The 144,179-nt window shown below is 42.4% G+C and overlaps 2 protein-coding genes across 2 annotated transcripts; one reads left to right on the top strand and one right to left on the bottom strand.

The window, feature by feature from the left end:
* Positions 1 to 43,943: 43,943 nt before the first annotated feature.
* On the top strand, positions 43,944 to 107,347 carry ttc23 (tetratricopeptide repeat domain 23). Its single transcript, XM_073025570.1, has 11 exons — positions 43,944 to 44,185; positions 50,245 to 50,422; positions 52,451 to 52,574; positions 56,059 to 56,215; positions 59,297 to 59,422; positions 77,259 to 77,436; positions 82,062 to 82,167; positions 85,856 to 85,983; positions 92,633 to 92,782; positions 100,478 to 100,560; positions 105,219 to 107,347. Exons 1-11 carry the CDS (start codon positions 44,115 to 44,117, stop codon positions 105,343 to 105,345), a joined length of 1,428 nt encoding a protein of 475 aa, XP_072881671.1. The 5' UTR covers positions 43,944 to 44,114; the 3' UTR covers positions 105,346 to 107,347.
* Positions 107,348 to 107,484: 137 nt separating this feature from the next.
* Positions 107,485 to 126,257, bottom strand: synm (synemin, intermediate filament protein). Its single transcript, XM_073025569.1, has 4 exons — positions 125,301 to 126,257; positions 118,345 to 118,469; positions 114,023 to 114,090; positions 107,485 to 112,317 (listed from the first exon to the last, which is right to left on the bottom strand). Exons 1-4 carry the CDS (start codon positions 126,084 to 126,086, stop codon positions 109,679 to 109,681), a joined length of 3,618 nt encoding a protein of 1,205 aa, XP_072881670.1. The 5' UTR covers positions 126,087 to 126,257; the 3' UTR covers positions 107,485 to 109,678.
* Between the last annotated feature and the right edge of the window lie 17,922 nt (positions 126,258 to 144,179).

The following is a 144,179-nucleotide window of genomic DNA, read 5'->3' as shown; positions in this document are numbered from 1 at the left end:
TCCTTAACTTTTTTGAAGGCTGCTTTCTGGTGTTCCTGCACTAACTTTTGATCCCTCCAAAGAGACAACACATCTTCTCCACCCTCGGCGCTGAAATCCCCAAAGGTAGTGAGTTTGTCAGGGAGGGATTCCTGAAGCAACGTTGAAGTGCCAACATTCATCGTTTATTTGAGTTGCTGTGAGAAGTCTTTGAACTATGCAGCAGCCTCTCAGGTGAGTCATGCAATTTGTTGAGCTTCAAAAGCAAGGGAAAATCTGCAGATGCTGGAAATCAAAGTAATACACACAAAATGCTGGAGGAACTCAGCAGGCCAGGCAGCACCTGTGGAAAAGAGTACAGACCAAGTTTCAGGCTGAGACCCTTCACCAGGACTGGGAAAAAAGGATGAGAAGTCAGAATAAGAAGGTGAGGAAGGGGCAAGGAAGAAGTACCAGGTTGTGGGTGATAGGTGAAACTGGGAGAGAGGGAGTGGTAAAGTCAAGAGCTGGAAAGTCGATTGCTGAAAGAGATAAAGGCCTGGAGAAGGGGGAATCTGATAGGAGAAAACAGAAGGCCATGGAAGAAAAGGAACTGGGGAATTTAGAAGCATAGAAACAAAGAAAACCTGCAGCACAATACAGGCCCTTCAGCTCACAATGCTGTGCCGAACATGTACTTACTTTAGAAATTACCTAGGTTTACCCATACCCATCTATTTGTCTAAGCTCCATGTACCTATCCAAGAGTCTCTTAAAAGACCCTATTGTATTCACCTGTCGCTGGCAGCCCATTCCACGCACTCAGCACTCTCTGCATAAAAAACTTACCCTTGACATCTCCTCTGTATAGCTCCAAATGGAGTCTGACCAGGGTCCTATATAGCTGTAACATTACCTCTTGGCTCTTGAACTCAATCCCACGATTGATGAAGGCCAATACACCGTATGGTTTCTTAACCACAGAGTCAACCTGTGCAGCAGCTTTGAGTGTCCTTTGGACTTGGACCCCAAGATCCCTCTGATCCTCTACACTGCCAAGAATCTTAGCATTCATACTATATTCTGCCATCATGTTTGACCTACCAAAATGAACCACTTCACACTTATCTGGGTTGAACTCCATCTTCCACTCTCAGCCCAGTTTTGCATCCTATCAATGTCCCGCTGTAACCTCTGACAGCCCTCCACACTATCCACAAACCCCCAAATTTGTGTCATCAACAAATTTACTAACCCATCCCTCCTCATCCAGGTCATTTATAAAAATCATGAAGAGAAGGGGTCCCAGAACAGATCCCTGGGGCACACCAATGGTCACCGACCTCCATGAAGAATATGAACTATCTACAACCACTCTTTGTTTTCTGTGGACAAGCCAATTCTGGATCCACAAAGCAAGATCCCCTTGGATCCTATGCCTCCTTAATTTCTCAATAAGCCTTGCATGGGGTACCTTATCAAATGCCTTGCTGAAATCCATATACACTACATTTACTGCCCTACCTTCATTAATGTGTTTAGTCACATCCTCAAAAATTTGATCAGGCTCGTAAGGCACGATCTGCCTTTGACAAAGCCATGCTGACTATAGCTAATCATATTATGCCTCTCCAAATGTTCATAAATCCTGCCTCTCAGGATCTTCTCCATCAACTTACCAACCACTGAAGTAAGATTCACTGGACTATAATTTCCTGGGCTATCTCTACTCCCTTTCTTGAATAAGGGAACAACATCTGCAACCCTCCAGTCCTCCAAAACCTCTTCTGTCCCCATTGATGATGCAAAGATCATTGCCAGAGGCTCAGCAATCTCCTCCCTCACCTCCCACAGTAGCCTGGGGTATATATCATCTGGTCCCAGTGACTTATCCAACTTGATGCTTTCCAAAAGCTCTAGCACATCCTCTTTCTTAATTTCTATCTGCTCAAGCTTTTCAGCCCGCTGTTAATCATCCCTACAATTGCCAATGTCCTTTTCCGTAGTGAATACTGAAGCAAAGTATTCATTAATTACCTCTGATACTTCCTCCAGTTCCATATACACTTTTCCACTGTCACACTTGATTGGTCCCATTCTCTCACGTCTTGTCCTCTTGCTCTTCATATACTTGTAGAATGCCTTGGGGTTTTCCTTAACCCTGCTCACCAAGACCTTCTTATGGCCACTTCTAGCTCTCCTAATTTCATTCTTAAGTTCCTTCCTGCTAGCCTTATGATTTTCTAGATCTCTATGGTCACCTAGTTTTTTGAACTTTTCGTAAGCTTTCCTTAAGACTGCTGAACAGATCCTGACCCGGATCTGGGCCGTACTTTCCAAATACCTGGACCTGACTTGCACTACCTTACTTTCCCTTTTCTATTTTCTAATTATGATTTATAATTTAAATTTTTATTATATTTACTTTGATTTGTACTTCAGGGAGCGCGAAGCGCAGAAACAAATATCACTGTGGTGATTGTATGTTCTAGTATCAATTGTTTGGTGACAATAAAGTAATAATTATAATTGTAATTTTCTTCTTGACTAGATTTTCAACAGCCTTTGTGCACCATGGTTCCTGTACCCTACCATCCTTTCCCTGTCTCATTGGAACATACCTATGCAGAATGCCACGCAAATATCCCTTGAACATTTGCCACATTTCCCTGAGAACATCTGCTCCCAATTTATGCTTCCAAGTTCCTGCCTGATAGCTTCATATTTCCCCTTACTCCAATTAAACATTTTCCTGACTTGTCTGCTCCTATCGCTCTCCAATGTTATGGTAAAGGAGATAGAATTGTGATCACCATTTCCAAAATGCTCTCCCACTGAGAGACCTGACCCTGACCAGGTTTATTTCCCAATACCAGATCAAGTACAAACTCTGCTCTTGTAGGCTTATCTACATATTGTGTCAGAAAACCTTCCTGAACACACCTAACAAACTCCACCCCATCTAAACCCCTCGTTCTAGGGAGATGCCAATCAGTATTGGGGAAATTAAAATCTCCCATCATGACAACCCTGTTATTATTGCACCGTTCCAGAATCTGTCTCCCTATCTGCTCTTCGATGTCCCTGTTACTTTTGGGTGGTCTATAAAAAACAGCCAGTAGAGTTATTGACCTCCTCCTGTTTCTAACTTCCACCCACAGAGACTCAATAGACTTCCTCCTTTTCTGCAGCCGTGACACTATCTCTGATCAGCAGTGCCATGCCCCCACCTCTTTTACATCCCTCCCTCTCCTTTCTGAATCATCTAAAACCTGCCACTCTAAGTAGCCATTCCTGCCTCTGAGCCATCCAAGTCTATGTATGGCCATAACATCATAGCTCCAAGTACTGATCCACGCTCTAAGCTCATCTGCTTTGTGCATGATACTCCTTTCATTAAAATAGACACACCTCAAACCATCAGTCTGAGCTCATCCTTCCTCCATCACCTGCCTATCCTCCTACTCACACCGTCTACAAGCTTTCTCTATTTGTGAGCCAACCACCCCTTCTTCGGTCTCTTCAGTTCGGTTCTCATCCCCCAGCAACTCTAGTTTAAATTCTCCCCAGTAGCCTTAGCAAACCTCCCTGCCAGGATATTGGTCCCCCTCAGATTCAAGTGCAACCCATTGTACAGGTCACGCGATGCCCCAAAAGAGATCCCAATGATCCAGAAGTCTGAATCCCTGCCCCCTGCTCCAAACGCTCAGCTACGCATTTATCCTCCACCTCACTCTATTCCTCTACTCACTGTTGCATAGCACAGGCTGTAATTCCAAGATTATAACCCTTTTGGTCCTGCTTCTCAGGACCTCTTCCCTTTTCCTGCCTATGTCATTGGTACCAATACATACCACGACCTCTGGCTGTTCACCTTTCCACCAGGATATCTTGGACGTGATCAGAAACATCCCGGACTCTATCACCTGGGAGGCAAACTACCATCCATGTTTCTTCCCTGCATCCACAGCATCGCCTGTCTGATCCCCTAACTATAGAATCCCTTATCACTGCTGCCATCCTTTTCATTTCCCTGCCCTTCTGAGCCACAAGGCCAGACTCTGTGCCAGAGGCAAGGCCACTGTTGCTTCCTCCAGGTAGGTCATCCCCCCCCAAATGTACTCAAACAGGAGTACTTATTGTTAAGGGGGGACAGCCACAAGGGTACTCTCTAGTATCTGACTCTTGCCCTTCCCTCTCCTGACTGTTACCTACTTAATTGTTGAGCTTCTTCAAAGAGCAATGAAAAGAAGTGTAGTTAAACCTCCGGGAGGCAGAAAGTTGGTCTTTGACATTTGAGGAGATGGCAAAGCTAACCCTGATCTGTTACTGGTTTCGGTTACACATTACAGTGATGTTTGGTTGGCACTTGTTAGCTGCAAGTTATTTCAGATTTGAGCCTGGAAATGGCATTTTACTGTCATGCCTGAAAGCAGCTTAAAAGGTCATGTTTTTCCCCACATTGCACAAATCAAATACGATTACTTGGAAGAAAACTTGAATATTTTCAGCTACAACAAAGACTCATCGAAATGCAGAAAGCTAAAATCAGTTCTATGCAGGTCAGTTTGGTTTAGTTTTTAGATCTGTACATAATTGGTTTCAAATTCAGAAACTCATGCAGTGATAGCACATTTGTAATATCACAGATTAGGAATTTCACACCAATTTATTACTGGCTCATTATTAACGTCACATGAAAATTTCAATCCAACTTTTAAATCAAAGTTGGATTCTGCCTTGAGAAAGCAAAGAATAATAAGATTTCAATTGTTTTATGATCTCAAAGTGCTTTACAGACACTGATGTTCAATGCTTCAATTTAATATCAGAAAATATATACAGTTTACAATCTAAAATTCTTATTCTTCACAGACATCCAGAAAACAGAAAGAAAAAAACCCGAAGAATAAATGACAGAAAATGTTAGAACCCCAAAGCCCCCTCTCCACCTCCCCCTTCCCACACACAAGCAGCAACAAATGCATCAGTCCACCCCCTCCCCCCATTTGCTCCTGCAAAAGCACCTACCACCCCCTCCCCCATCACTTATCATGCAATCAACAGCAAAACCTCCAAAGAGTCCTTCAATATACTACTGTCCATCCCAACACTTTGAGATCTCATACAGGCTCTCTCACGCTAGAGAGGGAGACAGAGGTATCACTCCTGCTACAACAAGAAGGGAGACCAGCAGCTCGCTGTTTCAATGTCACAATCTGCCATGTCACTTTTCAGAGTCCCCCTGACTCGAGGACCAGTGGACTCTCACTCACCATCGTGAGAGCGAGATCACTCAAGCGCAGGGGCCTTCCGACAGCGGAGCACATTACCTGCTGTCTCAGTGTTTCAGACTCCCATGTTGTTTCAGTGAACGACATCGGCGAGGAATGGGTTGTCCATCGGTTGCACCCCAAAGGTACACATCTTCCAGGCTACACTTGGAGATATCAAATTGCTAGGCCACATGGTGGATCCAAGAATGAGAACCTACTGCCTGTGGAGAACCAGACACCTAAAATGGAAGTTGTGTATTTAACATTTCAGTAATATTCTAAATATATTGTTGAATTAAACATTCTTTGTTATTTTATATAATCCATTACAGGTTATATGTAAAAGTACATGAATGGCATACGTCATTACGCCAACACATCATAAGTGCGCACCTCACTGAAGTAGAAATGAAACTAAGAATACACACGTTTATCCCTGGGCTCCCTGGCTTTTTCTTTCAATTAGTTTTGGAGTTAAAGAACATAACAGAATCATGACTAGAATGTCAGCCATGAGCATTCAAATTGTGCGCAGCAAGCTCCCAAAGGCATCAGCTCAATAATGACCAGATAATGTTTGCAGTAATCTTAGCTGAGGAGTAAACATCGGGCAGGACAAATGAGGCAGCCCTTGTGTTATTTCTTGAGAGAGGGTATGGGGTGCTTCATGTGCATCTGAAGGGTGAAAGAGGGAAGAGGGAACTGCATCCAACAATGCAGCAATCTCCTCTGTACCACATCAGTAATATCATCACCGAGCGGAAAGCAAACTGCTGGACAGGCAGCATCTATGGAGGTTAGTGAGGAGCAGATGTTTCAGTTTGACACTCTGCATGTAGGACCTGGATCCAAAATATCGACTGTTCCTTTGCCTCCGCAGATGCTGCTCGACCCACTGAGATCCTCCAATAGTTTGCTCTTTTGCTCCAGATTCCAACCTCTGTGTCTCAATGTTGACCCCAATTATGGACTTCAGCAATTGTTAGTAATCATTCGAGAAAGATGGGCGACTTTAACAAAACACTAAGCTGGTCCAATTTTAAGCAGGTTCCATTATACTCAACCGAATGTAATCCCAGTCTGGCCAATGACAGAATCTTGAGCTCCAGATTCAAACTCTAGTTGTACCAACTGAACAGCCTCATGTTTCCCACTCGTATGGACTCCTGGTCGCTGGACTTCAAACACAGAAAGTGGAGCAAAAGCCTGACCTTTAACTCCTCCGCATCTCACTCCCTATATCCTAGCCTGATCTCTCACTCCCTTCTCTGTCCCCAAAGCAATGCTTTTGAACTTTAAAAACGACAGTCAGAGCCGCAATCTTGATGGAGACTGCAGCTTGCTGCCATCTTGAATTGCTGATTGAGATTATTGCATTGCTTGAGCTTCCGCCTTGCACTGTCTGCAGTGCCAGCCGGATGTGGAAGACTATTGCATCATCCAAGGATGAGCAAGGGAGTTATTCCTGATAGTCAATCTTCTATACCTCAAACAACATCACCAACAGTAGGCTTGGACTGTCAGGCTGAGTTGATTTCAATAATTTTCCTAAATAAGTAGGCCTAAACAATTGGCCTGTTCTGCCTCGCTAAGGAAGATTCCTCCAATCCTGAGAGTACCCACTGGGAGCATCACTCCAAAGTAAGTTTCAGCTAATTCCAAGGATTATCCTTTCACTATTTGTAGGACCGTGCTGGGCACAAAAGCCTGTTTTGTTTCCTTCAAAAAGTATCCCATTTACTTTAAAGCACTTTGGAGCACCCTGAAAGGGATATTCAGGGTGCTTTAGAGATGCAACCTTGCCTGCACCCAGTAACAGTGCCTTCTAAATGGGAGAAGAGGGAGACTGGAAAATCTTCCATCTTGCGTAGCTTGTACATCTCCCCTCTGAATATGATAATGTACAAATCAATTAGACACAAATCCCAAGCAAGCAGAAAAATTTTGAGTTTAATTTTGTCTGTGCAAGTTCTGCCACATTTTATTTCTGTTTTGGCACCAATCCTCTGAAAGGTGAACTTAATTATATAGAATTTTTCAAAGATGCCTGTCCATTCTATGAATATAATTCGATGCCACACTCCCAAGTGGCGTGAAGTAAAACGCAAGTCATCTTATCACTCTGGTAAATAGGTCACGAGTTGCCCCTGGAGAATGAATAAAACTGTACGACATAGAAGCAGAATTAGTCTATTTGGCCCATCAAGTCTACTCTGTTGTTCCATCATGGCTGATTTATTATCCCTCTCAACCTCATCCTGCTGCCTTCTCCCTGTAACTTTTGACACCCTTAATGGTTCTGGAGCAGATCTCTCACTATTCTGAAGCAGACTGCCAGAACTATAACAGGAACACTTAAGATTAGAGTTGACTCAAAACTAACCAACTTTTTTGCTGAAATTCAGATTTTTCAAGGTGATAATTTTACCTTCTTGTGTGGAAAAGTGTGAGTATTTAATACTGAAACAATACTTCATTGAAATGATTTTCAAGGAGGAGAGGAAAGATTTTCAACTAGTTGGAGGTGTGATCTGGAACGGAATGCCTGAAGACATTTTCTGAGACTTTTCCGAAGGAAATCACTCTTCTTCCTAGCAGGGAAGTACTTTGGGGTTATGGAGTACAGCAGGAGAGGGAGAGGGAGGATGAAGGAATAAATTAGTAAACTATTTGGTTTGTTATTGTCACATCTCCCAAGATACAGTGGAAAACTTTGTTCTGGCACAAAATTCATCATTCACCAGGCCTTCTCCAAACCTCTGGACATAGGGGCCCCTCAGCCCATCGAGTCTCTGCCAGCAGCTTGTGAAACTTTGCAGCTCAAGTTTATTGTCATATGCACAGGTGTGGTGAATTACAGGTGTAATGAAAGACCTGCATGCAGCATTACAGCCATGGAGGTACGGACAATACACAGAACTTACATTATACATAAACTATGGGAGACAGTGAAGTAAGGACAGCAAGACGTTAGTGTAAAAAAAAGACATAATCAGGGACAAGTCCCTGAGAGTGCAAGAGGTGGTCTGTAGTGATCCATTGTGGAGGTAGGGTTAGTGTTGTGCAGGTCAGTTCAAGAACCTGGTGGTTGTTCCTGAACCTGGTGGTGTGGAAGTTCCGGTTTCTGAACCTCATTTGATGGTGACGGTAAGAAGATGTCCCAGATGGTGGTAACCCTTAATGATAGATTTCTCCTTCGTTAGGCAGTGCTTTCTATTGATGCTTTCAATGGATTTCCCATCACTGAGTCCCACTCTTCCCCTGTCTCCCTATGTCCCAGTTATATATTCTATCTCCAGAACACATCTAATTTGCAAAGAACTGTCTACCTGATCATAAAAATTCCAGATCATGTCTTCTATCTGTGTAAAAACATCTTTTTACTTATATCCCCTCATGCAATGTGGCCAGCACTTTAAACCTATACTCCCTGGTCTTTGAGGCATTCAGTGATGGAGAGGATTTCCCTCTGTTGATGTAGATGACACAGTCCCCTGTGATGGAATGACGCAAGATCTTCTCAATGCCCTGGATAATATTTATTCCCCAGCCATTGTCAGTGATGAGTTTCTCATTTCAGTTTGGGGGAGGGAGCTTGCTGCGCCCAAATTGGCTGTTGTGTTTACTATATTGCGAGAGCAGTCACACTTCGATGCACATTTAGTGCAAGCACAACATTTCCCCGCTGCCTACTGTGTCGAGCTAAACTAATATTCAGGTCCCCAGATTTATATTTGTAAAAACAATCTTTATTAACTGAGTCATGGCTGAGTTCCAGTCACAAGCAATGGTTACCCTGCTTCCCCTGCTGCTGGCTGTTTTCTAAAGGACAGGCAGAGGGTGTCCCCTGAAATCTTCCCCGGCTAAAGTTCAGTGATCACAGTAAACTTATTGTCAAACGAGTACATATATGTTACCATATACTACCTTGAGATTCTTTTTTTTTTGCAGGCCCTTACAGGAAAAATAAATAAATACAACAGAATTGATGAAAAACTATACAGCCAATGTGCAAAGGAAGAAAAATTGTCCAAATAGATAACACTGAAAACATATTATTATTTTTAGTGAGATACAGCATGGATAAGGACCTTCTGGCCCTCTGAGCCGTGCTGCCCAGCAATCCCCCAGTTTGATCCTTGCCTAATCACAGGACAATTTACAATGACCAATTGACCTATGAACTGTAATGTCTTTAGACTGTGGGAGGAAACAGGGAGAACATACAAACTCCTTACAAGCAACAGCTGGAATTGAACCCTGGTCGCTGGTACTGCAAAGCATTGTGCTAACCACTATGCTACCGTGCTGCCCAGCCAATGTTGCAGAGTTCTTGAAAGTGAGTCCAGAGTTTGTGGAATCAGTCCAGATTTGAAGTGAGTGAAGTTATCCACACTGATTCAGGAGCCTGATGGTTGTAGGATAATAGTTACAATCTTTCTGGGGGTAGAAAAAAATATTAATCCATAGTGTTTAAACCTCTGCAATATTTTATTTGTTGACAGGAAGATTATAACTGCTTCTATGGTCACATTATTGATTAAGGTTTGGAATAAATGATGGGATTAACTTAACTTGTCTTTACATAACTGTAGTGGGGATGAGTGTGCATTGTTCCAGTCTGGCCATTCTCCTCTGACCTCTCTGATTAACAAATCATTTTTGCCCACAAAACTGTCACTCACTGGCTGCTTTTTGATTTTTTTTGCACCATTTTCTAATCTTAGAGATGGTTGATGGTTGTGCGTCAAAATACCGGGAGATCGACAGTTTCTAAGATATTCAGGCCACCCCATCTGGCACCAACAAAGTTGCAATTTTCATTCTGACCTTGCATAATTTTATTTCTAAATGAGAAATGGCTTGATAAGAGTGGACAACCAGTACTTTTAACCAGGGCAGAAATAGCTAATACATGATGTCATAATTTTAAGGTGATAGGAGGAAAGAATAGGAAGGGATGTCAGAGGCACAATTCTTACACAGAGTGTTGGGTCTGTGGTACACCCTGGTGGTGGACGTGTGTGAACCAGGGAGATTTAAGACATTCTTAGATAGTTCTTAGATAGGCACATGGACTGAAAGAAAAATGGAGGGCTGTGTTGGAAGGAAGGATTATATTGATCTTGCTGTAGGTTAAAAGGTCAGTCCAACATCGTGGGCCGAAGGGCCTGTTATGCTGCACTGTTCTATATTGTACAGTCAGTGGCCACTTTATTAGCTACGCCTGTATACCTGCTCATTAATTCTAATCAGCAAATCATGTGACAACAACTCAATGCATAAAAGCATGCAGACATGATCAAGAGGTTCAGTTGTTGTTCGGACCAAACATAAGAATGGGGTCGAAATATGATCCGAGTGACTTTGACGGTGGAATGATTGTTGGTTCCTGATGGGGTGGTTCGAGTATCACAGAAACTGATGATCTCCTGGGTTTTTCACGCGTAACAGTCTCTAGAGTTTACAGAGAATGGTGCAAAAGACCAAAGAGCATCCAGGGAGTGACAGTTCTGTGGGTAAAAATGGCATGTAATGAGGTGCCTTAAATACATCCAATGACCAGGCCTCCGCAGATTCACCACCTTCTGGCTAAAGTAATTCCCACTCACATCCATTCTAAATAGATGTCCCTCTATTCTGAGGTTGTGCCCTCTAGTCCTAGAGTCCCGCATTATAGGAAACATCTTCTCTGCATCCACTCTATCTAGGTTTTTTGACGTTCAATAGATTTCAATCAGATTCCCTCTCATTCTTCTAAATTCAGTCAGTACAGACCCAGAGCCATCAAACGCTCCTCATATGATAATCTTTTCATTCCCAGAATCATTTTTGATAACCTCCTTTGAACCCTCTCCAAAGTCAGCACATCCTTTCTTAGATAAGGGGCCCCAAAATGCTCATGATGCACAGGCCTTATAAAGCCTCAGCTTTTTATATTCTGATCTTCTCAAAATGAATGCAAGCATTGTATTTGCCTTCCTCAACAAAGATTCAATCTGCATGAGGCCTCCCAAGTCCCTTTGCACCTTGAATTTAGAATTTTATCCGTTTCATAAATAGTCTACACTTTTATTCCTTCTGCCAAAGTATGTGATCATACACTTTCCAACTCTGTATTCCATCTGCCTCTTCTTTGCCTATTCTCCTCATCTGTCCAAGTCCTTCTGCAGCCTTCCTGCTTCCTCATCACTATCTGTCCCTCCACCCATCTTCATATCATCCACAAAATTGGCTACAAAGTCATCAATTCCATCATCCAAATCATTGGCATAAAATATAAAAAGAAGCGGTCCCAGCACCAACCTCTGCAGAACCTCTTGCAGTTTCTTAACTCTACCCAGAAATACTGGACATCTTCCAATCCTTTGTCACCTCTTTCTAAGGATTTGATTTCACTTTTTACCAACAGAGACACGTCAACCATCTGACTACCTGCCTCTCCTTTCAATACAATGTGCATCCTTGGATGTTAAGCTCCTAACTATAATCTTCTTTCAGCCACGACTTGGCGATGCCCCAAACAATCTAGTGGCAAAGAAATCATAAGAAAACAATCCTACCATCAATTAACCTAAATTTTTGTCACTATGTGTTCTAAACATTATTCATTAGAAAACAGTGATAGGACATTGTCTTCACTCACTGTACCAAGCATATAATTACACTGGTAAATAATGTATTATTGTCACATGTACCAAGATACAGTGAAAAGCTTTTGCTTGCGTACCATCCTAGCAGTTTATTCCATACGTAAGTACATCAAGTTACTTCAAAAGGAAAAAGCAATAACAGAATGTGGAATATAGTGTCACAGTTGTATGTGGGTAGACAAATGAAGTTCAAGGGCTACAAGAAGGTAGACTGGGAGATCAAGAGATCATCTTTGGCAAATGAGAATTCTGTTCAAGTATCTGCCGACAGTGGGATAGAAGCTATCCTCGAGTCTGGCAGGATGCAGTCTCAAACTTTGGTATCTTCTGTGCCACAGGAGAGGGAAAAGAGTGAATGACTGGGTTGGGGTTTGTCCTTAATTATGTTAGCTGTCTTCCCAATACAGTCATCGAAGGAGGGTTAGTTTCCATGAATAATTGGACTGTATTCACAGATTTGCAATTTCTTGTGGTCTTGGGCAGAGCAATATTTACATGAAGTCAAAACAGGACCTAGCCCCTCACTATGCATTGACTGAAGGACCCTATGCTATGGCCTTTCCCCACAGCATAGGGCAGGGGTTCCTTGCTTAATGTATTGGTCCATGGCATAAAAAAAGGTTGAGAATCGCAGCTCTAGAATTTAGGGAGTGCTGCAAAACAAAACAAAAGGAAACATCCAGTGAGGAGAATGGTTCAAGCTGACAGGAAGGCGACAGTGACTCAAATAACTGTGTGTATTTCAACGGTGGTGTGTGGAAGAGCATCTCTGAATGCACAACACATCAAATCTTGAAGAGAGTGGGCAGCACCAGCAGAAGACCATGAACGTACACTCAGTGGCCACTTTATTAGGTATAGGGGGTACATACTCAGTGGAACTCCAGGTTTAGAGATTGCACTAAGCTTTAACGTGTCCCTCTGCACATGGTCCTGCGCCCTGGAAAGTTCCAGTCCTTGCAGTGGAAGATTAACATGTTTCAAAAACATACCAAAAATACATTACAAGTGATTATTTTTAATTTTAAAATATAGTTTATTCATAAAATACACCGCAAGTCCAATCCAGGACAGGTTTTTCCCAAGGAACACAAGAGACTTGAGCTGCTGGATTGTGGATCAACAAACAAACTGCTGGAAGGCTCAGCAGGGCAGGCAGCACTTCTGGTAGTTCTCGACCCAAAACATTGACTGTCCATTTTCAAACAACAAAGGCGGAGGAGAGGATGGCGACGTGACGCAGAGTGCGCGGCCTCTCTGGAGAATGGATATCTGTTACGTGTTAAGTAGGGATCCGTGCACAATCCTGATTTGATGGAGGCAGACGTGAGAGCGTGGAGGAACATCTGGAGAAACTTCTGAAATGCCCGCTTCGCTGCCACTGCTACTGTGCGGTCCGGAATCTCCGGAGGAGAAGTCCTCCAAGACCTCAGCTTTGCTCGTTTCGGCGGCCGGGATGAGGTTGAAGGCGCTCGGCAGAGGATGGCGCTCGGGAGGCTGTATCGGAGGGGCTGGTTGGAGGCTCGAAGTTTTCAGACGGACTCAGAGTCTGCTGTCGTCGGGTGCTTCCAAAGCATTGTCAGTGCCTGGAAGTTTATGGCAGGGAGAGTTCTCCTGTTTGCTGCCTGATATTGGGACGATTGGAGTCAATCGGGACTTGAGACTTTTTAAATCGCATCCATAGTCTGCGTGTATCGAATTACAGTATTGTTTTGCACTGCTGTAACTATATGCTATAATTATGTGGTTTTGTCAGTGTGAGTCTTGGTTTGTCCTTTTTTTATTTCGTGATATCACTCCGGAGGAACATTGTATCATTTCTTAATGCATGCATGCATTTCTAAATGACAATAAACAAGGACTGAGTGTCCTCATAATCTAAAATCTAAAAAGTCAAAATCAAGGTAAATTTATTATCAAAGTATGTTTATGCTACCATATATCATTGTGAATCATTTTCTTGCAGACATTTAAAGAAAAATAAAGAAAACAATAGAATTTGTGATAAACTATACATAATCAAAGACTAATAACATCAGGGCAATGGAGCAGGGATCCAATCACAGACCCAGTACTGCGCACATGTTGATATTAATTGAGTAACAAATCCCAAGGTGCAAACAAAGTCAGCGTCAAAGTTCAGGCAGAGATCAAAACATCCAGAGAAATCCAAAACCCAGAATTAGGAACCAGGCAGAGTCGATATTCAGACAGAGTACAGATACGAATGCTGGACAGGCTCAGGAAAATTCACCAGCACAATCTGGCAACAAACAGGTGAAAACACAGGACTGAAATACACTGAGCAATAAACAGAGAGGCAGGTGATAGGTGGAGCACAACGAGACACAGGTAGCAGCAATACAGGTGATAATGAGAAACAGGTGAAAGATGGAGTACTCCGTGATACAGGGGCCGGAGTAGAGCAGGAGCACGTGGTAATACAAAACCACAGACTGACAGCTAGAGGGAAACAAAAAGACAGAGTTCAACTGGAGTTACTGACAAACAAATAACCAGGATCAGCAACTTTAAATTCCTCGGTGTTATCAGTATAGAGGATCTGTCCTGGGCCCAGCACATAAGTACCATTACAAAGAAAGCACGGCACTCCTTTACTTCCTTAAAAGTTTCAGAATATTTGGCATGACATCTAAAACTTTGACAAATTTCTATAGATGTGTGGTGGAGAGTATATTTACTGGTTGCATCACAGCTTGGTATGGAAACACCAATGCTCCTGAATGGATAGCCTACGAAAGGGAGCGCAAAGTGCAGAAACAAATATCACTGTGATGATTGTACACTCTAGTATCAATTGTTTGATGACAGTTAAGTAAAGATAGTGGATCCAGCCCAGTCCATCGTAGGTAAAGCCCTCCCCACCACTGAGCACATTTGCACAGATCGCAGTCACAGGAAAGCAGAATCCATCATCGAGGTCTGCCACCATTCAGGCCATGCTGTCTTGTCACTGCTGTCATCAGGAAGAAGGTACAGGAGCCTCAATACCCACATCACTAGGTTCAGGAATAATTACTACCCGTCAACCATCAGGCTCTTGAACCAGAGGAGATAATTTCACTCAACTTCACTCGCCCCATCACTGAACTGTTCCCACAACCTATGGACTCACTTTCAAGGACTCTTCAGCTTATGTTCTCGATATTTACTGTTTGCTTATTTATTACATTTATTTATTTTCTCTTTCATTTGTATTTACACAGTTTGTTGTCTTCTGCACTGTGGAGTGTGGTCTTTCATTGATTGTATCGTGTTTGTTATATTTACTGTGAATGCCCACAAGAAAATGAATCTTGGTGTTGTATATGGCGAATATATGTACTTTGATAATAAATTTACTCTGAACTTTGATAGTGCGCAAATTTAAAAAAATACATAATACTGAGAAATGAGTTGTAGAGTCATTGAAAGTGAGTCTAAAGGTTGTGGAATCAATTCAGAGTTTGGTGAGTGAAGTTGTCCACACGGGTTCAGGAGCCTGATGGTTTAAGGGTAATATTTGCTCCTGAACTGGTTGGTGTGGGACCTAAGTCTCATGTACCTTGTACCTGATGGTAGAAGTGAGAAGAGAGTATGGACTGGATACTGAATCCATGATGGATTCTGATTTCTTGTGGCAGCCTTCTCATAATGAGCTCAATGGTGGGGAGGACTTTGTGGTGGACTGGGCTGCATCTACTACTTTTTGTGTACTTTCTGTTCTTGGGCATTGGTGCCTCCATCCATCCTGGTGCATATGGATTTTCCTCCACAGATCTGCCTGACCTACTGAGTTCCTCCAGCAGTTTGGATTCGCTCCTATCTTTCTCTACATCACAGTGGCATTGATGCAAAACAATCTGCTGGCATCCCTTGAGTCTCCTCAAATAACACATGCATTATTTGAGATGCTGTTGCAGAGGCAAATGGCAGAGGGCTTCATCCACTTGTCACCTTGATCTTGTTCCCAAGCAGGTGTGCTGAGCAGGGAGGCAAGTACCAACCAGAACTTAAGACTGTCCCAATTGTATGCTTTATGGCCACAATAACGTAACAGTTAGCACAAGGCTATTACAACTCAGGGTGTCGGAGTTCAGAGTTCAATCCTGGCAACCTCTAGAAGGAGTTTGTATGCCTTCCCTATGGAATGTGGGATCCCAGTTCCCAATTCAGCGCATTGTGGCCACAGTAGCAGAGTGGTTAGCGCAATCCTATTACAGCTCAAGGCTTCAGAGTTTCAAGTTCAATCCCAGTGTCTTCTGTAAGGAGTTTGTATGTCTTCCCCATGGAATGTATGTGGGTTTCCTCTGGGTGCTCTAGTTTCCTCTCACAGCCCAAAGATGTATTGGTAAGGAGGGTAATTGGTCATTATAAATTGTCCCATGATTAGGTTAGGGTTAAGTCAGGGACAGTCTCCAACTATGATACTGTGTTTTGATTAGAAGGTTACAGTGCACTGTATTTGTATTTTACTTACTTTTAGATTTTATGTAAGGTATAAAAGCAATCAGCATTGTAGAATTGCTCTGGTATTAGATTTTCATCAGCGATGCTTTAAAAATTTAATGCAATTATGTAAGGTATAAAAAAATCAGCATCATAAACTTGTTTGAGTGCTAGATTTTCATAATCAGCAGACGCTTTCAAAATTTAATGCCGTGCCTTTTCTTAAATTTCTGCAACCAGCCTGCTGAATATCCACAATTCCCTTCAATTTTCAGTTCATCATGATAGATCTTTGCTTGTTTCATGATCAGCATACCATTTAGTGGCATATGTCCACTCTGATGCTGACAATACACGATCAAGATCTTCATTTTTCGCTTTATGCATTGTTCTTCTACTTTTCATTAATTTCTGTTCATTTCAAATGTGAGGTCACTTCTCAGAACTGTGTGCCGTGTGCAAAGACCTGTGCATCACCTGGAAACCTTCCCAACATCTTGTGGAATATTCCATTTGTTATGTCATGTCAGTGCTCAAAAAAATTCGGATTTTGGAATTTACGATAAGGGGTTTTGGGTTTTGGTTTTGAGATTTCGGATAACCTGCACCGAGCCAGATCACCCTGGCCTGAAACAGCCAGTGAACCAGGCATAGTCAAATCCTTTGTCTTCCCAAAACTAGTTGGTCTGCAGAACATCAAGATGTCCATGGAGGAATGCTGAACACTAGTACATTCCAGGCTGCAGAAGTAGGTGCCGTGGGATGCATTGAAGCTCGGTGCAGCCACTGCAAGGGTTTGAAAGGAAAAGACTACAGTGTCGGATTTTTCTGCTACTGGACAGGGAGGGGCTGGGTTGGAAGAGGATGCCCTTCAATCATTGTAGTAGCATACCACGCCAGGGGGCCACGTGAGCGCCAACAGCCCTATTGGTTTTAAAGGACTGTAATAGAACACTACTGAAAGCTCTTGGCAATCTACTTGTAAATGTTTTGTCATCCTACGAGGAGACATCGTAGTTCCTCCACCATTTTGTTTCTTGCTCTAGATTTCAGCAGCTTCAGAATCTCTTGTGCCTCTGCCTAAACCAGTTTACTAGACAGCAGAAGGGAGACAACCAGCTAAGGTCTTTAAATGTGAAATATTCTAACTGTGTGGGTGTGAAGGAACAGTTTAATCTTCCCTCAGGCTAGCGTCTGATTAGAAATTTGGACATCTCTCTTTCTGCAGCGTAATGATAATCCATTTCACTCAAGGCCCAATTAGTACTTAGACAACAGAGATTAGTACATCCATCTCCCTTGGACAACACTGTCCAGCCAAGATTCTTCAAGTCAGCTGTTCTCACTTCCAGTCTTGTTTACTTGATTTTATTTAGAGATATAGTATGGAACAGACCCTTCTGGCCCAACGGACCGCAACACCCAGTAACCCGCCTATTTAACGCCAGCCTAATCACAGGACAATTTACAATGACCATCTAACCTAGTATCCAGTGGGAGGAAACCAGAACACCCAGAGGAAACCCATGTGTGCATGGGGAGGACGTACAAACTCCTTACAGATGACACTGGAATTAGACTCTGAATTCCGATACCCTGAGCTGTAATAGCATTGCACTACATTCCTGCGGCATCCTAAATTGAAACACATTAAAAAGATGTCCTGATGACGAGACTTGGCCCAAAATGCTGACTGTTCATTCATTTCCATAGATCGTGTCTGACCTGTTGAATTTTTCCAGCATTTTGCGTGTTTCTCTGGATTTTCAGCAGCCGCATAATGTCTTGTGTTTACACACTTATTAGAACCAGAATTATAGAAAGCATAGACTTTCAAGTTGTCCTCTTTTTACAAAAAAATCAGTCTTGTTCAATGCAATGCACACAAAATGCTGGAGGAACTCAACAGGTCAGGCAGCATCTATGGAAAGGAACAAGGAGTCAACATTTTGAACTGAGACCCTTTATCGGGACTGGAAAGAGAGGGGAATAAATCCAGAATAGGAAGGTAGGAGAAGGGGAAGGAGTACAAATTAGAAGGTGATAGGTGAATTGAGAAGCTGAGGGGTGATCGCTGGAAAAGGTAAAGGTAAAAGCAAAGGAGAAAAAGGAATCTGAATGGAGAAGAGAGTGGACCATGGGGGAAAGGGAAGGAGGAGGGTCACTAGAGGGAGGTGATAGGCAGATGAGGTAAAAGGGGAGTCATAATGGGAAATGGAAAAAGAGAAGAGAGAGAGGGGGATAAACTAAATGAAGCTAGAGATAATGATGTTCATACCGTTAGGTTGGAGACTTCCCAGACAGAATATGAGGTGTTGCTCCTCCATCGTGGAAGTGGCCTCATCATGGCAGTGTAGAGGAGGCTAAGGAATGATGTGTCAGAATGGGAAAAGGAATGGGGAGTGGAATTGAAATAGCTGACCACTGGAAAATCCTGCTTGCTGAGGTCAGAGCGAAGATGCTCCATAAAGTCGTCACCCAATCTACATCAGGTCTTACTGGTGTAGAGGAGCCTGCATCTGGAGCACCAGATATAGTAGATTATCCCGACAGACTCACAAGTGACGTGTTACCTCATCGGGAAGGACTGTTTGTGGCCCTGAGTGGAGCGGAGGGAGGAGGTGAATGGGCAGGTGTAGCACCTCTGTTTGCAGGGATTAGAGCCAGGAGGGAGATCAGCGGGGAGGGACAAATGGACAGAGGAGGCTTGGAGGGAGTGATCACAGCAGAACGTGGAGAGTCAGGGTGAAGTCTTGTTCAATTCTGGCCTAATTATCATTCTCAAGGTCAACGGCTTCTCCATTGCTGGTTGGGTCTTCAGCTGCTTGGATACACAAGACTGAAACCCTCCTTTGGTGCTCACAATCAAACAATAGTGTAGTGGTTAGCATTATGCTTTACAGTGCCAGCGATCAGGGTTGAATTCCTGACACTGTCCGAGGAGTTTGTACATTCTCCCTGTAACCATGTGGGTTTCCTCTGGGTGCTCCAGTTTCCTCCCACAGGACACCGAGAGCAATGAAAAGGCAGGAAGTGAATCTACATTCTGAACCCCCAGTGGGAAACCCACCAGTGAGGCTGATTGAAAGAGGAAAAAAATACAGGAAGAATTTGGCAGCTATGGAAACCAAGTCAGCCCCTCTACAGAGGTTAACAACCCCTCTAACAACTCCCCTTCAGAACAGAAGGAAGGGCATCAGAAAGTATTCCTAGTTAGAAGTCTCACAGATGCTCCGTGAGTTGTGATTTTTATTAATGACTTGGATGTGGAAGTGGAAGGGTGGGTTGGTAAGTTTGCAGTTGACACAAAGGAGTTGGTGGAGTTGGGGATAGTGTAGAAGATTGTCGTGGGTTACAACAGGTCACTGATAGGATGCAGGGCTGGGTTGAGAAGTGGCCGACAGAGTTCAATCTGGAAAAGTGTGAAGGGATTCACTTTGTAAGGTCGAATTTGAAGGCAGAGTACTGGATCAATGGCAGGATTCTTAGCAGTGTGGAGGAACAGGGAGATCTTGGGGGTCCATGTCCATTGATCCCTCAGAGTTGAAAGGGCGTAAGGTGTGCTGGGCTTCATTAGTCAGGGGTTTCAGTTCAAGAGCTGTGAGACAATGTTGCAGCTCTATAAAACTCTGGTTAGACCATACTTAGAGTATTGTGTTCTGTTCTGGTCACCTCAAATGTGGAAACTTCAGAGAGAGTGCCAAGGAGGTATACCAGGACCCTTCCTGGATTAGAGAGCATGTCTTATGAGGACAAGCTAAGCAAGCTAGGGCTTTTCTCTTTGGAGTGAAGGAAGATGAAGGTGACTTGACAGAGGTGTATATGATGATAAGGGGGCATAGATGGAGTGGACCACCAGAGACATTTTCCCAAGGCAGAAATGACTAATACAGAAGGCCATAACCTTAAGTGTAGAGGAATGCCAGAGGTTGGTTTTTACACAGAAAGTGACGGGTGCATGGAACACACAGCTAGGGGTGGTGGTAGAGGTAGGTGCCTTAGGGACATTTAAGAGACTCTTAGATAGGGCACACAGAAAAATAGAGGGCTATGTGGGAAGGAAGGGTTAGATTGATCTTATAGGTTAAAGGGTCAGCACAACATCACGGGCTGAAGGGTCTGCACTGTGCTGTACCATTCTACTTTCTAAGAGTTCTAACCATGTTTCAGTTTCTGTTTCAGATTCCTGCATCTGTTGCTTTGGTGAATGAGTTTGATTAAAGTATCACCCCCCCCCCCCACCACCCCCGATCACCACATCCCCAGGGAACAGAACCACAGTAAAAACCCATGAGGGTTCTGGAGTTAGCGTTGCCTGCTCAGTCAGATGTTGAATAGTCTATTTTAGGGAAATCAAACTCTGTCCTTTGTGATTTAATTTGATGTTGTTAGACATGCACGAAAACCAAAGTTTGCCTTGAAGAAAATGCCTTTGAAGAGGATTTTCTATCTGCAGTTCAACTGCTTGGGGATTGGTTTGCTCATAAATAATTTAATCATCTCTTGAAGGTAGAAAGAGAGAGGCAGTGACTTAGCAATGATCAGATGTGACTGGGGTCCTGTCAACGAACAGAGAGAGATTTTCTGATGTTCAGCCCCTAAAGCAGGACTTCTCTCGAAAGCAGAAAGAATTGAAAGTGTGACACTTGAAACAGGATCATTCATGCCAAGGTGCTGTACAGCCAGAGAGGCATCATTGGAGTGCAATCGATGAGGTCACCTGACAGATGCACAGGAAGATCCCACGAAGAAAAGTGTAATGAGACATGAGAGGGGAGGAGCTGGGGCAAGAGAAGTAGACTTAGGGTGAGAGGGAAGAGATTTAATAGGAACTTGAGAGTCAATTTTTTTATACAAAGTTTGGTATCTACATGTGTAAAGTTGTTGTGACAGACACAATGAACTGTGGAGAGCATTCTAACTGGCTGCATCACCGTCTGGTATGGGGTGGGGGGCTACTACACAGGATCAATGTAAGCTGCAGAGTGTTGTAATCAACTCCATCATGGGCACTAGCCTCCATAGAATCCAGGACATCTTCAAGGGTTGATGCCTCTAAAAGGCAGCGTCCATCATTAAGGACGTCCATCGCTCAGAATGTGCCCTCTTCTCATTGTTACCACCAGGAAGGAGAAACAGAAGCCTACAGTCACACTCAACGATTCAGGAACAGCTTCTTCCCCTCTGCCATCCGATTTCTGAAAGGACATTGAACCCGTGAACACTACCTCACTACTTTTTTTTTCATTTTTTGCACTACTTATTTAACTATTTAATAGTGATATATATTCATATTGTAATTCACAGTTTTTTCTCTATTATTATGTATTGCATTGTACTGCTGCCACAAAGTTAACAAATTTCACAACATGCCAGTCATACTAAACCAGATTCTGAATAACAGCTTATAAAAGACAGTTGGGAAAGTGAGTGGATTGGAAAGGTTTGGAAGGTTATGGGCCAAACACTGAGAAAAGAAACTAGTTTGGATAGGGTATCTTGGTCGTCGTAGACCAGTTGGACCGAAAGGTTTGTTTCCATGATGTATAACTGTATGATGCTCTGAATCTAAGAGCTGGCAGGTGATAGGTGGATCCAAGTGTAGAACGACAATAGGCAAATGGGGGTTGAAGGGTGGAAGTAGCAACAGAGGCTGACAGGTGATAGGTGGAGGCAAGAAAAGTCTGAAGATGCCAGAATCTGATAGGAAACAAGGTGGAGCATGGAACTAAATAAGGGAGATTGGTAGGGTAAAGTGGAACAGTGGTGAGGAGGTCCCAGTGAGAGGTGTGTGTGGGTGATGGTCAGAAAGAAAGGGTGAAGGAAAGAAAAGAAACATTGTGGTGGGAGCGCTCGGGGAGGGGAAGCTGGATTGGGTGTAGGAGGAATTGGGTAGATCAGGAGGAGTGTAAAAAAGTTACATTAAATTGGAGAATTCAGTGTTCGTGTTCTCAGGATAGAGACTGCCCAGGCAGAATATGAGGTAGTAATCCTCTGGTTTGTGTTTAGCCTCAGTCTGGCAGTGGAGAGGGCCAAGAACAGGTGGGTTGGTGTGGAATGTGGTGGGCAATAAAACAGCTTGCAACCAGGCCAGACTTTCTCAGTCCCAATATCACCCTCTAAGTATGTCAGAATGACTTTTTATGACCTCAAGCTGTTTTTGTTCATAGACACGAGAGGTTCTGCAGCTGCTGGAAATCTCAAGCAACACACACAAAATGCTGGGGTAACTCGGCAGGTCAGGATTTATGAAGAGGAATAAACAGTTGATGTTTTGGGCTGAGACCCTTCATGGAATGGAAGGAGGTAGAAGAAAGAGGTAGGAATCTTTGTGTGTAGAATCCGGCCGGAGAATCAGTCAGTGGTATTAGTAGGTACCTGGCCCAAACTGAGATGTCTGGAAACGGACCTGAAAGCCACATATCACAAGATGGCATATTTCTGCCACCCTTCCCCACTTACTTTCCAGTCTTGATGAGAGATCTTGCCCCAAATCATCACATGCTTACTTCTCTCCAAAGATGCAGCCTGATCTGCTGAATTCCTCCAGCATTTTGCTGTTCTTGAGTTCCTCTGAAGGAGATGGCATTGGTCTTGTCCATACAGAGCCTCTTGACAATGGGAGTTTGCTTGGAACTGAGCAATCTGACTTCACATGGAAACCTTAAAACCAGCGGAAGGGAGAGAGGCAATAGTCATCCTAACAATCTGGTCCGGGTCCAAAATGAATATCCAGAAATACTTCCCACAAATGGTACATGAACAGTAGGGGTACGGAGGGCTGTGGCCCAGGTGCTGGTCAATGGGAGTAGGCAGTTTAAATGGTTTGACATGGACTCTATGCAATGCCAGCAAGCGTATTTTGATAAAATCTGTTCTTGGGATAATACACTCAGTGACCACTTTATTAGGTACACCTGTGCACCTGCTCATTCATGCAAATATTTAATCAGCCAATCATGTGGCTGCAACTTTATGCATAAAAACATGCAGACATGGTCAAAAGGTTCAGTTGTTGTTCAGAACAAACATCAGAATGGGGAAAAATACAATCAAAGTGACTTTGACCATGAAATGATTGTTCGTGCCAGGTGGGGTGTTTGGGTATCTCAGACACTGTTGACTTCTTCTTTACAACGTCTCTAGGGTTTACAGAGAATTGTGTGATAAACGAAAACACCCAGTGAGTGGCAGTTCTATGGGCAAAAATGCCTTGTTAATACGAGAGGTCAGAGAAGAATACCAGACTGGTCAAGGAAGGTGATAGCAACTCAATAACCATGCGTTACAACGGCGATGAGCACCTCTGAACGCACAACACATTGAACCTTGAAGTGGATGGGCTACAGCAGCAAAACACCACCAAGATACATTCAGAGGCCACTTTAATACAGAAGTTACCTAATAAAGTTGCCACTGACTGTATAGCAGTCCATGACTGGCAGAATAAAAAACTAGGCAACAGTCAGGTGTGGGGAGAGCTCTTCCTGCCTCCTTTCCAGTCCCGATGAAGGGTCTCATCCCGAAACATCGGCTCTTTATTCCACTCCATAGATACTGTCTGACCTGCTGAATTCCTCCAGCAGTTTGTGTGTGCTACTATGAATTTCCCCTCCAAGAGGACCACAATCTTGCCGTTGGGTTTGGAGGCTTTTGTGCCTCAGTGACCCGGAGAGCTATGTTGGCTGGAGTCAGGGCTTTATGCTTTGTATCTTGGTAGGGTCACCCATGCCAGACAGATCAAAGGGTAGAGGCCAGACTAAGAGTGATCCAGCAGTCCTCCAGGTTTGGAGGTTCAGCTCAGGGCTAACAACAATGACTGATGAATCAAAATTGTTACAGAAACGGCAATGAAGAAACCTTCACATCTGAGTGCGACAGTATTCCGGAGCCTCCACCTGGGGCCTGCATGGCTGACAGTAGTGAAAACCGAGAGGAAGCTACTGACACGATGAAGGAAGCCCTGAACACCCCCAGAGATGGAGGACCTTCATTGTTCAAAGTTCAATTGTGTTCAATTCTGGTCACCTCACTATAGGAAGGATGTGGAAGCTATGGAGAGGGTGCAGAGGAGATTTACCAGGATGTTGCCTGGTTTGGAGAACAAGTCACATGAAGCAAGGTTAGCAGAGCTGGGACTTTTCTCTTTGGAGCGTAGAAGAATAAAAGAGGACTTGATAGAGGTCTACAAGATTATGAGAGGCATAGATAGGTGGATAGTCAGTACCTGTTTCCCAGGGCACCAATAGCAAACACCAGAGGGCATATGTACAAAGTTAAGGGAGGGAAGTTTAGGGGAGACATTGGGGTAAGTTTTTTTTTACACAAAAGGTTGTGAGTGCCTGGAATGACTTGCCTGGGATGGTGGTGGAGGCTAAAACATTAGGGGTATTTAAGAGCCTCTTGGACAGGCACATGGATGAAAGAAAAATGGAGGGTTATGGGGTAGTGTGGGTTTATCACTTTTTTTAAGGATTATATGGGTCGGCACAACATGGAGGGCTGAAGGGTCTGTACTGTGCTGTAGTGTTCTATGGTCTATGGTTCAATGTTCAAAGTAAGGTTTATTATCAGAGTACATGTATGTCACCACATACAACCCTGAGATTCATCTTCCTGTCGGCAAACTCAGCAAATCTATAGAATAGTATCTATAATAAGATCAAAGAAAAATCATTCAGAGCACAGAAGACAACAAACTGCAAATGCAGAAAGAAATAAATACCAATATGTAAAGAGAACATGAAATAACAAGGTAAAAAGTCCTTAAAGTGAGATCATTGGCTTTGGAAAATCTCAATGGATGGGCAAGTGAGTGTAGGAATTCTCTTTTGTTCAAGAGCCTGATGGTTAAGGGGTAGTAACTGTTCTTGAATCTGGTGGTGTGAGTCCTGAGGCTCCTGTGTCTTCTATCTGATGGCAGCAGCGAGAAAAGAGCATGGCCTTAGAGGTGAGAATCTCTGATGATGAATGACAGTGTTTCATGCAGATGGTTGGGAACACTATACCCGTGATGCACTGAGCTGAACCCAGTATCTATTGTAGGATTTTCCATTCAAAGACATTGGTGTTTCCATGCCAGTACGCTCCCCACTGCACATCTATAGACACTTGTCAATGATTTTGATCTTATGCTGAATCTCCGTAGACTCCTAAGAAAGTGGAGGCACTGCTGTGTTTTCTTCGCAATTGCAGTTACATGCTGGTCCCAGGACAGGTCCTCTGAAATACCCAGCAGCATAACAGGAAGTAGAGACGAGAAGGTCTATGGATTTGCAGCATCTATTGAATCTCTTGTGTTTATTCAGTGACAAGTAACATTTGCAGTTAGTTTTTAATATCTTAAGGATTCACTCCTGGTGCCAGTTACCCCCAAGAAAACACAAGCAGATTATACTTCCAACATTTGTAGAGTTGCTTTTACCAGTGTTCAGTAGCCCTACGGACCCACTGGGTTATCACATGGCATGCCAAAGTAAACATTAATATTACCAAAGGAACAGGATGAAGATGTCAGCAGTAACCTTATCTCTGTAACATCAAGTCAAATGCACATTTAAACACACATTAAAAATTGACCTTAACATGAAGAAAAACGTATTGAAGAAGACGAGAAGACAAAGTTGTGGGTGGCTTGAGTGGATCTGACATTTCGCTCCGTCCTATTTAGTTGAACTGGTGACACGCCGATTAATTATGGCTGTTTCCCAGACACAACCGCTATTGCGTCATAGAGAAGTTGAGAAGGTAGCTGTGAAGAACCTGTTATTCAGGAGCAAGAACACACAGGAACGAACCCAGTCTTCATTCCCTCCACAGCTCTGGATGCATTAAGTTGATAAGTTAAATGTCAAAGAAATGTATACAATATGCATCCTGAAATGAAAAACATCCTGGATGTTTTTTCCACAAACATCCACGAAAACAGAGAAGTGCCCCAAAGAATGAATGACAGTTAAACGTTAGAACCCCAGTTCCTCGCCCTCCCGCGTGTGAGCCCAGCGAGCAAAATCCCCTCGTCCCACCGGTAAAAAACAGCATCGGCACCACTACTGAACACTCAAGCGTGAGCAAAGACACAGACTTGCAGTTACCTCGCGTTTCATCCGGCATTCAACATTCCACAGGTTTTCTCTCTCTCTCCCTAATAAGGGAGAAGGAGGTGCCTCCATTTTCCCAGCGAGCAGGGAGACATAACGAACGACTGGCTGGTTTACGATGTTAGAAGTCCGTTATGTCGGGTTTTTTCGAGCTCTGTGCCTGATCCCGGGTCTTCGTGCACACAGCAGTAGATTTTCTAACTCTCCTGACAGCACACGGGTCTCCTGCTGTGACACCGACCCTCAATCCACCCGTCTCCAGAGCCCCGAGATCTTAGGTTTCCAAATCCAAGCCGGACTCTCAGGCCAAACCCTCGGCGTGCCGCACAACGGCCAGTCCCGAAACCCTGAGAACAGGTCCCATTCCCACAAAGAACCGAGGTCAGCGTGTAACTCCAGGTTGGGATCTTCAAAAGAACCCTAAAAAGGAAAAATAAAGATATAAAAGATGGAAATAGAGCAGTTCTTGAAGATGCAAGCAAAGGAGTCGCCATTTAGTGCCATCTTAACTTTGTTCAATAAATATTCATTGTTTATTTATTATTATTGTTGTTGTTCTTTCAGCTCAAGCTGGTAAATCCTGAAATGCAGATATTGATTATTAAGGGCATGAATTAAGGGAGAAGGCAGAGAATGAGGTTGAGAGGGAAAATAAATCAGCCTTGATGGAATGGTGGAACGAACTCAATGGGCCAAACGGCCTAATTCTGCTCCTATGTCTTATGATCTCATATTAAAATCATCATCATTCAGGGAATCTCTTCTCTCTACCTTCTTCACTCTGGCAACCCCTTGCAATTGGTGACAACCTCTCTCAACCCCTTCCATCCCAACAGTCGTCCAGTTCCCTCCCATGTCCCAAAGACATGCAGGTTTACAAGCTAATTGGCGGCTGTAACGTGGCCCCGGTGTGCAGGTGAGCTGTGTATCTCTGGGGACCAGTCAATGGCAATGCTGAGAGAATAAAAATTGGGATTAAGTAGGATTAGGTGGGTGGTGTAGTGGCATCAAGGCGGATGGCCCTGAGTTCGAATCCCGCCGGATCCCAACCTGGGGAGCACTAGTATCTGTGCGGAAGATCTGTTTGTACTTATCTGTATCCTGCCATGAAAACTATGGACAGCTACTCTATCCATTCTGCTGTCCATATCCTATCCATAGGGTTGCCATGAGTCAATGATGACTTGACGGCACTCAACAACAACAGGATTAATCATAAATGAGTGTATGATGGTCTTCAAGCCCCTCAGTGTCTTTGGAGTCATCCACTCATTGAGTGGACCTCTTTCACATCCGGGAGGAATGGAAATTGAGTACATTTAAAGTGGAAGTTGATAGGTTCTTGACTAGTAAGGGCATCAAATGTTACAGGGAGAAAGCAGGGGAATGGGGTTGTGAGGGATAATAAATCAACCATGATAGATAGATAGATACTTCATTGATCCCAAAGGAAAATACAGTGTCACAGTAGCATTTCGAGTGCACAGATATAGTATTAGAAGAGCAGTAGAAAGAATAAAAGTATGTTACCACAAACAGTCTAACAGGAGGGGGTCATCACTGCCCCGACTATAGATTGATTCATTATAGAGCCTAATGGCCGAGGATAAGAATGACCTCATATAGCGGTCTTTGGAGCAGTGTAGCTGTCTTAATAGAAGATATCTGATGGAAAGGTGGAGCAGATGCAATGGGCTGAATGGCCTAATTCTCCTCTTATGTTTTATGGTCTTATAATAATAATAAAAGTATAATTTAATATTATATAGTAATTAAATGTACTATTATTGCATAATAATAACAATAAACCAATAATTACCCCCTCAGATCTTTTCCACCATGTTGTATCCACCCTCCACACTGTACATTGCTGTGTGAGATCACAAGACAGAAGCACTAAATATTTCCTGCGTCCTCAACACTAAAAAAAGAAGCCGATCTTAGCATACAGTTCATGCTCCATCTTTGATCTTTTGCCTTTGATTTTGGAATAATTTTTAATCGGATATTTATGTCACCTTTTTCAAACAGATTTTTAATTTCTCTGAAACCAGAACGAAATAAAATTAGTCTGACAGGAATATTAAAACCAGATTGCTACCTCAGGAGAAACAGTTGAATTTTTTATCTGCATACAAACTTATAACCTTCTTTGCCTCTGGATACTTGACATTTCCCACAGTTTCCAGTCATTTCTTGCATTACTTTAACACTTATCTTTTTCATTCATTGCTTCTACCATCAGCCCCGAGAGCTTGTGGTGTGTACCATTGACAAAACATCACGCTTTATGTACCAGCGACCGGGGTTCAATTCGCACCGCTGCCTGTAAGGAGTTTGTACGTTCTCCCATGACTCTGCAGGTTTCCTCCAGGTGCTCTGGATTCCTTCCACAGTCCAAAGACCTATTGGCTGGCAGGTTTATTGGTCATTGTAAATTGTCCTGTGATTAAGCTAGGATCACATCAGGGGATTGATTGCTGGGTGCGCAGCTGAAGGGTATATCCCATGCCATGTCTCAATAAATAATCAATAAGCTGTGATTCTCGAATATCATCAACATCCCTGATCAAAGGGCAATGGGGACACCACCACTTGCACTTTCTCTCTAAGCTACACACCATACATCAGGATCAGATTTATTATCACTGACTTACATGATATGAAAGTTGTTGATTCTGGCAACAATAGTAGCAGTACGATCACTTGAGTTGTGTGCGATGTTCACTGAAGGGGTCATTCCCTTAACAGAGAATACCTGTGTGCGACTTTGTTTAACGTGGGGAGGCTGATGCACTGTCAGCCATCGCACAGTCCTTGACAGGCCGGGCTCAGGGTCCAGTGGCATGGAAAGTAAGATGACTGCTGCAGCTTTCCTCCCCCTTCAGCGCCATTGTGATCTTCCGCCAGCTCCTGCAATGAGGTCTTGGTTAGATCACTCTTTATCTGGAACTTCCCCCTTGACATTACTGCCATGAGTGACCCTACCAGGAGCCACACATCAAATGGTTAAACTCCAGGCAGCATCCTTCTCAGGAACTCATGAGCCTCTCCACCATGAGAAGGTTATGATCCGTGACAGCAACATAGAGCAAAGGCTTAAAAATTACTATATACATATCACAAAAAAGTGCAAAATTAAAAGAGTAACAAGGAAGCGTTCATGGGTTCATTAGTCCGATGGTGGAGGCGAACTAATTATCTGAACCAAATGGACTACATTTGACTACATGGGACTACACCCCAGAGTTCTGACAGAGGTGGTTGAAGAGATTATGGAGGCATTAGTAATGATATTTCAAAATAACTCTGGAGGACAGAAAAATTGCAAATGTCACCCCACTCTTCGAGAAGGGAGGGAAGCTGAAGAAAAGAAATTATAAGCCATTTAGCCTGACTTCAGTGGTTGGGAAGATGTTAGAGTCGACTGTTAGGGATGTGGTTTTGTGGTTAACTGCTGCACATGGTAAAATAGGCCAAAATTAGCATGGTTTCATTAAAGGAAATCTCGTCTGACAAATCTGTTGGAATTTTTTTGACAGACAAAGCAAAATCTGTGAATGCTGCATACTTGGATTTTCTGAAGGCTTTGACAAGGTGCCTCACATGAGGCTGCTTAACAAGACGAGAGTTTATGATATCACAGAAAGGTTATTAGCATGGATAGAAGATTGGCTGATTGGCAGGAGGCAAAGAGTGAGAACAAAGGGGATTTTTTTCTGGTCAGAATCAGAATCAGGTTTATTATCACCGGCATGTGACGTGAAATTTGTTAACTTAGCAGCAGCAGTTCAATGCAATAAATAATATAGAAGAGAAAAAATAATAATAATAAATAAGCAGATCTTATTCAGTATACGTATATTGAATAGATTAAAAATCATCCAAAAAACAGAAATATATTTTTAAAAGGTGAGATATTGTCCAAGGGTTCAACGTCCATTTAGGAATCAGATGGCAGAGGGGAAGAAGTTGTTCCTGAATCGCTGACTGTGTGCCTTCAGGCTTCTATATCTCCTACCTGATGATAACAGTGAGAAAAGGGCATGCCTTGGGTGCTGGAGGTCCTTAATAATGGACACTGCCTTTCTGAGACACCACTCCTTGAAGATGTTCTGGGTACTTTGTAGGCTAGTACCCAAGATGGAGCTGAATAAATTTACAGCCCTTTGCAGCTTCTTTTGGTCCTGTGCAGTAGCCCTGTCTCCCCCAACCCCATATTAGATGGTGATGCAGTCTGCCAGAATGCACTCCACGGTACATTTATAGAAGTCTTTGTGTATATTTGATGACATACCAAATCTCTTCAAACTCCTAATAAAGTATAGCCTCTCTCTTGTCTTCTTTATGACTACATCGATATGTTGGGACCAGGTTAGATCCTCAGAGACTTTGACACCCAGGGACTTGAAGCTGCTCACTCTCTCCACTTCTGTTCCCTCTATGAGGATTGGTATGTGTTCCTTCATCTTACCCTTCCTGGAGTCCACAACCAGCTCTTTCATTTTACTGACATTGAGTGCCAGGTTGTTACTATGACACCACTCCACTAGTTGGCATATCTCACTCCTGTACGCCCTCTCATCACCACCTGAGATTCTACCAACAATAGTTGTATCGCCAGCAAATTTATAGATAGTATTTCAGCTATGCCTAGCCACACAGTCATGGGTTGGCTACCAGTTAATAGCTGTGTTCCGCAGGGGTCAGTATTGGGACTGCTTCTTTTCATGTGCTATGTCTATCGCTTGCATGACAAAATGGATGGCCTTGTGGCCAAATTTGCAGATGGTACAAAGATAGGTAGAGGAGCAGGTAGCATTGAGGAAGCAGATAATCTGCAGAAGAATTTAGACAGATTGGGAGAATGGGCAATGAAGTAGCAGATGGAATATGGAGTAGGGATGTGTTTGGTCATGCACTTTGGTAGAAGGCATAGACTATTTTCTGAACAGGAAGAAAATTCAAAAATCAAAAGAGGCGCAAAGGGAGTTGGGAGTCTTTGTGCAGGATTCTCTAAAGGTTAACTTGCAGGTTGATTCAGTGGTGAGGAAGGCAAGTGCAATGTTAGCATTCATTTCAGGAGGACTAGAATGTAGAGCAAGAATTCAATGCTGAGGTTTTATAAGGCATTGGTCAGACTGGACTTGGAATATTGCAAGCAGTTTTGGGCCTCTTGTCTAAGAAAAAATGTTCTTGCATTGGAGAGAGGCCACGAGAATGATTCCAGGAATGAATTGAATTGAGTTGAGTTTATTTCTTAAATCCTTCACATACATGAGGAGTAAAAATCCTTATGTTACGTCTCCAAAAGAGTTAACGTATGATGAATGCTTGACGGCTCTGAGTCTATATGACGGAGTAAACTTGATGGGCTCAATGGCCTAAATCTGTTCCTATGCCTTATGATCTTATGGTCTTATGGGAAGAAGCTGTTCCTAGCTTATTGAGCATGAGTCTTCAGGTTTATGAGAATGATCCCAAGAATGAAAAGTATGAGGAGTGTTTGATGGCGCTGGGCTGGAGTTTAGAAAAATAAAGGGGGGATCTCATTGAAACCTATCGAATATTGAAAGGCCTAGTAGAGTGGATGTTGTTACAAGATGCTCCTAACTGCTCCAGCTTCCAGGACTTAGATGCTCAAACTCCCTGGAGTATGGATAGCTGACCCAGCCTCTTTAAGCTCACCTTCCTCCCTGAAGGACATCAGTGACCTTCCCTTTTCCCTCCTATCCTACGTAATGGCACAGTTCCAATGAGTCAGGTTCAATCCTTACCTCAGGCACTGTCTGTGAGGAGTCTGCACGTTCTCCCTGTGAAAATGCTTGTTTCCCTAGGTGCTCCGGCTTCCTCCAGCAGCCCAAAGACATACAGTTTGGTAAGTAAATCGGCTGCTGCAAATTGCTCTTGGTCTGTAGGTGAGTGGCAAGTGGTAGGGGGAAGTTGCTGGGATCATGGGGAGAATAAAATGGATGGGTGTAAACCGGTGTTCCATGTAAGTCTCGCCATAGAACATGGATAGAATCCGATGAGTCCTTACTCCCTCTGCTGGATCTGGATGGAACTACAGTCAGGAACTGTAGCAATGGACAACATTAAATGTGCTGAGTGACTCTAGTCAAAGAATAAATCAAAGGACTCGATAGGATTCAGGGAATATGGGGTTGGCCAAAACCCCATCCACCTGGGTCAGTCTCTCTTCTCCCCTCTCCAGAAGATACAAAAGCATGAAAGCATGTACCATCAAGGTCAAGGACAGATTAAAGATAAAAACAAGCTTTATTTGTCACATGTATGTTGAAACATACAGTGAAATTCTGTACATTGTAAGTTTTGCAACCAGCATAGTCTGAGGATGTGTTGGAGTCAGCCTGCAAGTATTGCCTCACTTCTGGCAATAACACAGCATGCCCCCAACTCACTAATCCTAACCCATACGTCTCTGGACAAAGAAACCAGAGTACACGAAGTCATGGGGAGAATGTTCAAACTCATTAGGGAATTGGACTCTGGTGATTGATTGTGCTGTAAAGTCATTGTACTAACTGCTACGCTACCTTCTACTTTGTTATGGCCTTGCACCTTATTGTCAGCCTGTACTGCACGTTCTCTGCCATGTAACCTTTATTCTGCATTCTGTTATTGCTTGACCTTGTACTAAAACAATGCACTATGTAATGAGTTGATCTGTAAGAAAAGAATCCAAGACAAGCTTTTCACTGTTTCTCGTACTGGCAATAATACATCCCAACTTGAACCCAGTGCAGGGGATGTTGTGAATGCTGGGTGCCACAGTCAACCCCTCAGACAGAGGATGGTGAATCTGTAGAATTCATTGCCACAGACAGCTGTAGAGACCAAGTTATTACAGATATTTTTGGCAGGAATTGATAGGCTTTTTATTTGGTAAGGGGGTTAAGGGTTACAGTGAGACGGCAGGAAAACCAATATGAAAAAGTCACTACAGTTGACATGCAGATCAGACTTGGAGGGCTGAATGGCCTAATTCTTCTCCTGTTTCTTATGGGGTCATCCAATGTGATCTTTCATCTCTAACGACAAGGTTCGGCCCTCAGACTAACACCAACCACGGCAGCATAGCAGGCAGCTTGAAGCTATCACAGCACCAGCAACCTGAGTTTAATTCTGCCTCTGACTGTAAGGAGTTTGTATGTTCTCCCCATGACCGCATAGGTTTCTTCTGGGCACTCCGGTTTCCACCTATGTTTCAAAGACATGGGCTATAGGTTAATCAGTTATATGGAGGTAACTGGGCGGCACAGACTCATTGTTACCATGCTAAATAAAAATAAATAAATAAATAAACAATCAAACCGCAGGTGCTGGTAATCTGAAACAAAATCAGGAAGTGAGGGAAACACTCTGATGGTCAGGCGGCATCATTGGAGAAAGAAACAGTTAACATTTCAGGTCCAAGAATTTGGAAAAGGGGGAGACAAGTTGCTGTGAGGGTGGAGGGTGGATAGAGAGGGGAGAGGGATATTCATTTAACTCTCTTTCTCCACAGGAACAGATTCTTTCCCTCTGCCATCTGATTTCAAAATGGTCCATGAATCCATGAACACTGGGGTAAAGGGTCTCGAAGGGTATATAAAGGGGCAATTTCTTAATTTCTTTGTGCAAGTGGGAATCTCCTCGTAAGTCACAACGAGTACTAAAAGTTGGAGATAGAGACATGGACATTGAGAAGGGGAGAGGGACTGAAATTGTTAGAGTGATTTTTGGGTTTAGGTCATTTACATTTAGCAAATGGCTTTGGCTACCAGTCTTCTGTTCCTTGAAAATGTATTGTGGATTTAACTTGGAACAATGGATTTCTAGAAGCTGTGAATCCCAGTGCAGACGCTGCTGGCGCCTGTGGGATGGATGCGAATCAGAAGGAGTGAAGTTTGTATGTAGCTTAAAAGAAAGCATTGACTATACTTTGTAAATATGGAATTGTCCTTTGTGTTTAGCAAATAAATGTGGAGCCCCACGTTGGGCCAGCAGACCTTTTCACCGAAAGCATCTCCGTATGTTGCCTGCCGTACCTTGTTTTGTTGAATAAACAAGCTGCTTTGGATCTACCAGTAACTCTCTCTGATGATTTCATTCTCACAACAACAGAAACCTCACTATTTTTGCTCTCTTTCTGCGTGCGCATGCGCACACACACACACACACACACACGCACACACGCACGCACGCACGCACGCACGCACGCACGCACACACGCACGCACACGCACACACACACACACACACACACTAATTTATAGTATTTTTATGTATTTCCCTATACTCTGCCACAAGACAACAAAGTTCATGATGTATGCCAGTGATAATAAATCTGATTCTGTTTCTTATTCCTAACCTGAGGAGTGCTTCCAGTGTTTTTACGTAAAACACCTCCATCCAAAGTCTTCACCAGACTTAAGAGATTTTTCTCAATGTTTCTTTTCTCAGGCAACGGGGAATAATTTTCCACAGCGAGAAAACAAAATTGAAGCATCCCTCTGCTCACCTGATTTATAACCTGAGTCATTAACAACAAAATTACTTATTAAACTGTCACAGTGCTGAGGATGGGAATATAATACATCACCAGTTAGGATGGGCTCAGAATGCATCCAGTTTCAGATGTTTGTTGGGTTGCAACCACCAGATGTCAGTGCCTGCCAGCATTTGCTTTCCTGTCCAGGTAAACCATTGACCATAAGAGATAGGAGCAAAATTAGGCCATTTTTCGGCCCATCAATTTAGCTCTGCTACTTCATCATGGCTGATATATTTTCCCACTCAAACACATTCTCCTGCCTTCTCCTCATAACATTTCATGCCCTTCCTAATCAAGAACCTACCAGTCTCCAGCTTAAATACATCCAATGATCTAGCCGCCATGCTGCTCTTGGCAATGAATTCCACAAATTCACCACCATCTGGCAAAAGAAATTCCTCCTAATCTCCAATCTAAATGCACTGCCCTCTATTTTGAGGCTGTGCCCTCTGGTCCTAGACTCCCCCACTAACGGAAATACCTTCTCCACATGCAGTCTATCTAGGCCTTTCAACATGTGATATGTTTCAAAAGGATTCCCCCTCATTCTTCTAAATTCCAGGCAAGTACAGGTGCAGGGCCATCAGACACTCCTCATGTGATAATCTTTTCATTCCAGAATCATTCTTCCCTTCTTCCCTTTTCCTACCTATGTCAATGGTGCCAATATATACCAAGACATCCACAGAATCTACTCCTCTGTCTGTGGTATTTCCTATCACTACTGCCGTCCTTGTCTCCCGCCTTCCCACAGTGCCAGACTCAGTGCCAGAGACTCAGTTGCTGTGCACCCCCCCCCCCCCCCAGTAGGTCATCGCCCTCAACAGTATCCAAAACAATTCTGCGTCCTGAGGCACTTGTACCTTCTACCTGATGGCAGCAGCAAGAAAAGAGTACGGCCTGTGTGGTGGGTGTTTCTGATGATGGATGCTGGTTTCCTACAACAGCATTTAATGGTGATGTGCTCAATGGTTGGGAGGGCTTTACCCATGATGTACTGGGCCAAATCCGCTGCCTTATGTAGGATTTTCCATTCAAAGACATTGGTGTTTGTGGTGAACTACATATACCTGTCTGGACACGCCCCCCCCCCCCCCCCCCGCTGACTGCTCCTGTGGCTCCTCCCACTGACTGTGGCTCCTCCCACAGACCCCAGTATAAAGGCGATTGAGGCCTGAGCCCTGCCCTCAGTCTCCAGGATGTAGCATGGTGGTCAATTGCAGCTTGTTCTTTCTTCTGGTCAATAAAAGCCGATATCTCGCCTCACATCTCGGAGAGTTATTGATGGTGCATCAATGTTTCCATTGTGATTCAGCCAGTCAGTACACTTTCCACTACACATCTATAGAAGTCTGTTAAAGTTTTCGATGTCATGCCAAACCTCAGCACACATCTAAGGAAGTAGAGGCACTCCTGTGCTTTCTTCACAATGCTGGGTCCAGGATAGATCCTTTGAAAAAGTAACACCCAAGAATTTAACGTTGCTAGATCATGATGCTAATCCAGAACTAATCCTACCTGTCTACACATGGGCTCTCCTTTCTATTCACTTGTCTGTCTAAATCCTTCCTATCATTGTATCTGCTGTTACCACCCTGGCAACGCAGTCCAGGCACCTGTCAATCTCTGTGTAAAAAAAAATCTTGCCTTGCAAATCCCCTTTAAACTTTCCCCCTCTCACCTTAAACCTATGCCTTCTGCTATTTGACATTTCTACCCTGGGATAAAGGTTCTATCTACATTAACAAGGCTTCTCATAACTTGGTACACTTCCTGCAGCTTCATCTCTCTGCACTCACTAATAAGGGTACAATTGCAAATAAAAACCATATTTTTACATCTCATGATCTGTGGAAAAAGCCATTTCGCTGTATGTTTTGATGTACAAGTAAAAATAAACTTGAGCCTGTCCCCCTGATCTAATCAAAGTTCTGAATGCAGGTTTTCAATGTGATATATAAAACAACAAAGCCTCATAATTCTGAGAAGCTGGCAAGATGTTTGCTCTCTGGAGAACTGATGGAAATCAATTCCCCCACATTACAGATCAAAACCTGTTGCATTAACAATGTGTTTCAGGTGGTAAACAGTGAAATTGAATATACTGTAAATGGAAACCATCATTGTAACAGTGCTAGTCCATTTCCCATTGAACACCAGTTACACAGATCAAAACTCCCCTCAAATCACCAGCAATTATCAGCAGTTGGAATTGACATCAGTAAATCGAAGTCAAGTGGCAAACGTTGCACGGCCATGTTTGTGTCACAACCTGGGATCGGTTGCAAAAATCAGACAGAAAAATAAATCAGAAAGTGGACTATTTTTTCCTCTGTTTCACCTCGTGGGTATGTGTTGTCCTTGGATTGTTTACCGTTTATGCCTATTTGTTTACCTTTGCACCAGGTCTGGCCTTTCACTTTGTTTTGCATGTATTTTGTTTAGAATCATGGGGATTGTCAAACTCTTTGTTCTTATCACTTGTATTCAATTCGGGTTAATTTAATTAGCTCCATAATATCAATGTCTGGAATTCCTACATGCTCCAGGGTGAACTTCACGGGGACATGCCAACCCGTCTTTGTTGTGTCACTGTGGTTCCTTGTCGGATGAAACTCAGACCGAGTTCTTCTGTGTATTGTCGGTGATTTCTGTTCATCGAGATTCTGTACCACTTGCCTGAGCTCTTTCTTGTTAGTTTCTCTAGTTAATTTATGTAATAAATCTTCGATTTTGTTAGAATTGCCGAAGTCTCTGTGATTCCTGCACTTGAGTTGAGTAATCACTGCTTGATTCTTTGATCTTGTTTACTTCTCACTGCCCAGACCTATTGATTTGTCATGGGGCGCTCAGTAAAGCTACCCGCCACAACCTTAGCTTCCAGGGGCCGGTGGAATGCCTTCAGGGTTTGGAATGGAGACAACAGGTTAGGGTTTGATGGTGACCTGGTTTTGGCAGCAATAAATTCTTAGGGGATCTCCATTCTTTGGAACAATACCCTCGTGCATTTGAGGAGGAGTGCCAAATGGTTGTGGGGGGAAGGGGTTGCACAGGGACATGTGAAGAATGTAGCATGCCCCTAGAAATCCTGCAGCAAGCTTCGAACATCCATATTATTTATATTCCACTAATCCGCCAACACACACTCGACATTTTAGGAACAGTTTCTTCCCTTCTGCCTGGACAAAGAGCCAACATGTGAACACTGCCTCTCTATTTTTGCTCCCTTTTTGCACCATTATTCAATATACTTTACGTGCCTAAGACTTTTGCACAGTACAGTGTGTATTACTTACTGTAATTTATAGATTTTTGTGTATTGCACTTTAGCAAAACAACAAATTTCATGGCATACGTCAATGGTTTGAAACCTGATTCTGATTCTGAACCTGCTGTTGCTAAACATCATCTGACTCACCCAGTATTCTGGAGTAGCAGATATGTGCAGCCAAGATCTGACTTGGGAACAGCAGCAGTCAGAAACGTGAGTAGACGCCCCGGTAGAACAGAGAGGATGAAGAATATCCATAGGGTGGTGAAATGGTGGAATGCATTATCACAGACACATGTGGAGACTAAGTCATTGGGTATTTTTAAAGCAGAGGTTGATACGGTCTTCATTATAAGGGAGTCAAAGGTTATGGGGAGAAGGCAGAAGAATGGGGTTGAGAGGAAAAATAAATCTGCCACGACTGAGTAGTGGAGCACACTCAATGAGCCTCATAGCCCAATTCTATCCTTATGTCTAATAGTCTTAGATTTGCAGCCAGGATTGTATTTTTTAGTATTTCTAAAATATGTTTTATTTATACAAAAGAAGGAACTATGCAAATCTCTTACATTCCCGGCCTTTACGTTCAGTAGAGTTGACTTCTTTTAAACCATAGTACCATTACCACTCACGAACACCATTTTCAACATTTGAAGGGCTTCCCCACTGACTCATCCTCTTTCCGTGCCGTAGTGGAAAACCCAGACTGTGGTCCTTCCCTGAACGTTTCTTTCCATTGGCTGCACTGGCCCTCAGTGCATCCCTCAGCATGTGCTCCTGCAGCTTGGAGAGTGCCAGACAGCAGCAGTCCCGTACAGACATGTCGCTCTGGTGGAAGACCAGGCTTTGGGCAGAGCAAAGGGCATCTTTCACCGAGGTGATAACCTTCTTGCAGTGCTTGTTATCCGTCTCTATGTGCATCCCTGGCAACAGCCCCGTAGGTCAGAAGGTTCTCTGTTACACCAGCTGCTGGGGATGAACCAAGAGAAGGACCCGTGAATTTATCTCCAGACAGCTGTGTTCGATTGAAGGAGAGGGCAGAGAACACCTTTACTTTTAATAATTGGCTAAGACTTCTGGGCTGCTCCAAAGAGCGCTATATGAGGTCATTCTTACCCTTGGCCATTAGGCTCTATAATGAGTCAACCTATAGCTGGGGAAGTGATGACTCCCTTCTGTTTGAGGCAACTTTTTTTTTTATTCTTTCTCACTTCTCTTCTAATATTTGTATACCTGTGCACTTGTAATGCTACTGTGACACTGTAATTTCCTTTTGGATCAATAAAGTATCGATCTTCATCATCATTTGTACATCCTAGCAGCATTTAGCTGCATAGTTTTGAGATAAATAATGGACCAATATCATTCAGAATCTTCCCCTCTGCCAGCACATTTCTGAACAGTTCACAAACGCATGAACACTACCTTGCTTTCCCTCTTTTGCACAATTTCTTTCTTTCTTCTATTGTACTTTATAGTGACTTGTTACGCCTGCACTGTAGTGTTGCCACAATCATGACTGGATTAAGCCATGTTCTGCTCTGATTTAAAAATTCTCATTCTTATTTTCAAATCTCTCACCATGTTATCTCGTTATCTATACAATCCTGCAAAATATCTTTGCCTTGCCCACTCTGATCTTTTGATTCTAATCCTTCCTCACGAGGTTCAGTAGCATACTGGTTAGCACAGCGCTGTACGGTACCAGCAACACGGGTTCAATTCCTGCTGCGGTCTGTAAGGAGTTTGTACGTTCTCTCCATGACCGCGTGGGTTTCCTCCGGGTGCTCCGGTTTTTTGCCACATTCCAAAGACGTACCAGTTGGTAGGGTAATTGGCCATTGTAAATTGTCCCATGATTAGGCTAGGATTAAATCAGGAGATTGTTGGGTGGTGTGGCTCAAAGGGACTGAAGGACCTATTCCATGCTATACCTCAATAAATAAATAAATAAATAAATAAAAAATATATAAATATAAACTCGTTTGAACTGAAGCATAAGAGATTCTGTAGATGCTGGAAGTGTTAAGCAGCTCAGTATGTGGAGGAACTCAGCAGGTCAGGCAGCATCAGTGGAGGGGTATAAAGAGTTGATGTTTCAGACCGAGAGCCTTCATCGGGACTGGAAAGGAAAGGGGGAAGAGGCCAGATTAATAAAGTGAGCGGAGAGAAAGGAGAACAAACTGGCATTGATAGGTAAGACCACTTGAGAGGGAAGGTGTGTGGGTGGGGATGGGGAAATGATGTGAGAAGCTGGGATCAGAGAGGTGGAAGAGAAAAAGGTGAAGAAGAAGAAGAAGAAGAAGAAGAAGAAGAAGAAGAAGAAGAAGAAGAAGAAGAAGAAGAAGAAGAAGGAATCTGCTAGGAGAGGGCAGTGGACCATGGAATAAAGGGAATAAAGGGAAGGAGGTGAGGAACTAGAGGGAGCTGGTGAGCAGGCTATGAGGGTGGGGGAGGAGAATAGAAGGTGTGAGAATGGAGGATAAGGGGTGTGAGGGGAAACAGAGTGGACTGGTCACCGTAAGTTAGAAATATCAATGTTCATACCATCAGGTTGGAGGCCGCCCAGACAAATATGAGGGACGCCATGGACCAACGTGTCGATGTGGAATCGGGAAATAGAATAGAAAACCTACAGCACAATACAGGCCCTTCAGCCCACAATGCTGTGCTGAACATGTACTTACTTCAGGAATTACCTAGAGTACATAGCCATGTATTACATAGATTACATAGCCCTCTATTTTACTAAGCTCCATGTACCTAACCAGGAATCTCTTAAAAGACTCTATTGTATCTGCCTCCACCACCGTCGCAGGCAGCCCATTCCAAGCACTCACCACTCTCTGCGTAAAAATCTTACCCCTGACTTCTCCTCTGTACCTCCTTCTAAGCACATTATACTATAGAGACATACAGCACAGAAACAGGCCACTCGGGCTCCGTGCTCTCACTGACCGGTGGGAATCCATCCCTATGCTACAGAGATGTACAACATAGAAACAGGCCACTCGGGCCACCGTGCCTCACCCATCCCTATTGATCCCATCAATGGAAATAGGTGGCTACTTGTAGATTCCTTGCACCCTATTCTGATGAGGGAAAGGAGAGGTGGTGAAGGAGTGGAGGGGAGTGATCATTGGAATAGTTAAACGGAACACTCCCTCCACCCACTGTGCAGTGACTCCAGTTCCACTGACCTCCCAGCCTGTCCCGCAGGGCCTGTAATTTGCCTCAGAACTTAAAGAAAGTTTGCTGCCCTTGTGCATTCAGCATGAAAGTGTATGTTTGTGAGAGAGGGGGAGAAAGAGATTTTGTGTGTGTGTGTGTGTGTGTGTGTGTGTGTGTGTGTGTGTGTGTGTGTGTGTGTGTGTGTGTGTGTGTGTGTGTGTGTGTGTGTGTGTGAGAGAGAGAGAGAGAAACTTTGTGTCTGTATCAGTGGTTGTGTGTCTTACATTTGACTGAGTGAGAGAGACGGAGAAGGATTGTGTCTGTGAGACAGGGAGAGATTGTATGTGTATGAGAGAGACTGTGTGAGGTGTGTGTTAGTGTGTGTGTGAACATGTCATAGAGGAAGAGGAGGGTGAAAGAGAGAGGCCCTCTATGTGTTTAAGTTAAATTCATGATGGAGTTTATTCCAAATCATTTGCAGTTAGGATCCTCGCTTTCATCTGTGTGGCAATGTCGCCCTCAGTGGAGAACATAAAAAGCAGTATCTACCCATTTGTAGACAACATATGTGCACCTAGGAATTTCCAGGATCTGACTTAGTGCCTCTGGTAACCCATGAATCAACTCCAGGCCAGTGCCGATTCACATTTACACTTCCAATGCCTCTGTCCGAATCCTTCACACATACTCTTGAACTCTGGGCTGCGGGTGTCCCTGGCCTGTGTCTGCAGTTCTCAAGGTAACTTAATGATTTCTGTTCCCAGCTCTTTTCATAGAGTGAACAGACAGGATAGGAATAGGCCCTTCAGCCCAATCCAGACTAGTCATATTTGCTAATCCTTGGCGCCGTAATCTTCTAAATCTTTCCAAAAATTGGGAATTGTGAATGGAACTGGTGGACATTTCAACCAGGAGCCAGCACAGTCTCAATGGGCCAAGTGGCTTATTTCTGTTCATGAGGACGTTAAGAATTCATTGAGTCTGAATGAATAGCTATATGCCAAATGACAATTTACCCTGTATCAAGTATTGGGTATCTTATTACTAGCTCTTTAAGCTTTTGGTTTGATTCCCAAATGCATTATATGTTAGCTATGTATACTCAGGTATTCCTTGCAAACTATGATTTAACTGACAGGTTCTGCTGAAAGACTTGCAATGATAAAGCACCAATCATGACCTTGGGGAGTCCCAGAGCAACCAATTAAATCTTATGATGATTTAGGGTAAATATCAGCCAGGCTACTGGGCAGAACTCTCCAGCTCTTCTGTGAATAATGCCACAGGATATTTCGTGGCCTTCAAAGAGGGCAGATTGGATCTCAGTTTACAGTTTATATGAAAGATACTAACTTGGGCAATGTGGTAGTTCCTAACACAGCACCTCTGATAGTGCAATTGTCCCACCAGCAGCGCTCCTTCCCCTTCACCATCACATTTCTAACAGGCCGTAAACCCATGAACCTTACCTCACTATTCAATTTTTGCTCTATTTATATGTTATCTATTTATTGTAATTTATAGTAACTTGTAGTAATTTTTATGTCTTGCACTGTACTCCAGCAAAACAACAATTTTGTGACAAATATTCATGATAATAAACACAAGAGATTCATCAGATGCTGGAAATACAGAGCAACGCAGACAAAATGCTGGAGGAACTCAGCAGGTCAGGCAACATGTATGGAGAGGAATGAACAATCAATGTTTCAGGCCAAGGCACTTCATCAGGACTGGGCAGGAAGGTGGAAGAAGCCAGAATAAGAAGGTGGAGGGAGGAGGGGGACTGCAAGCTGGCAGGTCAGAGATAATAAACCTGATTCTGAGGTTTGGAGATTTTCCTTAGCAAAGGCTCTTTAAGGGCCATTCCTCTGCCAACATTGTACTCCCTCAGCCCAGTCCCTTTGAAGTCATGGTGTACTCTTAATACTTTCCCTCTGAGTACAGCATTCCCTCAGATTTGTCTCACCAACTGTGAGGTGCTGCCTCACCATTGATTCTCTGACAATGCACTACCTCAACCAGGCTTCAAAGCTAATTTTCATAGTGTTTATACCTTGTGTACATAAGCCTATGACAACAATAAACTCGAACATTAAGTGTCTTTTTTCTCTTTTATATAATCCTTACATGTAGATCTGCACTATGAACAATAGCATCCTCTTTTTTTAAACTGAATCCTATACAGGTGAGGAAATTACTTAATGTGATACTTTCTGTAGTTGAATTGCCTATCAACTTTCATGGTTGTGATAAATTAAATGAGATTTGGATTCATTTCAATAAAATATTTCGAGAGCTCATTCAAAAGGAAGCAGTTGATAGTTCTGTACGATTTATATCGATGTTATTTAAGTTACGAAACGTAATTATTCCCTTATTACTGTTTTGAATTCTTGCAATGATTGGTTGGTTCTGCATTGCTGTCCCGCCCTCCCTGTGTTGTTATTTGTTAGCTCAGGTCTTGATTGACAGTGGATGTACGTTGCTTGGCAATCAAGGCCTAGAGCGTTGCTATGCGCAAGTGAAGCGTATGTGGAGTAGTTGCTGCAGTGTTTAATTTCTTGTAAAGTGGTAATCCCTCCGTTCAACAAGATTATGGCCCCAAAAATGTGCATTAAATAGCACACGCACTTTTAATTAAGTTAAAGAGAGGGTGATTTAAAAAAAAAATTCCATTATGAGCAGCCCAGAGGAGGATTTGAACAGTGAAGTTACATCTAGAATAAGTTCGCCAGGAGCAGAAACACAGTGAGTCTGGATCATTGAGTTATTTTTAAAAATCATTGTGACTGCATATTTTAAGCTGGAGTTAATTTACACCGTATTGATCATACTTTCGATGCTTTGGTATATTGCAGAATACCTATTTAGCAAAACTGTTTCGGATACAAAAACTGCATTCCCCTAACACTATAGGATGTCATTTTTCATTTTGGAGTTATGATTTGAAATGTTTTGCATGGTTAGTTCAACATGATCATATTGTCTCTTTTCAGTATCTTGGACAAAGGATTGGGATTAATATAGATAGTGGGCACGGGCATGATGGGCTGAAGGGCCAGTTTTGTGCTGTATGGTCTGACCTGGATAGCCCTGTAATAGTGGCTGTGGGATACTTTACATCACTGAGAGAGCAGACAGTACTCAATTTTAACATGTCAGCTGAAGAACAACACTGGAGACAATGCATTTGACATGGTGAATTCCATGGATTAATTGCCTACTACCACTCTGCTGTACTTATGACCAACTTCTTGAGTCCTGAGCTAACTAGATAAAAGATTTCAAAGGAGAAACAAACTCTTAAGAACATCAGAATCAAGTTTAATATTACCAATATATGTCGTGAAACTTCTTGTCTTTGCAGCAATACAGTACAGAATAACAATATAACAATTACAGCATGGTAACAGGCCATCTCGGCCCTTCTAGTCCGTGCCAAACGCTTACTCTCACCTAGTCCCACTGACGTGTACTCAGCCCATAACCCTCCATTCCTTTCCTGTCCATATACCTATCCAATTTTTTTTTAAATGATATTAAATGAATAACAGAGAAAAGCTGAATTACAGTAAATATATATATAATAGCTAAATTAATTATGTCGTGCAAAAATAGAAATAAAATATAAAGTAGTGAGATAGTGTTCATGGGTTCAATATCCATTCATAAATCGTATGGCAGAGGGGAAGAAGCTGATCCTGAAAGGTGTGTACCTTCAGGCTCCTGTACCTCCTTCCTGACAGTAGCAATGAGAACAGCTATGTCCTGGGTGATGGGGGTCCTTTATGATGGAAGCTGCCTTTTTGAGGCATTGCTCCTTGAAGATGACCTGGATACTACGGAAGCTAGTGAATGGACACTTTTTTTTTAAACTATGTTGTGAAAATATATGACCATAAGACATAGGAGCAGAATTAGGCCATTTGGCACATGGAGTCTGCTCTGCCATTTCATCATAGCTGATCAAATTTTCCTCTCAGCCCCAATCTCTTGCCTTCATCCCATATCCCTTCATGCCTTGACCAATCAAGAATCTATCAATCTCTGCCTTAAATATACATAAAGACTTGGCCTCCACAGCAGCCTGTGGCAAAGAACTCCACAGATTCACCACTCTCTGGCTAAAGAAATTCCTCCTCATCTCTGCCCTAAAAGGACGCTCCTCTATTCTGTGTCCTCTGGTCTTAGACTCTCCCATCATAGGAAACATCCTCTCCACATCCACTCTGTCAAGGGCTTTCACCATTCAATAGGTTTCAATGAGGTCACCACTCCTTCTTCTGAATTCCGGGGAATACAGGCCCAGAGCCCTCAAATGTTCTTCATATGACAATTCAATCCTGGAATCATTTTTGTGAACCTCCTTTGAACCCTCTCCAGTTTCAGCACATCTTTTCTAAGATAAAAGACCCAAACCTGCACACAGTACTTCAAGTGATGCCTCACCAGTGCTTTATAAAATCTCAGCATTACATCCTTGCTTTTATATTCCAGTCCTTTTGAAATGAATGCTAACATCACATTTGCCTTCCTCACCACAGACTCAACCCGCAAATTAACCTGTGGGGAATCCTGAACCAGGACTTCCAATCCCCTTTATGCCTCAGTTTTTTTGTATTTTCTCTCCATTTAGAAAATAGTCAACCCTTTCATTTCCTCTACCAAAGTGCATGACCGTACATTTCCTGACACTGTATTCCACTTTCCCATTTTCCTAATCTGTCTTAAATTCTTCTGTAGCCTCTCTACTTCCTCAAAACTACCTGCCCTTCCACCTTTCTTTATATTGTCTGCAAACTTTACAACAAAGCCATCAATTCCATCATCCAAATCATTGACATATAACGTAAAAAGAATCGGTCCCAACACAGACCCCTTTGGAACACCACTAGTCACCGGCAGACAACCAGAAAAGGCTCCTTTAATTCTACTCTTTGCCTCCTGCCAATCAGCCACTGCTTTATCCTTGCTAGAATCTTCCCTGTAATACCATGTGTCCTGCATATATTTCATTTTTATCAAATGTAAATATAGCAAACCAACAACCTACTGTCATACACTCTGATGTAACCACAGGCTCTTATCTTTGATTATCTCCACTTAGTGTGATTTTTTAAAATATATGTATTTATATAATTTTATAGATATTGCCTTAAAGTTCAAAGTACATTTATTATCAAAGTATGCATACATTATACAACCTTGAAATTTGTCTCCTTACAGGCAACCATAAGTCACTTGAAGAGTTTGGTAAATGTATGAATTAGTGGATAATGGCCATTGATAGTGCTTTTTGAGTGGAATTGCTGAAGGATCTGATGGTTTTCTCATTGTCTGGACAATGCAGTGCAGTGTATCATAAAGACCAGGGACTCCCATTTCCCTGGACAACATTCATCTTTTGAATATGTAGTCAGAAATAAATGATCTGAGCTCAGATTCAGATTTATTATCGCTGACATATGACATGAGGTTTGTTGTTTCGTGGCAGCATTATGGTACAAGATATAAAGTTGCAATGAATTACAAAAATAACTTCAATAAATAAGGAGCTCGCATCTCTTTGCAATGTGTTTGCCCAACAGCTTGGCTGATGCTCCTGGTACACTGAGGAGTGCTACACTGGCTCACCTTTAGGATGAGACAGTGGTGGCCTTGTCTGTACTCTCAGTTGAAAGTAAAAGACCCCATGTTGTTATTGAAGGGGGAGTGTTCACTGTGTTTTTCCCATCACTATTGATGCTAGCTTGCTGTGTGGAACTAGCTGCCGCATTTCCCACAATACAACTGTTGACCGTTTCAAAACAAAGTGTTTTTAAAAACAAAGGAAATGCTAGAAATCTGAAGTAAAGAAGATAGAAATTGAAAGAATTGCTCATATGCCAGTTGACATCTGTGGAAAGAGAAAGAGTTAATGGTTCAGATTGAGACCTTTGTGCCCTGTTGTGGAGTTTCCAATGAAAGTTCATTGACACCATTCCACTTTCCGTGGTGGCTGCTTGACCTGCTAAGTATTTCCAGTGTTCCCACTATTTCATTTATAGCTTCTCTGTGGATTCCCTGTGGTTGAGAAAAAAAGATATTTTTGTGTGAAACCAAAGTACAAGCAAATGCAATGTTAGCACTCTTTTAATATAGAAACAAGGATGTAATGCGGAGGCTTCATAAGGCACTGGACAGACCACGCTTGGAGTATTGTGAGCAGTTTGGGGCCTAGTACCAAAGGAAAGATGTGTTGGCAGTGGACGGTGGCCTGTGGAGGTTCATGAGAATGTTTCCAGGATTGAAATGGTTAATGTACGAGGAGTGTTTGATGGCTCTGGGCCTCTACTTACTGGAGTTTAGAAGAATGAAGAGGGATCTCACTAAAACCTGTCGATTATTGAAAGGCCTAGATGGAGTGGATGTGGAGAGGATGTTTCCTATGGTGGGGGAGTCTAAGACTGGAGGGCACAACCTCATTTTAGAGCAGCCTTTCTCAACCTTTTTGCCCTGGAAGAACCCTTGAAATAATTTTCAGATCTCTGAGAGCCCCTGAATAAAAATTATTATATCTACAGCTCATGGTACATTATCATGATCTGTAATTTGTAGATATAATGATCCAAAAAATTGTCAATGCTCTTTTGAGTAGAGAATTAATTTTTAGCCAACCTTTCTTGAAAAAATATCAGATAGTTAAGCTTAGCTTGCCTTTCTTGGATTAATCTCTTTACATTTCATAAATTTTAAACATTTATAAGGCAAACATAATATGTTTCTCGATTCTGGGTTGAACTTGAGATAAGTACAGACTGATTTCACCTTCAACTGAAATGAGACGATTTCTATCTTTGCTCTTGATGTTTGTTATACATGAAAAAGCTTGCTCACACATGAAGAAGTTGAAAACTACAGCAATATGTTCATTGTTTTCCTATGAATTAGAGAAATCCAGAACTTGTCCAGGGGCAGGTCAGTAAATCTCATCTTGAATGCATGATCAGAGTGCAGCTCACAAGGTTCTTCCTCTTCTCTCAAAGTCAAGTTTTCAGGCTGAGCAGAAGATTCAGTGAAAGGGTCCCTCACCCAGTCATACACTTGTGTTGAAAGGGGCGAAAAATACTCTAAATTTTTTTTCTGCAGTTCCTCAAGGTGGTTTTCAATAAGACTCGAGACGTTATGATATCCTTCCTCACTCTCAAGCCAAACAGCAGTGGAAACATTTCAAGATTTCCTTTTGCAACATAATTTTTTTTCAAAGATTCAGTTTCCTTTTAAATCCAAGAATCTTGTCACGTGAAGTCAAAACATTTTCTCCATTGCCTTGCAGAGACTTGTTCAACTGGTTCATATGATGAAAAGTGTCTGCTAAGTAGGCTAGTTTCTGCAACCATTATTCATCTTCAAAGCACTCAGCAAAATCTTGAAAGTACTCCTGCAATTCACCTTTCAGCTCAAACAACCTGTTGATAACTCTTCCTCTGCTAAGCCACCAGATTTCTGAATGGAACTGGAAATTGGTGTGCTCTTTCTCCAGTTTTTTAAACATTCTCAAATGAACTGGTCTTAAAGCTACTAAATAACTCGCTTCCGGGGTCCTTTTACTGACTGTGACTTTATTTTCAAAATATTTATTCTGTTTGGTTTGCGATTCCAATAGTCATTTAAAATAATCAGCACTATTACGTGTCATATGGCTGTGATTTGTAGTTCAGAATCTTTTCAATTTTACAGGAGCCACTGCTGCATTTGTAGGTTCTTTGCCACAGACTAGGCACGGTGGAATAGGACAACTGTTGTCCACCATGTAAAACACATTGATAAGTAGCTTTGATTATAAAGACGGATTCTTTGTGTTTGTTGTTGCACTAGTGCAGTGAAATGACTCAGAAGATTGTAATGCTTCATGATTAACCTTATCAGAATTGTCCTTAGGCCTAGAATCCTCCTCTTCCATCTCACACCTCCTCTTCAGAAATTACCACACTGGACCGTCTTTAGAATGAAAATTTCCCTCCAATTTTCTACTACACTGGTAGTTTGTTCGCTCTCATAAGGGGAAGTTGAGGGAGGTAATTCAGGAAGGGAGAGGCTGACTTCACAGCCAAAGTTGTGTGAGTCCCTTCAATGTTTGGAAAACGCACTTCAAGTTTAACAGCCTACTGTCCTCCCCTCCAGCAATACAGCGCTCAGCTATTATCAATGGCCTCCCTATCTTGCGTCAAAAACTGAGAATGGACTCAACCAAATAAACGCAGTCCAACTGTGCACTGCCATACTGGGCTGAGATTGCTAATGCAGCTGCTCAGTCATAGCCCATCACTACAAGCGCTAGCATCATGTGTTGAGTGAAGTTCGTAAACAATGTTTTTTTTTATCATGATCTCTCACAGAATCCCTAGTGACCAGTCTCGGAACCTTAGTTGAGAAACCCTGAAATAGAGGAATATCTCTTTAGAAAAGAGACGAGGAGGAATTTGTTTAGCCAGGGAGCGGTGAATCTGTGGAATTCATTGCCATAGACGGCTGTGCAGGTCAGGTCATTGGGTATATTTAAAGCAGAAGTTCATGGGTTCTTGATTAGTAAGGGCATAAAAGGTTTAGAGACAAGCTTGAAGAATGGGGTTGAGAGGGATAATATATCAGCCATGATGTATTGGCAGAATAGATTTGATGGGCTGAATGGCCTAAATCTGCTCTGTCTTATGGTCTAGATAACTGAGGCAAAAAGTAAGTATAGAGGGACGTTGCAATTTTAAAACAATGTGTTGTGCTGTATCAATGAAGGACAGTCACAGTCAGAGTCTCTTCCTGTCATCCAGATACAGTGACACCGGAACAAGCTCGGGAGGCCCTGAGACACCCAGCACCCTGAGTGGAAGTGCCCAGGTCAGGCGGAAGCAGAGAAATGCCTTGAAGGAAGTGGCCATCATGATCTTGCCAGAGGAAAAGCTGGCACAGGCTGAACAGAGGGCACGGATGCACACTGCCAATGGGGAGGTAGGATGTATCTTTCAATGTATACCACTTCCACGTTATAAATAGGGTAAGGAGGCACTTGAGAAGGTGTGAAAGTGATTTACAAGGCAAGTTCACCAGAACTGATAGCAGTTGGAGTAGGCTGCAGTTGTTTTCTATAGAGCTCAAGGTTAAGGGGAATTCTAACTAAGCTCTGTAAAATTTTGAAGGGGCTAGACATAGGAAAAAATAGGAAAGACCTATTTCTCTTAGGAAGAGTCCAGTGGGCTAGATTTAAAGCAATTGGTAAGAGGAATGCTGCCAACTAGCGCGTTCCAGGCTGCAGGAGGACATGTTAACGGATGCACTGAAGCTTGGTGCAGCCATCACGAGGGCTCAGTGGGGAACAACCCCAGTGTAGGGTTCTTTCACTACTGGACAGGGAGGGGCTTGGTTTAAGGAAGCCCCTGAATCACCTCAATGAGCCACAATAGTCTTGTTGATTTAAAAGGAATGTAATGAAACACTACTTAAAACATTGACTATGAATGTAGAATGAAAAGGCATTGCATGGTTTATTCTTTAAATATTTTTTAATTATGATTAAAGTTTATTTTGATATGCTAAAAAAAATTGGTAAGAGAATTTGGAGAATCAGAAACTCACATTACATTTAATCAGTTCTGGAAAGTGTTTGAAGCCTACAGGCAAACAGACATAGTGCTCAAAAGGAGGGATTTAGGCTGGATAATTTTTACTTCAACTAACACAGACATAATGAGCTATAATGGCTTTATCCTGTGCCATACATTTTGTTATGATTCTGCAAGCTGAGAGGACACATGGTGCATCAACAATGAATAAAGACGTTGGAGACTTCAGTGAGCTACCTGATGAAATCTATAGGATGTTGATCAGGTAGAACTGCAAGTGGATTCTCCAGTGAGGGAGACCAAGATATAAACCAAGGAAAAAAAATGTGCTGCAGATATGAGGTGAAAAATATTCAGCAGGCCAGACAGCATCTGTGGAGAGAAACAATTAACTTATCAGATCAATGGGCTTCCATCAGAATTGAGAAAATTGGAGATAAAATGAGTGAAAAGGAGTAAAGGGCAGGAAAACAAAAGGGTGGAGTAGTGTAGGAGAAGAGGTTAAATGATACAAAGGGTGAGACCTAGGGCTATGGAGGACAGGAAGGAGCAGAAATGGTGTATATGTATATATGTATATGTGTGTGTGTGTGTGTGTGTGTGTATATATATATGTATATATACATATTGACTATACCTGTTGTGTATATATGTATATACACAAACTGGATAAATGAGATGGGGGGGAGAGAGAGAGAGGTTATTCTACTGAGGCAGAGGGGACCTGGATATATTGTCACAGATTGTGTGGACTGTGATTAATTTTGTATGATATTTGATTTTATGTTCTAGTGTGCTTTTTCTTCTTTGTTAGGCCTCAGTCCAGGAGACATTCCTTGCTGCACTGCAGCCAGAGTTTCTGCCCACCACCAGGTGACTACAATGGGAACATCGGTTCAGCCAGGCAGATTTGCTCTGTTTCACTGGGTTGCACCATCCTGATGTTGAATGGGAATGTGTCATTCTGCAAGAGCAGATCTGCCCATTAATCCCTGTGCATTCTAGAGTTGCTTCGGTTGGATGCCCCAGAGAGTTTGCTTATTTATTAAAATACAGGAGGCTACTGAGTCCATGGGAGCTCTTAACAAAGCAATCCCATTGGTCCAGTTTACCCCTCCTTATTTCCCTGTTGCTCCTCAGCTAAATTCTTTGCATATGTTCACCACCTTCCCTTTAATTCTTCTTCTCACTGACCTACAATTAAGGGTAGGTTGAGTAACCTTCCAACCTGCGTGCCTTTGGAACGTGGGCGGAAACCAGAGCACACTGAGGAAGCTCACACAGTCATGGGGAGAGCAAGCAAAATCCTCACAGGTTCAGCATTGAACTCCTGTCCCTGGGGCCACGAGGGAGCACCACTAACTACTCTTCTTGTGTAATTTTGATGTCCTGAGCACATAGCTTTCTTTTGCTATAGGAGGTGCTTGCAGTGCAAGAATTGATGCGATGTGTGGCTCTGGCAAGGATCAGTTTTGGGGACTTCCATTGGCGGATGGCACAGGCCCATATCAGCCTAGCAGAAGGCTACCTGGAGCTTAAAGGCAAGTGGAAACTTCTATTAGTAAACACAAAGTATACTGCAGATGCTGTGGTCAAATCTACTGCCATGATGAGGCCAAACTCAGGTTGGAGGAGCAACACCTCATATACCGTCTGGGTAGTCTCCAGCCCCTTGGTATGAACATCGAATTCTCCAACTTCCGGTAATTCCCTCCCTCTCCCTTCCCCCATCCTACTTTCACTCTGTCTCCTCTTCTAGCTGCCTATCACCTCTCTCATGATTCTGCCTTCTTCTACTACCCACAGTGCTTTCCCCTTAGATTCCTTCTTCACCTCTCCTGCCTATCCCCTCCCTGCTTCCCCTCCCCCACCCCTTGATCTTTCCTCTGATTGGTTTTCCACCCTCCCCCCACCTTCTTTATAGGGCCCCTGCCCCCTTCTTCTTCAGTCCTGACGAAGGGTTTCGGCCCAAAACATTGACTGCTCATTTCAATGGATGCTGCCCGACCTGCTGAGTTCATCCAGCTTGTTTGTATGTGTTGGAAACTTCTATCCTCTTCTTCCTCAATAACTTTTTCTTTAATGTATCATCCACCTCCATCTCTGCATCATCTCCCTCTAAAATACCATTCAAAGCTTTTTGTCTCTGGAACTGCTTGTTCCAGCATCTCCTGACTAGTCTCATCCTAATCTCTGGAACCTAATCCAAATCTCTCCTACCCCTTGTCCTAATTAACAATAATTCCTGTCCACCCATCACCACCATGCTTCCTGAATATACTGGTGAAGTTCCAGCAATAACATAACTTCAGAGTTTTCTCCATTGTGTTTGAATCCTTCATATTCTTATTCCCCTTCCTCTCCTTCAACTTCTCCATCTCTGCATCCTGTCCACTGTAATTTCTCTATCATTGCTGCCTTGAACTAATTTATGGAATGTCACCTGTGCCCACCTTCCATATCCATCTCTCTTTCTCTCCTCCTTTAAGATGTTGCTTAAAAGTTACCTCAGATTGAGCTCTTAGCACTTTCTGAATGTGTACCCTTGTTTCAGATTTTGTGGTAACACTGCAGTAAGATATATGGGGATGTTCTACCAATATTGTCATTACATATGCTGTTTATGGTACACTCCAGAATGCCCCAAATGCCTTGCAGCCAATTAAATAACTCTGAGGAGTCCAGGAGGTTGTGGAAGGTGCTATATAAATGCAAACCTCTTTTGATTTCCATTCCTCATGTTATCAAGTTTAGGTTCAAACTTATTGCCATTCAGCCATAGTGGATCAGACTTGATGGGCCAAATGGCCTAATTTGCTCATCTGTCTTGTGGTGTATGGTCACATGTTTCATTTAGCTGTATACCTTTCTCTGGGGCCAAGGGGTAAAACACAGTACATATAGTCACACACAGCAAATGTAGTTATGATCCAGCACATACAGTGACAAATTAACTTTTAATCAGCTTATTGCTAATTTACCAGAAATGTACTTGGATAATGTTGGAAACAGTGATGTGGTGACTTTGCACATTCCCTTGAACAGCCTCCTTCCACCCACATGTCCTGTAATGTGTCACATTTTGTCTCTAAGTAAGCAAAGGGAATGAATTTTGCTGAGTTTTCTTCTTGTGTTTGCTTCTGAATTGGGTGCATTCGGAAAAAAAACTCATCGTATTACTGTCCTGAGGTAGAATCGTCAAGAATACAAAAGATTCTGCAAATGCTGGAAATCTAGAGTAACACACACAAAATGCTAGAGGAACTCAGCATGTCAGGGAGCATTTATGGAGAGGAATAAACAACCAACGTTCTCAGGCTGAGATCCTTCATCATTTTGTGTGTGTTACTCTAAAACAGTCAAAGTTTGAATATTGGCTGCGGGTAAAATCTCAGATAACTGAATGCTGCTGTGCAATGATACATAATATAGCAGTTAAAATGTTACCGTTACAAAAAAGTATACTCCATTAATGAATCTGATACCTTTATATCTTGCTTCATCCACCTACTCCTGTCCTGCAGTAAATTATTGCATCCAATTCCCGACACTAACTGATCTGCTCTCTAAATATAAAGTGTGACAGCGAGAATATCTGGAGGAGAGTGTTAAGAGCTTTTACCCGCCTCCTGGTGAATGGGCAGTCCAGCTGCTGCTGACACATCACCCTTCATCCAGCCTAGCCTGACGGCTTCCATGTAGAATGATGCATTGCGAGGTGAAGACATTCAGCCCAAAAGCACTTTGCTTGCTCTTTAAGTAAAATCATCCAATTAATCCCACTCACCTTGAAGACCCTACAGTTTATTACCCTTTAAGATAATGTTACAATCAAGTGTTTATAGATAAAATCATCGTAGCAGCTCACTGCATTTATATAAAGGAAATAGTTCCTTGTGATATTTTGTTTATCTCCTCAACTGGTGAGACCAGCATTAGACTTGCACATGCAAAATGCTGGAGGAACTCAGTAGGTTAGGCAGCATCTGTGGAGAGGAATAAACAGTCAAAGTTTCGGGTCGCGATCACAGAGAATGGATAAGTTAACCCTTTGCATCCACACCTTCAAGTATTCCAGTGTGGCAAATAGAGGGATGAATGGGTGTAAATGGTTTACCCTTTTCCATTTTATGCCCATTTCTCCCTCTGAGGTGGATCACCCAGTGCAGGATAGTGTATTGTACTCATATTAAATCAGCTATGGTTACAATGTGTTGGTCAGGTGCTTTAAGAATTAGTGAACTGCTGGTGGAACTCACCAATGATGTTGAGTTAACCAACTCAGTCTGTTGGCTTCATGAAATAAGAACATAAGACATGGGAGCAGAATTAGGCCATTCGGCCCATTGAGTTTGTCTTGCCATTCCATCATGGCTGATTTATTATCCCTCTCAACCCCATTCTCCTGCCTTCTTCCTGTAATCTTTGATGCTCTTATTAATCAAGAACTTATCAATCTCCGCTTCAAATGTAGCCAGTGACTTAGCCTCCACAGCTGTCTGTGGTAATGAATTCCATCCAGGTCATGTTCTCTTCACCACTCTCTGGTCAAAGAAATTCCTACTCATCCCCATTCTAAAGGGACGTCCTTCTATGCTGAGGCTGTGCCCTTTGGTTCTAGACTCCCGACCACTATAGGAAACATCCTCTCCATGTCCACTCTATCTAGGCCTATCAATATTCGATAGTTAATATATACGTAATAATAAATAGGCATCATGCTGTTTGTTGTTTCTCCGCAACCTGACCTACTGTTTTTCCCTCATGCCTCAGAATAGGCTCTTGGTGTTTAAAATTGGATGATGTTTCAATGGCCTCACTGCCTGAGAAATACTAAAATCTCTACTGCAGCCAAACTTGAAACTGAGTGGGAGATAGTTAAATGGGTGCAGAGAAGAGATGGTGGAGGGGGGGAAATGAAGGTTTGATCACTTTAAAATGTTTGAGGTCAATCAGGCTGTATGGTGAATAGGGCTAATTGAAAGTTGCAAATAATTTATTTGACGTATGGTACTGCTCTCACAGGTCAGGCTCTGCAAGCTAAGCAGCACTGCGTAAAGGCCAAAGACATCATGTATGCCAACTCTCAGCTTCCGGCATCTGAGGAGGAGAGAAGGGAGATCCTCCACTGTTTGATCACCATGTTCCTCATGCTGGGTAAAGCCCAGCTGCGGCTTGAGTAATATCCTTTCACTCAGGTGATTGAACATCACAGGTTAATGCACCCAGGGTGCTCTGGCAAGATCTTAAATCTAATGCTACTCTCGGGATCTGTGTTAGAAGTTGCTTAGAATCATAGCTATGCCATGAGGAATCCATATTGCCCATCGTTTTTATGCCAGTTATGAAAGAGCTACCCAGCCTAACCCCACCTTCCAGCACTGGAGTTGGATCCCCACAGGTCACCGCTCTTCATTAATGTGTGATGACGGTTTTTACCACACCAATGTCCAAGAATGGAAAAGCCTACAAAAAGTAGTGGATACAGCCCAGTCCATCACAGGAAAAGGCCTCACCACCATTGAGCATATCTACAAGGAGTGCTGCCACAGGAAAGCAGTATTCATCATCAAGGACCCCCACCACCCAGGTCGTGCTCTGTCCTTGCTACTGCAATCGGGAAGGAGCTGCAGAAGCCTTAAGTCCTACACCACCAGGTTCAGAAACAGTTATTACCCTTCAACTGTCATGCTCCTGAACTCACTAAAACTTATGTACAGAATGAAGTGTCAGGATGGGACACAAATAAAACCTTTTCACTACATCTTGGTCCATGTGGACAATAGTAAGCTAATTCCAATTACCTTAAGTCTCTTCTCCTTGGCTTTAGACACAACTGCTATGGTCCTTTCCTTTTTATGTTTTCATGCTTCATTTTTTACACCTCAATTAAACTTCTCCAGTGCCTCCTCAGTTGCAAAAAAAGCAACCCCAGACCATACAATCTCTCCATGTGGCTAAATTTTTCCCAGTGCTAGCAATGTTACTTGTAAATGCCCACTACACATTCTCCAGTGCAGTCACGTTTTACTTAGAACGTGATTGAAACAATACACAGTATTTGAGCTGTGCCTTCACTGGCATTTTTATTCTATTTCCCTGCATTATGTTTAGCTGGTACTGTTGGGCAGTTCCATGGAAATGTTCTACCGCTCCTTTTGCCATCTCTCCCAGTTCACTGGACAAAAAAAAAGACATAATTAGGCTTGAAGGTTTGCTTCTTATTGGTAAATGTCCATTTCATTTTTCCTAAGTGAGTGAAATAAAAATTCACATCTTTAATTGGAGTTCATTAAAATATGCAGGATGTATGCTAGCATTTAAAGATAAAAATGATAAAGACTGACTTTATTTGTCACATGCACATTGAAACATAGAGTGAAAACTGTTGTTTGCATTGACAACTAACAGAGTCTGACTGTGCTGGGGACAGCCTGCAAGTGTTGCCATGCTTTCAGAGCCAACATAGCACGCCTATGACTTACTAACCCTAATCCTAACTCATACATCTTTGGAATGTGGGAGGACCCAGCAGAAACCCACATGGTCATGAAGAGAATGTACAAGGTCCTCACAGACAGAGGCAGGAGTTGAACCCAATTTGCTGGTGCTGTAAAGTGTTACAGTAACTGCCACTACTATCCCACTGATATTACATCCCTGACCAGTACTGTAAGTCCAAAGTGTGAATAATTGATTTTGTGTAAAGAATGTTGGAAATACTCAGTAAGTCAGGCAGCAGTTGTGGAGAAAAAAACTCAAAATTATTGTTTCAAGTCACCAGTAGGAACTTTGTCTTTCTTCAGATACACAGTCTTGTTTGCTGAGCAGTTTCTACATTGATATAGCTTCAGTTATTAACACTGAAGTATCCAGACCCTTGTTCGGCCTTCATCATTCTATCCCCTGTAATTATACAGTCATCTAAACTTATGCTTCCTGATATCCTCATTGCATCATATCTGTTCAACAAGGATGACTCTGCCATTCCCTTACATTAATTTCCAGTTAATTACTCCTTGTGTGATAAACTCTCACCTTTGCAATCTCTTCCAGCCCACAATATTCCAGATAGTATGTAATCCTTCAATTAAGTATTTCCAGAATTAATTCCTTAACACTGACAGTCGTGCTTTTGACTGCTGAGTCCATGCTTGAGATTTCTTTCCATTAATCATTCCCCTCTCTCTGTCTCACTTCCTTAAGATCCTCTACAAAGCCTTGCTCTCTGTCTGAGTGTCTATTCTCAGCATATGTTTAAAAAAGAAAGTAAACTAATAGAGGAACTCAGTGGATCAGGTAGCATCTATGAAAGGAAATGGACAATTAACATTCTGAATCAAGGATCTTCATCTAGACTTGAAACATCAGCTATCCATTTCCTTCCACAGAGGTTGTTTGATGCATTGAGTCCCCCAGCTGTTCCTTTTTTTCCTCTCTAGATTCTAGCCTTTCCAGACTCTTATGTCTGTTCTCAGTATTTACTTGTCTGAAGCCACTGCAGTGATATATCTTGGAACATCTTGCCATGTTGAATGTACAATAGAAATGGTAAGTCCTGTTGAGTCCTTTTGGAAGTTACATAGAAGCTTTGAAGTTCAAGCCCAGTGTTTTCCAGAGATGGATTTGCTAAAGGTATGGTTTTGACTTTGAGAGTAATCAGTAGGGCAGGCGCTGCAGTGGATTTAAGGCAACAAAGTCAAGGAGCTAGCAAACTGGAGATGCAGGAGAAACTGCAGATGCCAGAAATCTTGAGCAATGCCACAAGACACTGGAGGAACTCAGCCAGTCAGGCAGCATCTGTGGAGGGAAATGAACAGTCAATGTATCGGGCTGAGACCCTTCATAAGGATTGAAATAAAGGGGGCGGGGGTAGAATCCCAGAATAAAAGGGGAGGGGAAGGAGCACAAGCAGGCAGGTAACAAGTGAGATCAACCCTTTGCCTCTTCATCTTTTAGCTTCACACATAATTCCTTTTTGTCTATCCTCCTACTTTTTCCCCTTCCACCTGGACTCACCTATCACCTGCCCACTTGTGTCCTCCCCCAAACTTTTTTCTTCTTCCTTTCCTTTCCAGGGCTGATAAAGGGTCTTGGCCTAAAATGTTGATTGTTCATTTTCCTCCATCAATGCTGCCTGACTGGCTGAGCTTCAGCATTTGTGTGTTACACAAGGAGCCCCATAGCCTACTCCTACCAATGTTCATGTCCTGTAACAGCATTATGCCTCTGTCCAGAGACTGCCTTTCCTTAATCCCTGTACTTTAAAAGAGGCCGAGCAGAGTTTGCTGAAGTCGGAGAAGGTGGCGGACGAGCTTCGCCAAGCGGAGGAGGTGACACAGGAAGAGATGAGACAAGTGGACATCAAAATTAATTTGGCCTTGGGAAGGTAAGTGCCACCTTTTGGAAATACCTTTGCTAATCTGCTTTATTGTAGACAATTCTGACTCAAAGGCTACGTTTTGTGCCTTTCAGGCTGTTATTTATGCACTGAGGTATTTTCCAATTAACTTTTCATCACTACTAGTACTAGACACTTCACAGTTCGTAGAACGGGTCCATGTTTAGCAGAGGTCATGATAGTAGTATTGCATTTGGCCTCAATGCACCTATTTCAAGGATTTTACATTGCTAATGCTGTTCAGTGACTTACGATGTTAATATTAAACAAAGCTATTGGAATCAAGTCATGTATGTGCCCAGAGCAAGGAAGGAAATCTCCATCTCTTACAAGGACACAACCGAACCAGCTTACGTTTTTTTTATTATGTTCCAACTGCTTTTTTATTCCTAGCCTTCATTGGATGCCCAAACCCAAGCTGTTCTAGGACAGATGAAGGGGTTGCTTTCTCTGGGTGCTCTGTAAGTAGTGCACCAGTGTGGTTGGAAGCACCAATCTAGGCCTGTTGACGTTGGATTTACCTCACTGACTCATTTGCTTCATTTGTCATATTTACATCAAAATATACGGTGAAATATGTCATCTGCGTCATCTCTTTTTGCATTGTGCTGGACAGCCTGTAGATGCTGCCATGGTTCCAGTGCCAACATAACATTCCCATAACTCACTAACCCTAAACATACATCTTTTTGGGGAGAAGGTACAAACTCCTTATAGACAGCAGTCAGAATTGGTGATCACTGGTGCTCTAGAGCGATTGTGCTAAAGCTCAGCCGTCAGTGATGATGCGTCTGGAGATGCTATCCCTACACTCTTCAGAATCAACAACGGTCGTGGGGAGGAATCTGGGCTTAAAAATGCATGAACTGTAGTTTATTTTTTAAAAAACTTTCTCTGTGGCCTCTCCATTCCCAACAAAGTGAACTTCATGATTGAGCAACTTTGTTTTGTTGGACTCAAAACCAAGCAACAAGTGAGTGACCTTTAAATTGGTCTAAAGACATTAGATACAGTAACCGATATCACCATAAACACAGCAAGTAATGATAGACTGGTGTTAGCCCAAGTCCAAATTGCTTAGTTCAAAGATAACAACTCAACTTTAATTTTAGTCCTGCCTTCTGCACTGGGAAAAGTTCATTAAGTGTTGGGAAAATAGAATGTTATTTTTAAAACAGCAGGTGGGGGTGGGGGGAATCTCACAGTTTAATACTGCTGATGCATGAAATGGCACCTTCACAAAATACCGATTTGCAATTAAGTTAAAAGGTTGAGGAAAGAATTTTCAGATATGTTCAAAACAAGAAAATATTGGAAAGATTAGGCTGGCAAGTGCTTGCTGTCCGAAGGGAAAATGCACTCAGTGGCCACTTTATTAGTTATACCTGCTCATTAATGCAAATATCTGATCAGCCAATCACGTGGCAGCAACTCAATGCATAAAAGCATGCAGACATGGTCAAGAGGTTCAGTTGTTTCTTTCAGAATGGGGAAGAAATGTGATTTTAAGTGACTTTAACTATAGAACGATGTTGGTGTCAGACAGAGTGGTTTGAGTATCTCAAAAACTGCTGATCTCTTGGAATTTTCATGCACAACAGTCTGTGGAGTTTATAGAGAATGGTGCGAAAAACAAAAAAACTTCATATGTGCAGAAGTTCTGTGGGCAAAAATGCCTTGTTAATGAGAGAGGTCAGAGGAGAATGGGCTGACAGGAAGGCCACAGTAACTCAAATAACCATGTGTTACAACAATGATGTGAAGAAGAGTAACTCTGAACACAACATGTCAAGCCTTGAAGTGGATGGGCTACAGCAGCAAAAGACCACAAATACAAAGTACACTTAGTGGCCACTTCTTTAGCTATAGGAAGTACCTAATAAAGTGGACATTGATTGTAATTGGTTAAACAAATATTCTTTTCTCCTCCCAGTAGATTTTGTGATCTAGAAAACACTGAAAAGTTGCTTCAGCCAGGTTCAGTTGCAGACTTTGAAAGGGAACTAAATACCGTAGATTCCGGATTTTAAGCCGCTACTTTTTTCCCACATTTTGAACAGCTTTGAACTTTGCGGCCTATAATCCGAAGCGGCTAATGCATGATTTTTTTTCATGCCGCCTCGTAAACATTTTGCCTCGTAACAGTAGACCAATAAAATTGATGAGTAGTTCACAGAGGTCCAATGAAATTGTACGATAAATCAAGCGCACTTTCACAATTAAATTATTGTAAATCAGTCATTTGTACTCACCCTCATCAACATGGAAAACACTCGAAGCATTGTGCTGCCTACTTAGTTTATAATATTTTCGCTTAGTAATTCATTTTCTAGTTAAAGTTAGAAGAGTTTTAACTACGGTATATTTGTTTTCTGTACTACATCGCGGGATGCTATGACGTCACACCCGGTTTCGCGGTGTCTTGTGGGAAAATGCCGGTTTGCGATAAACGGGAAGGAGGGGGGGAGCGCATTACGCGAGCGGCTTTGGATCTGAGCGAACGCTGCTTTTAAATGCCGTTTGCGATAAACGGAAAGGAGGGGGGGAGTGCATTACGCGAGCGGCTTTGGATCCGAGCGAACGCTGCTTTTAAGTTAAAGGTGATCAATAACTTTTCCTGGTAGGCTGCAATATATATATTTTTTTACCAGTCGTTAGGAGATATTGGAATGTTGTTCAGTAAAGAAGTATACGCAACGTATATTTAAAAGTAGCCGCGTACGGGCACGGTTCGAAAAAAAGCATTTGCAATATGTATTTGTTTTTGTTACCATATGGATTTAATTAAAAGTTAAAAAAATCCTCACGTGTAATATCTTTCTGTGTAAATATCTCATATTACAACGTGGGACACCTGCGGCCGAAAATCCGGTGCGGCCTAAAATCCGATGCGGCCTTTACAATTAAAAAATTGATTTTATTTCTAAAATTAGAGCCAGCGGCTTTTAATCAGGTGCGCTCTATAGTCCGGAATCTACGGGTAAATCTTCAGAAAAGGTAAACTTACAGGATAGTGGGGAAAGAGTGGGATCTAATGGGAGAGCACTTTCAAAGAGCTGACTCAGGCATAGTAGGCTGAATGGACTGTGTGGAGTGCATTCTACTCGAGGTGCTAATACTAAGAGCTAAATTTAGCATGCAAGTATCAAACAGTTTTAGAAAAGTTCCTTGGTGACTATGTGAAATTTGGCCAAGGGATCGAAAAGGTTCTGTGTTTGATTCCATGTCAGTGTTGAACAACATGATTGCATTACAGGAGAGGGTTGTGTAGACCTTCTGATGTGGGAAAGTGAAGGACCGGCCCTTGTCACCAAGCTTTCATTCCATGTCTTTATTCACTGTATGATGGGTCTTGCCCGAAATGTGGACTCTTTATTCCTCCATAGATGTTGCCTGACCTGCTGAATTCCTCCAGTATTTTGTGTCTGTTGTTCTGGATTTCCAGCATCTGCAGAATCTCTAAATGTGTGATGTGCTTCAATATTCTCATAATATACACAGCACATCCTCTGATACACTGTTAAAATTCTGCACAAGTTCACCTTGTCAGTACCTATATAAACTACTTCTTTGTCAGTGTCAGCACTGTCCTACTCTTTGAAGATTAACCTTAAAATAGTAACCTTTTTTCTATGTTGATCAAATTAGAGTACTTCCCTGCACATTGTATGTGATGTAGTAAGGTATAATCTTCATGCGAGCCTTTAGAAGGAGCAGTGTTCAACTCCTTGTAAGATAAGTAAATGCGTATCATGTTTGGTTTCCTAGCAACTGCAAATGCCAATGTTCATCACATGGAAATTACATTTATCATAAAATTAGAATTAGGTTGACAAAAGTGAGCATCTGAATCTTCAGTTTACTTTCACCAACAATAGCTGAATATATAGGGCCATGCAGCTTAAATGATCAATTTACCTAGAGTATAATTGTGGGCATGCTGTGGTGGCACCTGAATATGTGGCGATACCTGCAAGCTGCTCTCAAGTGTGTCGTTAACACATATTACGTATTTTACTGTACAGTAGGGTCAAATGGTTTAATTTAATATCAGAGAATGTATACAACCTGAAAGAATTCTTACTCTTCACAGACATCTGTGAAACAAGAGCATGTACATTTGATAAATAAATCTGAATCTTGAAATCTAATGAGAAGCTGCCTTTCTACATTTCCACTCAGCAGTTACAAAATGAAAATCAGTACGTAAGAGAATTCTTCTCAAATAGTTTACTTGGTACCATTTCACAGAAATTTTCTAGTGGGTAGTACACTTAGCTGTGGGGCAGAAGGTTTTGGGGTTCAAGCCCAACAATCTAGGTCAACCTTTCTCAACCATTTTGCCCTGGTGGAACCCTTGAAATAATTTTCAGGTCTCAGGGAACACCTGCATAAAAATTATTATGTCTACAGCTGACAGTACAATTGCGTGATCAGTAAGTCGTAGATATAATAATCCAAAAGTAATTGTCAATGCTCTTTTGAGTAGAGAATGAATTTGTAGCCAACCTTTCTTGAAAAAAAAAGGTAGATTCAGAGAAAGGGTCCCTCACCCAATCATACACTTGTGTTAAAAAATACTTTAAATTTTTTTTCCTGAAGTTCTTCCAGTTGGTTTTCAATAAGACTCAAGACTTTCTGATATCCTTCCTCGCTCTTAAGCCCAAGCAGTCATGGAAACATTTCAAGATTTCCTTTTGCAACATGATTTTTCCAAAGATTCAGTTTCCTTTTAAATCCAAGAATCTTGTCACTTGAGGTCAAAACATTTTTTCCATTGCCTTGCAGAGAGACTTGTTCAACTGGTTCATATGATGAAAAGTGTCTGCTAAGTAGGCTAGTTTCTGCAGTCATTCTTCATCTTCAAAGCACTCAGCAAAATCTGGCCGACTATTTTCTTGAAATTACTCCTGCTAATCACCTTTCAGCTCAAATACCCTTTTGAGAACTCTTCCTCTGCTAAGCCACCAGATTTCTGTATGTAGCAGGAGATTGATGTGCTCTTTCTCCAGATTTTCTCACTGTTTTTTAAACATTCTCGAGTGTACTGGTTTTTGTTTAATAACGTTAACCATATTTGAAGCGTCATCCAGAGCTTTTTTCACTTCATCTCTAAGAATTTTTCACATCAGCACCTCTCTGTGAAGAAAGCAGTGTGTTGTGACAACATCAGGATATTCTTTTTTCACAAGAGAAACAAAACCTTTCATGGAGTCATCCGTGGAGCACCATCGGTACAGATACTAACACATTTCCACCAGCCAGACCTTTTGTTCAGATATGAAGACAAAACTTTAAATATATCTTGGCCTTTGCTTGTTTTGGGCAGCTCTTTGCAACAGAAAATGTTTTCTTGAATTTCACTGTCAATTACAAATTTTATAGTAGCTACAACATGACATTTATTGGTGAAATCTGTTGACACAACAACCTCAATAGAGAAGCAAACACGAGGAGATCTGCAGGTGCTGGAAATTCAAACAACACACACAAAATGCTGGTGGAACACAGCAGGCCAGGCAGCATCTATAAGGAGAAGCAATACGAAGGGTCTCGGCCCGAAACGTTGACAGTGCTTCTTCTGGCCTGCTGTGTTCCACCACCATTTTGTGTGTGCTGAATAGAGAAGCTGTTGTTTTTCAGTTTATTACACAAAACCTCTTCAGCATCATGTGACATTTCAACACTACATTGACTTATTGTACTGCTTGAGAATGAAACCTTTTCAATTTCTTGTACTGCATCCTGTCCTAGAATTTTACCCACTATAATCTTACACGCTAGCATTATTAGGTTCTCACCAACTGTGAGTTTTCCTTTTCTGGGTAATGCGTTCTGCTGCTAAATAACTTTCTTCCCGGGTCCTTTTACTAACTGTAACTTTATTAACAAAAGCTTTACTCTGTGTTGAGATTCCAATAACTGTTTTAAATAATTAACACTTTTACATGATCAATTATGCTGGAGCCACTGCTGCATTTGTAGGTTGTTTGCCACAGACTAGGCACAGTGGAATAGGACAACTTCAGTCACCAGTCCATGTAAAACCCATTGCAAAGTAGCTTTCATTATAAAGACGGATATTTTTGTCTCAGTTGTTCCACTAATGCAGTGAAATGACTCAATTGTAATTCTTCATCATTGCCATTATCAGAATTGTCCAGAGTCCAAAGCCTAGAATCCTCCTCTTCCATCTCACACTTCCTCTTCAAAAATCACCATACTAGACTGTCTTTAGAATGAAAATTTCCCTCCAATTTTCTACTGCACTGGTAGAGTTTGCTTGCTCCCATAAGTTAGTTGGTGGCATGTACAGGGAAGTTGGGGGAGGTAATTCAGGAGGGAGAGGCTGACTTCACAGCCCAAGTTGGGCGAGTCCATTCAGTGCTCGGAAAACACACTTCATGCTCCTAATCGGCCTCCCATCCTCCCTTCTGTGCAGTTATTAGCAGCTTTCCTAATCTCAGTGTCAAAAACTGGGAATGGACTCAACCAAATAAACACAGTCCTACTGTGCACCGCAATACTGGGCTGAGAGACCTCCAACAAGATTGCTAACAGGGCTGCTTGGTCATTGCCCGCCACTGTGAGCAGTAACCCCTAGCGACCTCCGGAATCCCGGATGTGAAACCCAGGTCTAGGTTGATGCTATCAGTGTGGCACTGAGGGGGTGCTGCATGTTATTTTGGTGAGACACTAAATTCTGCTGTTTCAGGTGCTGTAACAGATGCATGGCACTAATTTTGAAGACAAGGCATCTTGGGCAGTGTTTATCCTTCAACTGTAATAGGTTATTTGTCCATTAACACATTGGTGTTTGTGGGATCTTACTGAGAGCAAACACATTGCTGTGTTTCTGACATTACAGCAATGACCATAGAACAGTACAGGATAGGAACTGGCCCTCGAGCCCACACTGTTGTGCTGAACTGATTAAGCTAATGATACATAATTAAACTAATCCTTTTAATGGAAGGATATGCACAAGGTCTATATACCTCAATCCTCTACATGTGCCTATCTAAGAGCCTCTTAAGCACCTCTTTCATATCTGAACGCAAGAGGTTCTGTAGATGCTGGAAAACCAGAGCAACACACTGGAGGAACTGAGCAGGTCAGGCAGCATCTATGGAGGGAAATAATCAGTTGACGTTTTGGGCTAAGACCCTTCATCATGGTCCTTCAATATCTTCCTTAGTGGTGTGTTCAAAGCACCCACCACTCTCTGCATAAAAAGAATCTTGTCCTGCACATCTCCTTTGTAGTCTTCCCACCCCCACTCCACCCCCTTACAAATGCTTGTTCTTTACTATTAGACATTTCACCCCTGGGTGGGTTGGAGGGGAATCCCTTCCGCCTCTGCCCCTCTGCTGCTCCAGAGAAAATAACATTTATATTACATGCCCTCTAATCCAGGCAGTGTCCTGGCAAGCCTCTTTCAAAAGTGGTGTACTTTCTGGTTGACCACTTTAAGGTGTATTTAATTATGGTTATGTTCTGAGGTTCCTTTTGCTTTAGAGGTGGGATGTCGCTCTATTGGCTGTTAACCTTGGTACATTCCAAAATATGAAAGACTATATCTGTAAATGGAAGCCTGTACTGCTTTGTACTTTGGGGAATTGTTTTGACATTGTAGTGCATCAGCAACCTGCTGTCACTCTCAGTTCTCAGACAGTCTTCAGCTTTCTCTCACTGAGGCCTGGTGGGATTCACGAGCTCCCAACAGGCTATGTGAATCGGGACATCCGTGAGGAATCAAGTCAAACAGAACTATACTTTGTATGAGTGATGACTGTGAGAACATGAATATTTGTTCAGCAATTTACAGCATGAACCCCCCCCCCCCCCACCCTCCCCTGGGAGCTGGTGGACTGCAAATTCCTTCATTATGTGATAGTGGAAAAGGAGGCTGCCAAAGCAAATGTCGATAAGGGCGTCAGTAAGTGATAGTGAACTTGTTTAGTGGCCTGTTTAATAAGAATGTTCACTTCCCGATAACTAAAGATTTCTGCCTTAACCCATTCTGTGCTGTTGGGCTGTAACGGATGTGTGTACTTTAGAGCTTAGAAGAATGAGAAGTGGTCTTATTGAAACATACACCATCTTGAGGATTTTGAGAGGATAGATATTGAGATGGTTCCACAAGTCATATCACAAATGAGGGGTATATGGTTTCAAGATTAGCAAGTGATCATTTGACACCAAAGTGTGCAGCAGCTTTTCACAGAAAGGGGTGAATTTTTAAAATTTTCTATCTCAAATGTTATAAAAGTGAGATCGCTGGGAGTGCTTAAGGAGGAAGTAGATAATTTTCTGTAAGATTGGTGATTTGAGAGTCGGAAAGCTGACGCAGGCTGGATCAGTCATGATCCTGGTCAGCATTGTCAAGCTGGGCTGAAGGGCCTGTTTCCATGCTGTGTAACTCATTGAATGGCAGGCTGTGCTGGAGGGTGCCAAGTAGCTTAGCCCTGCTGCTGTTTCCTTTTGTTCTTCTGTGATGCTGTCTGAATTGAGAACAGAATGTTGATTATCTCAGTGTACCAGAGACTCAGAGACTAGGATAACTGATTTAGAGATATCAAATCCCAACACTGCAGCTGTTAATTAATCCTGTAACAAAAGACTGATTTACCCTAAAAATCAGTTTGGTCCACTGCCGTCCTTGACCAGTCTGACGTGTGCATGTGCGAGCTTGTGTGTGTGTGAATGAGAGACTCAAAACCACGGTAATATGATTAACCCGTAACTGAAATGGCACAGTTGGATGCACAGTTGTGAAGGTACTGTTGCAATGTAGGGACTGCAGCAGCCAAATGTGCAGCAAGATCCCACAAGCAGGAGATTGAAATAACTGATTGTTCTCCTTTCACACCACCCCCCCCCCCCATGCCAATTTAACTGTGATGCGGAAGTTCAGCAGTCAACTTAACACTTTACAGCAAAAGATGCAAAATCAGGGTTCAATTCCCAACACTGTCTGTAAGGAGATTGTACGTTCTCCTCATGACCACATGGATTTCCTCTGGGTACTCCAGTTTCTCCCACATTCGAAAGGTGTCAGTACGTTGTGGGCATGCTGTATTGGTGCTGGAAGCATGGCAACACGTGTCTGCCTCCAGTAGAATCCTCGGACTGTGTTCATCATTGAAGCAAACGATGCATTTCATTGTATGTTTCAATGTACATGTAACAAATAAAGCTTATCTTTTAACCCGTGTATAATTGTTATCAAGCCACTTGGCCTACACAGAGTTAATTTGACTTGGTTCTGTGTTTAGTTTCGCCCATCTCCAAGGGAATGTACATACATGATATAGTTTTTCATTTATTACTCATACAGGGAAAAGATGAGGTCATTCGGCATCAGGCAGCTCATTTGCCGCTGACTTTCACTGGTGCTATAAACAAAAGAATCATTCATTGGGTTTCTTTGCTGTGCAGACCACACTTCCCCACAGGAGAAAACTGTCACCACCAAACCTGCAGTTTGTTTTCAGAGCTTCTCTCGTTGGCACTTAATTATTTTTGAAAGGGAAAGCTGGCGTGGGATTTTGGAGGAATAGACAACTTGCTGCTTTTAAACAAATGCTTTCTAATACTCCCACTACAGTGAGATTTTTAAATTTTACTTTGCTTTTTCATTAACTGTTAAAATCGTTGGATAGTCTTCCTATGGAAATAGACCTGAAGTCTTTACCCGATGAAGGACCAGGGATGTGTTGGATGGAAGGGTCACTGGTGGAAAGGAGTGAGGCAGGGGTGAGGGAGAGAAGGAGGAGGAGGAGATACTGGGGACAGGGGAGTGGGAGCGTGCAGTGGGAATAGAGACAGAAAGGGAAAGAAGGAGTGGGTGAAAGACCTTAAGACATTGGAACAGAATTAGGCAATTCAGCCAATTGAAATTGCTCTGCCATTCAGTCATAGCCGATTTATTTTCCCCCTCAACCCCATTCTCCTGCCTGCTAGCCATAATCTTTAATGCCCATTCTAATCAAGAAAACCTTCCAACCTGTGCTTTAAATACCCCTATGACTTGCCTGCACAGCTGACATGGGGAGGGGTAACACAATATTGGGTGAGATTTTTGAGTTGGATTGGATTTGTCAGGGTGGCTGTGCATATAGTTCCAAAGATTACAGCAACTTCTGGTTTCCTCTTGGCTTCCTGAGCTGGGAAATCTAGTTAATAGCTAGTAACAGAAACAAAATAATTGGAAGTAATCAGAACCTCTGACTCTTCCCCATTGAGTGGGCTTGGTAATTTATAATGGAGGAGAGTTCTGTTTCTGTAGCTTCTCTCACATCCTAAGCATTCTACAGCCAACGATGAGCTTAAATAAAACAGAGTCCAGGCCTTATCTCCTCTTATGTGAAGTGCTTTGGAAATGTTGTCACTTTATAATCACAGACTAATACAAAGCAGAGGCAGGCTCTTTAGCCCATTGAGACACCAATAATTCCACATTCCCCATCGGGTCCCCTCACAGTGGCCAGTTCACCTCCATCCTTAGCAAACTGGAGCAGTCCAGGTGAAATCCATGCAGTCACAGGAAGAGCATGCAAGCTTCACACAAGCAGCACTGGAGGTCAGAATTGAGTGTGGGGGGGGGGGGTAGATGGAAGAGGTAAGGGGCTGAAAAAGAAGAAATCTGATCGGAGAGGTCAGTGGACTATGGAAGAAAGGGGAGGAAGGAGCCAGAGGGAGGTGATGGGTGGATGATGAGAAGAGAAGGGTTAAGAGGGTAACTACAATGTGTTGGCCCTTTACCTCTTCTACCTGTCACCTCTCAGCTTCGTACTTTATCCACTCACCCATCACCCATCTTCCCCCTATCTGGTCATACTAATCTCCTGCCAGGTTGTAGTCCTTCCCCTCCCCCCCACATACACACACTTTCTTATTCTGCCTTCCACCTCTTTCCAGTACTGATGAAGGGTCTTGGCACAAGAAGTTGACTGTTTATTCCACACCATAGACACAGCCTGACTTACTGAGTTCACCCTGCATTTCATGTGTGTTGCTGTAACCCCAAGCACTTGAATGGAGACAAAACGTTGAATCCAACTAGCAGATGCTGGTTGGATGCACGGGCTTTACCTAATCACTGTGCTTGATCTTAACTTGTCCAGCACCATGGGACATCAACCTCGTAAATTATAATTCTACGTACAATTTCTGTTAGTCAGTAGAATGTTGCCTGTAGCTGTGGGTTTGGAAGTCCAAAGCACTTCTTTACTCTTCTGGAATAAAGTCATCAGTACTGGATTTCCACATGGATCAAATGAAATAAACGCAGCTGTTGCAGCTGGAATTTCACCCGGCTCCTTTCAGGAACCTAAGATAGTTAATGAAGCTTTCTTGGGGCAAGTCCTACTTCTTAACTCTTCTTAGCACTACAGCTGCAAAGTTCAAAGTAAATTTATTCTCAAAGTGCATGTACATCACCATATACAACCCTGAGATTATTTTTTCATGCAGACATCAGTATCTCCAATAACCGTAATAGAATCAATGAAAGACTGCACCCAACTGGGCCAACTACCAATGTGCAAAAGACAATACATTGTGCAAGTACAAAAGAGAAAAAAAAATATACAGTAAATATTGAATATGAGATGAAGAATACTTGAAAGTGAGTCCATAGGTTGTGGGAACAATTCAGTGATGGGGAGAGTAAAGTTGAATGAAGATATCTCCACTGGTTCAAGAGCCTAATGGTGGAGGAGCAAGATATTTAAGAACCATTAAGTAAACTGTACAAATGCCAACTTGTGGCCCACTGTGTGGACTGGACTGAAAAGTAACCATTGCCAGAGTACAGACGAGATTATAAAAATGCTTCCAAGCGATTATGGACATACTAAGTAAATGGTTAAGAGTTTGGCAAATGGAATATAATGTGGGGAAATTTAGTTATCTACTTTGAGGAAGTCGGGGTCCAGTGTATGCGAATCCACAAGTCTGCTGGAGGCGGAAGAGGACCTGTTCTGCGGTTAGAGGACTATGTATGTGCATGGATGGGTCAGTGGGAGGGTGAAAGGAATGGGGCTTGGTATGTTCTGTGTAGTTCTGCTATATTGGGACTGAATGCATGACGACACCTGGGCTGCCACCATCACGTCCCCAGGTTTTGTGATTGTTAACACAAACAACATATTTCACTGTATGTTTTGATGTACATGTGATAAAACAAATTCTGAATATGAATCATTACACAAAAGCAGAATATTTGTTAAATGATGAGAGACTGGATCATACTGATATTCACAGGAACCATAGTGAGGTTCCTTCATCATGGTGAAGTATCTTCCGTGGATGGCCGCAAAAAAAGAATCTCAGGGTTATGTATGGTGACATGAACTTTGAACTTTTTGAACTTTGATTTACACTGACCCCATTGTAAAAAATTCCTCTCACACTGTCATGAACTTTCCCAGATTCTACCATTCACCCACACACTAGGGACAATTTACAATGGCCAGATAACTTAATAACTTGCACGTCTTTGGAACGTGGGAGGAAACTGGAGCACCGGATGGGGTGAGGGGAACACATGTGGTTGTAATGGGAACATGCAAATTCCATTCAGGAAAGCACCCAAGTTCAGGATTGAAACCAGGTCATTAGACTACAAGTTAGTGTGTCTACTAGCTGCGACACATTGCAATCCAGTCTTGGGGTAAGGAGACTCAAGTTGCCTCGCAGGTTCAATGCTCAGCTCGGCTGCCTCCTTTGTGGAGTTCTACCCATGAGTGCACGAGTTCCCTACATGTGAACTGGATTCTGACAACACCCCACAATACTCCAGGTCCTGTCTCAAGAAAGCACTACACAACTGCAATAAGTTTTCCTTACTCCTCTATCGAAACCCCCCTCAAAATAAAGGGTTGCTCTCTTAAGTCTTGGCCACATCTGTGATTGTGAATAACCTCACCATGGTTCCTGTGAACATCAGTATGATCCAGTCTCTCATCATTTAACAAATATTCTGCTTTTGTGTAATGATTCATATTCAGAATTTGTTTTATCACATGTACATCAAAATATACAGTGAAATATGTTGTTTAACAATCACAAAACCTGGGGACGTGATGGGGGCAGAATCACTGAAAAATGGCACACAAGATGCACAAACAACCCCTGTGCAAAAGACAGCAAACTGGAAATACAATAAATAAATAAGCAGTAAATATCGAAAACATAAGATGACAAGTTCTTGAAAGTGAGTCCATAGGTGTGGGAACAGTTTAGTGTTGGGGTAAGTGAAGTTATCCCCACTGGTTCAAGAGCCTGATGGTTGAGGGGTAATAACTATTCCTGAACCTGGTGGTGTGGATCCTGAAGGTCCTGAAGCAGCAACAAAAAGAGAGCATGGCCTCGATGGTGCGGTCCTTGATGATGGATGCTGCTTTCCTGTGACAGTGATTTTCTATGTAGATGTGCTCACTGATGGGGAGGGCTTTACCTGTGATGGATTGGGCTGTTTCCATTACTTTTTGTAGGCTTTTCCATTTAAGGGCATTGGTGGTTCCATACCAGGCCATGATGCAACCAGTTACCCTCTCCACCACACGTCTATTAAAGTTTGTCTGTGTTTTAGATGACATGCTGTATCTTCACAAACTTCTAATAAAGTAGAGGTGCTACTGTGCTTTCTTTGTAATGGCACTTACATGTTAACATCCTCTGAAATGTTAACACTGAGGCGTGAACTCCATCAGTCTAAAGACCTAAATCTGCATGATAAACTCTATAATAACCTCCTCTATCAGGATGTGTTCACTAGACTGCTTCTAGAAATAGCAAGTGGGAATAGAGAAAGTTTGATTGGACAGGGATTGTAGAGTTTAGAAGAAAGAGGAGGAATTGATTGAAACTTACATTATACTGCAGATTCAGATTTATTTATCAAGTATGTGGAAACATACAATTAAATGTATTGTTTGCGTTAACAAATAACACAACCTAGGAATATGCTGGAGGCAGCCCGCGATATAGTATATATAGTATTCTGGCACCAACATAGCATGCCCACAATGCTCAGCAGAACAACGCAGAACACAACAAAACAGAACGCAAGCAACAAAAACAACCACAGCTAAACTAGCCCCTTTCCACACAGACGGGCAGTCCTTCAACTGCAGGGAGGAGGTTTTCTCTGGCTGAGGAGTATAGAAAGTACAAACGTTTGTAGGATGTGAGATGAGGAGAAATTTCTTTATTCAGAATGATTCAAGATTGTTTAATGTCACTTCCAGTATACAAGTGTAAGAGAACAAAATAATTGTTACTCTGGATCCGATGCAGCACAAAAAAAAGAACACAATAAAAAATTACATATAAATTCATAAGATAGTTTATATACATTGATTTATGTACATAAAGTGACGCTTGGCAAAGGAGTGATTGTAAAAGTATGGTTTTTTTCCAGTTTTCATTCTAAATACTCATAGTGTACATATTACAAAAAAATTTAATGTTTTCTTTGCAGTTTTCAGTCCGTGTGAAAAGTTCCTGCTCAGGGCAATGATTGGTCCACGCAACTGTAAAAGAAAAGATAAATTAGAGCGAATGTTGGTGGAGGTATTGATTAGCCTTATTGCTTGGGGAAAGTAACTATTTTTGGATCTGGTGGAACACAGACAAAATGCTGGAGGAGCTCAGCAGGCGCAGCATCCATGGAAAAATGTACAGCCAATGTTTCGGACTGAAACCGTTCCGCAGGACTGGTGGTCTGGTGATCCTGGTTGATGCTACCTAGTCTTCTCTTTGATAGGACTGGGACAAACAGTCCATAAAGAGGATGGGTGAGATCCATTATGATACTGCTAGCCTTCTGCCAGCACCTTTCCCTAATATATATCCTTGATAGTGGGCTGTTTTGACTACCCATTGTGGAGCCTTCCAGTCCACTGCAGTGAAGTTTCTGTATTGTACAGTGAAGCAGCATGTTAGGATGCTCTCTACTGTGTGCATCTGTAGTCAGTTGTGAGTATTGACGTGCATAGTGTAGCTCTCTTCAGCCTCCTCGGAAAGTGGTGTCGGTGAGCTTTCTTGATTGTGTAGGATTTGTTCGAGGACAATGAAAGGTTGTCTTGCTGACATTGAGGAGGAGGTTATTTGCCTCTGAGCCTTTGGAATTCTCCAACCAAAGGGCTGTGAATGCTCAGTTGTTGCATTCAAGAACACAGACCAATGGATTTCTGGACATTTATGGAATCGAGATAGTTCTGGAAAATAGTTCTGAGGTGAAGGTTTCACTGTGATCTTGATGAATGATAGGGTAGGCTTAAGGAGTCGAATGGCCTACTCTTTCTCCTATTTCATTTGTCTCTTATTTGATTTTTGGGATATAAATGTTGATGGCTGTGCCAGCATTTATAGCTCATCCCACATTTCCATGAGTAACAATTGAGTGTGGTAAATTTACATTCAAGATTCAAAATTGTTTAATGTCACTTCCTGTTCTGACCAACTTAAAACTGTATAGGTAAAACCAAAAAAAATTACATCCTTGTATTGCTTCTGAGGATGAATCAAAGCTAATGGAATAATTTGCTTTTTATAAAATCCATTTAGAATTAAGTGTCTGTGAAACATGGATCATCTCTCATGTAATAATTCAGCAATGAAACTCACAGAGGTTTCTATTAGAAACTGTACTGATTAGTATTTTGGTGTTTTGGGTGTGTTACTGTTCCTGATCCAAATACTTCAAACTTTTCCGTGAATCAGACTGATAGTTTAACCCACTGGTGATTTTTGATAGACTCGGCAAGATGCAGAGAGGATCATAGCAGAATCCAGAACAAAAATGATATGTAAAGAGCTGTGAATTTATAAAGCCAGCATTAAATTTCACTAGCATCAGGTTACTGTGTTGGTTACTTCAACTGAGTGAACACCTGTTTATCTTGTTTGGAGATGATAGGGACAGGCAGCATGCATCCCTTTTTATCCTCTCGTCTTCTCACCCCAAGTTCCACAGGCACCAAATAATCTTACTTCACTTGAGGGATTAGTGAATTTAGTAAAATTAGTTTAGTTCTCTGTTTCTGTAATGAGGCGTATGCACTACTGAAAGATGTAAATTTTCTTTCTCTCTCTCTCTGTCTGTCTCTGTCTTTGTCTGTCTGTGTCTTTCTCTCTCTCTCTCTCTGCCTTTTTCTCTTTACATATCACATTTTACTGCAGTAGGAAGAAATCCAGCTTGCTTCATGGGAAATTTGTTCAAAACAAAAGCATTTAGAGGATTACTGTACAGATGACCAAAACCAGGGTCACTTGTGTGACCCAGTGAGTTTCTCCAGCAAATTGTCTGTTGCTTCTGTAGGTTCCACAGCATGTCTAAATTCAGATTTTATTTATTTATCACATGTACATCAAAACATACGGTAAAATGTGTTCCACAAACTTGAGAATGTCTGCAGGTGCTGGAAATCCAAAGCAACGCACACAAAATGCTGGAGGAGCTCAGCAGATCAGGCAGCATCTATGGAAAAGAGAATGAAATGTGTAGTTTGCGTTAACAACCAGCAGAACCTAAGGATGTGCTGCCACAAGTGTTGCCACACATTCTGGCACAAACATAGCATTCCCACAGATTCAGTGAGGTTTGGGAAGGCAGTTTCGGCGTTTAATTCCCAGCCCTTGAAGTGGAGAGATGGAGCTGGGAGAAGTGCAGAGATTCTGGGGGAAACGTAAAACTGGAGTAGATTACGGAAATAGGAAGGGGAAAGGCTATGTAATGTTGGAATGTGTGTGCCTAGCAGAACGTTTTGCACTCTGAATAGATATATTGGATTTATTACAACAGTTGTTGTGTATATTGCAAGGTGGCAACATACTAGATTCTCAGCAGATTTAAATTTAAAATGAAGGGGTCATTTGAAATCATTTATGCTGTACGAAGGTGTAAAATAGTTGAGCTAATATTACAGCTCTTTCCACTCCCATTTCCATCACACTTTTAATTTGTCCTGTTTAAAATGGCGCTGATGAACCTCAGCATCTTCTGACTGGTGGCTTATGAAAAAGGGAAAACGACTAAATACTTTGTTAAACACCCTTTTTGGGCAACAGTCATCGCAAATAATAGGCTGTAACGTCCTTTGGACTTGGAAGCAACTGGATATGGCAGAACCAAGGCAAGGTGAGACGGCGGGCCTGTGGTGAGAGCAAGGAAGACCCAAGGCTTGATTGATTTAAGTGCCATGCCGAAGGCCAGATTGAGGCGGCGAGGTCTGAGCACCAGAGCAAACCAAAGTGACTGAATTCAATGTTTGGACGGGAGACTTAAGTTCAGGGCTGAATCGGGAAGGTTGGTTACAGGCCATATTGAGGCGGCAGGGTCCTGACCCCAGAGCATATCAAGGTGATTGAACCCGATATTTGGTTGTTGATTTAGGCACCAGACCAGATTGAAAAGATCGGAGTGTTGGGGCCCAGCTGAGGGACGGGCCAGTTCAGATCGCTGCTCCACGACTTTGCTCTGCGCTGAATTATTGTATTCTGTTTGTGGACTTCAGTTCAGTTCAGAACACTATCTGCTTGTGGTTATTGTTTGCATGATGTGTTTTTTCCCTCTCTGCACAAAGGTGTTCAATGGTCTTTTTTTAAATTTCTTTTGGGATTCTTTGTTTCATGGCTGCCTGTTAGGGGACAAATCTCATGGTTATGTAATGTATACATATTTAGGTAATAAATGTACTTTGAACCTTGAACTTGTCCTCACAGCCCTCCCTCTGTCACAGATTTTGCTCACTGTACTGGAACAGGACTGAAATGTTCATGCAACTAATTGGGTTTCACTGCGTTTTTTCAGGCTCCACATGAAGGAGAGCAGGTGGGACAAGGCTGTGGCATCTTACCAGAAAGCACTTCGACTGGTGCAACTTGACAAGGGTGAAAAGAGCATGGCATGTGTCCCCATCTATCAGGACTTGGCAGCTGCAGAGTTGGCCAGAGGCAGTCATGACTTGAGGGTGCAGTACCTCCTGCAGGTAGGTGGCATAATGAGACTGGTGAGGATTCTCGGAGCCCACAACTGTCCCTGAAGCAGGAGGTGAAATCTGATCAAACTGATGCTGAAATGGTGGGAAAACTCAGCAAGGCAGGCAGTATCTATGGAAAGAGAAATGGTCAGAGTTGTGGGTCTGCTGCTCTGAACTGGTGTTCCCTACTCTTATGTTGGGTCTGCTTATGATAGAGCAGTAAACCACTGATGGAAAGGTCAAAGAGGGATGGAGAACTTAAGTGACAGGCAATAGAAGCTTGGGGTCTGCCCTGTAGACTGGACACAGAAAATTCACAATACAGTCACACACTCTGTGTTTGGTTTTCTGATGAAGAATTGTGTGTGCTACACTGGGTAGGAAGAAATGCAAGTAGATTGAAGTAGAAATTCTAGCCTAGAAATACTATCTGGGCCTTTGGTGAGAAGAAAGTCGTAGTAAGTATATGTTACCATATACCACCTTGAGATTTATTTTCTTGCAGGCATTTATTGTGAAGAAACACAATAGAATTTATGAAGAAAAACTCCACATAAACCAAAAACTGACAAGTAACCAGTGTGCAAAAGAAGACAAATTGTGCAAATAAAAAATATAATAACTGAGAACACAAGTTGTAAACAGTCCTTGAAAGTGAGTCTTTAGGTTGTGGAATCAGTTCAGAGTTGTGGTGAGTGAAGTTATCCAAGCTGGTTCAGGAACTTGATGGGCAAGGGTAATAACTGTTCCTGAATTTGGAGGTATGGGACCTAAGACTCTTGTACTTCCTCCCCATGGGGTCCTTGATGATGCTGCTTTCTTGTAGCAGCGTTCCATGTAAGTGTACTCAATGGTGGGGAGGGCATTTCCTGTGATGTAGCAAATGGATCTCCTTATTTAATTAAAAGACCTACACTTCTATAATCCTTTTTAAATTCTCACGACATCTCTTCCAACTAATAAAGTCATGTTGCAGAATGCAAGTCCAGAAGGGATACTGGAGGCAATGAAAATTTGGTCAAGAGGTGTTGGCGGAAAATGAAAAGTTACAACACCATTGGGCTGTATCCGCCAGTGCCTAGTCCTATCTGTTCCTGGGCATTGGTGTTTATCACTTGGCCAGGCCATACCAGAGGAGAGGTTAAAGGACAGGTGTTACAACTTCTCATTGTCCACCAACACCTATTGGCCAACTTTCCATTGCCTCCAGTCCCTGTTTTGGACTCGGATTCTGCAGCGTGACTTCATTAGTTGGAAGAGATGTCTTGAGGGTTTAAACAGGATTAAAGAAGTGTAGGTGTTTTGACTAACTGATGGGATCATTTGCTGCAAACCATGATGCTGGATTTCTGTAACCAGTCCTGCAGGAAAGCCACAATAATTACAAAGACTTATTCCAGCTTCTGGTTTTATTTTTCACACATTACCTACACTCTCAATGTGCTAGAGGAACACAGCAGGTCAAGCAGCATCTTTGGAGGGCAATAAACAGTCAACATTTTGGGCTGACAACCTTCATCAGGGCTGGAAAGGAAGAGGGCAGAAGGCGGAATGAAAAGGGAGAGAGAAGAGTACAAGTTGGCAGGTAACAGAGGAGTTAAACTCTTTGCCTCCTGGCTTCTTGCATCGTTCCCCTTCATCCCTCCTGCCCCACCCACCTACCTTTTCCCTCTCACCTGGACTCACCTATCACCTGTCTACTTATATCTTCCCCTCTTTTTTGTTTTCCTTTCCTGTCTAGTCCTGATGAATGGTCTCAGTACGAAACGTCAGCTGTTTATTCCCCTCCATTGATGCTGCCTGACCTGCTGAGCTCCCCCAGCACTTTGCGTGTATTGCTCAAGATCTCCAGCATCTGCAGAATCTATTGTGTTTACGACTTGTGCTCTCAGTTTTCTTCCTTACATAGGCAAGGCAGCACTATTGGCCACTTCCTCGAATAAATGAAAACATTGCAAATTTATTACATCCTCTGCTATTGAGCCCTGGATATATATGGACAAGTTAGAGATCAGCTCTAGGAAATTAGTATTTGGCATACAAGTTGTGTAATTACTGTACTGCTTGAGGAACATATTGGAACTTTAATCTCAAATAGAGATGAATAGAGACCTACCCTTCTAAGCTTGATTAGTCTTGTTACCTTTTATTTATGAATTCTCCATTTAATTAGATTACAGTAAATATTCCCTTTCTCTTCTGCTAAATTAGTCCCACCCACTTACATCAGTTTGAACGCTGGAGTTTTGGAACAGTCTCGTCTGAATGTATTCCCAGAGCCCTTTGAACACAACTGGGGGGAGTTCCAAGCTATTATTATATATTTGATTTTCCTTTTGTGGCCTGTGTAATTTATAATGAAACATATTCTGTCTTCCTCCTGAATAGGGGAATCTAGGGCTCTACTTTCAAATGTTCAAAGTTTGTGAGGTGGAGGAATTTAGCGTCTTGTTCTGTTCCAGATCAAATAAATGGGATTTGGCAACATTGCAAAGATCAAAGGCAAAAAAATCTGTAGATTATGGAAATCTTTTAAAAAAGTGGATGTTAGAAATAGCAGATGAGGAGTCAGAGACTTGAAGCATTAAATCTGTTTTTATTTCTCTGCGTACTTCCATCATTTTATTTATTTTTTATTTAGCAATTCGGCAGAATAACAGGCCCTTCCAACCCAATGAGCCTACACTGCTCAGATATACCCATGTTGTAATATTATCCCTGCTTTATTTAGTTCCACTTTTCCTTTCTTACCAGATTCCATAATCTGTTATCCTTTGCCATGTCCATTTATCACCTCCCAGCCCCTATTGTTATTTCCATCCTGCACTTCCCAATTTGACTATATCCGCCAATCATCTCTTCCTCATCTGGTTCCACCAATCACTTGTCAGCTCTTGCTCCACTTTCACTCCTCACCTACATTGGATATCTCCCTTCTATGCTTCCAATCCAGATGTAGAGTTTCAGATTGAAGCTTTTATTGGTGGTGGCATCTGTCAGTCTCGAGAGACCATGGATCTGCGCCTGGAGTTTCCAGGGCGCAGGCCTGGGCAGGGTTGTATGGGAGACCGGCAGTTGCCCAAGCTGCAGGCCTTCCCCTCTCCACGCCACCGATGTTGTCCAAGGGAAGGGCACTAGGACCCATGCAGCTTGGCACCGGTGTCGTCGCAGAGCAATGTGTTGTTAAGTGCCTTGCTCAAGGACACACACACGCTGCCTCAGCTGAGGCTCGAACCAGTGACCTTCAGGTTACTAGTCTGATGCCTTGCCCACTAGGCCACACGCCAACACTATTATATTTTATTATTTAGAGATACAGCATGGTAACAAGCTCTACCAGCCAATGAGCCCGTGGAGCCCAATTATACCCATGTGACCAATTTTCCTACTAACCCATACGTCTTTGGAACATGCGTGGAAACCGGAGTACCCAGAGGAATGCCATGCAGTCAAAAGGAGAGCATACAAACTCCTTACAGAAAGTAGTAGGAATTGAAACCAGGTCACAATCCTGATGCATTCTTGTGTTTTCCCAGTGTAAAGCTACTAGTCCAGATCATTACCATGTTGATAGAACCAGTCAATCCTTGTAGGCACAGCCACATGATGTGTAAAATTCACCTGTATCTCTTGGGGAGTGGGAAGCAGGATTTTGCTATCCCTCTGTCCATGATGTGAAGCCTGTCGTAACTCACTGTAGGCTCTCAAAGGAACAGCAGGTGCAGTGGCATACTTGCAAAGGACAACCAGTGCTTGCATGGAACTGTACCAGTACCTCTGAGAGTGTTGGAGGCATCCTTGGAAATTAATTCAGTTCAGTAGGAATCTAATCTAAGAAACCTGCTCTGCCTTTCAGAAACCCTTGAAAAGCCAGTGTTTTAGCTGATTATTTGCTCATTGTAACACACATAAAACAGAAGGCAGTCCATCAGCTCATAATATCTGATCAGAGCTTGATGCCATGCTAAACTAAATCACTTTTGCCATGATCTCTATCCCTCCCATCCCTGCGTATTCATGAGCCTGTCTAAAAGCTTAATGAATATCATGTTTGTATCTGCTTCTATCACCATGCCGGGCACCCACCTTTCTATGTAAACAGACTTGTTCCTTATATTCCCTTTAAATTTTCTGCCTCTCACATTAAAGCTGCATCCTCTAGTATTCAGCATTTGGCCCTAGGAAACTGTTCTGACTGTCTACCCTAGCGTATCAGAGTAAACAATGTAAGTTTGTCCAATCTCTCCTTATAGCTCATACCCTCTAATCCAGACAACGTACAGGTAAGCATCATCTGAACTCACTCCACATCCTTCCTGTATTAGAATGGCCAGAAGTGAGCACAGTACTCCAAGGCTGGCCTAGCCACAGCTAACGTTTTGGTATAAATTTTAAGTTAGTGAACTATTTCTGCACTCTGCTCCATATGAAGTAGAACAGATGCAATGCTTTATTTGGATATTGTGACATTGTGCATTTTTAAGTCCCTGTTTTTGGATATATGTTGTAGAATTATTCCTGTCTCCTAATATGATCTGTTTCTACTATCTACTGCTGCAGTATTACATTAAGAAGCTGTCAGTTCTGACCTTCTGACTGATTTAAACCAGGGACTCTTTGTTTTTTTTTTACAGGCTCATTCCATTGTGCTGACTAATGCTCCTTCTGGAGTGGAAGAGGGGAAAATAAATCTTGCTCTAGCAGAAGCCTACACTTCGACTGAAAGAGCCGAAGATCACGGTGACTCTTTTAAAGGGCACTTGCACTCGTAGATTTGTCCCAGCACATGTTGAGGCTGTTTGACCCATCGGGTCTGTGCTAGGTAGCAGGAAAGTATTCCCGTCAGCATCATTCCCTTGCTCTTTCCCGAAGCCTTGCAGATTATTTACACAACAGTGTCAAATTCCCTTCCAGAGAGCCCAGATTACTACTATTCTGAGTGAGAGTGAATTCCAGGTAATAAGAGTCATACAGCTCTTTGGCCAGACCCGTCTATGATGCTCATTTGTTGCATTTCAAAATTCAAAGTAAATTTATTGTCAAAAGTACATCTAAGTCACCATATTCTACCCTAAGATTCATTTTCTTGCAGGCATTTAGAGTCAAGCACAGAAAAACAATAGAAAAAATACATGCAAACTAAGATTGACAAGCAACCAATGTGCAAAAGAAGACAACCTGTGCAAATACCGATAAATAAATACTGAGAACATGAGCTATAGAGTAGTTTTGCCCATATCCCTCTAAACCGTTCCTATCCACGTTCCTGCCCTAATGTACTTTAAGTGCCATTGTTGTGCTGGCCACTATCACTTCCCCCAGCTGCTCATTCCATTTACGCACTACCCTCTGTGTGGAAAAATTTGCCCCTCAGGTCCCCTAATATCTACTCTTTGCCGCTGAGATAGTGTTTTCCCATATCTCAACCAAATTATTAAATAGTGCCCCAGCTCTTGAACCATCCGCAATGGGAGCAGGGTGCCTCTGTTTGCCATCACTAGGATCTTATAGACTTCAATAAAGTCTCCTTTGATGGAGCACAGTTTCTTCAGTCTTCATCAGACAGTAGGAGAGCATCACAATCGAGACCATTAACTTCAACTACTCTGTTCCCCTGCATGTACCATCTCCCCCTTCCTCAAAGTACTTCGACTTTGTGATTTGCAACACATACAACTAGGATCCTTAACTAATTATCTTATGTTTGTCCTCTTCAAATACTATCAAACTCTCACTGCTATTATTAATCACATTAACTTTCAAGTTACTTAAACGATTCTGATCTCTAGCTTAGTAAGTAGCTGCTAAAGTTTAGCTTTCAGATAAGTGGAGATAAAGATTCAGCACATCTGTGGCACTAAACCTTTGGCGCTAATCGCTACAAGTCAGATAGGACATAACATCCTTTCCCAAGGTGGACTGATTAGATTGATAACTCCTTTGATGACTGACTACTGATCCTCGGGATTCAGACATTAATGGTGGACTCACTGTTAATTATCTGACCCTTCGTAAGCCATGTGGTTTACTGGGCTATTTCAGAGTCAACCTTTTGCAGTGGGTCTGGGAACGCATATAGCCCAGATTGGGTAAGAACGGCTGATTTATTGCCCTGAAGGATATTAGTGAAGGGGATCAGAACTTTGTGTACAGTGTTGTGTACAGGCTGGGTAGGGTGTGTATTTGCATCGGTTAAGGCAGGACGTACTTATCAATCTTGGTTCATTCTCCTGATCTGGGTGATACCTTTTTCACAAAATATCCAAAAGTTTATTCACTCACAAGAACACATACAACAATCAGGAGTTCACAAACCTATTTACAATTTCAAACTAAAATATGATAACTGTTATCTACAAAATACTGTGCTCACCATTCTCAGAACATGCCACTGTGCCTATAGAGACCACATGCTCCTTCTCCAAGAACACCTGAGCATTCCACCCCCCTCCATACAGGGATGGATGATATCCTTAGTATTACCACTTATTCTTGATCAATATTTGGTGGTTCATCTTCAACCACAGATCAATAGTGTGTTTGGGTTTATAAAACCATAAGACATGGGAGCAGAATTGGGCCATTCAGCCCAACGGGTCCACTCCGCCACTTCATCTTGGCTGATCCCTTATCCCATTCAATCCCATACACCTGCCCTCTCACCATATCCCTTGATGCCTTGACCAATCAGGAATCTATCAACTTCCACTTTGAATATACCCACGGACTTGGCCTCCACTGCTGTCTATGGCAGTGCATTCCACAGATTCACCACTCATTGGCTGAAAAATTTTTTCCTTCGTTCTGTTCTAAAAGTTGCTCCTTGACTTTGAGTCTATGCCCTCTAATTCTGGATACCCCACCAGAGGAAGCATCGTCTCCGCGTCCACCTTATCTAGTCCTTTCAACATTTGGTAGGTTTCAGTGAGATCCCCAAGCATTCTTCTAAATTCCAGTGAATACAGGCCCAAAGCTGCCAAGTGCTCCTCATATGTTAACCCCTTTGTTCACAGAATCACCCTGGTGAACCTCCTTTGAATTCTCTCCAACGGCAGTGCATCCTTTCTGAGATAAGAGGCCCAAAATTGTTGACAGTACTCCAAGTGCAGTCTGATTAGTCTCTTGTAAAGCTTCAGCATTATCTCCTTGTTTTTTATATTCTATTCCCCTTCAAATATATGACAACATTGCATTTGTCTTTACCACAGACTCAATCTGTGAATTAACCTCTGGGAGTCTTGCACAGGGAGTCCTAAGACCCTTTACACCTCTAATGTTTGAATTTTCTCTCAATTTAGATAATAGTCTGCACTACTGTTCCTTTTACCAAAATGTATTATCATACATTTCCTAACACTATATTCCATCTGCCACTTTTTGCCCATTCTTCCAATTTGTCTAAGTCCTGCTGCAATCACATTGCTTCCTCAGCACTACGGATTGCCTCACAGTCCAAGGGACCCAGATCTGAGAAGAATTTACACGTTTTCCCAGTGGGAGATGAATAAATGTGAGAGAAAGAACAAATTGCAAGAAAATGGGGGACAGATGGGATTTGCCCTTCTATTGAACAGTCTCCTACTAAGTTGTAGCTAGTTTCTATTGTTGCTCTATTTAGGTAAGGTTTGTAAAAATGTTCTAAGACTTGGGCTATGTTAGCATTGACCATGATGGTGTTGGGCTTTAATTTTCCACTCCAAATCAGATGAATTCACTAATGGTCACCATATCAATTCATGCATTTGGTAGCATTTGTGATTAAATTTGGAGTACCCAGTTTCTGAGGTGAGATTCAACTTCATCTCCGCTATTCAACAAGTCAATTTATCAAATACTATAACTTTAACTACTCCAGTACTGCACTTAAACCTTTGTTTCACCAGGAAGGAGTTCTCCTTCCAGTTTTTGTGACAGTTTGATAGAGCAGGAGTACTGTGTAGTTATATTACCACAATATATTTTTATTATATTCTCAACAAATTTACAGAAATCTTCCTTATTGTTCAAGATCATATTTATTGTCAGCATATACTATATACACAGGGTATATATTTTTCATTTTATTTAGAGATGTAGCACGGTAACGAGCCCTTCTAGCCCAATTACACTCGTGACCAATTAACTCATTAACTCATACATCTTTGGAATGTGAAAGGAAACCTATGTGATCACAGAGAGAAGGTACATACTCCATACTGACAGCGACAGGAGTTAGACCCAGGTCACTCATGTAATAGCATCACACTAACCACTAAGCTACCGTCCTACCCATGAAAGTAGCTTTCTGCAGCAGAAGCACAGTACATTACAGATATAACGATATAATTTAACATAAACTTAAGTTAATGTGGCTTTATAGTTGGAAATGAAGTGTATTAAAACTTTGTGGTTGCTGTTACTATTTAATGTTCCCTGTATCTTTCTACAGACATAGCAGAGCAGTACTACCAACAGAGCCTGCAGTGTTATCAGGCACACATGGGACCGGAACACCCTTTATCACTCTCTGTCCTAGACAGTTATGGTCGCTTTCTGATACTGATCAAAAACTATGTGGTAAGAATAAGTATTTTTATCCGGTGAGGATTGTTGACCTCACAATCTACCTCATTATGATTTTTGTGCCATAGAGTTCACCTGCACGGTATTTTCTCTGTAGCTATTTACACTTTATTCTGCACTCTGTTACTGTTTTGCCTTGTACTACCTCAGTGCACCGTGTAATAAATTGTTCTGTATAAGAAGCATACATGGCAATTTTTTCAGTGCATGTGAAAATAAACATTAAAGATGTTTTGAAGATTAGCTTTATTTGTCATGTACGTTGAAACATACAGTGAAATGAATCATTTGCGTCAAATCAGCTAGTATTGTGCTGATTGAAATACATAATATGCCCTCAACATACTAACCCAATCCCTTACAGTACATCTTTGAAATGTGGAAGGAAACCCTCATGGTCACAGAAAGGAGGTACAAACGCCTTACAGGCAGTGGTGGCAACCGAACGTTGATCAGTGCTCACTGGTGTTGTAAGGTGATTATGCTGACCACTACGCTACTGTGTCACCCTGAATTCCAGATCCAGTTTTGTTAAACTGCATTTGAATTTTCTGACTGAAGATGTCCGATTCATTAGCCATGGTCTATGAACAGTTGTCTGCAAGATAGGATGGGACAAACTTCATGACACGCATAAATATCAACCCATACCAGTATGAGTCTGCCCTTTCTTCTCATGGCTTAAACATGCATACTAGGACAAGGATTTATGATGGACTCTAAACTTGGGAGCAATCTAATATAATGATTAAATTACCAGACAATCATCAAGAGGCCTGGTCTATGCTTCTGGAGTTGAGAATTCAAATCCTACCAGTGGGGAATTTAAATGAAGGAATTAAATGTTAATATCATTAGTGGCGACCATGAAGCTGCCAGATTGCTGTAAAATCTTTCCAGTTCAGTCATGTTCTTCAGGGAGGAAGGCTGCAGTTTGTAGTCCTGTCAGTGTCTCCACAACCACCATGTGGTTGACTCTTAATTGCACTCTGAAATGGTCCACAATCAAATAACAGATTATTCAGATTTTGTTGTAACAGTAAGGGGAAACCTGTATTACAATAGAGCTTGTCACATCCCTTTCTCAATGTCTATTATCTCTCTTAAAACATCTTAAACATTTCTCTTCAACATAGCGATTTTTACCCAATTCCACCACCTCCTCCAGTGGCAGTAAGTTCTAGTTATTAACCATATTCTGTGCTTTTTTTTAAAAAAAAGATGCATCTCACCTTAAACATATGCTGCCTTGTTTTGGTACCTCCGAGGTGGAATAAAAATTCTGTTTTGCCTATCGTTACCTCTTATAATTCTGTATACTTTTATCAGGCCACCTATCAGCCTCCTTTGATCCCCCTACAACTATATCATCTGTAGCCTTAGACGACTTTCCTTGCTACTTTCCACAACGCCACTAACTTGCTAACCAGCATCGAACATTCACTTCCAGGTTATTAATACATATAAGAAATAGCAAAGATCATAGCACTGATCTCTGTGGACCCCACTGGTTGCAAACATACAATCAAAGTTCAAAGAAAATTTATTAGGTAAGTACATACGTTCACTGGTATTGTTCACCGTGGTCAGAGGTGAAGACCTGCGCAAGGAAGATAAGATAACAGGGGGTGCGCCATCCCCAGTAGCGCTATCTTCACCATGGTGAGGTAAATCCCAGTGGCAAGGGTGATCCCAGGACAACTGGTCTCACATCTTGGCTGCAGGAGGCTGCTGGGTCCTTGATCTGTTAAGGCCCGCCTGTTGTGCACCGCCAGCGCATTGCTTTTCTGTCAGGCTGTGCTCCCTTAGCCTTGTCTCAACAGACTTACCACAAGGCAGTGCGGCTATTTACCCATAGCTGGGACAGTGGTTGACAGGCACCAGGGCATGTCCATACAGTGGTGGGCCTGCACGCCACGTCTCTGGGGCCCACTGCTGCTCCGAGATCCCCTGTAGTTTAGCCTGTGTCTGTAAGATACCCACTTTCCATGTGTGGCCCCGAGAAGGCACTGCAGGAGTCTTAGTGGTGGAGAGGCTCTGTACTGGCAGGAGGAGGCTTACACACTCGGCTCCTCTTTTCACCCTCTGTTGAGAAGGCTAGCCAGCGGCAATAGCTGTAAGCAGAGAGCACTATGTGGCATACAGCATGCAACATGCACTCACTACAAGCGCCACTACACTACTGCACTAGACGCTTCATGCACATCCTGTGAGCAAATACTCCCACCCACACACAAGGTGCATATATGTCACCATATACTACCCTGATTGATTCTATTATGATTATTATTCTATTATGGATTTATTGAGTATGCCCACAAGAAAATGAATCTCAGGGTTATGGTGACACTTTGAACTTTGAGATTCATTATCTTGGAGGTTTTCACAGTAGATACAAAGAAGCACCATAGAATCAATGAAAAACTGCACACAAGATGGACAAACATGCAAAAGACAACAAACTGCAAATACAAAAATATAATAATAATAAATAAGCACTCAGTGAGTCCATAGATTGTGGGAACAGTGCAGCGCTGGGGTGAGTGAAGTTATCCCCTCTGGTTCAGTAGCCTGATAGGTAAGGGTTAATAACTGTTCCTGAATTTGGTGGTGTGGGTCCTGAGGCTCCTGTACCTCCTTCCTAATGGTAGCAGAGAGAGGAGAACATAGCCTGGATGGTAGGGGTCCTTGATGATGGTGTTGTCAGCAAACTTAAATATGGCATTAGAGCTGTATTTTGCCTTGCCTTCATAAGAATAACAGAGTAGAGCAAGGGGCGAAGAACACAACCTTGTGGTGCCTCTATGCTGATGGTGATTGCGGTGGTATTGTTGTTTTATATTCAAATTTGCTGGGGTTAGAAAAGCATCCTTCAACCACTACTCTGTGCCTCCTATCACCAAACCAGTTTTGGATCCAGTTTGCTCATGCATCTTCAATCCCATGTGTCTTGCCTTCTGAACCTGCCCACAATGTGTGACTGCAGTCAAAATAGACAAATATACCTGAATCCTATCCTTCAGAATTTTTTGCAGTAATTTCCCAACCTCTAACATAAGATGACCAAGTCTATCTTCTTAAATAAAGGAATAACATTATCTGTCCTCCAGTCTTTTTGTACTACTTCTGTGGTTAATAAAATTACAAATATCTTTCAACAGGGGACTGCAATCTCTTCCATTTCCATAGCCTTCTGGAGTAGTAGTTGCCGTGCAATTACTCGATTTGAGTATGATGCTCTCCAAAGGGTTTGGCTATTGGTGGGCCCTTGGTAACTGTAGAGGCTGATCCAGGATCTACAAAAATCTGGATTGTGTACCGTGGGGAGGCTGATGCATGAACAGTCACCACATGGTCCCTGACAGGTCAGGCTGAGGGTGAGGTGAAAAACAATTTGCCTCACGCATCTCCTTTAAACATCACCTTAAGTGTATGTTTTATACAAGTAGCTGGCCAAACCCAAGTGGACAGCAAATTGAACAGCAGCGCATAGAGGCTACATTTTTTTAAATAGGAATACAATGTCATGGCAAATATAAGACAAAACCTTGTGTTTAAACCACATGTAGGACTGAAAAAGCAGTATTGTAATATTATGCCTTTCCCAGTCAACGTCAGACAACTGATGTGTATCCTATTTAGGCATAAAACAGATGTTTCCCTAGTTATTGTTACTGGTGAAAGAATCTTGCGCAGGAAGAATGCAGTTCCATTCTTCTGCTTTTCACCACAGTTGTTCCTGTTCAAGTGTCCGTTTTCCATTGAAACCAACCCGCTGTTCAATCTGCTTCCACACCCTTTCAGGAAGACATTCCACAACACAGCATTTTTTTCCTGTGAAATAATTGCAGGTCTTTAACTAATTATCTTAATTTTGTACTAAGATGGTATACTACAGATGTTCAAGCAGTGGAGGGGGTGGAGAGATAGGAGCCTAGAGCCAATTATTGGAGGTAGTCTACAAAGTGTTTGCCAATCTCCATTTGATAACCCCAATGTGGAGGAGGCACGGAATGAATGCCTCATACCAAATTTGGAGAAGTCCAAATCATTTCTTTGCCTGGAAGAGTGCTTGAGGCCCTGGGTGGATAGGCAGGAGTTTAAGGGAAGGTTCAATACCTCCTGTAGTAATTCAGGAAGTGGAGATAAGACTGGGTTCTGGTGCATACAGAAAAGTGAATCAATGAGTCAAAAATCCTTCAGAACTCTGAAAGGAGAAGAGAGGGGCTCTGACCTGTGATAGAATCTATTGAACATTGAACAGCATCTGTAGATTCATACTTTTTGCACTACCTGTGTAGGTGGGAGTGTGGAAGGTGAGGATAGGGGAACCATGTTTTGGGTGAGATGAAAGGGGTTGTGAACAGGAGTGTAGAAAACTGACTGAAAGATGCATATCCTAAGTGAGCTCTGGAGGAACATCCACCATTGAGGAAATAGCAAGTTATCTCAAAGTGCTTTGGAATTGGTTTATTATTGTCCCATGTACTGAGTTACAGTGAAAAGCTTGGCTTGCATGCTCTTCATACAGATCAAATCATTACAGAGTGCAGAGAAATATTTCACATATCACACAGAGACATACATAGCTTGCTTATTGTCTCATTGCAAAATCTTACACCCTGTACTTCCCTCATTTACAACTCCTCTAGATTGACCCTATGTTCCCTATGTATCCCAATCTTCCAGAACGCAACAGAAGTGCTGTGTTTGCAGAGCCCTCAGCATTGTCAAGGAACCCTCCTATCCATCCCGCAATCTCTTTGACCTCCTACTACAAGGCAGAAAGTACTACAGTATAAGAGCAAAAAGCTGGGTAACAGCTTCTTCCCCCAGGCTGAGAGACTTCTGAACACCCAGCTACACCTCATACACCTTACTTATGACAGTACCTGTAGCAGTAAAACAGTTGTATTTTAACTATATGTCATATATGCACTTTATGTCAACTTATACATCTATAGAATACTTTTTTTATCTGGTAATATTATTTTATGTGCTCGATGTTATATATGTACTCTGTTTTGCATCTTGTTCCCTGGTTGTTTAGCTGTATACCTGTGTATGGTTGAATAACAATAAGCTTGAATGTTCATCTTTTGTCTTTTATCATAGTTCACATCCCCGCTTTCTGTTCACCTTAAAACCTGTGTGTCTCTAATTTTCACACTTCTAGTGAGCGCAGAATTTTCTCTTCCCAAAGATGCTGCCTGACTCACTGAGTATCTTCAACACTCTAAATTTGTGTCCTTCACTTAGCAACATTCCTACCTGTAGGAGTGATTTACCATTATTTATTGAAACCTGCTCTAATGTTGAACACTTCTCTTTTGAACCCCTCCACCCCAGTTAACCCCAGCTGCTCCAATGGGACAATCCCAGCCTCAGGAACAACTGACACTTTTCCTGTTTACCTCTTCCAACAAATTTCCTTTGGACTCTTCCAGGGACCCTGATGTTCCTCCTGAAGCGCGTTACCCAGTATTAGATGCAAAAATGTAACTGAGACTTAACTCATGATTTATCATGGTTTAGGACAGCCTCTTTGGTGTTGTATCGTGGGTGTTTGTTCTTGCAGCCCCTTTAAAAACTCTGCTGAGCAATGTTCTGGCATGTCCATCAGCAACAGGCGAGCCATGATAGGCATGTGGCTTAATCGGGTGTGATCCCTCTGTTAATGCTCACCACATGGATTACACTGTCAGGTCATATAACAGAGCTCCGACACTGGAGTGCTGCCAGATGTTTGGGTAGCTGTTGTGCTACTTTTCAGTTCCTAGGTTCATTTGCACCTTAAGCAACTTCCTTTCATGTGTACCTGCTAGAGCGTAGTGAATCTCAGGTGTTCTCTGCCCTGCGGGATTGTGGAAGTTCAATCATTGGGGACATTTAAAAAGAAACTAAATATATCTCTGAAGGGCTTTGGGGAACTGCAACTGAAGAGGATTTGAGGCCTAGGGTAGAACAGCTGAAATTTAATTAAATGGTGGGGCAATTTTGAGGGGCTGAGTGGCCTAATCTGTTATGAATGTGTGGAGCAAGTACAATGGATTAGTAGGGTAGATTTTTTTTTACTGAGTCATGTCAGCCATGGTACACACTGCGCAGCTTACAATGCGGGAGTGACGAACAGAACCCGTCGGGACAAAAACATCCTCTTGAAAATGCGCGCTTAAGAGAGAGCCTTCCATGCGTAGGAGGCCCAGTCGATTCACTGTGTGATGAATCGGTCACATGCACATGCCGCATTCTCACAATCGATCTGATGTGGTTCATATTCCTATTTCCTCTTAGTACAGACAGCTCAAAGAACTGTGACATTCAGAATTTGACATTAAGCTGCGTGAGGTAACAGAACTGTAGATAATAAAGTTGCAGATTTTAATAAACCTTTTAAAGTTGGGGTGATAGGTTGGAAAGAGTGAATTTCAGAGTTTAGAGCTTGGGTGGCTGATGACACAGCAGCTGACGGGGAGGACACAATCCCAAACTGGAAGAACACAGATACTCCAATGGATATAAGGTTTTGGAAATGAGAGTGGGTTAGGAAGTGGAAACAGGGCTGAGAATTTGGAACTGGAGGCAGCCCTGAGGTATTTTTGTGCAAATTCAGGATGACATTGATGATTTTGCCTCCCTACAGGGTGCTTCGAAGTTGCTTCAGGAATCCCTTCCAGCCAAGCTCTCTACCTTCGGAGATTTCAGCACAGAGGTGGAGGAGACATATCGCCTGTTTGGAGGAATTGAGTTAGCGCAGGGACACCAAAAAGCAGCCTTCAAAAAGTTCAAGAAAGTGAGTGCAGATGTGTGGTGTAAAATTCCATATTATTTCATGTAACCATGAAGAATATCTGATGTTTTGCAATCCTGCTTTGTGTCCATTAGCGGTAGTGTTTGATACGTTGCAATAATGACTGTGCTTGATAAAAGTATCTCACTTGCTGTGGTACACATGGAGTCATGATTGGTGCTGTAGATGTTTCCTATATTGGGGGCGTCTAGGACCGGAAGATACAGCCTCAGAATAGAAGGATGTCCCTTTAGAATGGAGATGTGGAATTTCTTTAGCCAGAGGGTGGTGAATCTGTGGAATTCATTGCCACAGATGACTGTGGAGGGCATGTCATTGGGTATACTTAAAGTGGAAGTTGATAGGTTCTTCTCTTAATGGAATGTTTCTTTAACAGCTTGGAAAATTATGATCTGCCCAGTGCCAGTTTCGGTTTAATTTGCTGAATGCCAGCTGATGCAATGTTGACAACAAATACTTTGGAAAAAAGTATAGTCAGCATTTCGGGCTGAGACCCCAGTCCTGCAGAGGGACTGTACTTTTTCCCATAAATGCTGCCTGGCCTGCTGAGTTCCTCTAGTATTTTGTGTATGTTGCTTTGGATTTCCAGCATCTGCAGATTTTCTCTTGTTTGTGAATAAATACTCGATTTTGCTTAGTTGTCTGTGTGCCCTATACTCAATTCTTTTTGCCCAGTCTCATACTAAGCATTGCCATAGTGTTCACAAACTGAAGGACATTACTACCATAGCCCCATTCCGGTCCCATTTGTTGTGGAGAACCAGGATTACCATTGAAATCAGAGCCATGATAATAAATAGAGAGAATAGGAGTACCATGGTAGCCTTAATTCCTTGTGTCACTCTAATTGGCTATTCCATGCCCACTCTTTTTCTTTTTAAGCCCATCACCCATACTGGGGCATAGACTACCAATAGCAACTCACCAGAGTCCTCAGTCCTGTGCCAAAGGTTGGTTAACCCCGTGGTTTCCGCTTTCACCACATAACGTCATATGTCTTCCAGCCAAAGATCCTTCCTCTTTCAGGAGTGGGGCCTGTGGAGCTTTCGTTGGCATTTCTGTAGCTCTGGGTTTTTTTTTACGGGAGAGGGTTGCTAACCCCATGACCAGCTCTCCTCCTTTTGCAGCTGGGCTTGGGACCATCTATTGTAGAGTTATGCCCACATGGATCCCTCTCATTTTAGCCTCTGTTCCAGTGGAGCTCACTGTAGAGCAACACCTCATTTTCCATTGCTGCCTTCAGGATATCATGGAAGTTGGCAGCCTCAGCCATTCTGTCACATCTCCAGCATTCAGTTTCATGTTCTCCCTTGGATGTGGAAACTTTAGAGAGGGTGCAGAGGAGATTTACTAGGATACTGCCTGGATTAGAAAGCATGTCCTATAAGGATGGGTTGCATGAGTCAGGGTTTTTCTACTTGGAGTGAAGGAGGATGAAAGGTGACTTGATAGAGGTGTACAACATGTTAAGAGGCATAGATCGAGATCGAGTGGACAGCCAGGGACTTTTTCCCCAGGGCAGAAATGGCTAATATGAGGGGGCATAATTTTAAGGTGATTGGAGGAAAGTATAGAGGGAATGTCAGAGATATCTTTTTTTCACACAGATTAGTGGGTGCATGGAATGCCCTGCTTAGGGGTAGTGGTAGAGGCAGATACATTAGGAATATTTAAGAAACTCTTTAGATAGGCATATGGATAATGGAAAAATGGAGGGCTATGTAGGAAGAAGGGTTAGATTGATCTTAGAGTAGTTTATAAGACTGGCACTATATTGTGGGTCTAAGGGCCTGTATTGTGCTATAGAGCTCTGTGTTCCTCCCTGGTACACCTCATTTGCCATTATGAAATGGTGAGTACAGAACTATTAGGTTTACTGATGTCCAATAGGAAAGAAACACCACTGTCCTGTATGTGACACCAGATGCGTAACAATGTGACTGACCCTCTGAAATGGCCTTGGCAATAAAGTCCACATCTCGTGAATGAATAAATAAAAAATTACACCCCAATGATCAAACCAATCTCTCATAGAAAGTTCATCATTTATAAACTACCCCACTCTCTTAACCTCTCTCCACTCCAAACTAATTAGAAAACTAACTCACTACTGTACCCTGGGAATCTGCTGTTCTACCCTGTTTTTTCCTCTGTGTGCCTCTGCCCCCATCAGTCTGGTTGACTCTTACAGCCCTGGTCTGAGGAGCCAGTTTGGGGATGGACAGCCAAGCTAACCTTGTCTTGTGAACAAATAAGTAAAATAAAGTTTAAATAGATGCAACATGTTTCTGTTGGTTGGCGCAACAGAAACAGATCTAGTCATCTGCCCACCATATCCCTAACCTCTGATTCATAATGCCTGCTTAATTACAATGCTAACTGTGTAATAATTGCCTCTTATCTCTATTACTGTTTGAGGAACATTGTTGTGTGCATAAGTACAGTCGTATTTAACTTGCAGTAATAGTGGTGGCCACACTTCAAAGCAGAAACTTCTGAGGTCTTTGGGATATCCTGAGGTTAAGACATTAACTATGTGGTATTTGTATCATCTTCCTACACAAGTGGTCAGATTGTCTGAGAGGATTATTTTCAAACCCACATAAATGTAACTCTGTTGCAGAACAGTAATGGAATTGAAGCTGTCTTGCGCTTTGAGCTTTGATTTGATTAGGGTGCATGTGGAGAGAACGTTTCCTGTAGTAGGGGGAGTGTAGGACCAGAGAGCATAGCCTCAGAATAGAAGTTTAGAAAATAGTCTGCACATTTATTTCTACTACTAAAGTGCATGACCATGCATTTTCCAACATTGTATTTCATTTCCCACTCTCTTGCCTATTCTCCTAATCTGTCTAAGTCATTCTGTAGCCTAGCTGTTTCCTCAACACTGCCTCCCCCTCCACCAATCTTTGTATCATCTGCAAACAAAGCCATCTATTCCATTATCTAAAACATTGATATGCAGCATAAAAAGAAGTGGTCCCAATACTGACCCCTGTGGAACACCATTAGCAACTGGCAGCCAACTGGAGAAGGATCCTTTTATTCCCACTTGCTGCCTCCTACCAATCAGCCAATGCCTCTAACCATGCCAGTAACTTTCCTGTAATGCCATGGGCTTTTAACTTGGTAAGTAGCCTCATGTGTGGCACCTTGTCAAAAGTCTTCTGAAAGTCTTTATCTATCCTATGTGTAATCTCCTCAAAGAATTTCAACAGGTTTGTCAGGCAGGACTTTCCCTTAAGGAAACCATGCTGACTTTGTCCTGTTGTCCTGCGAATCCAAGTACTCCATAAACTCATCCTTAACAATTGACTCCCAACATCTTCCCACTCACTGAGGTCAGTTGAATGAAATACTTCCATTCAAAACTAAAGTCAAGCTGCGAACGCAGCCTCTCACATACATTGATCAACATTAACTCAGGACATCTCTCACCTTCCTCACTGCCCTGTGTTTTGATGTTACTCCATTGACCTGTTCACCAGTGATGAACGTTGTTCTGATGCCACATATGTTGTGTGGTTGAATGAGAAATGAAATGGCAGGCCTGCTCCAGTTCAGGTTGTACTGAAGATGAGCTGGAGCCAGAAACACTGATAGTCGATATCCCATTCCTCTGCTTCCTATTTTGTTGCTCTCCAAAACAGCAGCTGTGGACAGGGCAGTATTTACCTCTTTGTAACCACAGAAGCTTCTAAAATTAAATACATTCAATCTGGATTTGTGCATTTGGAAATTTGTCCTCAGCTGGCACTATTTGCATTGGGATTCAATTTCAGATTGAATACAGTGCTTGGTCAGTTCTGTATTCTCCATTAATGCAGCTAACCTCGGCCAAATCACCAGCCAGTAAATTTCAATGTTATTCTCTAACATTAACACCTAAATTGGTATATTTGATAAACTGGCTTTCATTTCTATAGCATTGTCTGAAGCCATTTAAGTTCCTTTGAGTTATGGTCATGGTTGTAATAAAGGAAGGCACTGGTCAGACTGCATTTGGTCTTATCGAGAAAAGAATATGCTGGCATTGGAGAGCATCGAGAGCAGGTTTACAACAATTATCCCAGAAATGAAAGAGTTAATACATCAATAGAGTTTGATGGTTCTGTGCCTGTACTCACTGGAGTTTAGAAGAATGTGGGGGCGGGGGAATATAATTGAAACCTACTGAATATAGAATGGACGTGGAGAGGATGTTTCCAATAGTAGGAGGGTCTCAGACCACAGAGCACAACCTCAGGACGTCCCTTTAGAACAGATGAGGAGGAATTTCTTTAGCCCCAGGGTGGTGAATCAGTGGAATTCTTTGTCAGAGATGGCTGTGCAGGCCAAGACTCTGGGTATATTTACAGCAAAGTTTGATAGGTACTTAATTATTAAGGGAATCAAAGGTTATGGACAGAATGGAGTTGAGAGGGAAAATAAATCAGCCATGATCAAATGGTGGAGCAGACACGATGGGCTGTTTGACCTAATTCTGCTCTTATGTCTATGATCTTATGGTACAGAAACTGACTGGCAATTTGTGCACAGCACAGTCCCACAAACAGCAACATGATAATGACCAGATAATCTGCTTTGTGTGATGTTGACTGACTGCAGACCCAAGCGTTCCTAGCCACTCTCTAAATCAGTGCAGTGAGATAGGTTCATCCACTTGAGAGGGAAAGGGCAGCCTTTCCTAACCCTTTGGAATGTGGGTGCAAACCGGAGCATCCAGAGGGAACCCATATGGTCACAGGGAAAACGTATAAATTCCTTGCAAACAGCAGTGGAATTGATCCGTTTACTGGCACTGTACAGTGTTACACTAATGGATGCACTACCATATTAAGTATTCATGCATTCCTCAAAGGCCATAGGATTATAACTAAGGGCTGAGCTAAGGATTTTTACCTAAATTTAAAAACAAATTACGGGTGAAGTACTTTTGAAGGAAACAAGAATTCTCTCTTTCAGGGAAGGATTTGTAAACTGGACGCAGGTTAGAGTCCCGTAGCAAACTCCACTATACAGCATGTGTCCCTCAGATAGATTATAAATTCAATTCTTATTTGATTGTAAATCTGATTCATGGGTGTTTTGTTAGTTGCTGGGAATCTGTGGTTGGATTTTAAACCATTGTTCATGTTCTAATTGTACATTTAGCTGATGTTTACTTTGTAAGATTCTATAGAAGCAACTGAGACATGGGGTCATAAGCAGCAATGTGAAAATGTTGTGCAAAGCACAAAGGAAGATCTTTCTTTCTTCCTCCATCCTGTGCATCACAAAGGAAGAGAAGGAACAGTAAGATAGCATCCAGGGACAGGAATATTCGGTCGACTTTTCATAAGGAAAGCAAGGGAGAGGAAGGAGTACAAGTTGGCAGGTGATAGGTGAGGGGTAAAGTTGGTGGGTGGGGGAGGGGGTTTGAAGTGAGAAGCTGGGAAGTGATAGTTGGAGGAGGTTAAGGGCTAGAGAAGAAGAAATCTGATAGGAAAGAAGAGTGGACCATTGGAGAAAGGAAAGGAGGAGGAGCACTGGGGAGAGGTGAGGAGAAGGGAGCCAGAATGGTGATTGGAAAAAGAATCAGTAGCTAGAGTGGCAAGTTGGTCCACTCAGCCATACTCTACCATTCAGCAGTATTGTGTTTGTCTTGGCCTCAACACTACTTTCTCACCCCCCACCCCCATCCCCTCAACTCCCTTTCCAGTTAAATGCCTGTCTCCACCTTCACTGCCTCTGCCTCCACAACTTCCACAACTCACTGAAATAGTGGATACTCATGATTCATTGCCCTCCTCATCTTCTTCTGCAATGGGCAACTCCTTATTCTAAAGCTATGCTGCAGGATTTAGGAGGCAACATCCTCTCAGCATCCACCACAGATCTGTATCTGTTTCAGTCCTGTTGGGTAGAAGATACAGAATACCAAATACACGTACCATCAGGCTTAAGGATAGTCTTTATAAGACTATTGAATGGTTCCCTCATATGGTAAGATGGAGCCTTGACCTCATAATCTACCTCGCTATAACGCTCCACCTGCACTGGACTTTCTCTGTAACACTTCATTCTGGGTTCTGTTATTGCTTTCCTTTATACTGATGTGATGAAATGATCTGTATGGATTGAATGCAAAGTTTTTCACCACGTCTTGGTACATGTGACAATAAAGTAATTTACCTCACATTCTTCTAAGCTCCAAGTGTAGGCACAACCTGCTCATCCTTTCTTTGTGTGAAAAACCCCTTCATCCCAGGAACTGACCCAGTGAACCCTCTCTGTACTACCTCTAAAGGAACCACATCCTTCCTTAAGCGTGAAGACCAACACTGTGCACATTGCTTCAGGTGTCATCTCACCAGCGTCCTATAAATTCAGATCAAGCCTTCCCTCCTGCATGCCCTTTGCAATATTCCATGAAATCCCCCAATTATTTGCTGAAACAACATGATAACTTCCTGCTGTTATAATGATGTTCCTACCACTGTTCACTCTAATTTTACATACAACTCACATTAATAGAGCATCTATAACATATAAAACATCACAGCAGCATTACCAGATTGATTCCCTAGTACAATGAGGTGGACTCTTGACTCAATCTACCTTCTTGTGATTGTTTACCTGCTTGCACTTTCTCCATAGGTGTTACACTTTATTCTGTATTCAATGACTTGTTTAAAGAATAGATCTGTATAATCAGTATGCAAGATAAGCGTTTCACTGTATCTCTGTATGTGGCAATTATAAACCAATTCCAACTCTAGTTCCTCTCTCTTACTTTAAAACATCTCTCAAAACGTACCAAATTTTTGGTTGCCTACACTAATAGCACTGTGAGTTGGTGCCAAATCAATCGGGTAATGCTGCTGTGATGTTTTATATGTTATAGGTGTTATATTAATGTGAATTGTATGTAAAATTAGAGTGGATGGTGGTAGGAAAATCATCAAGCATAGTCATACAGCACACAAACGGGCCCCTCAGCCCACAAAGTCTATGCTAACCATCAAACAACTTGATCCCATTTCCCAGCATTTGATCAATACCCGATGTTTGATGATTCAAATGCTCGATGTGAGTATCTCAATCGACTCCACCACCCATTCAGGCAGTGTGTACCTGGTTTCTACCACCCTTCAATCGTGGAGAGATGCTATTCAATTCAGGAGTCCTCCATTTCATTGAGGCCCCCGCATATCAGATTTGAGGTACTACCCTGAATTTTGAGGGCTAAGTATCCTCTTGACCATCACTACTTACTCAAAGAACACAATAGCAACTGTATAGTGCCTTTGAATTTGTCAAGTGTCCCAAGGTCTGTCAAGGAGCAAAATTTGACACTGAGTCAGGTTAGAGCTTGGGGATCTGAAGGCACAGCAGTCAGTGTTGGAGCAATAGATCTTGTCGGGGCAGAAATAGAGGACTGGAGAGTCTCAGTGGGCCCAAATGGAGTGATGGAGGAATAGGGTAATGGAGTGGGGGGGGGGGGGAGGTGTGGAGGTCTGTAGTTAGCACCTCTAGGAGAAAAGGACAAGAGACTGGAGAGGTGGAGGCTCATGAGCAGTTTTAATAAATGTTCTGCTGTGTTGTTGGATTGCAATGCGCTGACCCTGCACAACTGCCACTGATTAGCTGAATGCAGAGCTTCTAATTAAATACTTTAATCTCTCTCTTTGGCAGTGCCTGGAAATTCAGACCTTTCTGTATGGTTCACAGCACAAAAAGACCAGAGCGACTCAGCAAACAGTCCAACTCCTTGCCAAGTGAGTGATGCCTCGCTGCCCATCAGCTCAGTGACATGAGCTGCATGAAGCCATTAACAACTTTCGAGAAAACTGCCAGACTGCCGCTTTAACCATTGCATTGCCACAAGATCAGTAAGAGTTGCAACAGTAATTGTAGTGGTCTCCTTACTTGGTTAGTTTGGTCCAAGTTCTGAGACACACGCACCAGCAAGTTTGATTTCAGAACTGGAGTGAATTTCTTGGAAAGTTTTGTGCTCTAAGGGTGCCATACAAATGCAAGTTGTTGGTTTTGAGGTCAACAAGATATTTTGAGTTAGAGAGAAGTACAGCACGGAAACAGGCCTGTTAGCCCATCTCATCTGCACAGACGTGTTTTTCTGTTTAGGCCCATCTACTACATCTGCACCATAGCCCTCTAGATCCTTCTCATTCATGTGCCCATCCAAACTCCTCTTAAATGCTGTAGTTAAACCTGCGTCCACCACCTTTGCTGGCAGCTCGTTCTGCACTCACACCGTCCTCTGAGTGAAGAAGTTCCCCTTGGGCTCCCCTTAGATGTTTCACCTTTCACACTAAACCTATGAACGCTAGTTCTAGTCTCACCCAACCTCAGTGGAAAAGCCTGCATGAATTTATCCTATTTATACCCCTCGTGATTTTGTGTACTCTTTCAGATCTCCCTTCATTCTCCTACGCTCCAGGAAATAAAATGCTAACCTATTCAACCTTTGCTTATAACTCAGGTCCTCAAAACCCTCCAACCCCACCCCCCCCCTTCCATGTGTCTATCCAAATGCCTCTTAAATGTTGCAGTTATGCAACTGTACCCACCTCAACCACTTCTGCTGACACTTCATTCCAGGTACTCAATACCCTCTGTGTAATCTCTCAGGTCTCCTTTAAATGTCTCCCATCTTGTATCCATGTCCTCTAGTTTCAGATTCCTCAAGCTTGGGGAAAAATTATGACCATCCACCTTATCTATACCCCTCATGATTTTATAAACTTCTATGGGATGACCTCTCATTTGACACATGAATATTAAGGGAATAGAGGGGTATGGATGACACACAGGAAGAGGACACTTTGTATAAATTAGCATCAAGGTCATCACAACATTGTGGGCCAAATGGCCTGTCCAGTGCTGCACGTATGTTCTATGACATACACACCTCAATTAAATTTCTCCAGGGTTGTAGAAGGGTTGCTCAAGCTATGTAGCCTAGAAGAGAAGACAGGGCCTTAACTTACTATCTCAGGCAAAAGACCGTACTCCCTCAATGGTATCTTGGAGTGCCAGTTTTAATATTATATCTAAATTTCTGGGGTTAATGTAGGAACTGCTCTGAGCTCCTGTTTTCCAAGGCTCTGGCACTTTTTTTTTATACTGCTTTTGATCAGAAATTTTCCGGGAGATTCAGACGTGAGCAAATTTTTCCAAGCTCTTTCCTGGTTACCTCAGTTCCTGTGAGAAATTAACTCCTTGTTTTGGCCCAGTGTCTCCTGACATTGTTCACTGTTCTATAGTTAGCAATGATGGACTGAGAAGAATGGGACAGGCTGCAGATGTGAGATTGTTCAGGTAGTAAAGTCACTCTTTACACAGAGAGTGGTGAATCTGTGGAATTCTCTGCCACAGGAAACAGTTGAGGCCAGTTCATTGGCTATATTTAAGAGGAAGTGGCTAAAGGGACCAGGGGGTATGGAGAGAAAGCAGGTACAGGGTTCTGAGTTGGATGATCAGCCATGATCATACTGAATGGCGGTGCAGGCTCGAAGGGCCAAATGGCCTACTCCTGCACCTATTTTCTATGTTTCTTTGTTACAGCAGTGATTCATACAGTCATAACACAGGTCTCTGATCTCTGTGTTGTACTTGGCAGGTATAATAAAACTGGGTTTAAGTAGAGTCTTAGAATCATACAACACAGAAATAGGCCCTTCAGCTTGTCTGCTCTGTGTCAAATAAGATGCCCTTCCAAGCTAGTCCCATTTTTAGATTGATTTATCTCATGTACCTTGAAACATCAAAACATATAGTGAAATGCATCGTTTGCGTCAATCAAATCAGTGAGGATTGTGCAGGGGCAACCTGCAAGTGTCAAAGTTCAAACTAAATTTATTGTCAAAGTACATATGTGTCACGATATACAACTGTGAGATTAGTTTTCTTGCTGCCGTACTCAGAAAATCCATGAACCATAATATAATCAGTGAAAGACTATACCCAACAGGGCGGACAGTCAACCAATGTGCAAAATAGAACAAACTGCAAATACAAAAGAGAATAATAATAAAAAAATAAGCAATAAATATCAAGGTGAAGAGTCAGTGATGGTCCAAATGAAGTTGAATGATATTATCCCCACTGGTTGAACAGCCTGATGGTTGAGAGGTGATAACTGTTCCTGAATCTGGTTGTGTGAGTTCTGAGGCTCCTGTATATTCTTCCTGATGCCAGCAGAGAGAAAAGAGCATGGCCTGGGTGTTGGGGGTCCCTGATGATGGATGCTGCTTTCCTGCGACAGCGCTCCACTTTGATGTGCTCAGTGGAGGGGAGGGTTTTACCTATGGTGCACTGGCCCATATCCACTACTTTTTGAAAGTTTTTCCATTCAAGTGCATTGATGTTTCCATAACAGGCTATGATACAACCAGTCAATATACTGTCCACCACACGTCTATAGAAATTTATCAAAATATTAGATGTAAATGCAAATCTCAACAAATTTCTAAGGAAGTAGAGGTGCTGCCGAGCTTTCTTTGTAATTGCACTTACTTGCTGGGCCCAGGACAGGTCCTCCGAAATGATAACATCGAGGAATTGAAAGTTGCTGATCCTCTCCACCTTTAATCCCCTGATGAGGACTGGCTCAGGGACCACTGATTTCTTTCTCCTGAGGTTAATAATCAGCTCTTTGGTTTGGCTGATGTTAAGTGAGAGATTGTTGGTGTGACGCTTCTCAGCTAGATTTTCATTATCCCTCCTATGTGCTGATTCATCACCGCCTTTGATTTAGTCACAGACAGTGGTGTTGTCAGTAAACTTGAATATGGCATTGGAATTGTATTTAGCCACATTGTCATGAATGTTAAGTGAGTAGAGCAGGGGGCTAAGCACACGGCTTTGTGGTGCACTGTACTGATGAAGATTGTACAGGACATGCTTTTGCTAATCTGAACTGACTGGGGTCTGCATGTGAGGAAATTCAGGATCTAATTGCACAAGGAGGTATTGAGGCCAAGGTCTTGAAGCTTTTTGATTAGTTTTGAGGGGATAATAGTATTGAATGCCAAACTATAGTCAATAAGAAGCACCCTGAAGTATGTATCTTTGCTGTCCAAATGTTCCAGGGTTGAGTGAAGAGCTAATGACATGGCATGTGCTATAGAAATTGGAATGGAACCAAATCGCTTTTCAGGCAGGAGTTGGCACCAGAAGTTTTGCTACACTTCTGGTGCAATCACAGCATCACAGAACATACATAGCATACAGACAGCAGCCTGCCACTGTTTGGCCCATTAAGACTCTAAACTTTTCTTATTTGTATACCTGTCCAAGTACTTTTTAACATTGTTAATGTGCCTGCCTTAGCCTCTTCCTCTGCCAGCTCATTCCACATACATACCACCGTTCATGTAAAAAAAAGTTGTCTCTCAAGTTTCTATTAAATCTCTCTCCTCTCACCTTAAGCCTTGCCCTCTAATTCTTAATTTTCGAACCCTGGGGAAAAGACTGAGTGCATTCACTTTACCTATGCCCCTCATGAGTTTATTCACCTCTAGAGGTCATGGCTAAGGAAACCTACTATAGGATTATGTAAGGGATATAGTGGAGACAGAGAGCATACATCCAGAACAGACCATACTGGCATTTATGCTCCACTCTACCCTCCTCCAGTCTTTTCTCCTGGACATCTGGCAGCATAGCTCGCCAATTCAGATTTAGATTTATTTATCATGTGTACATTGAAACATACAGTGAAATGCATCATTTGCATTAACAACTAATACTCCCAAAGATGTGCTGGGAGCAGCTCACAAGTGTTGCCACACATTCCATTACCAACATAACATGCCTTCAATGATCAGCAGAACATACCAAACGGCAAAGCAACAGCAGCAAAACAAGCCACACTCCTCACCCACCCACCCACCCACATTCACAGTCCTCTAACCCCAGAATAGGCCGTCCTCTTCGACCTCCAGAAGACTCATTGATTCGCAGGCATTCTGCCTTCAACTTCCCCATTCCCTGCTCCCTTGTATGCCCATCCACCCTTCCCTTAAACATGTCTAAACTATTTGCCTCAAACAATCCCTGTGGACCAGATTCCACATTCTCACCACTCTCTGGATAAAAAAAAATCCATGCCTGTTTTCTCCGGTGATTCCCAGTTAACCAGGGTCCCTGCTCTCAGTTATTTCTGCAGAAAGAGGACATTCGTGCTCATTGATGTTTGATGTCTCCTCCTCAAAAGGAATAGCCTGCTAGCAGCTTCTCATATCTACTGGGAAGCTGAAGACACCTGGGTACTAAATGTCAGAACTGGTCAGCACCTGCATACAAATAGTGCACAGAGAAAAAAAATAACTGTTTTGGAACATCTTGACCTTTTCTTTTGGCCCACACTGAGAAGGTTTCAGTAAGTGCTTGTTGTTGCTATTCTCAACAGGTCTCCAGAACTGACATTGGCTGAAGGACAGACCAGAGCAAATCACACAAAGCAGAGATCTCCTTTTTGTGCTGGGAAACCAAAGCATGGTTTATCAGGAGGTAGCAAAGGAAATGTCTATCCCTGACTGATGCATTACACTCTCTTCACCCAGTGTATTGGCCAGATCTAAGGCTCTGCACCTCAATTTCTCAATGCAAAAGCCATGTATTGGTACTTGAACAAATCATGAAAGTCTTCCTCAGATAATTCATGCACCGTTGGTTCATCACTTTGACTGTGTGTTCATTAGAATGTGGAACTTGGAATAGTACAGCCCTTAGACCCACTGTACTGTGCTGATCTTTTAATCTGTACCAAGATCAATCTAAACCTTTTCCTCCATTTTTCCTTCATTCATGTATGTGCCTATCTAAAAGTCTCTTAAATATCCCTAATGTATGTATCTGCCTCTATCACCACCCCTGGCAGGGCATTCCACAGAACCACCACTCTTTGTAAGAATAAAACCTATACAGAGTTAGTCCTCGAACCACCTGTAATAGGAAATTATTATTTTTATATACTCTGTTACCTGTTACGATCTTGTGCAGGTTTTAAATTTTACTATCTTATTCTTAGAATTTTAAGGCTTTTTAGTGTTTCTTTTTTATTATATGTTTGAGCTCAGCATAAAACTGGAAGATTTGCACTGAAATAAATATAAACTGGGGTCTGACAAGATTCAGGTCAGGTGTATATACTCAGTGTTGTACAGTGCAAAAACAGGCTCTTCGGCCTGTGAACTCTGTGATGACTGAGACTGTGAGGTACCTAATTATACCAATCTTATACTACCCTAATTCAACACTTGCATTCAAGTAGGGTTGGGCTGTACTGTACCAGACCAGCTTAGTACATATCCAGATCAGGAAGTTCTTTGCCACTGACAAACTCTGTACAGTGTGACGAGATTTTTGTTCCTCTTTACTGCAAGTGCCTCCAGGTTGGGTGAGTATAAAGCATCAAGCTTGGAATAGATTATAATTATATATGCAAGTAGAATTCTGACAAGAAGCACATTTCATATAATCAGATTCTGTTATTTTATACAGGAGGTCCCAAGATGGATTTCAGATACATAGATTCTAGTAAACTGTAAGGACCATGGCAATGATTAAGTGTTATCAGACCATTATCAACTGTTCTGTATGTACACATTACTGATGTTATATAGTCCTGTTTTTCATTTCAAAATGTGATACTGAAGAATACTCACAACCTGGTGAATTAATCTTCTGTTTTTAACGTTCTGTCAATCCATGTCTGTTCACTAGCTTAACTTTTCACCTGGGTGTAGTTGGGAATTGTTTAGAATTCTAAATCTCTTGCCAAGTTTTATATTAATTTGACCCCTTTTATATTTGTATTGTCCAGTTTAATAAAGTATAAGTTACGAATATTGTACATGTGGCTAAGAACTACATATTGCACCTTAGTCTGTGACTGTTCAGTTGAATATATATTGTGGTGTGGGTTATTAAATACTCTGTAGCATTTTCAGCCATCATAACATTGCTGCAAGTTCAGGAGAGCAGCATTGAATGCGTGCCCCAGTGTAGCTACTGTGGGAAATTTCAAGGATGTTGCTAGCAGCATCTGGGGCGCTTTGCTGAAGATCTGCCACATTTTGAAGCCAGACTTTCCTAGTAACATAACATTGTACTGGAGTGTGACTTGGGATTAAAGAATTATTTTTGTAATCTTTCAAGCAGGCTTATTTTTCTACTTCAACCCTTTTTTTAAAAAAAAAAGGAGTGCTAAAGGAACTTTGAAGATGCACATTAAGCTGTTTGTTCCACTCTAAAGCTTTTCTTTCATCAGCTGAAAACTGACGGATGGAACGCATTGGATTTTGGACAGAATGGTTTCTAGGTTCTTGTCATCTATGCTCAATGGCTGGAAGCTGAGAGAAGCACCCTGAACATACTTATCTAAAGTGAAACTGCTCTAGCTGTAACTTATTAAGCTGTGTTCCTTCTACTAAATGAGAGACTATTTGCAGCACCAGTTAACATTTATCCCATTCCATCTGTGAGAGCGCCACTTTACAGCATTAATGGAAGCATAATTCAGATAATTTTCAGAGCTTTGCACTGGGAAGAAACCCTCATTGCATCAGGCTTGGACATGTTGGGACTATTCAAAGTGTTTAATCTGTTAGCTGGTTCCAATATAAAGGTTTCTAATGCAGTAACTTGATTTGAAGAAAAACAGGATTCTGAAATTTGAAGAAGCATTTTACTGCTAAATTGAAACATTTTAGAAAAGAATACAGGAAGCAGTTTCAAAGTGGTATATGTTTAGCCATAGTATAACATGTAACTCAACTATTACTAGTCCTTACCTCTGCATCATTTAACTTTATCTTGGACTATAGTATCCCCAGAACTGTAAGCGTCAATGCAAACTTCAGTACACCGCAATTATTCCACGCACCTACCAACCTGTAGTCCACTTCCCGTGATGTCAGGTATAAATGACTCTAATATAACCAGTACAACAAACAACACTGCCATGTTCTGGGTAAGGGGGACAGATAGGAAGCTGATGGAAGTTTTTCATTCTGATCAGCACATGAACCAATATATCAAATTAAATACATCATTAATACTGATGGCAACCTTTATTCAGTAGGGTTTAATTTGTCATTTTTCTCATTTCTCCCTCCCTCAAAGGTTGTGCCTTATGCAGAATAGCCCCTCCCCCGCACCATTTGTTATGAGAACATTGGCTGCTATCTTCCAGCAGTAACTGCACCTCAATACGTACTGTATGGCTGTGAACCCCACCAGTGGTTGTCACTGAATCTACAGTTCTTTCCTTCATCTACACATGTTCAATTCACAGATTTTCACTGTTACCATTGACTGCTTTAGATGTCCACAATGGGCAAATCTATTTTTTGCTGTAACAACTAACATGCCACTCCCTGCCCACGGGAATATATTGTAGTATAATACCAAATATGCATTCAGTTTGAAAAGCCTTTTCAAATGATGAAATTTTGTCCAACAGATTGCTTTTTGGAATGCACCCCTTTTGTCAGTCAAGGAACAGCAGTACAGAAATGCTAATTTGTTCACTTCAACCATAAAGGTCATTTCATGAAATATCTCCTACCCTTTCCTTATGCTACATGACATAAACATTCAGTTCAAATTGTACACATGCCCACTCTGACTATTCTGTGACTGTATTACTAATTAAAAAATATAATTGTCTCAACACTAATTGATGTTCATACTCATTTACTCAAACTAGTAATAGTTGTTTTATATTTGATAGAATGCATGCAGATGCAGCTGACACACTTCCAGGTTTGAAGAAAGAGGAAATCAGGAAATTAAAATCATACATTCGTTCAGTTGTTTCACATGCACGTGTCTAAGCAGAATGATTCATCAAGGGCCACATTCATTATACCTTTTTGAAATGTACAGGAAAGGAGGCATGTGAAAACTAAGTTTCCCTCCATCCACCATATTTCTGGGATGTTCGAACCAGGGGACATGGCCTAAATAGTAATTAACAGAAAAGGGAAACGGCTCAAAAGTACTTTTTCTGAATGGATTAATGTTAATTGCCTGTTACATTAACAGTGCTGACATCCCTTTACTGTTTCTCTAACAGTAATATTTGTGCTGGAAATTTTTTTTGACTAAGAGCTGCCAGAGGAATCTAAAATTCAGCTTAAACTGCACAATGCCATAATTTAACATAGCTGTTTAACTGCAGCAATTTTCTACACTCTGAAGCTCATTAATTGAAACTGCCTGTATGCAGTCAGTTCTATGGAAAATTCAGGTAAGTGACTGCAATGTCAATGCCCCAGTCAGTCATTTTCCCAGGGATTGTGGTCATTACTTCTTAGCCTCTGACATCACTTTTGAAAAGTTAGTAAATCATTCTAGCAAAGTTATTACTAACTAATTATTTTCCCATTAGAAATTATTTCTATGACATTAAGGTCTCAGTTAATCAGATTTAAAATAAATGTGTATACTATAGTTATATAACTCTACCATGGATGGTCCCAAGCCCACTTAGAAAAGAAGGGTTGGGCATTGGGCTAGCAACCCCATTCTGTAAAACCCAGAACAACAGAGATGCCAAAAGAAACTCTGGGAGAGGAAGGATCTCTGCTAAAGATGGGCTACATGTGGGGACAACTTGAAAGACTGGCCAGAGGATTCTGGCAAGCTGCTGTTGGTGCCCAATGCTCTATGCTCCATTAGGGGTGATGGGCTTAAGACAAAGAAGATGGTTATATGCTTGATAAATAACTTTCAAGCTGTGTATTATCAAAGCAAAACAATATACTATTGCATTGAGACTGAATAATGTCTGCTCTGTGGCACTGATCCCCAATTTAACTAAACTCTAGATAAAAGAACATAAACTGTTTTCTCATAAGCATTTTAAGGTTCATCAGACTGAGAAAAGGTAACCTGCTGATTCTCATCAAGGTATGCAACACCGTTGTCTTGTTCACCATGAACCACTTGTGAGATGCTTTCGGACACGACAACCCTACGCTTAGTCAGGACTTTAGGAGAAGAAGAGTAGTGCAATAGTTCTGAATCAGAAGTCTGTTGGTCTTTCTCTTCAATTTCACCAATAACAGCCAGTTCACCTCTGTTCCCAGATTCCCATTCTTCATAACAATATAAATTGTTATCCAGTTCGCTTCTAACTGTTCCTTCAGCATGTTGCTCCTGCGCTATGAAAGACATACTTCCCTCATTCCCATCTCCACTGGTGTGCATTGATATAATTCTGTTTACGTTCATGTGAAGACTCGCTGATGAATCAACAGGGTCAGAGATTTTGTGAACAAACGCTTCTCCATAATCTTTATCCATGTCCTTTTGTGACCAGTGAGTCACATCATCTTCCATTTCACTTGACCCGATCATTTCAGAAGTGATCTGATAACCTGTGTGGCCTTGAGTAGATGAATATTCTTCCACATCTTCTGCATTGGGTTCAAAATATATCCGTTCTTCTTTAAAAATCTGAGGATTTGCTCTAATTCTGCCTTCATCATTTAAACATTCAACCATTTGAAGACCTTTCCCATTCAATAACCTCTGTAGTTCTTGCTGGCTGTTGAGAAATGTTAGTCCAGACCCTATTTCACCTACATCCTCTTCGGTGAACTTTTCCATTGAAAAAAAGTCTTCTGGATCAAGGCTTTGTGACATATTTACTTGAGCTTCTATAGTGACAACACCACTCTGAGAAGATTGCTGGACATTCTTGATACTGACAGACACATCAGATCTCTCTTCCATTTCTCCAGTGAGTAGTGCGAGCTCATCTCTCAGATTATCAGGTACAGCCTCTTTCAGTTGTTCCAAAGCTCCCTTTAGTTTAAGTTTTGGATCCTCAGTTTCCTCCGTCAGTAGTTCTACAATGGATGCCTGAACATTTTGTGGAACCTTAATCGATTCTTCTATTATGCGCGGTGATTGCAGTTCTTTTGCAAAGGAATCCTGAAATGTGAATTTAGCCTGGTCGATGTTCTCTGTATATTCATCACCATAAAGGTTCTCCAGGCTCTCATGTTGTTCAGTTATTCCATATGGTTCTGCTTCATCCTTCCCCTCTTCTGTGTTTTCATCCATAGGAAAACTAGTTGGCCTCTCCTGGAATTTCTGAGACTCTGGTTCAGAAGGCAACAGCATTGTTTTCCTGAAATCTGCAGCAGACATTGTGACATTTAAGACTTCTTCATATTTGCCGTTTGTTCCTTCAAGATCACCCTCCCCTGCTCGGGCATAAAATGGGGTGGCATCTGCTGGAGCAGGCAAGTCATCAGTTTCCGACATCATCTGCTCCTTTATCTCAACATTTACAGATACTTTCCCTGGAGTTTCTCTTTTAATATCTAGGTTTAGCAGTCCATCTATGAAACATCCTGTCTCTGACCCTGTTAAATGTTCCAAAGCCCCTTTCAGTTGTATCTCTGGACTTTTGGTGTCCATATTTAGCATTTCTTGAAGAGCGTCCTCATCTGCCACATCAACAGTTGCCTCACGTTTTGACTGTATGATGATATCTTGCTTTGTTGTCCCATCTTCCAGCACTTCCTTCTCCTCAATGTGATAAGTGACAGTTTCTGAAGAGAGCATTTCTCCCAGTTCAGTGGGTTTTATGACAGCTTCAATGACATCCCTGATTCTGTCATCATCTGTCATGATACCATCCTCAAAGAGGGTTATTCTTTTGTAGTGACCTAACTCCTCTGGTGAACTTCTTGGCTGTGTCACTTCCTCTGATTCTGCTGTAAGTTCCTCCTCATTCTTTTCTATAATATTATCAGAGATGAAAGGCTGAGGGGCTTTTTCTGCATTTGCCTCATGCATGGCAGCAGGTACATCTCTGTCAGGACTAATAAATGACCCCACATCATTTAAGTCTGCTTTGCATTCCAGCTGCTTTGCATCAGGTTCAAAGGTTATCACATTCTTTGAATATTGCCTTTTGTACTCTTCCTCTTTGGCAGGTTGACTGGACCTCAAATTACCATCATAATGTTCCATCTCACTGAAAGATGTTAGCTGGTCACTTGAATGTGGAGCTGTGGTTCTATTCTCTGATACACCAGTTTCACTCTTACTGTCTGACTCGGTGCCATGTATCCTGGATTTGTGGGTGACCTCTTCCCTCACATTCTTTTGCCCGGATAAAACCACTTGACTCTTGTTCTCTTGTGGAAGCATTTTGTACTGAGCCAGAGGCTTCTTCATTGTGCTGAACGAGTCACAAGGCGCTGATGTAGACACTGCCACTCCTTTGTATGTATTCTTTGACCTTGTTGAAGAATCTACAGGTGAAGATTTCTCGTTATAAAGGAGATCTTTATCCAAGAAAGAACTGTTAATCTTCCTTGTAGATGTTCGATATGGAATGGACATTGACGTTATTCCAATGTTGCTTTTTGCAGCATCTCTCCAGAAGGTTGAGGGGACATCTTTTCTACGTGGCTTCACGTCCAGACTGTCAAGCATTGGACCTGGCATAACATTATATCTATATAATCTTGTGTCCATACCTGTTGAAGCAATTAACATATCATTTAAAGCAGGAGCTGATTTCTATATTCAAAAGTATCCCAGAAGAACTCTTCATTTCAGTGCTTGTGAAAAAGCATTTCAACAAAAGTTGTATTAATGTGGCACTTCTCATGTAAAGGTGCTCTTATAGAGGTGTATAAAATCATGAGGGGCACTGATAAGGTGGGATGGTCAGTCTTCTTTAGAGTAGGGAAGTATAAAACCAGAGAGGATTGGTTTAGAGTGAGAGGGGAAAGATTTTAAGGGGGCCTGAGGAACAACTTTGTCACCACACAGAGTATGGTGGGTATCTGGAAAGACCTGCCAGAGGAAGTAGTAGATGTGTTACAATTGCAATGTTTAAAAGGTATTTGCACAGGATCATAGATGGAAAAGGATTAGAGGGATCTGGGCCGAATGCAGGCAAATGGGATTAGGTCAGCAGGGATGTTGGGCTGAAGGGCCTGTTTCTGTGCAGTATGTTTCTACAGTTTATAATGGATGACACAGTGGTCCAGCTAGTAGATATGTGGCGTGCTCTTGTGTCTCCAGTGAACCAGATACAATCTGATTCCAGGTTCTTCCCATGTGGAATTTGCACATTTTCCATGTAGCCATGAGGGTTTCCATGCACAGACCAAAAACATGATGTGGGGAGTGGGCTGGTAAGTTAATTGGCCACATTAAATTGCCCCTTGTGTGTAGGTAAATGGACAAATCTGGAAATTGATGGAAATGTGAAGAAAAGAAAATGGGTTAAGATATGACCAGTGTAATAATGGTCACTCAGACTAAGTCTTGTAATAAGTCACTCAGACTTATAGGGCTGAAAGGTCGTTTCTGTACTTTATCTCTCCATGACAATGACTCCATAAAATATGTCAAAGAACTTCACATAGAATCAAATATAAATGTCAGTTAAACCACAGGAAAGGATGGAAGGGATGGACAAAGCTTTGGAGATGAACTTCTGACCTTAGAGTGTTGGTGATTCAAAGAATGGCTCTCAACAGAGGAGTAATCAGATGCAGGGATGATTGATAGGGACAATTTGGAGCAACCCACCTTCCAATGGATCTTGTATGACTGGAGGAGAATACAGGGATCGCAAGGGGAGAGGCCATACAAGAATTCAAAAATAAATTAAAGCTTCACCTGAGTGGGAGCCAAAGCAGAACTTGGGAATGAGTAAAGTTTTAGGTGAATTCAAAGTTAGCAAGAGCTTTGAATGGTCAGGTTTTGCTTTCTAGGAGACTGAAGAAGAGCCTTTGTAGATTATATGGGAGGGGGGAGCAAAGCCACTGGCCAACAGCACACTAAACTGTATAGATCAGCAGGCCACAGTCAATTCACAAGCTCTGGGGGAGAGTTAATTGATCTCAAACAAATTTGATGTCAGTCAAGTTTCTCCATGATCATTCAATATTTCACATCCCTCCCTAGCCTCAAGGTGCTATAAACTAATTGTGCTGTATTACAGATAACTCAAAGCAGATTAAGATGCAAACCCAATACCATTCTCACTTAAACTGAATGAGCAGGTCGCCTAAAGTGGCGAGAAATCAGTGACAAACTACAGATTAGACAAAATGTGTTACTGGTAGTAATCTGAAAGATACCCTTTAGGAATTTCCACCATACTTAGCTAAAAAGCAGAGTTTGAACAATCAGATTAAATAAATCCTTTCAACAAAACAGTTTTACCTTTTTTGGACTTCCGAAGCTGCTCGCCTATCTCCTGCTGTTTCCTTTGTTCTGCTTCTAGTAAGGCCCTGTAAAGACAAGTAGTCACAGGGTGAAGGTGATGCACAATATATTTATACATTCAGTCAAAGTAGAGTTACTGGGAGATGTTGCGCCTGGGCATGGAATAAGACCAAGGGTCTGACAATATTGGGGGTTCCTAATGTAGAAAGGATCCAGGCAAGTAAGCTGCTCTCAGCAGAAATATAAACAGTTCTTTTTATTTACTTAGAGATACGGTCTGATATAGGTTCTTCTGGTCCTTCGAACCACGCCACCAGCACTCACCAATTTAAACCCAATCTAATCATGGGACCATTTACAATGACCAATTAACCTACTAACAACCGGAACATCTTTGAACTGTGAAAGGAAACCTATGTCCACGTAAGAATGAACTTACAAACTTATTTACAGAGGATGCTGAAATTGAACTCCGAACTCCTAGATCCCGAGCTATGATAATATCATACTAACTGCTATGTGGCTACCGTGGCACCCCAACTGCAGTTCCTGTGCTCCGGGTCAGGAAGGAATTAATATGAAGGATTATGTTCCCTTGCCCTAACTTCACCATTTTTAATTATCTTGTTTTGTAAACATTAATTATTAAAATTAAATCCTTATTTAATAAGGTTTAGAGGGATATGGGCAGACGGAACTATCTCAGTTAAGCAATTTTGTCAGCACTAATGAGTTGGGCTGAAGGGCCTGTTACTGTGCTGATAGCTCTGTGACTACGATCCCATCACCAGTGTTATCGTCACCATCCATAACACCATGTCATCACCAGTAGCACACCATTACTACTCCAGACCCTGAACTTTCTTGTTCTACAAAGACTTAATCCAGCTCTATGCATGATACTAAACTATCATTTAACTCCACACAGTAATTTGTAATGAATCTACAACATTAAGAGAAGACTTGTTGAGGTTATGTTTGGATATTACGTTATTCCCTTCAAAGGAAATCTTTCTCCTACAAACTGCCTTTAGTCAGCACACCGATGATTTTTGGGTTGGAAAATGTCAGATTACACAAAGATTCCTGGAACCCATAGCCGTATTGTAAAGCCAAGTAAATTTGGCTGGTGTGACTGGCTCAATGGGTATTTCAAAGCAATCAGTGTGTCAAAAGGGTTGGAACTGGAGTTACATTCTCCGAAACAATAACGGGTTGTTATTGGTGCAGGACTTAGTGGAAGAGTTTGCTAAGAGCTGGCACATCTCAGTTCAGCAGTTGACCTATCTGCTGCAGGGGAGGATGAAATCACCAGAAACAGTAGCCAAGAGAAAGTTCTGATGTATTTAGCAGTATGATGGAGCACTGGTATTGTTAGTTATAAATACAAGTGATTCTGCAGATGCTGGAAATCTTGAGCAACACACACAAAATGCTGGTGGAATTCAGGTCAGGCAGCATCTTTGGAGAAGATTAAACGGTAATATTTTGGACCGAGAGCCTTCATCAGGACTGGAAAGGAAGGGGAGAAAAGCCAGGAATAAGGTCCCAAAGACATACAAGTGTGTTATCTGGCTGCTGCAAATTGTCCCACAGTGTAACTTGGTGCCAAAGGATCAAAGAGTATTTGATGAGCATGTGAGAGTGAGTAAAATGCAGGGTTACACCAAGTTGGATAGATGGAAATGTTCTGCTGGGTGCAGGCATGAATGAGATGGGCTGAATGACCTTGTGTCTTTTAATAAGGACAACGTTCAGTTGGCAGAACTTGTTTAAAATATATAGCTAACTCATTAGTGGAGCTAATGTTATATATTTAAATAACATTAGTGGAGCTGCAATATTTTCCTCTATTGGTAGTGAGATAACAAAACCATCCATTCCTTCCTGCTGTGAACACTCTCAGGTCTGGCACAGAATACAACAAATGGAATGGCCCTTTCTTTATATATTTGCCCCAGCAACTTCTCCTTAACTGAATAAAACTCACCTGATTTGTATTTAAAGTGCAGCCCTCTGCCGCACCTCCCAGTAAGACTGCGAGTTTGATGACTGGTTACAAGCTGTTCTGCTGTTTGGACTCTTGCCCAGCAGGACTGAGGCAGCTAAGCTGCATTTCAAATAAAATTTCTGCAGCCAACAAATTGAAGAGACATTGTTCCAGTGAGTCTGGAGTGATTAACAAGTCAAGTCCCCAAAGGAAAATGCCAGATTTGAAAGCCTGCTGCACCGACCGAGCAGGCCGTTAATGGGCAACAACTGGCAGAGACGATTTCTAACATCTCAGAGGGAATTTCCCATATTAAGGAAAAACTTTATCACTCAGCATTCAATCTATACCAAATGAACCCTGCATCTGTAGTAGTCAGATATGGAAGTAGCCAATTACGGAGTTACCTCAGTGGACCATTTCAGGGCTAAACTCTATTCCAGTCATCTCTCACACCAGTAATCTCTGTTCTGTTACAGAGTTTATTCACTAATAAAGCACTGTTTATGTGTTGGTTTCCCACACATAAAATATGATATTTGAGCAGCAAGCCAATTATCTTTGCAATTGACTGGTTTCTAATATCGTTTCTTGTAGAGAGATGATGTCAGTGTTGTAGTTTTCCTTTCAGATGTTCCCCCAGTTCATTAGTTTCCTTTCCATTTCTCCTGCTCAATATTCAAGATTGTTTATTGTCATTCTTCAGTGCACAAGTAAACAACAAAGTGATTATTATTTCAGATTTGATGCAGCATAAAAACACGATAAAAACAAAATAAATCAATAAATATAAACCAATCCTATAAAACACAATTTACAAGTTACTGTTCCATACATAGACTAATTGTACGTATGACAAAGGAGCAGAATTGGGCTATTCAGCCCATCGAGTCTACTCCACCATTCCATCATGGCTGATTTATTATCCCTCTCAATCCAATTCTCTGAGCTTCTCCCTATAAACCTTTGACGCCCAAGAACCAGTCAACCTCTGCTTTAAATATGTCCAATGACTTAGCCTTCACAGGCAAGTCTGTGGCAATGAATTTCACAGATTCACCACCCTTTGGCTAAAGAAATTCTTCCTCATCTATTCTAAAGGGACATCCTCGTATTTTGAGGCTGTGCCCTCTGCTCCTATAGTTTGTCCGTGATAGGAAACATTCTGTCCATGTCCATTCTATCTAGGCCTTTCAATATTCGATAGGTTTCGATAAGAACCCCCCCCCCCCACCCCAGTCTTCTAAACTCCAGCGAGTACAGGCCTAGAGCCACCAAACGCTCCTCATACATTAACCCCTTCATTCCCAGAATCATTCTCATGTACTTACAATACTTTCTCAGATGTGGGTTCCATCTTACATAAGGTGATGATAAATTTTGGTGGGTGTGGAAAAGTGGGGTGGGGGGGGGGGGTAAGTTAATGGATGGAGGTGTTGATCGGCCTGAAAGCTTAGGGGAAGTAACTGTAAGTAACTGTTTAATGTTACTATTTAATGCTCTAACGCAATCTCATTTTGAATCCCCATGTTTCTGTTAGCCTTCAATAAATCTAAAATCAATCCAAGAACTCAATAATATTTTCCCCAAATGAGATTCTTACTGCACATCAATTCTTTATAAATAGACGAAGATGTGCATTTCTGCAGAAGCTTGAGAATATATACCGCCAGGGTCAAGGACAGCTCCTATCCCACTTTTTAAGCCTCTTAAGTGGACTTCATATGCTAATCCTAACATTATATGCTCAACATAACGGACCTCTTCTATGCTGAATGTAAACAATAGAACTGTAGTTGGGCTGAATGGTCTGTATCTGTGCTGGAGAGTTGCTGTAACGCCTTCCTCTAAAGCTTAGAGCATGATGTCACTTGATTTCATGGCCTGACTTGACTCCTCCTCTCTTTTTCCACACTGTTGGTTTTGATACTCTTCTCTATTTGTAGGGAGCTTCCATTAGCATCCGTGATCATAGAAAGCTATTAAATCTCTACTCGGTTCCTCCATTCAGTGAGATCAGGCTGGTCTATCATTTGGCTCTATACAGCTCCTTTCATCCTTCATCTCTCAACAACTTTGGTTAACAAAAATCTACCTTGGATTTAAATTTGACCCTTGATGTATCTGTTGTTTGCAGGAGAAATTTCCCAACATCTAGCCATTGAAGTAGTTCCTAATTTTGCTCCTAAAAGGGCTGGTGATCTAATGTTGCTTTTTGATATTTGTGCATTTGGCCATCGTTGCTTTTGGTTTGGTTTAGTTTAAAGTGAGCTCGCTGCAGTCAGCCAGGCTTCATGCAGTGTCAAACAGTGTAAGATGGAAACAGTACCTGTAGGTGGCAAGCTCAAGATTCAGTCCCATTTGCACCTGCATCAACTTCTGCTGCTCCTTGAGATTCACTGCGATGGCTGACGTGAGATGTTGCTTCTCATCCTCCAGTGCCTCAACTTCCCTCTGCGTGCCAACAACCAAAGTAATTCAGTCAAATAGTCAGACACACAGAGCAGTTCATAATTACAGAGGCTCAGCAGTGTAGCAGTTAGCACTTTAAAATGCCAGCTGTAAGATCGGGGTTCAATTCCCACTGCTGCCTATAGGAGTTTATATTCCCCCCCTATGACCATGTAGGTTTCCCGGATTTCCTCTCATATTCCAAAGCCATATGGATTAGGGTTAGTGAGTTGTAAATCTGCTACATTGCACCAGAAGCAATGGGCTGCCCTCACTGATTTGATTTGTTGTAAACGACACATTTCACTGTGTTTTGAAGTACATGCAACAAAAAAAATGTGACCTTAATTATCTCTCTAATCCAGCAGCAGATGTAGGGACAAGGCAAGAAATAGTGGGATTGCACTAACAGCAATGTTGGTCAAGGCCATAAAGAAATGGGAGGAGGCCATTTGGCCCCTTGTGTCTGCACTGCTGTTTAGTAGGATCATGGCTGATCCACATTCCCTCAAGTGGGCTTCCTGCCCTTTCTCTTCTTTTTTTTAAACTGATTGAAAATCTATTTATCTAGCTCAGCTATGAATATACGAAGTCCGTGTCATCCACTGATGTAAGAGATTGGGGGTCAGGAATGCCAGGAAACTGAGAATGTAGATAGGTCTGTGGCTGGAGCCAGAGCTGTCATTGAGATTGGGATCAGGAACGTTTGAGTTTATGTACAAGATGAAACAAACTTAAAGCTGAAACTTACATAGAAATTGTTACATGCAAGGAGGGAATGATTACTGAATGCCATTTAGCCTCTCTGTCCTACCAATGGCTTTAGTGATATCTATGAGCCAGCTGAATGAACTTTGTTTAATTCAGCATCATGTTTATGTGCAGAAGAGCCTGAACTATTCTGTGTTCTAAATGGTAAATGTGTTTCTCTCTCCACAGATGCCTCCTGACCTGATAGCAGTTTTCAATATTCACTGCTGGGTGGGAAAGGTAGAGGGCTGGAGAAGAAGGAATCTGATAGGAGAGGATAGTGAACCATGGGAGAAAAGGAAGAAGGGGTACCAGAGGGAGGTGATAGGCAGGTGAGGACAAGAGGTAAGGGGCCAGAAAGGGAAAGAGAAAAAAAATTAAATCAATGTTCATGCCATCATGTTGGAGTCTACCTAGATGGAATATGAGGTGTTGCTTCTCCACCCTGAGAGTGGTCTCATCATGGCAAAAGAGGAGGCTATGGACCAACATGTTTTAATGGGAATGGGGACAGGAATTAAAATGGTTGGCCACTGGGAAGTTCCACTTTTGGTGGATAGAGTGGAGGTGCTCAACAAAGCGGTTCTCCAGTTTATGTTGGGTCTCACCGGTGTAGAGAAGGCTGCACTGGGAGCACCAGATACAGCAGATGACCCTAATAGATTCACAGGTGAAGTGTTGCCTCACCTGAAAGGATGGTTTGGGGCCCTGAATGGAGGTGAGGGAGAAGGTGAATGGGCTGGTGTAGCACTTCATCCACATGCAGAGATAAGTGCCAGGAGGGAGATTCATGGGGAGGGACAGCTGGGGAAGGGAATCACAGAGGGAGCAACCCCAGTGGAAAGCAAAGGCTGGAATGGGGATTCAGGGAGGGAAGGTAAAGATATGTTTGGTGGTGGGGTCCCATTGAAGATGGTGGAAGTTGCAGAGAATGATGTGTTGGATGCAAATGCCCATGAGGTGATGGGCGAGGACAAGAGGAACTCTATCGTTGTTAAGGCAGAGGGAAGATGTGGTGAGCACAGATGTCCAGAAAATGGAGGAGATCCAGGTGAGAGCAGCATTATTGGTGGAGGAAGGGAAATCCCACTTTTTTGAAAAAGGACATAGTTCTAGGAGGTAAAGATCTTTCCTCTCCCTAGGATGAGGTCTTTGGAACTTCTGTTGCCATTTCTGTAGCTCTGGGTTTTTATGGGATGGGGTAATTAGCCCTATGCCCAATCCTTCTCTGTAAGCAGCCGGGCCTGGGACCATATATGGTGGAGTTACACTCAGGAGTAACAGATCATTAACACAAGAGATTCTACAGAGTAACACACACAAAATGCTGAAGGAACTCAGGTCCTGGTGAAGGGTCTCATCCCAAAACGTCGATTCTTTATTCCTTTATAGAGACGAGCAACAAACAATCCACTGGAGGAGCTCAGTGGCTTGAACAGCTTGGTGAAAGTGACCTCATTCTACACCATCTGACAAATGACTTGAATTTACACAGCAAATTTAAGATCTTAAGACACAGGAGCAGAATTAGGCCATTTGACCCATTGAGTCTGCTTTGCCATTTAATCATGGCAGATCCATTTCCCTGTCAACCCCATTCTCCTGCCTTCTGTCATACCCTGACTTATCAATAATCTGTCAACCTGTGCCTTAAATACACCCAATGACCTGGCTGCCACAGCCGGCAATGGTTTCTACAGATTCACCACCCTCTGGCTAAAGAAATTCCTCCTCATCTCTGTTCTAATGGAGATCCCTCCATCCTGAAGTTGTGCCCTCTGGTCCTAGACTCCCCCACTATAGGAAACATTCTCTCCACATCCACTCTAATTGAATTGAATTGAATGATCTTTATTTTCATTTTCCATAGGTACAATGAAACTCTGTTTGGCTTCCTCACGAGGCCTTTCAACAATCTATAGGTTTCAATAAGATCCCCCTCCCCCATTCTTCTAAATTCCAACAAGTGCAGGCCCAAGTCATCAAACTCTCCTCATAAGATAAGCCTTATGATAACATGGAAGATTCTCTGTCTGTGGTCAGCACAGATAGGATAGTTAGTCAGATTCTTGTTCTGAGGGCAGGTGGATCTGGAAATAGAAATTGGTCCAATTCTCCACTGAGTAGCAACTGTTGAGTACATTGACTGGCCACAACACGGCCTGGTATAGAAACACCAATGCCCTCGTATGGAAAAGCGTACAAAATAGTAGTGGATAAGATCCAGTCCATCACGGGTAAAGTCACATGTATATGGAGTACCGTCGCTGGAAAGCAGCATCCATCATCAACTCCACCATCCAGGCCATGCTCTCTGCTGCCATCAGGAAGAAGGTACAAGAGCCTCGGGAAATGCAGCATCGGGTTCAGGAGCAGTTATTATCCTTCAAGCTCTTGAACAGAGGGGTTAACTTCACTCACCCCATCATTGAACAGTTACCACAATCAATGGACTCACCTTCAAGGACTCTTCATCTCATGTTCTCGATATTTTTAGATATTTATTTAGTATTATTATTTCTTGTTCTCTTTGTTGAATCTCATTGTTGTATATGGTGGCATATATGTACTTTGATAATAAATTCACTTTAAACTTGAAAGACATTAGCTGGGAATGGTTTCTCTGCCAGTCTCCCGATCAATATTTATACCTTTCAGCAAGTTTAACATAATGTCACACTAGAGATAAGAGAAAGACTGACACTTTTTCACCTGGAGATATATTAGGGCAAATGAACAATAACTCAGCCATTCAGGAACAGTTTCTTCCCCTCTGCCATCCAATTCCTAAATGGACACCGAAACTTTGAACACTCCCTCAGTTTTTTTTTAAATATTCAGTATTTCTGTTTCTGCTCATTTAAAAAAATCTATTCAATACACATAATTGATTTACTTGTTGATTTATTATTATGCTTTATTTCATTTATTTTTTTCTCTCTCTCTGCTAGATTATGTATTGCATAGAACTGCTGCTGCTAAGTTAACAAATTTCACGTCAAATGCCGGTGATAATAAACCTGATTCTAATTCCAAACTTAGTTGAAGAGGAGGAAAGATGGAGAAGTATTCCATAAATCGGAGTGTGATCAGCAGAAGGCACAGGCTGCAGGAGTGGAGTGATTAAACTCAGGCCTGGTCAGGAGGTCAGAATTGGAGGAAGTTAGAGGAATTTCAGGGATAAGAGGGAAGAAACCATGAAAGCAAAGAGGAGGAGGAGGATTTTAATGCCTAATCGGGAGTTATGAGCTAGTTGACATAAGGGTGATGGGTGGATGGGACTTCATGAGTTAGGACATGGACAGCAGAGTTCTAGATGACCAAACCTGGTTAAGCAGTGGGCCAAGAGTGGGTTGGATAGCCAAGCTCTCAGGCAGCGAGAGAAAGCTGAGGGGTTTAGCAGCAAGTGGATCAAGGTAGGACAGAGTCAGGCATCACTTTTGGAAGCACAAAGAGGTAGACTTAGTGTTGTGACCTAAAGCCCACAGATGCCTGTGCTTGGATGTGTAAATGTGATATTGATGTTACTAACAGTCTGATAAATCTCAGTTGCCCAGGAGGAGGACAGGGCTGATGGCCAGGGAACTACCACACACTCTCTCTCCCCTTGCTGACATGGTGGCAGTTAGCAGTACGCCTTACAACACCAGTGATCGGGATTCAATTCCTGCCACTTTATGTAAGAAGTTTGTACGTTCTGCCCATGACCGTGTGAGCTTCCTCTAGGCCCTCCCACATTCCAAAGACAGTTGGTTAGAGTTAGAAAGTTGTGGGTATGCTATGCTGCCACAAGATGCATGGAGATACCAGCAGGCTGACCCCAGAATATCCTCTGACTTCGCTGGTCATTGACACAAACAATGAATTTGACAGTATGTTTCGATGATTCAGTGTACATACGACAGATATAGTCAGTCTCTCTCACTCTCTCCCCCTTCCTCCCACCTTGTTCCCCCCCCCCCCCACTCTCATCCTCTTTCAACTGCCTCCCCTCATGTTTCAGCCACACCAGCTGCCAGAAACCAGTGTCTGTGCTCAGACGCCAAGCCTGGCCCTGAGGGCAGCTGGCAGGGAGGAGCTGGGGAAATGTACCCAGGCAGGAGTCAGCATTTTCAGGTAAGAGGCAGGAAATGAAGAAGCAGACTTTGCGGCCACTCTACTCCCCTGGAAGACGTGGTGACTGCTAAGTGGTCACCGAGTTGCAAACATCAGTGAACACTGGCACTAAGTTTGGGTCTGCAGGGCACAACTTCAACACTGCATAACACTGCACAAACAATTTTCAAGAACGCCTCTCTGCTTTCCCTTAGCAGGATACTGGTGCCAACAGCAAAAGAATAGAAATTCTGGATGAAAGCAGGAGTAGTTTGATTTCAGGTCCCTGGTGTGTTTGCTGACGTGTGCTGCAGAGGCAGGGGCAGAAATGACTCATCTCCAGGAAAGGAGGATGTTGAAAATGTAGGGAAGATAACAAATGGGATTAGTGTAAATGGGTGGATGATGGTCATGGAGACTCCCTATGAAATTTCCAGATGTGAAACCAGTTCTGAGCCAGAGGGTTGTGTCACACCTCATAACCTAGGCTAGCACTTGTGGGCAGTGCTGAAGAAGTACTGAACTCCTATAGGTCCTGGCTTTTAACAATGGTTTTAAACTATTATACCATCTGCTCTTTAGAATCAGGTTTATTGTCATGACATAGGTCCTGAAATTTGTGGTTTTACAGAGCAGTATAGTGCAATACATTAAAAAAATCTATAAATTACAATAAGAAATATATATTGAAAATTAAATTAGTGCAAAAATAGTGAGGTGGTGTTCATGGGTTGGTTCATTGTCCATTCAGAAATCTGACGATGGAGGGAAAGAAGCAGTTCCGAAAATGTTTAATGTGTGTCTTCAGGCTCCTGTACCTCCTCTCTGATGATAGTAATACGAAGGGAGCTTGTCCTGGGTGATGTACGCTGCCTTTATGAGGCATTGCTTTTTGAAGATTTGTTTGATGCTTTGCAGGCTACTGCCCACGATGGAGTTTGAAATTCTCTGCAGCTTACAGGCAAATATAAAAGACGCCATGGCCACATTCAGAAACAAAATTACCCCTGGTTCTCTAGTTGATATTTATCTTTATCAGTAACAGATCAGATTGTGTTATTGCTGTTCGTGGGAGCTTGCTGTGCATGGAACAGCTGCAACATTTCTCTCATCACTGCTGGGGCCGCGCTTCAGAAGTGACTTCCTGAGATTGTGAAAAGCAGGTGTACCAGAAGTGGACAGGAATGACTACAGCATCACACAGCTCCACCCTCCTCTATTCTTAGCAGTACGGAGGAAAGGAAGGATCTTGGAGTCCACATTCAATAGACCCCTCAAAGTTGCAGTGCAAGTTAATAGGGTGCTTAAGAAGGCATGTGGTGTGTTGAGCTTCATTGGTCGATGGAATGAGTTCAAGAGCCCCAAGGTAATGTTGTAGCTCGATGTTTCAAAGTACATGTGACAAATAAAGCTCATCTTTAACCAATAAAATTTTGGTTAGACCACACTTGGAGCATTATGTTCATTTCTAGTTGCCTCATTATAGGAAGGACATAGAAGCTTTAGAGGGGGTACAGAGGAGATTTACCAGCATGCTGACTGGAATGGAGAGCATTCTTTGTCAGCATATGCTGAGTGAGTTGGGGCTTTTCTATTTGGAGCAAAGGAGGATGAGAGATAACTTGACAGAGGTGTTCAAAATGCATAGGTAGAGTGGAAAGCCATGCATTTTTCCCAGAGCAGAAATGGCTAATTCAAGGGGTCATAACTTCAAGGTGATTGGAGGAAAGTATAGAGAGGATGTCAGAAGTAAGGTTTTTAAATCAGTGCACGAAATGCCCCACTAGGAGTGTGGTAGAGACAGATACGTTAGGGACATTTAAGGGAATCATAGATAGGTACATGGATGAAAGAAAAACGGAGGGCTATATGGAAGGGAAGCATTAGACTCATCTTGGAGAAGTTTTAAGAGACACACAACTTTGTGGGCTGAAGGTCCTGTACTGTTTTCTTTGCCGTGCAAAAAACAATTCTCCCGATCATACTCACCTGATAGTCCTCCATCTCCATGCCATGACTCTGCTGAAATGTTAAGAAGTCCTGTTCCAGCTGATTTTGCAGAATAAACTGGTCTTCAAGGTCTTTCTTCAGTGCTTCTATCTCCCTAATCAAGAGCAGATTCTCCCTGCTTAAATCTTCACTTCTCCCTTTATCTTCCTGTACTGCAGCTTCAAGCTCCTCAATTTTATTCCTGTACACTTCAAAGTTTTCCTGCCAGATTTCTGCAAAGGCAAGGGAATGGTTTTCAAAGTCCACGTGAGTGGTGGGGTAGCTCTGGGTAACCAGGATGTTTCTGGTTCTCCTCACCTCCTCTGCTGCTTCCCACTTTGCCTGTTCATGTTGAGCTTCCAGTGTTTGATATTCTGCCTGCAGCTGGAAGATAATGCCCTCTAGAGAAGCGTTGGTTCCTTCAATCTGCTGAAGACTTCTCTGATGTGCCTCCACCTCTTGCCTTGTGTTTTTGTGAAGGGTTTGCTCCACAGCGTAGTAGTTTCTTAGCTCCTCGATCTCTTGCTGCAGATTACGCCGCTGCATTTCAGCTCTTGCCTTCTCCACCACCAGCTCTTCTAGTTGCCACCGCATCTTGTGGATCTCACCCACAGAGGGGTGACTCTCCTCCGTCCTCCCCGCCTGCCTCAAGCGCCGGATCTCGGCAGCGATCATTTCATTTTCTTTCTCCAGCTCTCGGACCCCGACAAGGTACGACTCCAGTCGGGAGTTCAGTTCGTGGAGCTGAGACTTTTCCTGAAGAATCGTGGATCTGAAAGGGAACATTTTGCCAGCTTATGCTAGTCCTGGCCCCTTGGTATGAATCCCTTACTCAGGCTGGAGGCACCTGTGTGTGTTGTGAAAGCTCCTTATCCAGTCATGGAGAGGGAGGCAGGTTTCCCTCTTTGTGAGTGAGTCGGTGCGTCTGTCTCTCTCTTATCCCTTCCAGTGTTGACGGGTGGTCTCGGCTATAAAGGGGGCGGTACAGACAATGAGTCATTGGAACTCTTTAACTCACTAAGAACTCAGACAGGCTCCACTGCAGTCCTGACCTCTTGTGGACAGATATGCGATTTTAACCCCATCAGCAGAATGGAAATATGCCGGAATTGCCCAAATGAAATTTCATTGCTGGGGATCTGCCTGAATTATATGCCCAAGTGAATCTTGCACCCACAGAACGCAGGATGAATTTTTTTTTATATATACACAGACTTTCCAGCAGAGTGTCAGAACAGATTTAAGGAGAATTGTGCCCCTCATTCAGCAATCCCTGTTTGGAGATGGAAATATAAAACTCCATACTGACTCTCTGAAGTGTGGTGCACAGTGCATAGCTATGCATGTTTCCCAGGGTGGAAATAGCTAACATAAGAGGGCATAATTTTAAGGTGATTGGAAGAATGTATAGAGGGGATATCAGAGGCAAGTTTTTTTTTCTTCCCTCGGATAATGGTGTACACAGCCATACTTATCACTCAGTCACCATTAATGGCAGATCAGGACTAAAAAATTGGCCATAGCATTTACCACATGCTGGAACAAATTCAAGCTTTGGTCATTACATTAAAGTATTTTCTATGCTTAATATGTGTATTTTTAGTGAAAATCTGTTTTTAATAAAAATATTATTAAACTGTGGTAAAAAAATTCTTTAGAGTCGTAGAGTAATACAGCCAGAAAACCGGCCCTTCAGCCCATCTCATCCATGGCGACCATGGGCCCAGCAAGCTAATCCCATTTGCACAGGTTTGACCCATTTCAATCTAAGGATTACAAATACCTGGGGATATGAATTGACAATAAACTGGACTGGTCAAAGAACACTGAGGCTGTCTACTAGAAGGGTCAGAGCCGTCTCTACTTCCTGAGGAGACTGAGGTCCTTTAACATCTGCCGGATGATGCTGAGGATGTTCTACGAGGCTGTGGTGGCCAGTACTATCATGTTTGCTGTTGTGTGCTGGGGCAGCAGGCTGAGGGTAGCAGACACCAACAGAGTCAACAAACTCTGTTGTGGGGGTGGACTCTCTGACGGTGGTGTCTGAAAAGAGGATGCTGTCCAAGTTGCATGCCATCTTGGACAATGACTCCCATCCACTCCATAATGTACTGGTTAGGCACAGGAGTACATTCAGCCAGAGACTCATTCCACCAAGATGTAACACTGAGCATCATAGGAAGTCATTCCTACCTGTGGCCATCAAACTTTACAACTCCTCCCTAGGAGTGTCAGACACCCTGAGCCAATAGGCTGGTCCTGGACTTATTTTCACTGGGCATGATTAACTTATTACTATTTAATTATTTATGGTTTTATATTGCTATATTTCTTCACTATTCTTGGTTGGTGCGGCTGTAACAAAACCCAATTTCCCTCGGGATCAATAAAGTATGTCTGTCTGTCTAAACCTTTCCTATCCATGTACATATCCAAATGTCTTTTGAATGTTGTTATTGTACCCGCCTCAACTGCGTCCTCTGGCATCTCGGTCCATATACTCACCACCGTCTGTGTTTGTAAGTTGCTCCTCAATTCCTTTCTAAATCTTTCACCTCCCATGCCCTCTAGTTTATTGTTCCCCTCCCATGAAAACATTGTAATTTTCATTCACCTGCTTAGCTATGAATTGAAAATTATTAGTATTAGAAAATTTCTTTCATATTCTCTTAATTTAAAATATACTAATGACAATTGGATAGGGCCTACTCTCTACATCTTACTGAAACAAATATAAGATAAAGTGATACTTGCTTCATTATTTAATAAACATTGTTCACATGATGCTGCTTTGTATTCAGTTAATCCAATGCTGTTTTATTTAACTCCCCAACCCATGAGGGGCACCAGTCCCCTTTCCACTACCACTGGAGCAAGTAATTATTTCCAGGACGTATTCAAGGAGCGATGCCTCAAAAAGGCAGAGTCCGTCGTCAAGGACCCCCATCACTAAGGTCATAAGAGATAGGTATAGAATTAGGCTATTTGGCCCTTCGTGCCTTCTCTGCCATTTCATCATGGCTGATCCAATTTTCCTCTCAGCTCCAATCTCCTGCCTTCTCCTCGTATCCCTTCATGCCATAGAATATATCAACCTCTGCCTTAAACATACATAAAGACTTGACTTCCACAGCTGCATGTGACAAAGAATTCCACAGATTCTCCACTCTGGCTAAAGAAATTTCTCCTCATCCCCATTCTAAAAGGACACCCCTCTGTTCTGAGGCTGTGTCCTCTGGTCTTAGACTCTCCCACCATAGGAAACATCCTCTCCACATCCACTCTATCAGGTCCTTTCAAGGAGAAAGGGCCAAGTTCACACAACCTATTCTCATAAGGCATGCTCCCCAATCCAGGCAACATCCTCGTAAATCCCCTCTGCACTCTTTCTATGGCTTCCACATCCTTCCTGTAGTGAGGCAACCAGAACTGAGCACAGTACTCCAAGTGGGGTCTGACCAGGGTCCTATATAGCTGCAACATTACCTCTCGGCTCCTAAACTCAATTCCTCAATTGATGAAGGCCAATAAACCATATGCATTCTTAACCACAGAGTCAACCTGCACAGCTGCTTTGAGTATCCAATGGACTCGGACCCCAAGATCCCTCTGATCCTCCAAACTTCCAAGAGTCTTACCGTTATTACTGTATTCTGCCATCATATTTGACCTACCAAAATGAACCACTTCACACTTATCTGGGTTGAACTCCATCTGCCACTTCTCAGCCCTGTTTTGCATCCTATCAATGTCCCGCTGTAACCTCTGACAGCCCTCCACACTATCCACAATGCCTCCTACCTTTGTGTCATCAGAAACTTTCAAACCCATCCCTCCACTTCCTCATCCAGGTCATTTATAAAAATCACGAAGAGTAAGGGTCCCGGAACAGATCCCTGAGGCACACCACTGGTCACCGACCTCCATGCAGAATATGACCTGTCTACAGCCACTCTTTGCCTTCCGTGGGCAAGCCAGTTCTGGATCCACAAAGCAATGTCCCCTTGGATCCCATGCCTCCTTACTTTCTCAGTAAGCCTTGCATGGGGTACTTTATCAAATGCCTTGCTGAAATCCATATACACTACATTTACTGCCCTTCCTTCAATGTGTTTAGTCATATCCTCAAAAAATTCAATCAGGCTCGTAAGGCACGACCTGCCCTTTACAAAGCCATGCTGACTACTCCTAATCATATTATACCTCTACAAATGTTCATAAATCCTGCCTCTCAGGATCTTCTCCATCAACTTACCAACCACTGAAGTAAGACTCACTGGACTATAACTTCCTGGGCTATCTCTACTCCCTTTCTTGAATAAGAGAACAACATCTGCAACCCTGCAGTCCTCCGAAACCTCTTCTGTCCCCATTGATCATTGTCAGAGGCTCAGCAATCTCCTCCCTCGCCTCCCACAGTTTCAATTTGTTCAGTCACAGCAACTTATCCAACTGATACTTTCCAAAAGCTCCAGCACATCCTCTTTCTTAATAGCTGCATGCTTCAGCTTTTCAGTCTGCTGCAAGTCATCACTACAATCACTAAGATCCTTTTCCATAGTGAATACTGAAGTAAAGTATTCATTAAGTACCTCTGCTATTTCCTCCGGCTCCATACACACTTCCCCACTGTCACACTTGATAGGTCCTATTCTTTCACTTCTTATCCTCTTGTTCTTCACATACTTGTAGAATGCCTTGGGGTTTTCCTTAATTCTGCCCGCCAAGGCCTTCTCTTGGCCCCTTCTGGCTCTCCTAATTTCCTTCTTAAGCTTCTTCCTAATAGCCTTATAATCTTCTAGAAGCATAGAAACCCTATAGCACAATACAGGCCCTTTGGCCCACAGAGCTGTGCCGAACATGTCCTTACCTTAGAAATCACTAGGCTTACCCATAGCCCTCTATTTTTCTAAGCTCCATGTACCTATCCAAAAGACCCTATTGTATCCACCTCCACCACCATTCCACATACTCACCACTCTCTGTATAAAACTTACCCCTAACATCTCCTCTGTACCTACTCCCCAGCACCTTAAACTTGTGTCCTCTTGTGGCAACCATTTCAGCCGTGGGAAAAAGACTCTGACTATCATATAACCATAACAGCAAAAAAACAGACCATCTTGGCCTTTCTAGTCGGTGCTGAATGCTTACCCTCACCTTGTCCCACTGACCCGCACTCAGCCCATAACCCTCCATTGCTTTCCTGTCCATATACCTATCCAATTTTACTTTAAATGACAATACCGAACCTGCCTTTACCATTTCTACTGGAAGCTCGTTCCACACAGCTACCACCCTCTGAGTGAAGAAATTCCCCCTTGTGTTACCTCTAAACTTTTGCCCCCTAAGTCTCAACTCATGTCCTCTTGTTTGAATCTCCCCTACTCTCAATGAGAAAAGCCTATCCACGTCAACTCTATCTATCCCCCTCATAATTTTAAATATCTCTATCAAGTCCCCCCTCAATCTTCTACGCTCCAAAGAATAAAGACCTAACTTGTTCAACCTTTCCCTATAACTTAGGTGCTGAAACCCAGGTAACATTCTAGTAAATCTTCTCTGTACTCTCTCTATTTTGTTGACATCCTTCCTATAATTCGGTGACCAGAACTGTACACAATACTCCAAATTCGGCCTTACCAATTCGGCCTTCTAGATCTCTAACATTACCTAGCTCTCTGAACCTTTTGTAAACTTTTCTTTTCTTCTTGACTAGACTTATTACAGCCTTTGTACACCATAACTTCCCTGTCTCACTGGAACGTACCTATACAGAACTCTACACAAATATCCCCTGAATATCTCTTCAGCCTCCCAAATGATCCAGAGTTCATCCAGTTCCAGTTTCACCTCAATGCAGTTCATTAGAACTGCAGCTGGATGCACTTCTTGCAGTTGTAGTTGTCAGGGATATTAGAAGTCTTTCCATATCCCGCCAAAGGAGCATCGCACTATCCTGCCTGACAACTCTATTGTCCTGGCTGAGAAGATATAAAGAAGAGAAGGAAAAACACTTTTTCCCATTATTATGTATTGCATTGTGCTGCTGCCAGAAAGACAACAATTTCACAATATATGCAGGTGAACCCAATTCTGAATTCTATCTGTTGGGGTTTGCTTTGGGCATGCTGGCAGTCACATTCTCCACAACTGGACCGGCTGGAAAAATGGAGGATGAAATTTAATGCAGACAAGTGTGGGGTGTTGCACTCTGGGAGGAAAAATCAGGGTAGTTCTTATACAGTGAGCAGTAGGGGACTGAGGAGTGCGATAGAATAAAAAATATGGGAATACAGATCCATTATTCTTTTTTTTAAAAAGTGTCACAGGTAGACAGGGCCATAAAGAGAGCTTTTGGCACATTGGCCTTCATAAATCAAGCATTTGATGGCTCTGGGCCTGTACTCACTGGAACTTAGAAGAATAAGAGGGGATCTCATTGAATCCTACTGATAAGGTAGTATAAGATAAAACTTTATTTATCCAGAAGGAAATTATCGTTGCAAGGTTGCTCAATCAGAAACATATACTTTAAAATACAAAATGTAAGCACTGAGGTATGAAAAAATATAAAATAGGCATTAAAAAGTAATAATGCAAATTACAGATGTGCAATAAGAGCATATACTTATATATTTAAGGAGGGGAGTTGTGGAGTCGTATTGCCACAGGAAGAAAGGATCAGTGGTGCATCTCAGTGGAATGAGTCTGTAACTCAAGGTACTCCTCTGTTTGTCCAGTATGTCGTGGAGGTGGTGAGAGGAATTGTCCGTAACGATCCATAGCTGCTGCAGCATCCTCCTCTCAGACACAACCACCAGGGAATCCAGTTCCACCCCCAGAACAGAACCAGCCTTCCTGATGAGCTTATCTATCTTCTCGGTATCAGCTGCTCTCACCCTGCTGCTCCAGCAAACTACAGTGTAGAACAGAAAGCTGGCCACCACTGAGTTGTGGAACATCTGCAGCATAGTACTGCAGGCGTTGAATGACCAGAGCCTCCTCAGGAAATACAGTCGGCTCTGTCCCTTCTTGTACAGAGCCTCTGTATTTTTAGTCCAGGTGAGCTCCCTGGTGTTTATAGTCCCGGACTACTTCCACATCCATTCCCTTACTGAAAGGCCTAGATAGAGTGTACATAGAGAGGATTTTTCCTGTAGTAGGGGAGGCCACAGCCTCAGAATACAAGGACATCCCTTTAAAACAGAGATGAGGAGGAATTTCTTTAGCCAGTGAGTGTGAATCTGTGGAATTCATTGCCACAGACAGACGTGGAGGCCATGTTATTGGATATATTTAAAGCAGAGGTTGATAGGTTCTTGATTAGTAAGGGTAAAGGTTGCATGGAGAAGATAGGTTAAAGGGGTTAAGATGAATAATACATCAGTCATGATGGAGCAGACTCAATGGGCTGAATGGCCTGATACTAATCCTATGTTTTATGACCTTATTGGGCACAGGAGTTGGGATGATAATGTTGACGTTAAGATGTTGGTGAGGCTAAATTTGGAGTTGTGTGAACATTTCTGGTCACTTACTTACAAGAAAGATATCAACATGATTGAAAGAGTAAAGAGAACATTTGCAAAGGTGTTGCTGGTACTTGAGGACCTGAGTTATAGGGAAAGGTTCAATAAGTTAGAATTTTATTCTCTGGAGCAAAAAGGAGAATGAGGGGAGATTCTACAAAGTTATGAGGTATATAGATGTGTATAGGTGTATAGCTAGCAGATTTTCTCCACTGATACTGAATAAGACTAGAACCACAAGTTGTAAGCTATCATTAAAAACTGAAATATTTAAGGGGTACTTCTCTGCTCAGTGGTTGATGTGAGTGTGGAACGAGCTGCCAGTGGAAGTGGTGGATGCAGGTTCAATTGCAATATTTAAAGAGAAGTTCGGATACATACATAGATGGGAGGGGTTTGCGTTTTGACGAGACTAGACAGAATAACAGTTCAGCACAGACTAAATGGGCTGAAGGGCCTACTTCTGTACTATAGTGCTCTAAAATTCTGTGACTCTATTTCTGTAGTGACTACTTCGTTGGCTGTAATGTGTTTTAGAGTGATGTGACAGGCCTAAAAAAAGACACTATAGAATGAATTTTAGTTCAGCAAAGAAGACACACAGAGTCTTTGGCCCCAGACAGACTTACATACCAAGCAGATAAATCATCCCTAAAACTTCCCAACAGTATAGCTTCAGCATTTAACTTGAGACTAGATCCACCCACTGCTTGGATTCTCAGCTTACATCTCACTGGAGAGCAGCACTGACAGCAAGGCTGAGGGATTGGCAATGGAGGGAAAAATATCACCTCATCTATTTCTTTCTCCACCTCCAGCCAGCTTCATGATTTTGATGAAGAATGCACAGGTGTTTATGCACCAGAAATACTAGTGGGCAATGAATTTCAGAATTTCAGCCCTTTTTTATGCCTATACTTACCAGCTTAGAAGGAGGAGATGATCCCATTGAAATGTACAAAGTTGTAGTGGGATCAGCCAGGCGAACCACCACTCTGGTGTCCGCCCCGCATACAGGAGTGTCTAGAACCAGGGATCAGTCCCAAAATAAGGAGTCACCTATTCGTGACAGTGGAGATTTTTTCCCTATACAGAGAGTGCTAAATCTCTATCCATAAGGCCAAATGGGATTCTTTTTCTAGGTCGTTCTAGATCTATATTGATAATTTTATTTGGTACAAGGGGATTAAGAGTCACTTGATTTGAACAGGAAGGTGGCGCTGAGGTTGAAGATTTCCTATGATCTTATTGAATCATGGCCCATTCCTGTCATTATTTTATTTGTTCTCCTGAAGAGCCCTGACCTCAGGGCTACAAACCTGCTGAAGGTAGGGGCAAATTAGGGTAGTCAACAGTTTTCCAACTGGCCCTGGATCAACAGAACTCTGCCAAGGATGGTCCCAAGCCCAGCTGCAAAAGGAGGAGGGTTGGACACGGGGCAAGCAACCTCGTCCTGTAAAATGTCAGAGCTCTAGAAATGGCAACAGAAGCTCCGAATACCTCATTTCCGAGAGAAGAAGAACCTTCGCCTAGAAGACGTATGGAGTTGTGTGGTGAAAGTAGATGGCACAGGGCCTATCAACCTTTGGCCCAGGACAGAGCAATCTGGTAAGCTGCTGTTGGCAGCCTTTACCCCAGTAGGGGTGATGGGCTTAAGAAGAAGAGCCAGATCAACAGAGCAAAAAACAAAATGCTGGAGGAACTCCAGTAGGTCAGATTGAATCCCTTTCTTTCCACAGATGCCGCTCGACCTGCTGAGTGTCTCCTGCAGATTGTGTGTTGCTCCTGATTCCAGCATCCACAGGCTAATTTTATGTCATTAAGTTTATAATATTTTAGTGTCAAATTAAGATTCTTTTTTTGATACTACAATAGCAATGAGTTCTCTCTTTTGATCTTATCTCCTTGTAAAACAGCAGACTGTCTCTACCAAATATTGAAATGCCTACATAGATTGGACGTGGAGAGGAGGTTTCCAATATCGGGAGAGTCTAGGACCAACATAATAGAAGGATGCCCCTTTACAGCAGAGATGAGGGAGAATTTTTTTTTCAGCCAAAGGGTGGTGAATCTGTGAAATTCATTGCCACAAATGGCTGGGGTTGCCAAGTCATTGGGTATATTTAAAGCAGAAGTTGATAGATTCTGGATTAGTCAGGACATCAAAGGTTACAGGAGAAGGCAGGAGAATAGGGTTCAAAGTGAAAATAAATCAACCATGATCGAATGGTGGAGCTGACTCAATGAGCCAAATGGCCTAACTCTCCTGAACCTTGTCATTTTACAAGCATTGCAGCATTTAAAATTTAAATAGATCTAAAACAAATTTTGCAAATTATTCTAATTAAATAACAATATTGAGTTTAAGCTTTACAGTGACTATTAATATTCTATCTCAAAATTTAATATAAAGGATTTCATTCCTGTAACCTCACATTATCAGTTTAAAATCACTGATTCACCAGATGACCAACAGTAACCTCTGTGGAGACGCTATAGACTGCAGATGCTGTTATCTAGAAAACACGCAATCTTCTCGAGGAACTCAGCAGGTCAAGCAGCATCGGTAGGAAGATAGAAAGAAATCCTGCATCAGTATCTTCTGTGAATTCTATTTTCCCACTCCTACGCAGTCGTACACTGCCACCTAGTGCCCTACTCCTGAATTGTTTTTTTCCTTGATGAAGATGGAGGAGTGGATTGTTTATAGCAGGAACCAAGTCAAGTCAAGTTACTTTTTATTGTCATTTCGACCATAACTACTGGTTTAGTACACAGTAAAAACGAGACAACGTTTTTCAGGACCATGGTGCTATATGAAACAGTACAAAAACTACACTGAACTACGTAAAAACAACACAGAAAAAAAACCACACCAGACTACAGACCTACCCAGGATTGCAGGAGTGCACTGCACACCCCCAGCTCTATAACAAGTACCTGGATGAGTACCATGCACAAGGCTACAGGCCAAGGGCTGGGATGTGGAGTTCGCATGATAAGGTGACAAAAGGGCGTACAGGACTGAGGTATACCAGTTATTTGAGTGGTGTCGCAACATCCTTGCACTCAATGTCAGCAAAACCAAAAAGCGGATTGTGGACTTCACAAGGGAATACAAATCTATGCTCTTAGAAGGATCAGAAGTGGGAAGAGTGTGCAATTTCAAGTTTCTAGTTGTCAATATCTCTGAGGACCTAACCTGGACACAACAGATTGATGCTGATGTAAGGAAGGCAAGACAACAGCTATATTTCATTCAGAGTTTGAGGAGATTTGGTTTGTCATCTAAAATACTCAAAAACTTCTTCAAATGTACCGTGGAGAGCGTCCCGAATGGCTGCATCACCATCTGGTATGGGCATGGAGGGGTTGGCAACTGCGCAAGATCGAAGTTGTAGAAGCTTCTGTAGTATCCAAGACATCAAGAGAAAATGGCGACGGCAGCATGCGCGGCCGCTCCAGGAATGAATATCTGTTATCTGTAAGTAGGGGCCATGCACAATCCAGATTTGATGGGGACGGATGTGAGAAGCACAGAGGAACATCTGGTGAAATTTCTGACATGCCTGTTTCGCTGCCACTGCTATTGTGCGATCGAGAAATCTCCAGCGAGGAAGGCCCCGAATCCTCGGCTTTGCCTGTTGCTTGGCGGCTGGGGCCGAGGTCGAAGCGCCTGGCAGAGATGGTGCTCGGTGTCGGAGGCTCGAAATTTTTCGGACGGACTCAGAGTTGGCTGTGGTTGGATGCTTCCAGAGGCTGCATCGGGAAGCTTTGCGGCGCTGGAGGTTCATGGCAGGAAGAGTTTTTCTTCCTTCTACCGTCTACGTGAGATGATGGGCTATCAAGGACTTTGAGACTTTCTTTTACCGTGTCCATGGTCTGCCCTTATCAAATTACAGCATTGCTTTGCACAGTTGTAACTATATGTTATAATTATGTGGTTTTTGTAAGTTAGTCTTGGTCTGTCTTGTGTTCTTGTGATATCATACTGGAGGAACATTGTATCATTTCTTAATGCATGCATTACTAAATGACAATAAACGAGGACTGAGTGTCCTCACAATCTAATCTTCAAGGAGCAGTGCCCTAGGAAGGTGGGATCTGTCATTAAGGAAACCCCACCCCCCACCCCTCAGGACATGCCCTCCTCTCATTGTTACCATCAGGAAGATGGTACAGAAGCCTGAAGGCACACACTCAGTGATTCAGGAACAGCTTCTTCCCCTCTGCCATCCGATTTCTGAATGGACATTGAACCCATGAACACTACCTCACTACTTTTTTTAAAATTTCTGTTCTTTTGCACTAGTGTACTTATTTTAACTTAACTATTTAATAGATATGTGTATATACTTACTGTAATTCAGTATTTTCCTTTATTTATCATGTATTTCATTGTACTTCTTCTGTAGGGTTAACGCATTTCACGACATATGCTGGTGATATTAAACCTGATTCTGATTTTGAAGATCTCCTTCAGCAGGAATGGATTCTGTGATCTCGGTGACAGAATAAAGTATTCTAGTGTTATGTGAATATAGCAGATATTAATTCAAACAAGAAACAGTCTTCAATTGGAGTGTGTCATTGGGTATATTTAATGCAGAGATTGATAAGACTCTTGATTCATCAAGGCACGAAGGGATACGGGGAGCAATCAGAAGATTGGGGCTGAAAGGGAAAATAGATCAGCCATGATAAAATGGTGGAGCAGACTCGATGGGCCAAATGGCCTAATTCTGCTCCTGTGTCTTATGGTTTTATGTTCTTAATTTGTATTGTAAATTGCAAGCAGTAAATTGAAGTTAAAAGTACACATTTGCAAATAAGCAAGCTGGCCCACAGACTAAGAGATACAGTTTGCAAAATGGTGATCATGAGATGTTTGCATATGCATCAGCCAAACGTTAAGACAATGTGGTTGGGTTATTTGCTTGTAGCAATCCTGGCAATTATAGATTTAGATAATTTGCACCATTGTAAACAGATTCAAGGAAGCTTGCAATTAGCAAAGGGGTTTGAACATTCAGAGGTGACTCCCACTGTAGACGTATAATTCAAAGGAACCACTTGTCAACCCAAAGTATTGAAGTAAACAATGTCATTGTAACTACTGAAATTATATTGAATTACCTACTTTCATCTTTGATTAATCCTAAAGGTTGAAAAATGTAATGTATATTTGGGGTTGCGGGCCTCTACTGAGAGCATCTCCAGAATGATACCTGCTTGTGTAAAGACTTCTGTCATCAGCTTTAGTGTCTCTCCAGTGACTTCAATCAGTCACAACACTCATGACTGAGTCCTCTGGAGGGAACTGAAGACTCACTACCCTCTGGATGAAGAAATTTCTTTGCACCCAAGTCATGAATGGATGGTCCCTTGTTTTGTGACTGAGATCTCTGCGTCTGTACAGTCCAGAAGGCAGGAAACATCATCCCTGTATTTAACACATCAAATGCTGGTAAGAACTTCCAGCTGAGGCACATTGGTTCAGGTAAATGGTACTCTCCAGGTGGAAGAGTAGGCAGGAGGGCCACAGCAGCTGAACCTTTGTGACATCCTGTGGTCTGCTCAGTCCCAACACAGGTCTCAGCATATAGACTGAGAGTGAGAAGCTTAGATTGACATTACTTCACCTAATCATTTATATTATTCTCATGCAAGAGTTCCCAACCTAGGGTACACAGACCACTGGTTAATAGTAGGGGTATATTGCATTTAAAAGGTTGGGGGTCCCTGTTCTAATGGGAACCCAGCCAATAATGTCACTATTTCCTACTCAGTCAACTCAGTACTAACTAGAAGACCCGTATGTTTCATTCCTCAACTCATCTCACACACACACACACACACACACACACACACACACACACACACACACACACACACACACACACACACACACACACACACACACACACACACACACACACACACACACACACACACACACACACACACACACACACACACACACAGGAACTCAGCAGGTCAGGGAGTATTTATGGATAGTTGATGTTTCAGGCCAAGACCCTTCATCGGGACTGGAAAAAGGAGGAAGGAGCCAGAATAAGAAGGTGGTAGAGGGGAAGGAGTATAAGCTGGCAGATGACAGGTGAAAGCATTGTCCACTGTCCTCTCCTATAAGATTTCTTCTTCTTCAGCCCCTTACCTCCTCCACTATCACCTCCCAGCTTCTTACTTTTATTCCCCTCCAAAGATGTTTCCTGATCTACTGAGTTCCTCCAGCATTTTGGGTGTGTTGCTCTAGATTTCCAGCATCTGAAGATCTCCAGTGTTTACAATAAATGGGAGTTTGAGATCTACAGCTAGAATTGCTGATCCTGACAATTATCCAGCAAACTGCTCCTGGAATTCCACTCCCCAAACTAGATAAGAATAAATTACCGTTCAGAGCCATCATTGAAGAATGCTGCTTGGACATCAGAACGACAGGCAGCTGAAAGAAGCTCAGCTCTGATGTGAGTCACCACCTCCAAGAGATAAGGAGAAATAATTTGGAAGGAAAAAGTGAAATCAAATACTCCGGCATCAGATCTCACTCATACACTTCAGTAATTCAAAGTCAAAATTGAACTTGTCCAATGCTCCCTTAAGATATATTAATCATTTGCACTGGTTATATTTGGATCTCTGTTTTTACAGATGGTGTTTGACTCATGTGTTTGAGGTGTAGCATTTATAATAAACCATACAAGCACGATTGAACTTTTTTGGACCACACTGTGGTATGTTTAAGCTAGTAACCAGAACCCACTGATAGAAAGCACCAGGCTGTGTGGGTACTGGCATTATGTGGAGGTGGTGGGTGCAAGGTTCTTTGTAGGGGATGGATATGGCTTCAGGTTTCTGTCCCCCTTTGTGGAATAACTACTCTGTAGCCTGAATGGGTTGGCAGAGGTGAATCAGAATGAGATTTATTATCACATATTTACATGATGAGAAATGTGTTCCTTTGCAGCAGTATGGTACAAATATATAAAGTTACTATAAATTACAAACATAAATAGTATAAAATAAAGAAATAATGAGGTAGCATTCCTGGACTGTTAAGAAATCTAATGGTGGAGGGGAAGAAGCTGTTCCTGAATTGTTGAGTGTTGGTCTTCTGGCTTCTATATCTCCTCCCTATGGTAGTAACAAGAAGAGTGCATGTCTCAGAAGATGAAGGTTCTTAGTGATGGATGCTCTCCACCATACATCCATAGAAATCTGTAGGAATCTTTGGTGACATAGGAAACCTCTTCAAACTCCTAACAAATCGGGGTGATGACAGAGTATAATGTGTGGACGTCTGAACTCATTTACCTTGTTAAGAAGATCAGAATCCTGGAGAGAGACTGCAGATGTACAGAGCAATCTAAGTGTTTGTGCACATACAACATAGGATGTTAACATGAAGTTCCAATTCTTTAACAAAACAGGAGAAAGTTGTAATTGTATCTCACTGGGAAAAAATGTCAAAGTTTGTGCCAATGCATCTTATAATATCCCAACTTGGAAAAAAATGGCCAAAGGAGCACTCTTTATGGAAGTACTGCAAGCTCCCTCTAGACCAATCACTTCTTTTGTTATATTGATCAAGGGATTAATAATCAGGACACCGGGTGAAATCTCGTGTTTCTTAAAAATAGTTTTGAAGATATTTAACATCCACTGAACTGGCACTCATTTCAGTATCTTGTTCTGAAAGGGGCCTTCTCTGACAGGACAACACTCCCTTTGCTCCTAACCAGAGCACTAGCCTTAGTCTAATGGAGCAGGACAAATCCAGGATCAATAAGTGAGTATGTGGTCATTGGAAGAGAAGCTGGCTGGGGAAAGAGAGAGGCTTCCACAACTATGGAGAGTCCCATGGTACCTTGCTGGATGTTATCTGGTCTTCAGACCAAGAGGAGGTTCTGCAAGGTTGTCTAGATGAGAAATCAAAGAAGTGGTCACCTGCAGGTCAGGCAGTGTGGGCACCTGAATTATTAATTCTTTTCTCTTTGCACAGATACTGACTTGCAGAGTGTCTCCAATATTTTCAGCTTTTATTTCAGATTTCCATCTTTTGCAGTATTTTAATTTTCTGTTGTCTGGATCTGTGTTTGAACCCCTGAATAATCAGATTCATAAGCACTAACCATGTGGACAGCTTGGTTCGGTCAGGAACAGGTTAGAACAGGTTTGGTGCAAACAGGCATAGGTAAAGGATGCCCAACCAGAGATGGCTGGCCCAATATTCATGTCTCATGATGTCAACCCCTGCCCCATGAACCTTGCTCATTGATATATATGCACTAACTGAACGCTAGTCTTCCTGTGTGCGTGTTCACCAGCTTAATTGCTTTAACCACTTAGGGATGGGGAACTGGGTGTGAGAAAAAGAAAAGAAAAAGCCACAAAGGATGACAGTACAAACTGTTCCTGGAATTACTGAGTCATGCATGATTCACCGTGTCAGGTGAGTCAATTACTCTGAAATGGATGTGCTGGAATTGGTCTGAGGAGGAACTGCCCTCTCCCCATAGACCTGGAAGATATTCATGCATCAGAAGGTCATCTAACACCTCCTTGGCTACAAGAGAAAGCTTGTTGTCTTGTAAACTTGTCGCTGGCTATCTGTATGCCTTCCCCCACATGAAGAACTGCCAATGAGAGCAGCTTTTGTTGCACTGGTTCTAATGAGAGTAAACTCAATGAGCTAAAAAACATTGTGCGGAGTGGATTTGTGAAATACAACCCAAGCTTGCAACAGGCCCATTGGAATGCAGGAGCAAAGCACGGGTTGTTTAAATATTGAACGTACAGTGGAATAATGTTAACAGACACTTAATCCAAAGTCTGGGATTAATGATCCAAATCCTGCCAGTCAGCCAGGAAATTTAAACCTAATTAATTGAATTAATCTAGAAAGAAATCATTGGTGATAAAGACCAATATAAAACTGGATTTGCTTTAAAAAATCATATAATTTAATTTAAAAAAAATTAACCTTCCCCTTCTCACTACCTTCTTATCCCAGCTTCTGCCCTCTTCATTTCCAGTCCTGATGAAGGGTCTCAGCCTGAAACGTCAACTGTTTATTCCCCTCCATAGATGCCACCTGACTTGCTGAGTTCCTCCAGTATTTTGTGTGTGTTCCTCAAAATTTCCAGCATCTATAGAATCTCTTGTGCTTAAATTAAAAATGACCGTTTGGTCGAGTGTTTTGGGCAAGGAGATTTGCCACCCTCGTCCTGCTAGCCCTGCCTATAGCTCTACTGCAGTTAACCCTCAGCTGCCTTCTTCGATGGTCCAACAAGCAATATACTTGCATCAAGTCAAGTTAAATTTATTGTCATCTAACTATATACATGAACACTGTCAAACGAGACGACGTTTCTCTGGACCAGGGTGTAAAGCACAGTAGTACACATAACACACAATAACTTAGGAAAGTAAGGATAAAATCTACAGATGAATTACACATAAATAAATAGAATCAGATTTAATATCGCTGGCATATGTCATGAAATTTGTTAACAGCAGCAGTACAATGAAATACATGATAACTAAATATAGAGAAAAAACTGAGTTACATTAAGTATATATACATCTATTAAATAGTTAAGTTAAAATAAGTAGTGCAAAAACCAGAAATAAAAAAAGTAGTGAGGTAGTGTTCATGGGTTCAATGTCCATTTAGAAATCGAATGGCATAAGGGAAGAAGCTATACCTGAATCGCTGAGTATGTGCCTTCAGGCTTCTTTACCTCCTTCCTGACAGTAATTATATTAAGAGGGCATATGACTACATTGGTGCTGCTTCCTGCACCCATGCTGAGCTCGTCAATTTCACCGACTTTGTCTCTAACTTTCACCCAGTCCTTAAATTCACTTGGTCCATCTCGGACACTTCTCTCCCCTTTCTTGATCTCTCGGTCTCCATCTCTGGAGACAGACTATCCACTGACATCTTCTACAAACCCACTGACTCCCAAAACTATCTTGACTATACCTCTTCCCACCCCGCCCAATGAAAAAATGCCATTCCCTATTCCCAGTTCCTCTGTCTCCGCCGCATCTGCTCCCAGGATGAGGCTTTCCGTTCCAGGACTTCTCAAATGTCCTCTTTCTTTCAGGATCGTGGTTTCCCTTCTGGCGTCATCAAAGATGCCCTCACCCGCATCTCCTCCACTTCCCGCACTTCAGCCCTCAACCCATCCTCCCGTCACCACAACAGGGACAGGGTTCCCCTTGTCTGCACCTTCCACCCCACCAGCCTCCGGATCCAACACATTATCCTCCGCAACTTCCGCCACCTTCAACAGGACCCCACCACCCAGCACATCTTTCCCTCCATGCCCCTCTCAGCTTTTTGCAGGGATCGTTCCCTCCACGACTACCTGGTCCACACGTCCCTCCCCACAGAACTCCCACCCGGCACTTATCCCTGTAAGCACAAATGCTACACCTGTCCCCACACCTCCCCCCTTACCACCATTCCGGGCCCCAGACAGTCCTTCCAGGTGAGGCAACACTTCACCTGCGAGTTTGCTGGAGTCGTCTATTGCATCCGGTGCGGCCTCCTCTACATTGGGGAGACCCGACGCAGATTGGGGCACCGCTTCGTCGAGCACCCACGCTCCATCCGTCACAATAGACAGGACTTCCCGGTTGCCACCCACTTCAACTCTGCCTCTCATTCCCATCTAGATATGTCCATACATGGCCTCCTCTACTGCCATGATGAGGCCAAACTCAGGTTGGAGGAGCAATACCTCATATACCGTCTGGGTAGCCTCCAGCCTGGTGGTATGAACATTGAATTCTCCAATTTCCGGTAATTCCCTCCCCCTCCCCCTAGTCCCTCGCTGCCTCTCTCCTCTTTCAACTTTCTGCTTCTTTATCTATACAGTTCTTTCATGCTTATCCCCTCCTGCTCCCCCCTTTATCTTTCCTCTGGCGCCTCTAGGCCCTACCCCCTCCCCTATCTCTATTACTGGGCCTTGGCCCTCTCTTCCCCCCCATTCCTGATGAAGGGTCTCGGCCCGAAACGTTGGCTACTCTTTTCTCACGGATGCTGACTGACCTGCAGAGTTCTTCCAGCGTTGTGTACGTATTCTTTGATCCACAGCATCTGTAGTTGTATTTTTATGTCCTGAATCACTGAGTGTGTGCCTTCAGGCTTCTGTACCTCCTTCCTGCTGCTAACAAGAGAAGAGAGCATGTCCTAGGCAACGGGGGTCCTTAATACTGGACACTGTCTTTCTGTGGCACCACCACTTCAAGATGCTTTGGCTTCTATGCAGGCTAGTACCCAAGATGGAGCTGACTAATTTTATGATTTTCTGCA

The sequence above is a fragment of the Hemitrygon akajei genome, chromosome 21 (assembly GCF_048418815.1).
Source record: "Hemitrygon akajei chromosome 21, sHemAka1.3, whole genome shotgun sequence".
In the NCBI taxonomy this organism is placed as follows: domain Eukaryota; kingdom Metazoa; phylum Chordata; class Chondrichthyes; order Myliobatiformes; family Dasyatidae; genus Hemitrygon; species Hemitrygon akajei.
Note: the sequence above shows the minus strand (reverse complement) of the source record. Positions and strands in the feature narration are given on the sequence as shown.

What these genes read in the sequence shown, in the direction of transcription:
- ttc23 (XM_073025570.1), top strand. Translation starts at nt 44,115, where the DNA reads ATGAGCAGCCCAGAGGAGGATTTGAACAGTGAAGTTACATCTAGAATA. An exon ending in GCCCAGCTGCGGCTTGAGTA is followed by an intron (nt 56,216 to 59,296) that starts ATATCCTTTCAC and finishes TAATCCCTGTAC; the next exon opens with TTTAAAAGAGGCCGAGCAGA. An exon ending in CCTTCAAAAAGTTCAAGAAA is followed by an intron (nt 92,783 to 100,477) that starts GTGAGTGCAGAT and finishes TCTCTTTGGCAG; the next exon opens with TGCCTGGAAATTCAGACCTT.
- synm (XM_073025569.1), bottom strand. Translation starts at nt 126,086, where the DNA reads ATGTTCCCTTTCAGATCCACGATTCTTCAGGAAAAGTCTCAGCTCCAC. An exon ending in TGGAGATGGAGGACTATCAG is followed by an intron (nt 118,470 to 125,300) that starts GTGAGTATGATC and finishes GTTGGCACGCAG; the next exon opens with AGGGAAGTTGAGGCACTGGA. An exon ending in GCTTCGGAAGTCCAAAAAAG is followed by an intron (nt 112,318 to 114,022) that starts GTAAAACTGTTT and finishes TTGCTTCAACAG; the next exon opens with GTATGGACACAAGATTATAT.